The 144179-nt window shown below is 39.8% G+C and overlaps 1 long non-coding RNA gene across 1 annotated transcript; it reads left to right on the top strand.

Moving 5' to 3' along the window:
• The first annotated feature begins 6322 nt into the window (after positions 1–6322).
• LOC107310580 lies at positions 6323–74590 on the top strand. Its single transcript, XR_001553644.2, has 3 exons — positions 6323–6561; positions 70460–70563; positions 74494–74590. It is a non-coding gene; the product is annotated as an uncharacterized LOC107310580 (long non-coding RNA).
• Positions 74591–144179: the final 69589 nt, after the last annotated feature.

Raw genomic sequence — 144179 nt, forward strand, 5'->3', positions numbered from 1 at the left:
ATATATACAGTACTATACTATATACACTGTATACTATATATATACTGTATATATATAGGATATAAGATATATAGGTATAGTATATATTGTATATATGGTGTATATATATAGTGTATATATAGTATATATAGTATATATACAGTACTATATATACAGTACTATACTATATACACTGTATACTATATATACACTATATATATAGGATATAGGATATATAGGTATAGTATATATAGTATATACAGTACTATACATACAGTACTATACTATATATGCTATACATAGTATATATAGTATACATACTATATATAGTATATATAGTATATATACTATATATAGTATATATACTATATATACTATATATATACTATATATATACACACGCACACACTATATATATATACACACACACAGACACTATATAGTATATATATTATATATACTATATATAGTGTATATATAGTATACATAGTATATAGGATAGGCCTCTTTGGGGGTGATAGACAGGCAGTTAGTGCCCAGAAACTCTATTCACCTACATGGAAACCAGAAGTGGCCAAACAGCTTTCCATTTCTGACAGCACATCTTATTCCAAGGGTCAGCAGGCTGCCTTCTCCATGTCTCATCTGGCATCATCTCATCTGAGTGTTTCCAGTAGAAAAGATGCAGCTCAGAATCTCTTAATGCATCACATGTGAAATAATTAGTATTAATAGTATTGAAAGCCAGTTTTCCCTAGCTTGCTTGTTGCCGTGACTCTTATGCGACCGCAGTGTATGTGGGTAAGTATATAGAATGGTTCCTTTGCTTGAAACCTGTGAACCTATAGATGTATTTGAACCTGTTGATGTTAGGCTTTGGCAAGCAGGCAGCTGGATAAAAGGGATATCCATCAGCACACATAGCTCTCTCCTTCCCTTCGCATGGGAAAGGCATCGCATAAGCTTAGTCTTGATGAGACATCAGCACATTCACACCTTATAATACAGCCTCGCTGAGAGCAGAAACAGAACTGTTACTTCCTTTGCTATTGACGTTTGGGTTTTGCTCTTTGACTCCCCGCTACCTTTCCTAAGCGAGAAAATCATCTGTTATTCACATTAAGTTTTTCTAGCGTGTCTGTTGGCAATGCAAGGACCACAGCACTAGTGCTGGTGATGCTGGAACTGACTGAGAAGCCCACTTGTGAATGCTTTCTTTTAAAAAACACACACACAAAAAAACCCTGAAACAAACAAAATCCAGCACAAAGAAAAACAACTTTGCAGCTGCTTTACTCGGGTATTTTTGGTGAAATCCTTTCTTGCTGAAACAGCATGACCCTTTTTCCTTCCATGGGGGTTTCCCAGGCATGATGGGGGGAACTTCATTTGGCTCCGAGGGAATGTGTTTGTTTTACTGTTTGTGAATATGATCTGCCCGCCTTCCTTTCAGATGCAGCAAATGCCAGTAATCTGTTTTTATTTAGTCGAGAACCTGAGAGCGCTGTTTGGCAGGCTGTTCTTTACTTACCATTTGAAATGTCACATGGCAGATTGAAGCACTCGAGTGCAATCTCAGCTTGAGAGCACTGGCAGGAGAAAAAAGGGGCAGCAGCATGAGCCCTCCCGCACGTCTCAGAAGTGCCCTCAAATGTCAAAGTTGGATCCTTCTTTCACGGAAGAGGCTGAAGTCTTGCTGGGCCGAGGGTACAAATTCATACCAGTTTTCATAGTGGCATCGAATCACAGAATGGCCTGGGTTAAAAAGGACCACAATGACCATCCAGTTTCAACCCCCCTGCTATGTGCAGGGTCACAAGCCACCAGACCAGGCTGCCCAGAGCCACATCCAGCCTGGCCTTGAATGCCTCCAGGCATCCACAACCTCCTTGGGCAAAGGATTGGGTTTCGCTTCTGCTCTTTGGTGGGTGAGCTTTTGTCCTCTCTAAGCTGAAGGGGAAATGGAGGCATTAAAAACTGATATGAGGAACACCTTCAGGTCTCTTGGCAAGCCTGTATTCATCTTCAGCCAACTCACTTCTCTATATTTTAGAAAAACAGACTGAGAAATGTTTCTGCAATCAGGTCACTGCCTTAAGAGGATCAAATAGGCTTCACGTTAGCTGTAATTTCCTGAATTTGAATGGATTTGCAGCAGAAATATCGACAATCTCCTGTGAATGTTAGCATCCTTGAGCACAGTTTCCAGCATAATGCACTGAAAAGCAATGTGGGAGGACTGTAACCTCTGTGTGGATGCTAATCCCAGGGGACTGTATCTGCCTTAGAGTTAGTGGAAAGCCTGGCTGTGTTTTAATGTGTGCTTGTGGCAGTGCTTGTATTACAGCTTGAACACCTGCTTGTATCAAGTCCGTGCAACCACCATGTTTACTGAAAGGATGGTAACAGCACCCGTGCACCTGCTTTGTCTGAGTTTCTGTAATCATTTTTTTCTGTGGTCCTTCTGTCATTTTCATTTCAGCTGAATGCAAAAGCTTTCTTTGTGTCAGGGCAGTGCAACACATCAATGATGGAAAAAAAAATAGCTCTCTTTTGCCACTTGCAGAGAATGATTCTCATAGCTGCTGTGTCAGAGGAAGGCAGCAGAAACATGATAATTCCAGTTTGGAAAGGTTACAGGAGAAACAACTCCTCCAGGGTAGGATGTGAAACATGGATTCCTGATATGTCAGTTTTAATGTTTCAACACCGATTTCTCCTTCTCATCTACTAATTGTTTGATGTGAACAAGTTCTCTACCAAGTACACAAGGTCCTTTTCTACTCCTTTGGTGGAGCAGTTTAGACATGCCATTCCACTGGGATTTGCACATCTGAATGAGGTTTCCAGTTAGTAGACAGGCATCATGTTCACCTGCGTTACAAACAACCTGGGTTTCTCCAGCTTGCTGTGCAGTGTCTACTGAGTACTTCTTTCTGGGAGAACTAAGAAAGCTGGAGTATATATACACATATGCAAAAGTTCTGGTTAAAATTTAGGTGTTATCGTGTTGGTTTGTTTTTATTTAAATTAAGTGGGCTTTTCCTCCAGGAGATGCTGAAAGTTGAGCATTTACCTGTTCATGAAGAGTCATTTAATAGCTGGACCAACACCTGAAGCTGGACCTTCACTTGAAGGAACTGACTAATTGAGCTGCATTCAGCACATGAGTGAAACTGAAGCTCACTCATACGTGTTAACGCCTTTCTCTTTCCCACACTCATCAAAACCTTCTTTGCATACATCATAGATTCTGTGGGTATTAATAGCTGATGAAGGCTACAGAACAGAAGGAGCTGGGTCTTGGTGTTAAGTTGCATTTGCATGTAGCAGAGATGTGAGAAGCTATGCAGGGATCATTGCTGATGGCTAGATAGCCTCCTCTCTGCCATCCAGTGCAGCTCAGGCTCAGTCCTGCTTGCTGATGCACATGGCATAGTCCAGGGTTTTTCATTTGGTCTGAGAACTTGGCTAAATGTTTGCAGACACTGCAGTGTGGAATGGTATTTTAATCACATGAGGGAAGGCAGGATGGGCCTCCCAGGGCAGGGCTTCTTCCCATGTGGTCCCTGCTCTATTGGTGGTCTCCAACATGTCAGAAGGTGGTCTGCAAATTGATTGCAATTAAAAAAACTAAGCCATACACATGCATTCCCACGCCAGTAAGCCAGCAATCAGAAAGGAGGTAGGGAAAGAGTATTAGAAGTTGATACAAATCTGAGTTCTGTAGCTTGGTGGCAATCTTTCTAGTGATGCTACATGCAATAGTGCTCAAATTTTGTCCTTTTTGTTTTTAATCCAGATGATGCAGCAGTCCTTTGATTTAAGGATGTTGCTGAGGGGCAGCTGGTTGCTCCATCTGTACCCCATTTCATCTTTCAGTTGGAAAACTTGGCCCTTCTCACTGCTCAAAGTTACCAACCTATCAACATAACTTTTCCCTTATTAAAGGACAAGCTTGTGTACTTTTCTTTGTATGATAAACAGCAGTGCCTACTTTCTGTCTCATACCCAGGCATCCAGACTTAGCCACCCCTACGGAAAGGACTATTCTGTGTAACAAGCTCTACCTGGGAAAGCAGACACATCCTAAGGGCACGATACTATCGGTGTGGAAGGGACAGGGTGTGCCCCAGGCTGATGGAGACAGCGACTGGAAGAGGGTGAGAAAAATGGAGCTCGGAAATGTCTCTCTGCCTTGGAGGAGTTTCTTTCTTGGTATCTGCGCAAAAAAAACCAACAGCAAACGAACAACAACAACAATCTTTTGGTTAGGGCAACTTGGAAAGGTTTGCAAAATGTACTGCTGAATGCTGACTGGGGTAAAGGAATTTGTCCATCTTCATTTTATGATCTTGATTTTTGGGTGGTCTTGTGTAGAGCCATGAGTTGGACTTTGTGATCCTTATGGATCCCTTCCAGCTTGGGATATTGAATGCCAAATAACTTGACCTTGTACCATTCAAAGCCAACAGAGTCCTGGTGCTGTATATGGCATAGAAACCTGGCCCTGGCTTTTAATTCTCCTACAGGATCTGTAGGATCTCACTTGGCAGGGCATGTGCTCATCCCATTGTGGATGCTCTTGATACAGACAAAAGCATTTTACTGTAGTTTAGCTTAGACCACATTGGCGGTAGGTGTGGTGAAGTCCAGAACTTTGGTAAAAAATAGAGCACCTGGAGCAGAATCTGGCCTTCTGAAGAAGCCTTGGTTGTGCTCAGTGATGGATACAAAGGAAACTCATGGTTCCTGGAGTGTGGAGGCAGGGGATGGATGCATCAGTTTGCAGCTGGGAGCATGGGAGCTGTATTTTTCTTGCAGAAGCGCCTCTGTGACCAGGACCACTGTTCTACCACTGTTCCAGGAAATATATAGTGACTTTTTAAAGCTTAAACTGGAGAAATTCCTTCTTTTAGTCCTGGTGGGTCCTGCTTTGATGCTGGTGCTGGCATCAGGGAGGCCAAGCCTCCCACTGGTTTCCTTTCCACATTTTACAGAACAGAGGTTAAATGACTTTCCCAAGGTCATGTAGGAAATCAATAGGGCAGCAAGCTGGTCATGAGGACATCCTTTCTCCAGAATTCAAGAAGACCTGGTTAAGAGGTACAGAGAAAGAAGGGGACTTGGCCAAGTTTGCAGGACCATCCCACATCCTCAGGCAGAAAGATTATCACATATTTCCCGCACCTCCACTGCAAAAAGTGAATGGGAAGGGGTGTGTGGGGGAAATGAGCCGGTTGCTATTAATTCAGTCGAGCTTGACTGGACATGCACAAGCAATCTGGAGAAGGAAATAACTCTAGTTCTGTCTGGTTCAGCAGAAACTCCACCCACTGAAGCTTTCCGGCAGGAAATCAAGTTACAAACATTACATGATCTGAGCAAATTCTCATACACTGATCCTACCCTGGGGACAGGACACTTTTGCTAGCTGCTTATTGAGGCTGAAGTTTTAGATATCTTAACCCTTTCTGGAGTGTCACTGAGAGCATCTCTCTTTCTAGTGCTATCCGGAAATCACGAGCAAGAAAAAGAATGGATTAATGATTTTTGTGGTCATGCTTGATCAATAAAGAGACCTTAAAAGCTATCTTTATGTGGAGGGAACAAGGGAAGGGCTGGAGAGTCTTACTTCTGCTTGCTTTTCCTACTGAAAAATTGAACTCTGTCGACAGTATGTTTCCTGGAACACCCTAAGGATGACCAAAAAACGTGTGGTTTCTGGCACCAGCCTGATGCAAGCGATACCTCTCAATGGAGATTGTTTCAGACATATTGCTTTGTATTAAAAGAAATGCCTGAGAAACAATAGGGGAAAAGCTGCCATGGTAAAAATTCAGACACCTACTGCTTTAGCTAAGGGTTAAGATAAATTGCAATCTGCACGTTGAAATAATATAATGAGCCTTAAAGACGTAAACCCTGACACTTGCTAATGGCCCTGAGATTTAAGATGAAAAAGCAGAGAGAAGAAGGCAGCCTGTCTTTCTCACAGGAAACAAAAAGGAGCACGGCTCTTCTTTTTATCCAATTACCAGCAGAGCAGACACACGTCTGACATTGAGGATGGATGAAAGGTGGAAGCTGCCTGCAGTGACAGCATGACTGCTTTTCACATGATGCTTTACTGGGGATTCATGGCCCTTTGTGAAAGGTGGGGATGGCCCTTTCCAGCCACTCTTCACTGTGTGCCATGGCTCAGGTTTTCTTTTTGTTCATCTGGGACGCAGAACATCTCTTGATGAAGGTCACAGCTTAGATCCCTGTGGCTCGTTCTGGTGTTTATAGCCATTATTAGTAACATCAGCTCGTGCATGCACTTCTCCCTGCCTGCCCTTGTCTGGCTGCAAGGGAGCAGGGGCAGGATAACAAAAGAAAGTATAAATAGTCTTTTTAAAAGCCTGTTAAATAGAAGTAGACTTTTTAGGGAGGAGGGAGAAAGAATGAGGTGTGTTACCATAGTAACTGCCAATGGTTTATTTAAGAAGGACAAAGAAGCAAACACCACAAAAAGGCGAAGTCGACAGGAGCTGGAGATTGCTGGAGGAATCTGTCGGGGCACAGACAACATGGGGCCAGGTAAGAGCAAGGAGGATCTGCTAAAGCTGTGCTGAAAAAGTTTGTCCCACTTTACCTTTTGCAATGTGGTCTGGAAAATGTTACTTTGAAATGTGTGTTTCTAGTTAGGGTTGGGGTTTTTTTGGTGGGTGGAGGGGGGAGGGAGATGGAACGGAGTGTGGAGAAGTGCATGAGAACAAATATCAGACTGGTGAGATCATCAGATTCAAAAGGTCATGCAACCTCTGAACCCACTGGGGTGCAAAGTCCAACTCATGCTTTTGGTCATCTCAATATTGTATAATAATATATAATAATAGCAGCACTTTGAGGTTGGAATAATATTGTATTATTATTATTATTATTATCCCTGGAGGCATTCAAGACCAGGTTGGATGGGATCCTGGGCAGCCTGATCTAGTGGCTGGCAACCCTGCCCATGGCAGAGGAGTAGAACCAGATGGTCTTTCAGTTCCCCTCCCATGTAAGCCATTCTATGATTATTTCTGTGGATCCAGAACCAAAGTCAGCCTTGATGTAGGCTGATCGGCCAAGAAGGCACAACTTTGATTTTGACCCTCCATCTGGATCAAAGATTTTGAAGATTTTGCTTTTCTCACTTGCGTTTCCACTTTTGCATTTCTGTCTCTGAGGTCAGGCCATTGCAGGTTCCTCAGTCATTCCTCTAAGTTCTCACTTCTTGAAAAAAAGATCAAAGTAAGCTTTTATCATAGGATCGTGAGCATTTTGGACTGGAAGAGACCATCTGCACCAGAAACAAATAACAAAAACATGCACTTTGTGAGACACTTTAACAGCATTCCTGGAAACAAGTGGCAATCAATTGGTCAAACAGCGCAGAGCTCGTGTCCTCTTTGTGTGGATTATAGGCACAGGGCTGCAAACTTGAGCTTGGAGCAACATGACCTTGCAAGGGACCAAGAGAAGAGATATTTTGGGGCTGGACAGAGCAGGTCTGACTGGCTTTGGTGGTTGGCTGTGGTGCTGCGCAAGCATTGCTCTGACCCTTGGGAATAAGAGGTGCTCTGGGTGCGGGCAGAGCATGCCCATGTTTGAGTCAGCTGTGCAACTCTGATGCTCCAGCTCTGTTGTTCTGACCATCCCACAGACCAGTGGTGGTGGATCTCAGCTTACTCCATCCTTATGGATCTGCTTTTTCCACTTGTAGAGGCAAGGGCCACGTTTTTCCTTTTGTGTTCTGCCTCGTAGATGTAAACTTTCTGGGAGTGGCATATCTTCCTGCTTGCTCTATCAGTACTAATCACTCTGGGAACCTGATCAGAGAGGTCTTTCAGGGCCCTCCACAATGTCTGCTGTTAGAAACAGGACCTGACTGTCTTCTTCTGTATGCATGCTGTGCTTTGACATCAGTGACGCTGAAATCATCTTCACTGGTCTTTCCTTTTTCCAGCAGGAAAGCTCTCACTGGGTCAGAAGCAAATACCAAGGGCTGAAAATGTAGAATAGAAACTGCATCTGGAATTGCAGGTGTGATGGTGACCAGAAACACCACAATGAGACTGTTCCACTCTCAACATTAAAGGCTCAAAGATCAGAAACAACTTGAAAGTTCCCATCTTTGGTTTTTCTTTTGATGTTTTGTTTTTAATCTTCTTGTTTCTAAATCAGTGTAAGGATTTCCCCATGCTTGACTCATAATTTTGGAAACCTCAGGGCTGCTACTACTGAAAGGGTTCAAATGACAGACTAGAGACCAAGCTGCCCTGTGAGGAGAGCTAAGAATTGCAGAAAATGCTGATTTCATCTCAAAACCACACCAGCAACTCTATCAGGGAAAGGGAAACAATTGCAAAAAGCTTCTGGCCTCTCTGCTGTAGAAGGCAGGCACCATGGGCTTTCCCATCCTATTTGGCTTCATGATACAGTTTAAAACAACACTGTCTGTGTTCATATAACAGGGAAGGAGACTGTCGCTTCAGTTTCTATCAGGGAGCTCATTCCTCGGAGCTAAAGGTTTACAGTTCTTTTTAAATCACTGATCATGAGCTGAAAGGCCTATTTCTCCTTAGAGCAATCAAAGAAATTGTCCTTGGTTTCCTTCTCCAGCATCTCTCTTCTTGATATGTGCATTGCAATGGTACAATAGCTCCTGAGTGTTACTGATCTCCAGGATGAAATCTGATGTGTGGTTCAGAAGGCTGATGTCTTGTGAGCCTAACAGCACAGATGTGTTAGTCAGGGCATGGAAATGACTTCATCCAAAAAGGGCCCTCGGTTAGCTAACCTGAGCTGGCTTCTGTGCAAAATCAAACCTACGGGTGGCATATTTAATTATAGCTACTGAACTAAATTCTCTTCGTTTTCTCCCATAGAGCAAGAGGTGAATCAGAACCCAACAGCTCTTACTTTCTCCATTTCCCTGACCCTATGGAGAGTTATCCCACATGCCCAACCAGCCATGAGAAATTCAGGGTGAGCATTTTCAGAAGGTTTCACACAGCCTTTGATGTCTCCTAGCCTGGGAAATTGGTCCCCCTCCTGCTTCCCAGCTTGGAAGGTCTCACTCTGGTATCTGCAAGAGATAACGTTCCCTTTTGCTGTCTGCACTCCAGGACAGGCTGACTGCCTCTCCTCTCCAGGGCAGCAAAAGGGATATTTCCCTCCAGATACTGCAAGAGGGACCTGTCAGAGAGGCTTGCAGAGCTGGGCAGTCTGAACCACTCCTCTATTCTCACAGAGACTGAGTTATGCCAGGCTTTGACCTAAGTGTGACTGCTGACGGTCACAGAGATTTGACTAATCTCCTTAGTTTGCTGTGAAATTTGTGATTCCTTTTAGGGAATAGATTTTTTTTTTATGATTTTTTTTTTTTTTTTCTTTTTTTTCCCCTTTGGGCCAACTTGCAATGTAAAAATAAACTGGAGCTCATGGTGGGAGATTAATTTCCTTCCAAACTCAGGAAGGGCAGTCAGTCAACACAAGATCCTCCTGGCCCATCCCAGGAGGATGCTGCTCCTGGATTCATTTCTGCAGACAGCTGCTATACAACCTTGCCAGGAGACTTCCTTCTGCAGTGCTCTGCTGTAGCCCCATGGGGTCTGAGTGCAGCCTGTGGGCACAGCCCAAGTCTTTTCCTTTCCTCCTTGCTCTGCTAGCAACACTTCTCAGTGCAGGAAGAGGAAAGATAATGCCCTAATTTATAGTCATATGTGATCTATAGAATCTTTAAAGTTGGGAAGGACCTCTAAGAGCATCAAGTCCAATCATCAAACATGACTACCATACTACTAAAGCATGTCCCTAAGTGCCACATTTCCATGCTTCCTGAACACCTCCAGGGATGGTGACTGCACCACTTCCCTTGGCAGCCTGTCTCAGTGCCTCACCACTCTTTCTGAGAAGAATGTTTTCCTAATATCCAACCTGAACCTCCTCTGATCCATCTCCTAAGGAAATGAGAAACCTCATATCCCCAGGGATCAAACCTCTGTGGACTGATGAATAATTTTACCTACTCATGTTGTTTTCCTATCACTCCCACTTCCAGCAAACTCCTGTCCTCTACAGAATTTGCACCTTACTCATAGAATCATAGAATCATAAGTCATAGAATATTCTGAGTTGGAAGGTACCCACAAGAATCATTGAGTCCAACTGATTCCACACAGGACCAGCCCAAATTCAGACTCTGTGTCTGAGATCAATACCCAAGCACTTCTTGAACTTTGGCAGCCGATTTCTTACACATTCTAAGCTCTACAAACAAGCCCCATGCTCTTTGCTGGCTACTGTGCCCTTGCACCTGGAATGCTGCAGATAAACTTCTGTATGGAGGTATGCTTGTGGGTCTTTCTTTGCAGTCCGTCTGGTGCATGTATTTGCTGCACAATGCTTGGATTGCTCAAATAACAAAGAACTAGTTGCTCACACAAATGCCAGAGCTGGGCTCGTTTTTTGCTGTGCTCCAGGGGTTCCTGTTTCTAGACATTCCCATGAATTAAGCTGAGCAAGCTGGCAGGCGAGTAACGATGTCTGAATGTTGGCATGAAAAACCCAACCGCAAATCCAACTGTCATTGTCCTCCTGCTTTGAAAGTTTTAAGCCCTTCAATTAGGGAGAAATGACAATGCCCAGAGTGGGATTCCTTTGCTCTTATTTCAGCATCTGACAGAGAGCTGTCTGACTTCAGATGAACCAGTCGTTGTTGGCTCTCTTTATTTCCGATGCAGAGAAATAAGAGGAACGAGAGTGTGATTCAGTCTGTAGCAGCATCTGAGAGAGGTCAGATGAATCACAGGCTATAAAATAAGATGAAGTTGCATGGCCAGGCATACAAGTCTGCATTTTAGGTGTATAAATTTAAGTGAGATGAATTCCACTGGTGTGACTCAAGTGGTCAGTCACACAGTGCAATGACACACTGACCACGTTGAGTGATGCAGTTCTGATGTCATGACTTACCCTCATCCCTGACTCTTTTTCCTTGCAGTGTAAAGGTGAAGCACTGTTCTGTTGATTCATTTCTGATCCATTACTGGCAGGACTATGCCACGTATGATCAAGGTGGCCACTGAGCATGTGCTTGTCTTCTGGAGGAGCAGCTGTGTCCTTACCTTGTTCTTCCATCTTGCTCTTTCCTGTTCTCCAAGACAAGGCATCTCTGAATTAATAGAAGTACTGAGGGGTAAAGTATCAGTAATGTAAGGAAATCCTAGAACTGTGGAGAAATGGGGCTGAAAGGTAGACATGGAGACATTGTATATTTCACCCCAGCACAGGAGGCTGTGACCAGGTTTCTAATGCCCATCCATGAAAGAGAGACCATTTTGATAAAAGGGCATAGAGACTTTCCTGTGTGTTTCCTCAGGTTTTGAATCTGTGTCCAGTGGAACATGTGGTTTATTGTGTTATGAGCAGCGTTGCCTCCTGGTGAGCTGCAAGGCTGGGGCATTTTATTCTCACAGTGCATTGCTGAACCTTTTTTTCTGAAGTTTTCCCTAGAATTCCCTGGTTAGGTTATCCCTAGAAATCACCAGCTGAGAAGTAGCTTTAATAAGCAGCTGGGTCCTTCTCCTCTGAACTTCAAGGACATGCCATTGACGCCACACTGCTCTGGGACCTGCCTTACCCAGTGGGAATCTGTTTCTCATTCCCTGAGATATGTGACAATCCCCTGAATTTCAGATATGAAATAGATGTGCCAGACTGTGATGGGGAAAAATACCTTAGGAAGGGCAGATAGGAGGGAGCTGGAAAAGATCAGAGTCACAGGATGGCTCATGGCCATGTCTCTACCTCTCTTGCTTCTTCTAACAGGCAGAGAGGGAGGACCATTGGACCTTGTGTGAGCTAAGAACACAGAGAAACCATGCTATAGTAGCTATTAGTAAAGCAGTAAGTAAATATTGGTAAATGCTCCAGAGCGTTGTGCTCAGGAGCTCCATGACCTTAATGCTAGAAGTTCATCACAGAACCACTAAGGCTGGAAAAGAACACTAAGTTCATCTAGTCCAACTCATCACTACCATGTCCACTAAACCATGTCCCTCAGTGCCACATCTACCCTTCTAACACCTGCAGGAACAGTATCACCACACTTACCTGGACAGCCTGTTCCAATGCAATACTACTCTTTCTGGGAAGAAATGTTTCCTAATATTCAAACTGAACCTCCCCTGGCACAACTTAAGGCCATTACTTCTTGTCCTACTGACAAGTTGTCCCTGTCTTTCTACTTGTAACTCTGGTGTTGCTCCAATTAACCTTTGAGCTACTGAACAGATCCTCCTAATCCTAAAGAGATTTTCATGCCAATCTGGTGGCAGCTTGTGGGAAAGAGCAATGCCTTAAATTGCAAGTCAGTTGGGGTGGGAACAGCTCCTTCCCATTTCCTCATTCTTTGTAGCTTTGAGATACTGCGTGTTTGGTCTAAACCTACATTATGGGTTAGCCTGTGGTGATGGCTGAACTTTATCCTGACATACGTAAGGGATGAGAAGATCATTATTCATCCCTACATACCATACGTGCTTCTGTGAGCACACCTTGTTTGGTTTGTGGGTGCTGAAGACAAATGACAGTGAAATAATTTGGATTCTGGAAGAGAAGGTCAACCCCTTCCTGAACTGCCAATAGTTTGTGGTTCTCTACATTGGAAGCTTAACTTTACTCACCTGAAATGCTCCCTGGTTTTGGAGTTCTGAGATACTAAGTCAAGAAATTAAGCTCTTTACTGTGTCTCATGTTAGGCAGTGAAGGAGGTTCTCTGGAGGTTTGGTCTTCATGTCCATGTGCTCTGCAGTCCGTGGGCTGATATGTCTTCAAAATGCATCAAAATTCTGGATGTGAGTATGAACAAAGCATTTGGCACTGGTACAATTTTAGAAGCTATTTTTGGGGCTGCTTTGTTGTCTGAATGCAATCTGGCCTACAGGGAAGTCTGACAAAGCCATCTCCATCTGAAGGTACCATCCAGATGGAGAAGTTACTTTGGCAGAACTGCCACCATGGAAGCAATGAATTGCATACAGAGATTTGGAGCAGCTCAGCCCATGCTCTCATATGTTTGTGTCTCCCTTCAGTTCCCACGCCTCTGCACTTCCTTGTTTAGCCCAGGCCCGGAAGCAAAACTGCTGAAATGTGAGGAGGAAAGTAATTCTCATGGTGTTTCCAGCTTGAACAGAACCAGGAGGGAGAGGGGAAATCTCATGAGAAAGCTTCTCAGATTTCCAGCCCAGGCCCACTCAGGGCTGTAGAGCTCTTCTAGTATCTCATCTGAGCCTCTGGGTCCACATTTCTGGGTGCATGGCAGTCCCATAGCACCAGAATGACAGCGATTCTGGTGTCCAGAAGCTTCCAGAAATCCCATGGAGCTTTACTGTGCTCCAGCCTAGAGATGGTGAGAAACGTATTTACTGCTTGTTCCCATCATGGATGAGGATGATGAGGGTAAATTCTGCAAACCAGAAGGTTTTCTGTTGATGACCACAGAATCATGGAATCATTTGAATTAGAAGGGACTTTTAAAGAACATCTAGTTCAGCTCCCATGCAATGGACAGAAACACCTATGGCTAGATCAGGGTGCTTCAGAGCCCCATCCAGCCCTTTAACTTCTCCAGGGATGGGGCATCCACCACATCTCTGGGCAACAAGTTTCAGTGCCTCACTATCCTTACTGTAAAACACTTTTTACTTATATCTACTCTAAATCTCCCATTCTAATTTGAAACTATTTCCCTTTGTCCTATCAGGGAGAATGATGAGTCTATGATAATTCCATTGAGCTCCTTTCTGACATTACTGCCTTCACACTTCATGTGGAACACGCATTACACCAGAGAAGGAGGTTGAATGTGGGGATTGTCCTCTTTCAAGTGCAGAATCACATAAACTGGCACCTCTGTAGCCTCTCTCATCTTGGTGATGCCCCATTAGTTTATACAGACCATCTGACTGCATGGGGCAGGAAGATATCAGGGTTAAGATGGATGCTGCAGCCAGGCACTGTCAGACATCATGCTGGGATGTGGTAAAAGCAAGAAGTATCTGGATGATGCCTTGGGCATTGCTGTCCTACCCAGTGCAACTCTAATAGCCCTTCTTTCTGTGGGTCTTTTGAGTGGCTGGTCCTATTTGTCTTGATGCCCTTCCCAGCAGTGCTCCATGCTGGTTAATTGCAGATTTGTGGACTGTTAAAAGAAAAAAACGTTTCTTCACATATTTGGCTTTAAATTTATCACCTCTTGCTACCAGTGAATTATGGTGGTAATTAGGATTTTGCTATGTCCCAAGCTTTTATTCTTCAGTGCAGCCAATGCAGCAGCAATTAATCCCCCCAGCAAACACAGAGGAGGTAAATACAGCAGCACAGGGGACAGAGATAGTCTTGGGATAATTTATAATTGTAAAGACATGCTAAGAGCAGGAGAGACCTCTGGGAGTTGCTTACATTTCATTTTGGAGGGAATGTGGATGGACAGAGAGGGCTGGTGCTGGCTGGCTGATCTGTCCTGCTGTTTGCATTGGATCCTTTCCATTTTCTGGCACTGAGGGACTGACTTTGGGATGAATTTTATCTCTCTGCAGAAGAGCTGAGCAGTGGGTGGAATGCAAGCTTTGATTCCTTCTTGTCGTGACTGAGAGCAATTTGCCCCAAAGCAGTGGAGAAAAAAAAAAAAAGAAACAATACCAGGGAAGCTGGCATTCGTGCTTGCTATCTTAGAGATCCCTAAAGAAGCTCCAGGAGTGATGTTCTGCCTCTCCTTGGGTTATATAAGGGCCCTAGGGAGCCAGCTTTTAAATGTCAGTGCTTCAGTCGAGTGTGTTTGAAATCCCCTTGATGCCAGCTTAGCACAGGTCTTCCAAGAGAACAAGAGTATGACCCTGGTTAGGGAACATGAAGCCAAGGTTTCATAGAATCATAGAATTGTTTGAGTTGGAAAGGACCTTCAGAGGACATCTAGTCCAACTCCCCTGCAATTGAACAGGAACACCTACAGATAGATCAGTTTGCTCAGAGCCCCATCCAGCCTGCCCTTGAATGTCTCCAGTGTTAGAGCATCCACCACCTCCTGGGCAATGTGTTCCAATGCTTCACTACCCTTATTGTAAAACACATTTTTTCTTATATCCAATCTGAATCTCCCCTATTTTAGTATGAAGCCATTTCCCCTTGTTTGGCTCATGTATTTTTCTTTTGAGACTTGGAAGATATTTGTCATATGTGAATCCACTTCACAGGTCTGAATCAAATTATCAGTTCTATTTCCCTGGAATAGATAAGCATCACTAAGTATTTTTTTAACCCATGAGTGAAAACATTTAGATTTGACAATGTTATGGGCCAGAACAAAAAACTATGTGGCCAGTAGTGAAGTTGTGTACCTTGTACTTGTGTACCTAACGTTTTCTTAGGGTCTGATGGACTGAGACCCCAGTGCTTAATGGAGACAGTGGTAAAATTTAGCATAGTTTCACACAGGATTTTGTATGGTGGTTTTTTTTTTTTTTTTTTTTTCCTAGTATCAGGACTGTTTCATGCTGAGCATCAGAGATCAAGATACAGAATGCCATTAAGACAAAGTATACAACCACAGTAAAATGGGATTAACAGAGCCAATAGGTGAAATAAAGGAGACAGGATTATAGAATCATCAGATCATTAAGGTTGGAAAAGACCTTTAAGATCATCCAGTCCAGTTGTTGATCCATCCTCACCATGCCCACTAAACCACGTCCCTCAGTGCCACATCTCCCCTTTTCTTGAACACCTCCAGGAATGGTGACTCCAACACATCCTTGGGCATCCTATGCCAATATTCCATAACATATGCAGTCCTACAAAGAAGAAGCAAGGGCTGGGACAAGCAGTAAAATGTCCTCTTTACAAATATATATTAAGTACCACAAATATGTGTCTTGTCAGAAGAAACTTTCAGAGACATTGAATTATTTCTGTGAGAGTCTTTCTGGAAAGGAGAGAGCAAATGCCACTTGTCTTGGCTCCAGCAAGGCTTTCATCACTGATATTCTCCTCAGATATCTAAAGCACATGACTCATGCTTGTTAAAGTGGCCTCCAAGAGAGGAAGGTGAAGATTTAGCATGCTTCTACAGGGTGGATGAATGACTACAGAGGAGGCTTTTTGAACTGCAGAACAGTCAGGAAGGACTGAAGATGTCACTGGAGGATTATAAAATCAGAAACTTTAGGAATGAAAAAGACCTCTAATATCATTAGGAGTTGGACTTGATGATCCTTATGAGTCCATTCCAACTCTGGATGTTCTATGATTCCATGATTTAGTCCAACTGTCAACCCATCATCACCATGTCCGTGAAACTGGAATGTAGGGTGGCTTCAGATCAGTGGAGAACTAGGCTAGGAAAAGCAGAGTGAGCTATAGGCAGGAGACATGCAGGGTGGAATGAGGCAGAAGCATCTAACTGCACAGATACAGAATGGAGAACACAGTGGTCATCGTGAAGTCTGTTGTAAACAAAAAAACAAAAAACAAACCCAAAACAAACAAACAAACAAAAAAAGAAATGAGGTTAAATATTGCTCAGCTAATAGGAAAGGCCATTCTTCTGGGAACCAGCATCATATACAGGTAATTAATGATTAAGAATGCTGCAGGATATGAGAGCCTGAGCAAAGTTTTTGGCTGTGGGGTGTTGCAGTAACTTTTAACTCACTATGAACATTTGGGATTGGCTAAACTCACTGCCAAAAAGGAGTGCAGAGAACTACTAATTGCATAGACTTCAGCGCAGTGGCAACATCAGTGTAACTCTTGGCTATTTTCAGTGGGATGTTCATTGTCAGCTGAAATCTCTTGGGGATTTTCGCTCTTTTATTGAGTCTGTCTGTTTAATGGCTATTAAAACAGAGCTGTATTATTCATTCTGAAATAGCATGTCCAGCAAAATGAAGTTATATATATTTTTTTCTTTATCTCTTAAATTCAGTCCGTTACAGATTAATTTGCAGTTCCTAATGGCTTTGAGAAGTATGAGGCAATATTTCAGTAGGTGCGTTGTTTTTCTGCCTGTCTGTGCCCCTGCAGATGTGAACAGATAAATCAGGGTGTGGAGTATCTGTCCTCACTGAGCAAGTCAAATATGAGAACAGGGAGAAACCATTCAGAGTACTACTCTGCTGAACATAGAGAAGTGCTTCTCTTTGGATACTATGAGCACATAGTCTTTGCCAACAATTCAACAAGGCCACCCAGGGCTGCACTCTGAGAAGGAATACGAAGAACTCACTGTGCCATGAGTCTACTGCCCAAATGCTGCTCGAGGGCTAACAGTAAAGTAGAGCCCCACGGTGCCTGGTCCCAAGAGCTCTTTAATGCTCCATAATACTTGATAGGGGTGCTCAGCGCCCTCTGATCAGCTTTCTGGACTGTGAGATGTTGTGTCTTACTGGTAAAGGTCTGCCCTTGGCTGCCAGATCCAGAAGCTCTGGTGTCCAAGCAAAGCCACCCTCTTATGGATGGAAGAGCAATGTATTTCTCAGATGCTTTCCTCTCCCTTTTCTGGCAGACTTAATCCTCTGATCTACTGTGAGATAAAACATCCAGGAGAGAAGGATACAGCCCCAGCTGTATCTCTCATGTCTCTGCATAACAGCAGAGCTGTGCTCTGGCTTTTGTTTGCCAGCAGTGGTGGAGAGGAGTTGACAGAGCCTTGGCCTCTTCCTCTTCCTCCTCTTCCTGCTCTTCATCCCCAGGAGCTGGGACTTCCTGTGGTTTGGCATGAGCTCTGTAAACACATTCCCCAAAGTGCCTCTCTCCTCCCTGCCACAAATGCATGCTCTTGTGAGAGAGGAAACACCACTGCTGGGAATGTGGAAGGGGATTTCCATGGGCTTTCATGTGGTTGCCCTCCTTTGCTCCTCTGCAGTGCCAGGAGGATGCCTATCCTTTTCCACCCAATAGCCCAACAGCACTGAGGTTTTCAGCCCAAGGCTGCTCAGTCCTGGTTTTGCAGAGCAGCCTGCTTGTTTTACAAGTAAGGGTGATCCCTCTGTAATTGCTGGCCAAGGTCCCATTTAATGACCTATTCCCTAGAAGAGTACAGCTGATACCATAAATATGCATTAGGTACATGATTCATGCTGAATTAGGTGTATTTCCAACTTGGGACTAGTCTGAAAACCCTTCAGTTCCCTCCAGAGGATCATAGAATCATAGAACCGTTTGAGTTGGAAGGGACTTTAAAAGGTTAACTAGTCCAGCCCCCTGCTATGAACAGGAACACCTACAGATAGATCAGGTTGCTCAGAGTCCTGTCCAGCCTGCCCTTGGATATCCCCAGGGATGGGGAGTCCACCATGTCTCCCGGCAACCTGTTCCAAGGCCCTACTACCTTCATTGTAAAAAGCATTTTCCTTATATCCAATATAAGTCACCCCTGTTTTAGTTTGAAGTCATTTCCCCTTCCTTAAGCATGAGCAGTGCTAGCTGATGTGGATCATGGGCTACACTGAGAGTTAAATATCTGTGCTGTGGATCATCCTGTGGCCCCAGCTCCTTGCTCTGCAGGGTTACCTCCCACTGCACCCCAAGACATGGGGGCATGAGATACCCCTCTCCCATCCCACTGCTTCCAGGTTGAGGTTTCAGATCTTGGGCTGTCAGCACATCTCTGTTAGGGCCATCTCCAGGTGCATGGATTCGGTGACCTTTTGAGGTCCCCCCCAACCTGAATCACTTGAAGTCAGTCTTCCAATGTGAGGGGGGAATGGTCTGTCTGCAGCTCTCCAATGTGGGGACCAAGACAGTGGGACATACAGGAAATGCAGTGCATGGGTGACATCTAATGTCACATTGGGGTAACACAAGCTGGTTTCTTTCAGCTTAGTCCTATTAATTGTAGGGGCTTTGGAGTAAACAGAAGGATCAAGTCCACCTAGCTCTTAAAGACACATTCTTCACAGGAGAAAGGAGAACATTTTGCTTACAAGCAGCAGGAGATGGATCACAACAATTCACATTCAGATTTACTATGGAGCTGAGGCATTGCTCTGCACAGCTGCCATCCTGCTGGGACCCTCCCCTGCTACCCTGATAGGGCACAGAGCATAAGAGGTAACCATTACCCACCCTCAGTGGGTGCCTCACAGGATCAACTTGACTCTTCTCCCCTTTTTCCCACTGGACCACCACCACACATCCGTAATTATAGAATGATAGAACCATTTAAGTTTGAAGGGACCCTTAAAAGCCATACAGTCCAACTCCCCTGCAGTGAACAGGGATGCCTACAGCTACATCAGGGTGCTCAGAGCCTCATCTAGATTGACCTTGATGTCTCCAAGGATGGAGCATCCACCACCTCTCTGGGCAACCTCTTCCAGTGTCTCACTACCCTTATCATATAAAATGTTTTCCTTATTTCCTTATCACACACAGAATCATAGGGGTTGGAAGAGACCTCCAGAGGTCATTGAGTTTAGAGAGATCATCAGCTGATTCCCTACAGCAGGCAAAGTTATCTGTATAGTTATCTGTACTGGGTATTAGTAACTGGCAAAATCATAAGAGATGAAAACGTTGTTTTTCTATTAAGTAAACAAACAAAAGAATTACTTTACATTACTTTATGCCTCCTATTTCATGATATTGGCCCACAACTTTGGAGGCAGATGTTGGTGGTATGACAGTAGAAGTTAGATCTTCCCACCAGTATTCCATTACATTTTGTTGCCGTGCAACAGATGGCAGAAGAGGAGCTGCCTGATAAACTAGCATCTGACATGGAAGTGCATCTGAAGCAAAGATGTGGAATAGAATTCCTCCATGTGGCAAAAATGGAGCTCGTTGACGTTCATTGGCACTTGGTCAGTGTTTATGGAGTCCAAACAGTGGATCTGAGTACTGTGAAGTGGTGGGTGGTGTATTTCATCAATTGCACTGTCATAACAGCTGTGAAATAGTGGGTCACCTCCACTGGTGCAGATTTTATGAGCCCAACATTCAGGCTCATGTTTATTGCTGGTGAAAATGTACAGACAGTGGTGGCAGCCATGTTGAAAGATAATGTTGTGGGGCTTCTCCCCCCCCATCAAATAGTGTTATTGTGTTCTTTATAACTGTTATATTTCCATGGAAACAAATGGGAGGCATTACTTTTGGAGCAAGCTACATAGGTTTGAAAGAAAGGATCAAACAAATAAAATGGTGAATGGAGATGGGCAGTGTGGCCTGGGCTCTTTATCAGCCTCAAGTAATGGGAATAACAGTATTTTGCTCATCCTCAGCACTGAGGCCTGAACCGTTGCTGTCCCGGAGGCTGCTGGTGTGCTACATTAACTTGTTGGTGTTTATATTGTCAGGATGTGTTGCAGAGCCCAGGGGAGCCACTTACAGCCCCATCAGTGGCTCATTGACGCAGTGGATCATTGAGCCCCTGAAAACAAGCACCATTAGGACCAAAGCAAACCCCAACTGTTCCTCTCCGGCATAATGATAGTAATTAGTGCTTGTCGACACTCTGCAAACATTAGTTTAATTATTCCACAGTCCTCCCTCTGGGAGGAAAGATGTTATTTTTAGTGTCTTGTACACACAGAGAAACTGAGGCGGAGGATTTTAGGAAGGGATAGAGATGGGGATGGAAGCCAGAACTTCATCTGCAATTTGCTTCTCCATTTGTCCTGAGTGCATTGCAACACGTTCAGCTTGCCTTTTCAGGGGAAAAAAAAAAAAGAAGAAAAAGAATAAACTGAGAAAAACATAAAACTAAATGTGCCTAAAAGTCACTTAGTTGCTGGGAAAGACAGATATTCAGTAAATTTTCTTAGGTAAATGGAAGAAATACATATAAGCTTGCTTCATAAAGATGTCAGGCACAACACTGCTGTCAAGTCATGCCATTTTTTTGGGGTTAGTTTTGCAATATTTGAGGTTTTCCCTGAAACATCCAGATCCTGGGATCCTCTAACATACAGTATTCTCAGATTTCATCATAAAAAAGTGAATGTTGGCTGAGAAATGCAAACTGGGAATACAGCGGAAAGCCAAGGGTAAGATGCCAAGGTTTTTGCTGCTTCTGCTGCTGTTATTATTTATAAATGTCACATTCTCCTGTGGGTTTTGAAGCTGGGCACTTCAGTTTTAAGGGCCAAGTCAGGATTTATCAGTGTCTGGATCTGACTGGAAGTGCCTCTGAGTGCCAGCACTGCCTGCTCTGACATATAGCTTAAGTACGTGCTTCTGTTTGTTCGTTTCTTGCTGGAGCCATAGGCTGATAAATATGCCATTGCTTATCATTAATAAAATATCTAAGCCTGACCCATTGAAGGTCCTCCATGCAATTAACAGGGACACCTACATCTAGATCAGAATGCTAAGAACCTGGTGGACAGGAGTGTCCTGTTAGCACTGATAAGACCCCAAGGAAAGGCTCTGAAAGTGCAGAACTTCCCATACATAAGATATTTTAGCTCTCCTTTTTCTCGTTATCTATCCACCCAACTGAAGCTTTTATTCTATTTCCCCTTGTTTCATATCATGATTGTTGCCATGTTCACCTTCCACCTTCCCTGCATTCACATCCCTGATGTCCACACCACCGTTTAGGGCCTACTGCTGCAATGCTTTGCAATGGATGAGCAGCTGGAAAGAGCTGTTGTCTGAATGCCTTCCTTCTCCCAGGGCTGAACTTCAGGGGTGACATGGAGTCAGTATTACTTTTCTACCTTCCTTGTTTCTGTGTTTTGGTGAATAGGGATTATAAATATCCAGGCTTTCACTATTTATGTGAGCAGCTATGTCTGCAAGAAATTTAACCAGTTGAGGACTTGCGTTGGAATTAACTTGTGTCACCTTCTGCACTGTGATGGTCTTTCCATCTGGTCACTGATACTTGGGAAGCCACCAGGCTGGACCAGTCTTCCCAAGGACAAAGCTGTGGTCCGAGAAACTGAATTTCTCATAGGAAATCATAGAATGGCTTAGGTTGGAAGGGACCTTGAAGCACACCAAGTTCCAACTCCCTGCCTGGCTGGTTGCCACCCACCAGTTAGTGTTGCCCAGGGCCCCATCCAACCTAGCCTTGAAGACCTTCAGGGATGCAGCATCCACACCTTCTTTGGGCAACATGTTCCTGAGTAGATAGGGAAGCAACACAGCTTGGCAGCTGCTCCAGCCCTTTTCTTGGCCTGCTGTCCTTAGAACAGATCTGGGATTAAACATCTCACTGAGAAGAGGATTTGAATTGTTATCTGAGGGATGATAGCCACTTCTCCAACCCTCTCCAATGCTCAAGGATCCCATTAAGGAGCTGTGTTGGAGGGAGGAATGAATTGGTATAATACAGTTATCCGCTTATCAGGGCTCTTTAAGCTCATTTCCTTCCAGCCTCTAACTAGAGAGAGGCCAAACTGCTATTTTAAATGCTATTTTGTGAAGTTATTGTGCAATTCAGTGTTTTTTTTTTTCTTTCTTCACTGTCCTAATTGCATTTCTATTTTGACTGCTTCATGTTTGTATATTACTTTAATCATGTTGACTTGCTAGTCTATGAGTCTGAGCTCTTCTTTCTCATCTTTTTGCAGAATAAAAATGACAATAACGGCTTTTCATACTGCAGAATACTGTCTGTATCTCTGTTTAGATGCAGTGGCCTTTATTGCCTTTATTTATTTGAAACACCTATTTGGTTTAGAGATAATCCTCATACAGAGTCTGTCCAGTTCTTCCTACATTATTTCCTATTTTTATCAATAGCTTTCTCACCAGTGGCTGAGCATAGATCAGAATTTCCTGGAGCATTTTTTATTAACTCTAAGAAATAAGTGGTATCCCCTTAATATGGAAACCTGAGAAGAAATTTTTCTTAATATTCAACCTGCAGTGGGGGCAGTTTTGGGGTTGTTATTGGGTTGTTACTGGGAAGCTATGCAGAAGGAGGCTGTTTGCATGAAGGTGAACCGCAGCCCAGGGCTGTTCTTACTGCAGGAGCATCAGGTTCAGGAACTCAGAGGTTCCAGCTGGGGTGGTTTGGAAGGGGGACAAACTTTCACAAGCAGGCTCTGGATTTGTGCCCAGATTGGGGCCGGGTGGACGTCAGCAGATTTGGTTCAGGGAGGAAGGTCGTGTGAAACTTCAGTTCAGATCTGCCCACCCTTGCACTTGCTGTTGTTTGCAGCTGAACTCAAGGACCTGAAGTGAAGGGCAAAGCCTCACCCGCACAGTGCCTGGGATCTGTGTTTCCTGCTCCCTGCTCCTGCAGCAAGAGCTTCTGTTTGATGAGGGATGCAATCGCTTACCCCACTGATAACAGTGTGACATTTCTTAGGGTATATCCCTTCATGTACACCTGTGAGCACCCTGATGTAGCTGTAGGGGTCCCTATTCATTGCAGGGGAGTTGGACTAGATGGCTATTAAAGGTCGCTTCCAGCTCAAAGAATTCTATGATTCCACAGGCTCCTTTCTTTGCTTTATTAACACATACTTTTGTTTATGCCTCTGAGTTTTTAAGCGATGGAGAAAGACACAGCAGCTGGGTGATGGGTTTAATGAACAGCAAATGGAATAAAGCTCTGTGGTTGCCAGGTTAACTGGATGTGCTCAAGAGGTGAGACATGGAAATGTGTGGAAACCCATGGGCAACTTCCTGATACCCAGCAGTTCCTGTGCTTTGCTTAGTTGAAAGTGGGAATCATAGAATTATAGAATCATAGAAAGGCTTGGGTTGAAAAGGACTTTAATTATCATCCAGTTCCAGCCCCCCAGTGGGAATCTGTAAAGAAACATCTCTTCCCACCCTGATATCTGTTTTATTTTTTCTACGAACTTGCTACTCCCAGCTTATTGCAGAGTAAAAGGGAATATATTCTCCTTAGGAAATATTACTTCTTAGAAAGGGTGGTCAGGCACTGGAATGGACTGCCCAGGGAGGTGGTGGAGTCCCCTACCCTGGGGGTGTTCAAGGAACAATTGGATGTTGTGTTGAGGGACATGGTTTAGTGGGAGCTATTGGTAATAGGTGAACAGTTGGACTGGATGATCTTTTATGTCTTTTCCAACCTTGGTGATTCTGTGATTCTATGATTCTGTTCTTTCCTTTAAAAACTAGTTTCAATTACCAAATAAAACTTTTCACTGAAAACATGAACTATCTTTGATACAGAGTCACTCCCAATAGTTGATCTATGATGCAATAAAAAAAACAAACAAACAAAAAATACAGAATGACAGTGCTACCTTTGGAGAGGCTGAGGCTGCATGTAGGCATGCAAGGGAGGTAAGCCCAGCTGTGCTGGAAGAGTGTGGAGAGAACAATATTCGTGCAGGTTAGCACTGCTCAGAGACCTTGTGCTGACCATGTGTTCAGCCCACCATGTCTGGGAAGGAGTAAGGAATAAGAAAGGAAATCATAATAGGTACATACTGCTCAGGCTTAGTAGAGACGCTTCTCCTTCCGAACTTTCTGAAAGGGATTAAAATAGCAGCTAGCAAAAATAAGGCATTTCCCAGCAGTGATGGAGATGAGGGCACTGGAAATAGCAATCTAAACTTCTGTTGCATATTCAAGTACTTCTCTCTTACCAGAGAAGGTCAGAACCAGAGACCTATAGATCTAGGGACAGAAATCCAGGATTTGTCTCTGATTTACCCCAGTCCACTCCTACATCTATGGAAATAACATTTTTCGTGACAGCCATTGCAGCATCGAAGAAACGGGGACATGGTAAATAAGAACATACACTCACTTCTGGGCCCCAAAGGTTGCATAGGCACTCAGGGGAAGCACCAGCTATGAACGCCTGGAGCTCCAGCTCATGCCCCTGTCTGCGTTCTCAGTAGCCCCTTTCCTTTCTGCAATTTCTCTCTGTATGTGATGGAGATAATGAGTTTGTTCTAATCATTATTTACCTTTTATTAAAGTGGATTTTGCCATGACCTCAGCCATGGAATTAGTCATTTTATTCTCGTTATATGACAAAGTGATTTCCAGAGGAAGGGGCTGGTTTAGAAGAAAGGTTTCTTGCTTCTAGAACTATCTTGCTCTGAAACAGAGAATATCAGAAGTACTAAGCCTTCTGATTCCAATATGTTTATTTCATGCCTATCAGCCAACATTCCCTCAGTGTCACATTAACCTCCATCATAACACATGATTGGGAATGGAAGAGGTCTAGTTTTTGGGTCACTGATGGTCATTTGATGCAGACTATGCAAACCACATGTTCAGTCCCAGGCAGGGGCATCATAAAGGTCCCAGATCTTCATCACTCTTCTGCTTTGCAGGATTTTCTTCCATATCAGTGTTCAGACCTCTAAACACTCACACAAGATCAGAGAAGTGTTTTATGCCGTTTTGTTTGGCTAGTGAAAATATAGTAGAGCCTTTGTTTTAATTTGTCAGTGAAGGTACACTGTTATTTCTGGTGATAATTTTTCCTAAATTCTAGAGATTGTAATAAAAGAGAAAATAGTGCGTGGAGATTTTCAACAAATTGACAGCTTATTTCTACTTCTTTCTCTCATGTAAATATATATGTATATAATGCACTAATATCCATTTTTTTTTTCTCAGCAAGAATCAGACCAGCCCCATCCTTGTAATGATCAGTTACTCAAAATCTTCTCTTAAGTCAGTTTCCATAGTTCTTGTACACTAAGTGGTTACTATATGCTTTTAAATATTTTTTCAAGCCACTTGATTTATATGGGATTGCAGTACACAGAAGTTAAAACCTTTCCTTAGTTCTGCTTAATTCTTCATGCACCCAAAGACTTATTTGGCTGAAGGAGATTGCTCTGATGTCAAAATCCTTTGTAGGATCCTGTATTCCTTTCCAGAACACAGTTTCTTGGCTATAGTGCCTGGTCCCCATGTCTTTGTACTTTCCTGCAAAAGTTATTTTGGAAAAGAAATCAAATGTACCAAAAATATGCATTCATTCATCAACGTATCATTCAGGAGTTTTACAAATGTGTTTTCAGGCAGCTGTAGCAGAGACAAGGAGCCTGAGGCCAGGAGTGTGCTAAATCAGGTACGAACGCAGCACTAATGGCAGGAAACAGGAAGGAAATGCCCTTGAGGAGGAGGTAAGCAAGTCTGGGCAACGCTAATTTGAACTGGCCTAGAAGCTTTCATGCCATACGTCTGCTGTTCTCACCAAGGGACAGGGGCTAGGTGGCACGTGGAGGAAACTTCAGAAACTCTGACACTCAAATTGCTTTAGGCAATATAAGCAGTAGAGAATCCAACTTTAGGTGATGGATAGAAATTTCACTTCACCTGGGGGAGAAGGAATGATAAAAACACCTGAGATATTGCTACAACAAGGTAAGTTTTTTTGTTCACCTATACAATAACACAATCTGACATGACAGTCTACCTTCAAATAAATATATTTATTTTTTCCTGCTTTAACCTTAGAACTATAGAAACATAGAATCATAGAATCACTGAAGTTGAGAAAGACCTCCAAGATCATCCAATCCAACTTCCACCAGTATTTCCCCACTAAATCCACGTCCCTTAGTACAACACCTAAATGTTTCTTGAGCGCCCGATGGAATAGTGACTCCACCACCATCCTTTGAAGCCCATTGCAGTGCCTGACTGCTCTTTTGGAGGAGAACTTTTTCCAAACGTCCAACTTGAATTTCCCCTGACACAACTTGAGGCCATTCCCTCTCATCATATTGCTAGTTATGTGGGAGAAGGGGCCGGCTCCCACCTCACCATTACCTCCTTTCAGGGAGTTGTAAAGAGCTATAAAGTACAATGTTCTGTGTTGTCTAAGGGGTACTAAGATCCATATGAGCTCTGTAGCAGGATTTGATATGCAATGTCAAGGACTTGCAGAGAATGAAATATCTTTTGATCACCTGCAGCAATTAGGCAAACTGTTATTCTTTGAAGTACTGAGACTAATCATTAGTGCAACTGGAGTGTCAGTGTTTCTCGTTTTGTGGGTTTCTCATTCTTTTCCAAATATTCAGACATTCAGGACAAGATATGATCTATGCTACACGTCCTACCAAATGTCAATATCACCATCATCCATTTGATCCTTCACAAGTCAGAATCTTACCACTATGATGACTTCCTAAGGGAGCACTCTCTGTCTTTTCATCCCCAGAAGCACAGACCCACTCCATGTTAGCATGTTATCTATGTGAAGTGTATGAAATGTGGTTAACAGGGGTTTCATTTCTCTACCTGAAGTGCAGAGGTGCTTGTCTCCATCATTCAGTTATGTATCCACAGCGCTATTTAGAACATGCAACTCACTTCAAAATGCAATGTTGGAACTCTGCTTAAAGATTTCAGGAAGATTTGGTTCTAGAGAGTGATACAAATTGTGTTGTATTAGAAGTCACATCCACTTTTCATGCCAAAGCATTCATAATAAGAACAATGAGAGCTCCCAGGCACAAATAAGGCTGTGTCTTTCTCATCGTGAAATTGCCACTGAGGTTATTATTGACTTGCTTTTGTTTTCTCCTGATCTTTAATGTTATTCTGCTTCTCTGAATGGCTTATTGGCAAGGAATGCAGTTAACATCGTGTGCATCAAATGTATGTGAGAGGTGATATATATAAATATAAACTGAGTTAAGTGACATGCTACTATTTAATGCAGATTTGCTAGCTTAAAAAGTCAAGTAGGAATACTGCTCAGAGAAAAGAAACAATAACTGACTCAAAATGATGGATTTATTTGCCCACTAAATCATACCTCATGAGGTCACTTACATTGACTTTGGCTATGATTACCTCTTGGATTTTTACTCTGTTAATTTTTCACTAGTGCAGATGACAGCACAAAGGTAGAGTTCATTTGCCAAATACGAATGACCCATGTCATTTGGGATGCCTGACAGCATCCAAAAATATCTATGGGGCAGGTAGAAGTAGCAGAGGTCTTCTGGAGTGACCTCCCTCTTTTTGGATGAATAGCTGATAGATTTCTCCTTTTAGAAAGCATTACTCTCTGGTCTGAGTTGATACTATTTGCCAGTGGTAATACTTGGTTGTCACAGGCTCCTACTGCCATTTAACACCCCAACAATTTTCATGGGAACAGAAGAGAGAGTAGAGCCCATACAGGAGTGCTGTGCCCATGTGGACCCATAATTGTAGCCAAGTAGGATTGTGTAAGGTGTCTGAAATTGCACTAGAGACTTGTGTAAAAGCAACTGCGTGCTACCCATGATGTCCACTAAATATTACGGTAGCTTACACATTAACATACAGATGTATGCCAACATCTACGTGCAGATGATGTAATCTTAACTGCTGATTATGGTGCCAGGTGACTGGAAATACTCTTCTTAAAAAAATAATTATATATATATATGCATATACATGCACAAATTTCCAACCCAACCCCAAACCAGTTGATATTATCAAGGGTCACTTCACAATGCTCACTCAACCTAGATGTGGGTCCAATTGGTATGAAACTGAACAACAGCTTCCATCACTTCTGTGAAGGCTGAGATGCAAATAGTTGGATGAATCTGGAGGAACATGAAATCCAAGTGCCTGCTAATGCAGTGTGAACAGATGGACTACACTTTGCCTGCTGTCAGAATCACAGAATCATTTGAGCTGGAAGGTATCCTTAAAAGTGATCTCGTTCAACTACCCTTCAATAAACAGGGACACCTACATCTAGATCAGGTTGCTCAGAACCCCATCCAACCTGACCCTTAATGTCTCCAGGGATGGAGCATCCACCACCTCTCTGGGCAACCTGTGTAGGTGTCTCACCACTCTTATCATAGAAAACTTTTTCCTTATATCCAATCTAAATCTCCCTTCTGTTAGTTTGAAACCATTTTCCTTTGTTCTATCACAACAAACCCTGATAAAGAATCTGTCCACTTCTTTCTTAAAGCCCCCGTTTAGATACTGAGAGGCTGCTCACAGGTCTCCCTGGAGCCTTCTTTTTCCAGGCTTAACAGCCCCAGCTTTCTCAGCCTATCCTCATAGGGAAGGTGTGCCACTCATCGGATCATCTTTTTTGGCTTTTCTCTGGATGTGCTCCAACAGGTCTGTGTCTCTCCTGTAGTGAGGACTCTGTATTTGGACGCACATCTCAACTCTTCATCTTACAGTTCATATGGACTCCTCTGGACCTTTGTATCAAGGCTGTAGAGATGCTCAAGACTCCATTATTGGGTAAATCTGCAGCAGAACTGAAGATGATAAGAACAATTGCAAGGGAGGTTAGAGTGAAAGAATTCTTTTTTTCATAAAACAAACAGGCGAAACCTCTGGGCTTTAACTACCCATTAGTTTAAAGCTTTAGGTGATAACTGTGACTAAAAAGGCATCGCCGTTAAGGGAGATCTCATTAATCAATTGTCCTGTCAGTGCTGAGCACATACACCATCTATCCATACTTAGGAAAGATTAGTGTTGCACAACTTGTCCACCATTCATAGAAATTTGATAAGAAAGAGAAAAGCATATTTATCTCAGTCAGCCACAATGAGATGCAAATTAGTGGAATTCTCCTCTTTCCCCACTCACAGACACTTGAGCGTTTTCCTCCAATTACTTGCAAATAGAGTTTTATGCAATTAAGAAGCAGAGCTGAAAGTAATCCCTTTCTCCTCAAACTCTCCCTTGTTTTTTTTTTCTGTGTGGTACTGGAGATAATCGAAGACCTTTCTCCTCACAACAGGCTTCTGGGTCAGCAGCATAATCCTCACTTAGAGAGGCAGATCTGAAGGACATAGAGAGATTAAACAACTTTTCAGAGCCATGGAGGAAATGAGAGGTGACTTGAAGACCTGAACCTGCTTCTCAGGGGGCTGGCATTCTATGTCAAATCTGCAGAGGGATTTTTTCTTCCTTAATAATTTGCAAAGTGTTGATAACAAGCTTCTCTGCATGTAGAATTAGAAATTCTTGGACTTAACAATGACTGAAACAGAGACTTCCCCCGTTTCTTCTTGACTGAAAGGAAAATCGATGTCAGTGTTATAGGAAATAGCGATGTTGTGCTAAGTGGTTCTAGTGCTCTCCTACACACTTAGTACATACATCAAGGGCAGACTTTCTCTGCTCATTGAGCATGTGATAGCCAGAAATACAGTGCAAATGAGAACAGCGTGCTTGCCTAGTCCTGTCTAACCCTTTCTGACTACACCTAAAAATATCTGTGTAAGTGCTTCTTTGATCTACCAGTTCTTTGTAAAAACCCCAACCTTCTGACTGAGCTGTGTTTGAAACACGTTCAAATCCTGGAACAGAGAATTCTGCCCTCTGCTGTTGCGTAGAGTCATTGAATCATTAAGGTTGGAAAAGACCTCCAAGATCAGCCAGTCCAACCATCTACCCATCCCCACCATGCCTCCTAAACCATGTCCCTCAGTGCCACGTCTCCATGTTTCATGAACACCTCCATGGACAGCTGATTTCATCACTTCCCTGGGTAGCCTGTGCCAATACCTCGTCACTCTTTCTGAGAATAGTTTTTTCCTAATATCCAAAATAGTGATATTTTGTGATGAATAGTGATAAATAGTTCCAACATCCAGGAATAGTGTGGTCAGCAGAAGCAGAGAGGTGATCATCCCTCTGTACTCAGCTCTGGAGAGGCTGCATCTCAAGTATTGTGTTCAGTCTTGGGCCCCTCACTGCAAGAAAGACATTAAGGCCCTGGAACATGTCCAGAGAAGGGCAACCAAACTGGTGAGGGGTCTGGAGCACGAGTCTTATGAGGAACGGCTGAGGGAGCTGGGATTGTTTAGTCTGGAGAAGAGGAGGCTCAGGGGAGACATCATTGCACTACACAACTTCCTGTAGGGAGGTAGTGATGAAGAGGGGCTTGGCCTCTTCTGCCAAGCAACAAATGGGACCCAAGAAAATGGCCACAAGTTGTACAAAAAGAGGTTTAGACTAAACGTAAGAAGGAACTTTTTCTCTAAGAGAGTGGTCAGGCACTGGAATGGCTGTGCAGGGAGGTGGTGGAGTCGCTATCCCTGGCAATGTTGAAGAGGCATCTAGATGAGGAACTACAAGATGTGGTTTAGTGGTTTGCTGTAGCTACGGTAATGGGAGGATGGTTGGACTATATGATCTTGTAGGTCCTTTCCAACCTTGTGATTCTATGATTCTATGAACACAGAATGGCATGACTGGTACATGACAGGTCCCAGCTGCCACTTAGAGGTGTTGGTCTTGCTTATCCTTTCTGCTTGTCTCCTCCTGCAATGTAGGGGCCAGGTAACCTAGGAAATCCTGGTACTGCTGCAGTGCCAGGGACATAACACATGAGCCATCTGTGTAGTCAGCAAATGAGGCCTGGTAGCTGTGGATTGACTTTGCCTATTCTAACAATGCCTGCACACAGCTATTGTCTGCAAGGGCATACACCATCAGATCCCTTTGTCTATTTTTGGCTTCCTGGGTTCAGATGATGTGTTTCAAAGTCACTTTCCCAGAAGAGGTTAACAAATATGAGAAGCCAAATGCTCTTCTGCTTGCAAAACAGAAGGAAAAGCATGTTAGCCTCTGCTTCCCTCTTCCTCAGTACTCAGTGCAAGAGCAGATGTGGGTATAGTGCATGGGAATGCATCTGTAAGTTAGCATGAATTAACACCCACTTGTTATACCAGCTATTAGAGAGGAGAGAGGCTCCTTCTGGCTGGCTTTAGAAGACACCTGGCCTTTCTGTTTTTGTTTGCTTTCCTGATAGTAAGATCTATTACTGCTTCTGTGTGTGCAATTAAGGGCAGAGAGAGAGTTCAGCATTCTCTGGCATGAGCTTGGTGGATGGGTGCAGAAGAGCTATGGCAAGGCAGGATGTTCTTGGAGCTGGAGTTTTTCTTGGATATCAGCCCAGGATTTTTTGGAACTGGAGCCAGTTTTGCTGAAAGGTTCATGAACTCTTGAGGACTGGGCCCAGATTTCCTCTGTCAAAGCTTCACACAGGTCTACTGGGGCAGACTTGTGCATAGCATAGCTGAAACTAGGAGAAAATGTGGCCCTGTGGAATTCACTTTTGCTGTATTTGTCAACATTGCTGCAGGAGAGATGAGATGGCAGAGCACAGAAAGGGGCTGCAGCTGGGAACGGTGCTATTCAGCAGTATGCTATTGAATGGGAAAAATACATTCAACATAGAAGACTTGTTAAGTCTGGGGATTTCACCCAACTCTCCTACGATTTCTTAAACATCTACTGCCATCCTTTCCTGCTTTCTCCATTCCTCTCATTCATTATGGCCACTGCTTCTCCACAGTGATCAGGACTTGTCTCTTTTAGAGCAGAATGAAGGGTTTACACTGTAAAGGGTGTAAAGCCAGCTGGGACCCCACCTGAACACACTATCAGGCTAAGAGAGCTGAATCTAATGCAGTAAAATCTATGTTGCTCACTCAGCAAGGTTTTTTGAGTAAAAACACCCAACTGAAACTCAGCAATTGTTGTGGAAGAAAGTGGTTGTTTATATGAAAATAGCCTAGGAGTGCACTGATGTTTACGTATCTATGGATCGTCAGGAGCTGGGACCCTGGAGGTGACTGGAAAGCTGAGTTGTATGATGGTAGAGAGATCTGTCCAGAGGTCGAAAGGCATAATGCCTTTAATATTCATAAGGCTGCTCTGGGGCTGACTCGATAAGATAAAGGGTAATACTGTATAGAAATCAAATCTTTCTTCACTTCTCTACTTCTAGATGAAAATGCATATTTATTGAGAATCATACCTGCTATGATGTCCTCCTCACCAATTTGCAGTTCTGGTATACAGTTACTTTGCCTATGATCCTTCAGCTTCAATTCAGAGACATTATGGACATGTTGCATCTGGCTGGGGAAGATGCGAAGACTAAAACTAACCAATATCCCTTGAGATCCTCATAGAAATGTCCTTTGTGACCAGGAACAGAGGAATTATTAACCTGGATCAATGAGTTGTTTTTTATGGTAGTCAAGCACACATGCCTTGAAATGCTACCGGTAGTCCTACCCTCAAGAGATGTACCAGCAAGGACATATTCCTCCTGACCTTTGCTAGTTGATGGTTGCAACACGCCTTGAAGCATGAACATTTCTCAGCCTTGACAAAACCCCAGAGACTCTGCTTTAAATCATAAATAAAAGAAGTCTGGATTTTCTTGTTTCTTGTGTAGAATGGGTTTTCAAAAAGGCCTGAGGCACTTGGGTATATTGGCAGATCTGTAGCATGCTTGTTTGCAAGTGAATCATTAATGTATGCAGTTGTACAAGTTTTGTGAAGTTTGGACATCATAGCCAACTGTCTTATACATCAGACCTTTATTAGCACTTCCCAAGGTATATTTAGTTTTGAATTTCCAAGGTATTTTTCCCATGCTAGGTTAATTGTTAAACTGGGGAAATTAAGTTACACCATTCCGGGTAATAATAACCCGACTGCTTCGCTTCCGTTGTGTATAATGTACTTTATAGTTCAGGCACATACTGAAGTTCTTTGCCAAATTATGGCTTTTCTGAGAAGAAAGAGTGCAGTTTTCTGCACTTTTTTTTTGCTATGATATGCCTCTTTGCTGGTAATACTGCTTTGACAAATGTGCCTTTCTGCTTTCACTGATTTGATTGATATCATTCTCCAGTTCTAACTGAGTTGGTAGATATTATTCATTCTAGTAATGATTTTGATAAACATATTAAGGAATTTTCTTCCAATGGAATTTTTTTAGGCAACTCTAAATAATCTATTATCCTGAGTTCCCTGGACCTCCATGTTACTGGAGGGCTGTAGAATTTAAATGGTAATTTATACTGAGTGCAGAGGTAGCTGCAGCAGAACCAGCAGTAAATATTAATACTGCTATCACAGCCTTCTTTTTCTTCTTGGGAATATAGAGATTTTTCTTAAGTACATTATACCTTTCTGTGTTAACTCTGTGTTAATCATGTGAGCCATTATATTTTGAACACATGACTCAATGCCTTGCTAGGCTTGTGCCTTAATGAAAGAGCCATTAATCAAACAAATGTGCTTTTCAGAGAGATAGCTTTTTCATTTAAATTAGGATTATCCTATTGTTTGACAGATCCCATTAAGACCATCTACTAAACCCAATCAAAGACCTTCATAAAAATGTGAAATGATATTAATAAGGCAAGGTTTTGTTTTTCTGACTGAACCATGGGAATATAATTAAGTGAACATCAAAACTTATTTTAAGAGTGCTTTCTTACAGTGTGGCCTATTTTGCTTTTACAGGCTGAGTTGATTCCATTCTGCTGTTGCTCAACATTTCAATGTGTTAGTATCTGAATTTAAAACAAAGCAGTCAGTATTTTTCCCAGCCATTTGTCTATTTTCTGTCTGCTGTCTGATGCCAGCTTATGTGTTTCTTCCAGGGAGATGCTTAGCACAAGAAACTCTAGATATTAACACTGTCATAAAGGGCTTTGTTCTTGGAAAAGATTATCAATCATTTGGGCATTCAGTGAAGTGAAGTCAGACTTTTCCTGATTGCAAACTGGCCAGAGGCTCTATAATGTCCTCTCCATGGCACTGACAGCTCCAGCCCATGGGCATCACATCCCTAAGCACTGAGCATGTGGGTAACTTGTCCATCATCTGTGTCTTGGATGTACCTCTTGTTCTGTTAGGTGTTCTTCCACTTGTGCTTTAGACAGAGCTTTCTGCCAACATGTTTGGTGTGCGTGGAAGTGTATTCCACGTAGGACAGCAACCTCTGCTTGTCAGATTTTCTTAATGGAGGTTGGATGAACACCTTGGGGTTAGCAGCTATTAGCTTAGTTGGCGATCTTTCAGAGTGTGAAGATGTACAGATTTTCATTGACTCTCAAGTCAAGCCAGCCTTTCAAAAATTTAAACTAATATGATATACTGCTGAAGGAGGATGCTATTTAATATAAGAATTTAATTTGATGTTTCGCTGTCAAGTGTTATCTTGCTGAGTTTTTATACTCTGGCTCCATGGAGAAAATAGTAATGAGTGATACATGGAAATGATGAACATAAATCACATATTGAAACAGATACGTTTTTGCTGGTTTGTCTTCAGGTGGGGGAAGCCATTTGGTGTCTAAAACAAGCCATGGTCTCAGTAATGTGTACAACAGCAGTGCCAATCAAGAGCTAACAAGAAGGGGACGTGATGACTCAGTTTCCTGCATTACTGTGCAATGTCCTTGTGCTGGATTGTAGGGAGTGAGTTAACGGAAACCATTTGCCTTCCTTTCAAGGACAAAATCAACTAAAACCAGCCACAGTCTCCTTTTTCCTATGATGGCTTTTAATGGGAGGAAATTGCTCCATTCCTGATGCTTTGGCAGAGTTGCAGGTGTACAGGCCATTGGCTCTCAGTTTCTATCAACCCAAACTAAGTTTCAGTTCTACACTGCAGAAAAGCCATTCAACACATCAGTAATAGAATATAGAATCTCTTCCATCACATCTGAAGTGGAAGCTAAGCCCTATTATGTGCCCCATAAATATGGGACAGGTATGTAGGTGGAAAGGTACTTGGCTTTTATTGCAGCTCTGTGGCTGCCATGCCTGCAACATAGAATCATAGAATCATGAAACTGTAAGTGGGAAGGGATCTTTAAAGATCATCTAGTCCAATTCCCCTGCAATGTCCCTGTCTTCGCTGCTGCCCCACTTTGAGCTATGGAATATCTCAAGGAAAACAGTGAGACAGGATGAAAAGGGAGGCAAACATCTTTAGTACCCCAAGGGCACACATGGAACATTGAAAAACACCCCTTTCACTGCTGCACAGGCTGGTCATTACTGCGTGCTGTTGGACTTGATGATCTCCTGTGGTCTCTTTCAACTCCTTTGATTCTGTGATTCTTGCAGAGCATTAGCTAGACATTTTTCTATTTCTTCCCCCACAGTATTGTCAGAAGTGTTAATACAGGTCTCCACTAACACCTTGTACCTGGCTGCTGCCTCTGCTGCTTTGTGCCAATTGGGGAAGACCCATAATATGCATCCAGGTGACTGCAATATCCAGCGGGATTCTTTTAGAGGGGCTTTCTGATTTGAAAGCAGTGAGAGATTTCCTAGCTGTGCAGAAGAGGGCAGCAAAACATAGAGAGAGAGAAAGGAGATCCCCTTGCAAAGCTTGCAAGAAAATTTTTAAAGGTTTTAAAGGTGGGTTCACAGGATCTGGGGGTTGCCCAGAGCTGCATATGGAGATTCTCCTGCAGTCTGTTCAAAGCTGATAGGGTGAGAATTTTGCTAAAAATCCAAATGAGAGTAATTCCAGGAAAAGGGGTGAGGCAATGATGGCTGAAGAGAGTCTCCTTGTTTCAAAAGGGGTGTTAATACTTAAAAGATGGAGAAACTGAGTGTTCCACAGGCACTGATGCATAAGGATCAGCTGCCTCAGAAAATAACATTGCTGATGAGAAATGTGAATGCGGGGCCTTAGAGAAGTAGGTGGCCCTTTCTCACCCTATGACATGTAACCAAGAGCTTTCCAGCTGCTGATAAATGGGGGGAGGTAGGGCTGGAAGTTTCGAGTAAAAAGACCAAGATCTTGGCAACAGTGGGAACAAACAGTGCCCATATAACAATTGGTATGGAACAAATAAGGAGTGTTGAGGAATGTGGTTACTGTGGCAACCTGGTAATAATAGATAACAGCAGTACAGAGGTGGAAATAGAAGTGAGAACAAGGAAAGTGTTTAGAAACACAAATATGTTAGTCAAAAACAGGAATAACAAAAAACTTGTCAGAGCATTCAAGCTGAAGCCATGTCACTACGGCGTTACACTAGCAGTGCTCTGGCAGAAGGATGGCCAGAGACCACCACTCCTGAATAAAGCTGCAGAGTTTTTGTGCATGCTGTGTATGAGGGATATTAAGAGTTAAATGAAGATACATAAAAGTAAAAATATGTTATTATAAATATATATGTGTGAAAAAGATATATTTTGTATTTACATGTAAGAATAAAAGAGAAAGACTCTTGAACAGGGTCTGTTTTGACAGGAAAAAGAGAAATAGTTTCAAATTAAAAGAGAGAAGATTTAGACTGAATATAAGAAAAAATAATTTTACAATAAGGATAGTGAGGAATTGGAACAGATTGCTCAGAGAGATTATGGATGCCCTGTCCCTGGAGCCATTCAAGGTCAGGCTGTATGGGGCTGGGAGCAATCTGATCTAGCTGTAGGTGTCCCTGTTCACTGCAGGGGAGTTGGACTAGATGGCCTTTAAAGGCCTCTTACAACTGAAACGATTCTATGATTCTGCTATTCTCTGATTACTTGGACTGGTATGACTCTAAAGATAACATGAGATGAACATCAAGGGAATAAGGCTGATATAGATACACTGCCATCATCCTCTAACCTCCTGAAGACGCTGTGCAGAACCAAGTTGTTCACCTCTTTGAAGATATATCTGGATACACCGATACATGCTCACATGGATGTTATCCAGATTGCTGCTAGTGCTTGCCATCGCATTAAACAAGGAGTCAAAAACTGCCTTCTTTGTACATTGTAGAGAAGCAGTACCTAATTTTCCCAGCAAGGACGCCAGAGGACTTATTCCAGTGCAAGGGGAAGGATCGTAGAATCATAGAATCATATTCAGAATAGGTGAAATTATCATTCCTGGAGGTGTTTGAGCAAGGTGGAGATGTGGCACTGAGGCACACGGTTAGTGGTTTGGTAGTGATCAGCTGGTGGTTGAACTTGATGATCTTAGAGATGTTTTCCAATCTGAATGATTCTATGATTTTACAATCAGCAGAAAAAAAGGCAACTGTTGTCACTTGGTGGGCAAATTTATTGCCCTGGAGGCTGGATGGGATTGAAGACTTTGGGAAAAAAACTGCCATTTTGATAATTGCTTTTGTAGTAAAAACCCCACAAAAACAGCGCAAACCCAAACAAAATAAAATAAAACTTACATGACTTCTTAAAATAAAGCTCCACATAAAAAAACCATCAACAATTGAAGAAGCAGTATGATGTGAAGTAATCAATATTATTAACAGAAATATGAATTATACTTGATTTCTTTCAAATTTGCAGATGGTCCAAGGAACTACTGCTATAATAGCCAAGTACTTAATTATAGAATTTAAAGGGTTATAACATAAAATTAAGGTGAAGTGAGAAAGTAAAATATATCCCTTCTACTGAAGCAAAATATTTTCGCACCAAAGTGAAATGAGGAAGTCAAAATAATCCCTATTTCTCCACTTTTACCATGTGAAATGCCACTGAAACCAACAGGATTCAATACGGCATCTCTGTTTTAATTAAAGATCATTTTCTGGTGAAAAATTATTGTGAAACAAAAGTTCTCAACATGCTGTAAAGGTAAAACACCTGAAGAATGTCATTTTTATGACCAACGGAGTTGGATCTTAAAAGTTCCTTCCAACCCAAGCCCTCCTATAACTCTATGATTCTGTGATTCTATGATACAACCAAAACCATGGTAGCGTTCCCAGCTGAGTAGACCATAACGTGCATCCCAGCTTCTGGGACTGAGGATCTTTTAACCAGATTTTCAATTACTTAGCAGGGAATATGATGAGACACCAGAAGTGCCATCATATTCAATTCTCTGATTTATCAGACTTGATGGAACAGTGCCTCGCTTGACTCATACCAACCCAGTGAGCTTCATCCCTGGTATGAAGATTCCAACACGTGATATCATTATTTATTTATTTACTTATTATTTAATGCAGCAATCTGAAGCACCACTGTTCAAAGAAGAGATGCTTATTAAAGCTGGGTATAGCTGGAGTGTTTAACATTGTTTTTCTGACATACTCATTTGATATTCAGGCAACGTATTCTCTTGCAGCATTTGCAAGCAAGGTGGAAAGGGCTGCCATTTCAGCAACAGTAATATACAAGTGCTATCATTATTAATAACAGTCTATATTTCAATACTGCTTGGAGGCCGGAAACAAGATTAGTGGCTCATTATGCTAAGCCCAAGGTAAATACACAGGCATAGAGAATTTTGCAAAGTAGCCCTTATCTGTACCAACAAGATGAACCAAGGGAGAATATGAGAAAATTTTATTACTTTCAATGCATAGGAGGAGAAAAATTTAGGTTAGGCATGGTTATTTGTAAACTGGCCCTAAAAGACAATGCAATCTGGTCTCTTCTGGGGGATCAGTGATCTGGTGAAAGTTCAGTGTTTTATAGAGTATTTCAATATAGAGCATTTAAAGACTGTTAACTTTAGGATAATGCCAACCCTCTCACACCAACCCTCACCACTACAAGCACCTAGAATGCATGCTGCACACAGGGATATGTCATTCATGATGAGCTGGTTACATGTTGTCTTGAGACACCATTAGAATCTCAAGGAATCACCGTAGAATCACTTTAAAATCTCTGTGGAATCAGTATGAAATTAAATTAAAATCACACTAGAATCGAATTACAATCATCTTAGAATTACCTTTGAATCATCATGAAATCAGATAACCATTACCTTATTATTTACATGGAATCAACTTCAAATATCCATGGAGTCACCTTAGAATCACCATGGAATCACCCCAAAGTCTCTTTGGAATGGTTCTTAGAAAGATTAAGCAATGGGCTGCCACAGTTCCTGTCACTCCTCTTTCCATTGATTTTGAGACCTCAAAGGTGTCTTTGCTGTACACCCAGAGAATGAAACCCCGTCATTCCCATCTTCCAAAAAAAAACATAATTTAAGAAAATAGAAACTTTCAAATTGTCAAAGGGTAATGGATACTTACAAATAGGAGGAATCAAGGTGTGGTTTGTTATGTTGCTCATCCTGGACCAATGATGAGAACAGATGCTCTCAAACCATTCATTAAACTAAAGTTTCTGCAAAGCAGCCCCAGAGATAGGGAGAATGAAAACAAATTGCCTTCATTTTATTTTTGCTAGAAATCTCTTGCTAAAAAATCCACCAAAATCTAGTTTCCAGTTCTGATATTTTTTTCCTTAACAAATGAATGGTGATATTTTGTTTTCTGTTGGGCCTGGGGAATCAGTGCAAAAAAGCACAACTAATTTAACTAGCTGGGACAAAGTAGCAAGTTTATTCCCTAACAAATAAAACAAAATATTCAAGCTTATGGCTGGTAGCAACAGTTCACGAGGACTTCAATTCTGGTATAGTCTCTGGAGACAAAATTTTTCTGAAGAAACGAAAAATAGCAACAGGCAAGAATTTCCTCTCTGCAGAGAAACAGCATTCAATCAGTTTTAGTAGATAAAATGTTTTCTTAACTCCTACGGCATTTCACCATTGATGAACTTTTCCAAAATAGAGATAGCTAAAATATTATTCCTTTCCCACCAGTCTTTTTGGCTTATATTCTGGCTTTGTTACAGATGTGACCCCGGCGGTTTAAATTTATGATCTCACCTCTCCACCATCCAGGCTGAGATGATTAATCAACATAGCTGCCACGTGTGATTGCAGTAAGGAATACCTCATACCCTCACACTTTGTTTTGATGTAGTTAGCTATCATTTCGAAACAGGGATCCAAAAGAAGACAAATATTGTTAAGCTACCCAATGTTTTCGTTTAACTAAAGAACAGACGTGAATGATCTAAGGATATCTCAGCTGTGTCTCTTAATTAAGACCATGGGAATGTTGCAGAATGCTTTTCTATCAGGTTGCCTCTTCAAAGTTATTTGTGATTATTAAAGACCAGATGATGGATGTATGAATGGCCTATGATTATGAAAATCAGCACATACTGTCCAGTAAAGAGATTTTCACAATCTTCCCCCAGTTTTTCTTTGTTTTCTAAATGGAATGGAAAAATGTATACAAAGCCAATATTTTATTCCAATATTGTTTGCTGAAGAAATAACTCTGTAAGTTATCACAGAGAGCTTCAAAATGCATTTTCATGATAACCCGTGCACTGATGCCCAGAGAATCCCATTTCCTCACGTTGTCTGTTTCCAGCTGTATAAAACACAGAGCTTTTCCCAAATCCACAGCAACTACAGTCACCCAAACCAGGACTTATTGGCAGGAATAGAGTGTGGGCAAGTCTTCTGGTGCAATGTCTTCAGGTTACAGTCCCAGCCACAGACATTATGTCCTACCTACTTTATTCTTAGGATGCTTCAAATTATTTAGAATTCTTTTGGAAATGTTCAACCTGTGAAAAAATAAAGAACCACAGAAGTGCTGAAAAAAAGAATGAATCTCCCACATCTAAATGACAGACTTTTAATCTCAAGTAGGAAAGAAGACAACTTGGCAAAGATTCCAGACTTCAGTCTAAGGGTTGAGCTACTAATGAGGAAAAAATGCTTAGACCAATGATGTGCACCTAACTGAAGATAATCTGGCAGTCTGTAGAAAATATGGATATTTATTACAAAAAAGAAATAAAGTGAAAAAAAAAGAAAAAAAAAAAGAAAAAAGGAAACATTCAGCCAACTGAATGCTATGAAAGCATCTAATCTGACAATCCTGGAGATGGAATATATATTTCAATAGCATAAGCTTCTGCTACACTGCAAATTTGTCCCCAAGCTTTCCTGAGGAGATGCCAGATCTTTATTGACTGTGGACTGCTTTTCTTTTCTCAGTGCTGGGGGAAAGATATCCAGGTGAAGAGGTAAAAGCACGTCTGGTTTCATAACAAAAGCAGACATCCAGGGGAAACAAGCTTTGGTGCAATGAAGCTATTATGCAATAGTAAGCTCATGCCTGCTGTCCTTACTCATGGAGAAAGTCCTTCATGCATAAGTCATGTTATTTTACACAGTTCGTAATTTATCTTATTGTCACATTCACCACCAGCAGTACTTCATGAGAGCTTTCAGATCTGGTCTTCTCTTGAACCCAATTGGCTTTGTCCCTCTTTACTTGGAGACACTCAGCAAAATGACGGCCTTATTTCTTCAGTCTTATCTTTCTCATGTTGCCTACAGCCTCCACAAGTCATCTAAGGTGCCTTCTCTTTTCTAGTATGCATATTTTGGAAGGCCATGTGTTGTATTTGCAATTTCCCAACAGTGAAGCTGTAAAGGAGAAAGACCTGAAGGCTGAAGCTGCGTTCTGTTTCTTTTCTATCCAGTCTGTCTTTCTGAAAGGCTCTTAGGCTTGTCTTCAAGTAATTGGGATCAGGATCCTGTGGGTGCAGAACATAACTATCTAATCACAATCACAGTGCAGTGAGTGAGGCAAATAGCATGTAAAGAAGATGAAGTCAGTGTTTTGTCATTGGTCAAAAACTTACCGAAGCTCGCTCAGGAAGGCTATGGAGTCTCCATCCTTGGAGATCTTCAAAACTTGTCTGGGCAACCTTCTCTAGCCAACCTTTCTTTGGTCAGGAGGTTGGCCTCTGCTAACCTCAGTAACTCTGTGATCATCCCATAAAAACATCCCAAACTATTTTAAAGCAGAGACTCCTTATGCCTGAAGCTTGAAGTGGATAAATGAAAAAAAGGAAACTGTTAAAATGAAGGTTCCATCTAGTATCCTCAAATTTCCAAAAGCTTTCTTGTTTCAATTTTGCTTGCTTAAACAGACATTAAATAGGTTAGGACCATAATAATACATTAATATTCCTGTCATTCCCTAGTGTACAGTGAATGCAAGGTAGCTTATCTTAAGAGGTAAATGATCTGAGGGCTTTTCACTCAGTAAATCCTCAGAAGATTGAACTTTTCGGCCCCTGCAGCACTTTTCTCCTATAGCTGCAACTAAATCAGTACCCTGGTGTGCAAGCACAGACACTGCTTAACAAACCAGGCTTTGTTTTAGAGGAGAACTGCAAGTTATTTTGAGGTTCTCTTGTCACTGCTGGCATGTCAACATAGTCAAATTCCAGTTAAGACTTTGTCTAAAAAGAAAGAAGTAAACAGACAAAAAAAAGCCACAAGACCACAGCTGGATAGTATCCTTCCTTCCTTGTCAAGTATTCCTTGTATTCTTATATATGCTGCCAAAAAGCTATCACTTATTTTTATTTGGAGGAAAAAGATTACGAAGTAGAAACAGGTATTCTTCTTCTGTATCTGTTGTTAATAACCTCCTTCTTCATCATCACACTGTTGTGGCAACACACACAAAGGAAGAAGGACTTGTTCTCTGTTTGCTTCTCCTCCTTTGCTTTCTTTTGAAATCCTGAATTCTTTTATCCTTGACGACCTCATTTTATTTCAGGATAAATTTGGAGTGTAAGTCCCTTTCCATCACTGATGGTAAATGTACTGCCATTGCTGGACATGAATTGCATCATAGAACTACTTTCAGGGAATTCTACAGTCAATAATCATCCATCATCCTGGCAAAGCCTCAGCCCTTACATCTCTGTTAACTGCAGCTGTTGTAGAAAAATGCAGTAGAAAAATGAGCTTGCTGAGAAGGTCCAATTCATTTTTTGACAGACTTTTAAGATGAGAGTATAAAAAGAGAAGCACAATTTGTGGTACCAGGAAAGAGCAGAAAGTGCTCCTCAGAATTTTTCAGTGGAAATTGAGATTCTATTAGTTTGAATAGGCCAGAGATTCTACTAGGACTTTATAAGTAGCATTGTATTCTGCTATGGGAAGCTTCTTGTTTTAGTGGTAAATATGTCTCTGTGATAATATGCCACTGTCCTCCATCAATAACGAGGAGCTACAGTGGGGGGGTTGTGGACTGCCCTGTTTCTACTTGCCAGAGATGAGAGTCCACAATGATATTAAGTTGCTCAGGCAAGAAACCAGTGATCTCACTTGGTCTTTGTCCTGTCAATTCATAAAGTAGATCATGGAAAATGATGAACTGATGAAATGAGGAACTAATGATGTCTCTGCACAACGTAGAGAATGTTTAGGAGAAAAATACCTTCCTTGTTTCTTGTCCTTCCACAGATATCCACTGTTACCCTTGCACCGCTGTGATTGAGGCACTCATTCCGTTTCTTGGACTTTATATTAAACATGGAGTGTGTCAGCAGTGACTTAGGCCCCCTGCTCCCAAGAGGGATATATTTCTTCTGATGTAGCATCACCTATGGTAGGAATTCCTACAAAATAGCCCCAAAACACAATGCATTTTGAAAGTTCTCAGTCTCTGGAGCAATAGGAGTGAATATTCAGTAAATTGGAATATCTCTTCTACGATGCTCATCAAGTTTGTGGTGTCTGAAGTGTTTGATATATAGCATGGTGTATTCAAAATTTTATTAAACATTAACCATTCCTAACACGAATGTCTGTCGTTGGTAGTTATCTTTTCTTAAGAAATTATTCCCCACTTTAAATTCCAACAGAAATTGAAAGATTTGGAGCTAGGAGAGAAATTTCCTTTTATGAAAATGTTGTTACTGGCAATCCTTAAAGGTGGAATCAAGGGATTTAATACATGTAATTTAGTTTTTATTGCTGCTCAGAACTGGAGCTTCTTTGGAGTGAAATGGGTACGTGCTGTTGGAAAGTGCTACTGTAAATCTGTCCCCATCTGATGAATCTGCCCCAGTGAGGTAATTTAGAACAGTGTTTTGAATCAGAAAGGGTAAATCTAGGCTAGTTTGTAGGAGTCCTTTGTGTCTGGGCAATTTTCTTCTTTAACCCAATCAGTCACAGCCTTCCTCTTAGCCTTAATGCCTAGGTGAATTTTTTTGGGAGCCATTCTCTGTGACACCTTTCTAAAGAAAATTGATTAATTAACACATTTATTAAGTGTTCCTGCTACACTGCACATTCTCAGTAATGGGTCTTTGTTGTGCAGAGGAAAGATAGGCCCTGTTCCAAGGCATTCCTTCAAAGCACGTTTGTAAATTTAAACTGCATTAGTTGAAGGCTGCAGTTCTCACGCAGGCAAGAATAACATTCTCCTTGTCCATTTCCTACTAAAAGACAACTTTTGCTATTGATAAAATATCAGATCGTCTGCAAAATCAAATCAAAAAGTCAAATCAAAATAGTTATCAAATGGTCCACCTTATCTACAGCATTTTGAGGAAAGAATATTTTTGTCAAGGGATCCAACACTTGGTCTTGCCATGTAATAGACAGTAGCAGCCAGAGCAGATGTGGGGTAGGAATACGGAGTCATAGAGTCATAGAATGGTTTGAGTTGGAAAGGGCCTTATAGACCCTTTATATATAGACCATCTAGTTTCAACTTTGGGTCCTTCCACTTCAAAATATAGGAATGAACTGGAGGGGATTATGTGACACTGGTGCGTTTTGTCCCTTTCTGCACTTGATTTTGATCATGTCCCGCTGCTTTCTGCATTTTCCGCCAGAAGAATAAAATACCTGCTTGCTCACAGATGGTTAAAAGATGCCTGATTTTTGACACTGATATGATTTTTTGGTTTTTTTTTTTTTTTGAGCAAAAACATATCAAGACCATTGCTTATTTATAAAGTTCATGCTCTATGCCAAGAACTAAGTCTCTAAATGTTATTCACTGAAAGAACACTTACAGAGGCTCCAGGTGTAGAGACGTTATGGAGGCTCCACATAGTTTTATGATCATTCAGGTTTCTCTTTAATGAATTGCAGCCACTCTTTTTGGAAAGACATTCAACTTTGACTAAGAGGCTCAAGTAATGGACAGTTTTCCTTTGTCCCATCACGCTAATCTCCAATAGTTAATTGTCCTCATAGAATCATAGAATCACTAAGGTTGGAAAGGCCACTAAGATCATCTAGTTCAACTGTCAATCCATCACCACTATGCCATTAAACCATGTCCCTCAGTACCATATCTTGGTTTGGAAAATGAACGGGTTTCCTAGTTTGAGAAATTTTATTTCTACAAGCACAGAATCTCACACAGATTTATGTCACTTTGGTATTGCATAAAAATGGGATGTACATAAAAAGATGTTTAGCACTGTGCCTTAGAAAACAGGAATCCATCTATTTTTCCAAGGAGAACTAGAGAAAAACTTTGTACCACACAAAGCAACTATTAAGCAGTGGAATCCTTCCTGCCCTTAATGCTGCTGCATTTCTACAGCTGAGCTCATAGGCTGTCAGAAATAGTAATCAGCAGTTTTACCATCTTTTCGCCTCATCCTTAATACATTCATTGCTTCATTGCCTCTCAGATAATGACGTGCTCTGACTGTCGTTGTAGGCAGTACCTTGCACAAGGAGGGGATGGCTGGCACCACCTCAGAGCTGAGCTGCTGGCTGTGTAACAGCAATAAGATTATGAATGTTGAACCCAATGAATGGTTTTCTTTAGCCAGCTCAGAAGCAGGCAGGAATGTAATTGAACAAGAGTAATAATGTATTTATTGATACCATCAAGGTCTCCGATTTCCTTGAAGGCAAGGAAAGTAATGAGCCTGGAGGAGCATTTAGGTAGCTATATTGTTGAATTAATGGAACGCTCAGCTCTGAAATGCTTGATTCTTGCTACCTGTGGATATCTGCTCCTCCCTTTGGTATGGACTGCATGGTTGGAGGCTGTATGCCTATATAAAAGCTTCTCACCTACAGCCCCTTTATGCTAGGATGTGAGAATCTCGAGGGTGTGATGGGGAACAGGAGATGGACAGTACAAATGACAGGTAGGAAGATCACCAGGTCACAGACAGTTGTGATCACATTACAGTCATATGAAAAAGAAGTGACTACACCATCTAGACTGGAAAAGCCATGGCCAAAGTGCTGCAGCTGATTTGAAGCAATTGCGCTTTGAAATGAAAACTCATTCCAGACGTGCCATTTATTTCCTGGCTGCTCGTAGTTATAGTTTGTTAATTTAGCTGTCATCATGCATCTTAGCACTTGGCTCTCATTTAGCACTTTTGGTCTAAAAATTCTAGAATATTTGATGAGCAGCAGTGAAACACATCTGTTCTCTTTTCCTTGCAGATACAGTTACAGAAGGAGCACCTTTGCTTCCCAGTCATGTGTTTGTGACTTGCTAAATCGTTTTGTCTAGACTTAATTTCATGTCACAGATGGTAACAATAAGTGGAAGATTCACTGAAGACTTAGGAAGGTACAGGAAATTTCACTGGCTTGCTGCATCTTGGCTTTTAAAAAACCTCCTGTAAAACACAACATTATACCATGCTCTGTCTGTAATCCATATCACATTAGTTGGAAAGTTCACTGTGTTAGAGATCATCTCTGTGTTTCTCCAGTACCTACCCTCTCTACCTGGCACAATGAGTTTCCCTTGATACAAGTAATTTCCTACATTCTGCTTCTGTCCAACATACCATCTGAACATAGTTCATTTAAAGACAAAGGAATAGACAATCCTTTGAGACTGCATTAATTTCTTCTGCATGAGCCTCAAAATACTTCAAATAAGAGAGATATCCTTCATTCTTCACAGAATCTCGGGGGTTGGAAGGGACCTCAAGAGATCATGGAGTCCAACCCCACTGCTAAAGCAGGTACCCTACAATAGGTTTTGTAGAAAAATAGGTATCCAGATAGGTATTGAATATCTCTAATAGCAGGAGACTCCACAACCTCTCTGGGCAACCTGTTCCAGTGCTCCATCATTTTAACCATGAAGAAGTTATTCCACTTGTTAGTGTGGAATTTCCTATGTACACATTCCAGGCCATTACTTAAAGCCTTGTCCTATTGCTACACACCACCAAGAAGAGCCTGGCCTCATCCATTTGCCTCCCACTTCCCTTTAGATATTTATAAACATTTATCAGATCCCCTCTCAGTCTTATTTTCCTCAGGCTGAACAGATAGATGTTACTCAACTTTTCCTCATACAGGAGATGCTCCTGGTCCTTTGTAATCTTTTTGGCCCTCTTCTGGACTACTTCTAGGTGATCTCTGGTCCATGTCTCTCCTGTACAGAGGACTCCACATCTGGATGCAGTACTCCAGGCAAGGCCTCACCAGTACAAAGTAGAGGAGTGGGATCATTTTTCTATTCTTGCTGGTCATGCATATTTTGATGCAGCCTAGGATACAGTTGGCTTTCTGTGCTGAAGGCACATTGTTCACTTATGTCCAGCTTCCCATCCACCAGTAACCCCACATCATTTTCCAACAGGGCTACACTCTGTCTTTCCATCCCCCAGCCTGTATTGGTAGTGAGGGTTGCATAGTGATCTCTTAGCTACTGATGTGAAATTGTTGGGTTGACCATTGGCCACTGCCCACTCACTGAGGTTCCGTGCCGTGCTATTCCATCTCTTCTACTGTTATAAATGGTGAAATTATCCACTCCTGCACTTTAGGAATGGGAAACTAACTAAGAATGACAGACCAGCATATATTCTAAGCCATGATCTGCACTTCCTTTTCCTTTATAACTTCTTGAGGTTGTAGCATTTTGAAGTGGTAGTGCTTCCTTAGTTAAAAATAAAATCTCTTCAAGTAACTGAAAAAAGACACGTAGTTTTCCCAAGAGTGATTAGTTTTTGAGGTTTTTTTTTTTTTTCTTTCTTTCCTCCTCTTGCCTGATATTGACATTTCAATTTATGCTAATTTATATCACTTGAAAAGCCCAAGTAAACTGCTCGGGCGGAACTGAAGAGAGGATGGGTGTAAGGAAATTAAAATTATAAAGTTGATGTCTGTGCTATGATGGAATTTGAGACACAAAGCATTTGCAATCACTGTAGCATGCATCTAGTCTGTATGATACTTAATTAGTTTTTCAATAAGTGGTATGAATTCCTTTGAAAATTTGTGGACCTTTGTTTACTGCCAACCAGCCTCCTCATGTCCACACAATAAATAATCATAGAGATGGGGCCATCTGGAAACCTGAAAGCAGGATATTTTTCAGATCTCGATAAAGGGGGATTTAAAAACAAGAAAGAAAAAAGGGAGAAAGGGAAAAAAAAAAGGTATAAAACTTTCTTTCCCAGTAATTCTGGATAGAACTGTAGAAAGTGCCTTCCTATCGCTGGTTTTCTCCATTTCTCCATTAACTTTTGTTTTCTGTGGTACAACTAAAAAGTTTGCATGAAGAAGCGGAAAAGCTGAAAGAGGTGATTGGAAGATTGTTGCCCATGAGACAGTGGCAAATGTTCTGAAATTAGATCTGAATAAGAAGTGACCATAGACAATCAATTTGAAAGCAATCACAGCCCCTGGAATTAAAATCCCTGAGAAGAATTACTTTGAGTTACTGATAATGAGATACAAAGAACAGAGATACAGCATAAGTCAAGTCCAGGCTGGCTCATCCCAAATTTGTTCCAGAATATATTAATGTATTGATAAAATTTCATTCCTATCAATGCTAGTTTAAACACTGAAACAGGATGCCCAGATAGGCTGCAGAGTTTCCTTGGAGATACCAAAAAAGAACAAAAAGATAGAACTAGACCCTGGGCAATTTGTTAAAATGTCAAAGCCCTTTTTTTGAGCAGGATGTTGGATAAGAGGATTTATTGAGGTTATTCTTACTTAAATTTTGTTATAATTCTCGCATCTGTGTACACACTTCTTGAAACAGAATGCACTGCAGACGGCTTGTTTTAATTAAGATGAATAGCAAGATTGTCACTTCAACAGGAAACAGATAAACAAGAGTTGGAAAAGAAAGATAAATCTGTTCAAATAGGTGGGATCACCCAGGTCTGAGGACAAGGATGTGAGTGGAACAGAAATACCCTTTGCCAATTTGAATGACATAAAAGCCCGTGGTAAATCAGGTGAATAATGGGACTGAGGAAAGGTCTCAGTGTTTGCACTTCAAAAATAATTTTCTTTTATTTCTTTCTATAGTCTTTTTATTAACATTCTGTATTTCTTGCCAGGGGACAGTGAGGATGCCAGGAGTCCAGGTGGATCCAGACAGCAGAAAATGAATTAAAAAGGGGGAAAAATCCACCAAAAACCATTGCAAGTAAAGACTGTAGCTCTGTCAGAGGAAGCCCTAAGCTGGAAAATCATTACTGCATGTTGGCCTAGACCTCAATAACTGTTCTCAAATTATACTGGGTCTTGTTCAACTAATATATGGTTTGAACAGTATGTGGGTCTACAGCTGATCTGTTGTGAAAGGCATTTTGAGCTTCAATTTCTTGCAGTCATACTCCAGCCAGAACTTAAAAAAATCCACTGAAAGGCCCTGAGATGGTGATTACAATTCTCTTGTTGCAGCACAAGCAATGGATTTAAGGCAGGAATATCTGGCCAAGGAACAATATCCAGGATGAGCCAGGGAAGTCTGATTACATGAATGTAGTTGCTCCCCTTAAACATTTCTGTGTGAGGAATGGGGTGCCCTAAAGCCTCTGAGGAATCATAACGTCATCAAAGTTGGAAAAGGTCACTAACGTAATCTAGTCCAACTGTCATCACCACCATGCCCGCTAAACCAGGAGGAGGATGTAGGACTGTTGCAGAAGGAACCTGGACTGAAGCTGGAGCTATATTGAAATCCTCCCACTGTCCAAACAAGCTACTGAGTAAGAGAAATCACTGTGCTGCCTTTCAACAATATTTCTGCACAAAACCTAACCCCTTTACATGGCTATTAATCTTACATGCCAGATCTGAATGTACTTGAAAGCCTTTAGCAGACACAACACAGACACAGTGGTTGCCCTGAGGTCAAAGCCTGCTGCTGTGAAATGAAATATTTGCATAACCTTTTCCTCCAAGAATTTATGTGATGCTCAAACAGATTCATTCAGGCTGCTTCCTCAGTGCTCTGCTGAAGCTGCCAGACAAGAGTGAAACTATGCAATATGTTTCTGGTAAAGAATATGATCATCAGTCCTAAATATGTACATGGTAGGGCTATAATAGGGAATATCTGGCATGGTTGCTCCAGGGAGAAAGGGGTGAGATGTAGTCATCCCTCTTCAGGCCTGTACTCATGTGATAGAGCATGGAAGCATCTCATGTTTGTCACTTAGTTCAGTTGCTTGGTCCAGGTAATGTGGTCCAAGATGAGTCTCAGCACACTATGACTACACCACAGTGGGGCAGTATTTTTATATTTCCTGTAGCAAATGTGCTTATATATCACTAAAAAAGAACCATGGGTTAGTGCCACTACAGATTAAGGACATTACCCTGGTATAGAAATAGTTTGAGAAAGGTGATGGGACCACTGTTTGAGAATGAAAGAGATCTAATGGCCTCAAGTTGCACAAGAAAAGGTGCAATTCTCATGATAAAAGAACAGACGAAACCCAACTCTTTTCATTATATTTAATATTCTCTTACACCCTCAGAAAGAAAATATTGTTCCTTCCTGATTACATCTGACAAAACACATGCTGGTTGGTTTGTATTTAGTTATTTTTTCTTACTTCCAGGATTTTTTCCTAGCAATGAAATCATCTCTGTTGTTCTGCTGTTTATGCTTGAGAATTGATATTTATCCTGTCTTAAATGTATCAAAAGCATTCTTAAGTGTGAGGTAATCTTATCCCCTACCTGATATTGCATGTAATGAGTACATCTCCAAAATATGTTTTCTAATGAGAATTTGCTCTTAAATGAGCCCTTTATAGAAATGAATTCATTAGAATAAGAAGTTTGAGAAGAGTGCAAACAGTGCCACCACAGCCAAGAACATACACTGTCAACCCTCTGCATTTACAAAAGCTCTATGCTTAATGTTGTTTGGAAAACCACCAGAAACAGTAATCAGTTGATACTGGATGGTCTGAGAAGATGAGTCTGAGGCTTCAGGAAAAGATTCTGTGTAGATAATGTGGCTGGAAAGTCAAATTCATAGTTCTTCAAGCAGGTGCTGAGAAAGGCAAGCTACCAAGAGAGAAGGCAGCTAAATTGCAAGACAGTGCTGTTCCATGTTGGATCAACATGGAAAGTAGTCTTTTGTGAGCAGGCCATGTGTCAGCCATGAATTCCTGTTCCATCAGCTTTCAAGTCGAATAAGCCTGGGATGGAAATATGGTCACTCTGGAAAACTTCCATTTGCTTAGTTTTGAGTGCTTGAGCTGTTTGGGAAGCATTTTCTCCTTAGAAATTTTCATACCACAACCTATAAGACCTAGAATCATAGAATCATAGAATTGTTTCTGTTGGAAAGAACCATTAGAAGTCAGCTATCCCAACTCCCCTGAAATGAACAGGGAAATCTACAGCTCGATCAGGTTGCTCAGAGCCCCATCCAGCCTGATCTTGCAAGGATAGGGCTCCCACCAGCTCCCTACACAACTTGCTCCTGTGCTTCTCTACTGTTAGTGTAAAAAACCTTTTCCTTATGTCCAGACCTCTTGAAGACTGAAAGTTCACCTTTACAGTATGATCAAAGGTCTGTGCATATGCATGCTTTCTGAAAACAGGAACTGGATTTTAGGATGAGAGGAAAAAAGGATCGATGCAGACGGGCACATTGCCACAGCACAAACTTTTTCATTGGTACAGCATTCATTGAGGAGGACGTTACCAGTGGTGTTTTCTTGATTGATGAGTGCCTACTGCTTGTTACATGAAGAACAAAATTCAGTCATAGAGCATGACAAGTTTCAGGGGAGTCCAGAGCATCAAGGTGAATGCTGCTTAGGAAACTGCTGTATTTCAGATCACATATTGTTATTCAGCTTTGACATGGAAAGGAGCTGGGGAGAAGCCATACTGGGATTCTTCCTGCAAGAAAATCAGGAAAAAACAGTGGATAAAATAGCAAAAGAAAAAAGACAAAGTTCCATCAAACAAAGCAGGATTTCACACAGCTTGTAGGGCTGTCACTGTTTGATAAACCAATGAGATTCATCCAAGTGGATCTTAGAGCTTTTTTCTTTGGAGCATGACTTGATAATTTTCCCTTCTGAAGCTTCTGCATCACTTTCCATCTGTTTGCTCACTCATGGAGGGAAAATGCGATCATTATTTACTTCTTTTTCTAAAATTATGTTTGTGGACCTTGAAGCATCTCTTTATGTCCTGTATAGTGCCAGCCCTCTTTTCTTTTCAGGTAACTCAATCACAGGCTAAACACTGGTCAGAAATGTATATCATGTCTCATGTCTATTTTATTAAATGAACATGGACATCTACTAAACTAGAATTGCTACTAATGCTCATTTCAGTTACCCAAAAACTTGTGTGTCATCCCACTGAACTGTAGCTACAGCGCAACTCCTGTCTGCGTGCATGCATGGAGTCCAGCAAAACACAAAGCTGGCTGAGGAAGGAAGTGCCTATGAGATTGTTTTTCTGTTAACTGTTCCTGCTCCCTTGGAAGTCACTTAGCTGTACATACTCCTTTTGCACAGATATATTCTGTGAGATGGAGATCAACTACCTCATTTACTTTCTGCACATAATGTAACACAGATGCTTTGTAGACTGTCCTTAAGGCTAGCGTTTGTTGTTTTCATCTCCTTGGTCCTTGCCTTCTCTTTTTACTATATATGCTTTTCCTGATTATGAGGCATATATACTACTCAGCTTCTGTGATCATCCTGAAATGCTGCCTTATCACTCAGTATGGATTTCTGCTGGTGGGAATCCCACTATTGTATGTAAGAATCTATTATAAAAATTACAGCAGTTAGTACTCAGATCATCCTCATGAATAAGAGAAGGCCAGAGTAGGGCAGTATTGGTGGATTCTGACGAAAGTTCTGCCTTGATAGAGAAAACAAGAGTTAAAATTCTTGTAAGAAAAGTCAAAATTCCCATTTCCTTGTTATGCTTCACATATTACAGTCCTCCAGTAAAGGCTGGAGTCCAAGGCTGTCCTCAAAAGATCTTTCCTGTGCAACATTTTTGTTGTTTGCATGGTGGAATTCCATATCCTAAAGCTCTAATTAATTCATTTAAGCAGCTATTCTTAATGAAGAAGTCACAGGTTGGAAGTCTCGGAGCTTTATGCATGAAAAACTGCAATAATTTAATTCCAGGCATAGGAGTACAGAAGAGGCAGTACTAAAATCTATGTCCTCTCCTGAGCTCAAAGCCACATATAAGCTACAAAATGAGCCTGGCTGGAGCTAGTTTTGGAAACTAAAATTTCAGTGAAAACATATGCAGAAAGCCAAAGAAATCAGATTTTGCTTTTCAGTGGAAAGTAGTGATACCTTGCCTCAACAACTACTCAAATTTAAAGCTTGTAATTTGCAAACAGCTGGAATTGCTTTTACTCTGCTTGCTTATACAGCATTAAGTGCATGAATTGCAAAGGGGATGTCTCTGGATGAAGCTGCTAATCAGAGCATAGTCAGTTGCTTTTGGACTTACAATTAAAGAAACGCTGAGATATTGAAGCTGAGATGAAGACATCACATGGGATGCAATGGACTGAAGGGCAAGGTAGGAACCCTATGTGTCTGGAAAGGGTCAGCAAAATGAGTGGAATTTGCTAAGAACAAGAGCTGGGAGTAGGACTGAGTAGGTAAGAAAGAGAAATAACCCTGGGGCCACCAAAGGGCAAGCAAGCAGGGAACAAGGATGAAAAAGCAGGAGATGGGTGTGAGGGCAGTGATTGGATCTATTGGGGTTGCCATACAGAAATGTAGTCCTGTGATATTTCTTTAAGTCTGAACTTTTTCTCAAGTGATTGGGTGATGGGCAACCATAGAAATACCCAATTAGGGTCAAGTAATCATAGAATATCTTGAGTTGGAAGGGACCCACAAAAATCATCAAAGCCAATTTCTGATACAGTTTTGGTGCATGTCATCAGTTACTGTTAGTGGAAGGAATCAAAACTGTAGTGCTTCGGGCAGTCTGAGCTCATGATTTTTGATCTGCATGTAGTATACTGTCTCTCTTCACTCTTGACCTGTTTAATACCTTCACCTTGACCTGTTTAATAGGTATTAAACAGGTAATGATAAACATCTATATATAGGTATTAAACAGGTAATGATAAACATCTGTATTTATCATTAAGCATAGATGTGTACGTACGATCTCACTACAGCCAGCAGACAACTAGCAGGATCTTGCCTTCCTCTCCCAGATGCAGGGAAAGCAGCATAGAGCTCTGAAGTGCCTGAATTGTTTCTGCACATAAAAGAGTTTTGTGACCTGCCAGTGCTCTGCTGGGTGGCTGTTCTCCTGAGGCATCTCTTGGATTTAAACTGGAAAAGGCATAAATAATGGCTGGACTCATGCATAGTTTTTATCATTGTCCCTTTAACCAATGTAGCTGCTTCACTCCACCCCCTCCCAATATACAGACTTGACTGGTTTCAGGATCTTGTTTGAAAGAGCCACTTTCAGAAAAAAAAGACCACAGAATCAAGTCCAACAATACTGTACGAAAGGAAATATTTGTTGCTTTGGTGCTTTTTGGCATCAAAGTGAACAATTTTGTGTGAGCCTGAAAGAACGTGCTGCGATGCTAGGATAGTAATGCTTAAATTACCATATGCTAATGGATAGCTGGGTGGTATGCACCTTCCTTCCATAACAAGAAGTGTAGTAATGCTATTTGGTCAACCCTAGAACATGTATTATCTGGAGGTATGTCTGTTTGAGGAAGAAGGAGAAGAAAGCCTGGGGAAATGATGTCTAAATAGTGTGTGAACTGTCAAACTAGATGCCTTGTGCCAAGCTGTACATGTTGTCTTTGTTCCCTGTTACTCAGTATACCTGAAGCCAACAACTTCTGAGTCAAGGTAGTCGAGCTTATTTGAAGTTGTTTTTGTAGCACAGACCCGTTTTAGACTGGGCACATGCTGTTTCCTAAGAAAAGACATCTTTAGATAGATTTCTTTATTTGATAGTGGTTTAAGAGGTTTCCTAGGCACTCATTAGATCTCATAACAAAAAAAGCACTTAGGAAGCAAGGAAGTTATGAAAGCATTTTGTTGAGAATATGTCAGCAATGGCAATGAGAAAAAAATGTGTGTGTTAGGAGAAAAAAAAAGACAAACATCCCACAGACTTTGAAGTGCAGAAGATAAGACATCTTGTTGATTTTGTAGCTTTATTTAGATCACTTTTCCCTTTCCAAATCATGTCTCCTTACTTTGGTGCCTTTCTGCCATCTCCCAGATCTGGCTTTGGGAATCCAAGTTTATTGTTGGGGAGTCTGAGGGATTTAGGCATTACTGAGAATAATTTGGATCTGGTGTGATAGCTCCTGAACTCTTTGAGTGATTGAAAGGATGCTGGAAGGTGGACATGAAGTCAGTGTAGGAAAGAGGGATCTGTGGGACAGATGTGATGGATGGTGGAACATAATGAAAGCTCAAAGGCAGTGTGTTGGTGTGAGGAGCCGTGTGCTCGAACGTGCATTGAAAGAAGAGTAGGTGTTGCATACACGATGGATATAACAGGACATGAGATAACAGAAGGACATGAGCATACATTCTACTGTGTGGAGGGACAGGTGGATAGATGGATGGCTCCAGCCCAGTGACAACTCAGTTGCCACCTGCATTCACCTGCACAATCAAGACATAAATAAGATGAACAGATAACAGACCTCTCCATGAGCTATGATTTTATAAAGATTTAAATTCCCAGTGAGAAAATGTGGCAGCACTGCTGATGGTCCTTATGAAATGGTCTGGTTGCTTCATTTTAGTTCCTGCTGGGCAATGATCTGATGAAGACCAGCCAACACTATTATCAGTATGCACAGGATTCTTTGGTTAAATAATAAACGCACATGCAGTCTATGAGCCCCTCTCTCCTCATTTTTTCTTGTTTCCATTATTGTTTTATTTCAACCACTTTCCTCTCCAGCTGCACATTAGCATTCTTCCTCTTGATGAATTCTCCTCCCTCATTTCCTGCCCACGTCGCTCTCTTTCCTAGCTCTTCCATGGAGCTGCTTGGAATCTCACAGTCAAGCAAGAATGATGTATATACACTTATGTGGAATTGTTACTCACTTTTACAGCATAGGAGATAGCAGCTCATTGGCAGTAAGAAAGGAAAATTTCTTCTTGCTGCCTCTCCTTCCCATATAGCAGAGCTACCACAGCCATATCCAAGGTGATATTGTCTCATTTTGAAGGCCAAAGTGAAGTTGAGGCCAAAGTGTGTTGACTTGTGAAATCAATAGCTCTGTATATGAAACACCAAGGATAACCCTGCTGTACTAGCCTGCACGATATAATAGCAAATCCCACCCATGTATCATGGTACCATTAGCCCAGGGAAGTGGTGGAATCACCATTCTTGGAGGTTTTCAAGAAGAAGGTAGATGTGGCATTGAGGGACATTGTTTAGTGGACATGGCAGTGATGGGTTAATGGCTGGACTAAATGATTCTGTGATTCTATGATTAATTCACTTTCCTTATGGTTCTGGACCTCTTACTGACACCCACACTCCTATCTGGTACAACATTGCCTCCAAAGAGCTCACTAGGAAAGGAATGACATAAAGCCAACACAGTCTCTGCATGCGACGAGCAGATTCCATGTTGCTGAGTCAGTTGTATTGGAGCAGAACTGAGCATACCCTCTTCTTCACAGCCTTCCCCAGCAGGTGTGGCTGTAAGACTGTGTTGAGAGCTTCAACAAATCCTGAATGTGGTTTGAATTGAGGAATCTGAAGACATGTGAAGCAAACAAAAAATCATTTGTTTTGTTCCTTTTGTTCGTAGCACATTTTCCTTCTAAACTATCTGGATAGTTCATTTTCTGAGAAAGGAGAAGAAAAAGAGGCCTGGCAATCCATTTCAGTGTGTCTTGTATAGAGCTCAGTTTCAGCTAATAATGCTTTCATGTGAGGCAGAAAGGAATTTTCTCTATGAATCAACACCTGCTCTGGCACTTGCATGAAGTGAACTAAAGGAATGTGTAAGGAATGGGTCTCTGGGAGAATGAAGTGGGTGCGTCTTTCACACATCAATTCCAGCCTCTTATGGGAGGCAGATAAATCTCCATGCAGTGAGAGAAAAGTTGTTGTTTGCCAGGGACCATCATATTCATTCAATGCTTTCACAGTGTCGAATCCTATAGGAGACATGGACTAGAAAAACCTCCCAGTAGGAAAATGGGCTGGACTGAGTTTTTCTACAGTCATTGAAGTCTCCTATTGAGTATAACTCCAAGCAGAAACAAATGTCTTTTTGTGCTAGTTCAGGTTACTGCAAATTCTGTTGTCTTGCCATGCATATAGTAGCATTCATGTGACACTCCATGGACTTCTAGAATTTCGACATATGTGCAAAAGCTGATCCCTCTGATTCATTAACCACCATTGCAACCCTGTCCATGGCAGAAGAGTTAGAACTAGATGATCTTTGAGGTTCCTTCCAACCATTCTATGATTCTTCAATGCTGAAAGTGCCTCGTTGCTCCATGGAAGGGTTAACACATCTGTCACCATTCCTTACAAAAGTGAAGATTTGAAGGTTCTTCTTAGGGAGGTTTTTACACCTTTTCCTGAGTTAACTCTTCCAGTTTCTGCTTTCTTGGATAAACAGATTGTCTATGCTGTTTTTTTTCTGTGAGCTTACTTCAGACAAGAAGCACCAAGGTTTGATTTACCTGAAGCAATCACTGATGTAAAGCATAAGGTTGACAGTTATTGCTGAAGAAGCAGCAGATGGGAGGACACTTCTGCCACCTGACCTTCCTTCCTACTCCGAGGACAGGCATCCCCTGTGACAGTCACGACTCTCTAGCAGTTCTAAGTTTCTTACCTCTTCTAAATGGATTCTGTTTACTCCTCTGTTCATACCAGTGGTTAGCTGGAAAATGTCCAGTTCTGTGAGTAACAGCTGTTACTTTAAAAGTGACAGGCTCTATTCATCTAAAATAGTCTCTGACCTGAGCAGTACAGCCAACAAAATGCACCTAGCCCAAAGAAAATCTGTTGCTACAAATACACGATGCATTAAGACCCCGAGGAAGGCAGAAAGGATTTGCAGTTTGTTAGGAAATAAAACCCAAATGTTCAAGGGTTTGAATAGGGTTTGGAGTAACAGTGGAACTTAGGCAGATTTTTAGAGTTATTCTTGTTTTTTTTCTGTTTGATACTACTCTGAGAGAAGCAAATATCCTCAGTGGGTTTGGGGTATGTTCCCAACATTGCTGCTTTTTCATTCATGTTTTCTAGGAAGTCACAGTGGGATGAGATCTCATTGCTTCAATATTTATAAAAAAGAATCTAAAATGCTCATTACAGGGACTCTACCAGGAAGCGGAGGTACAACTGCCAAGTGAGGTCACCCCATGTTGGTGGTACAGTTAATATTCATTGCACTTTCTTTTGGCATAATACACGTTGGTGGTACAGTTGATATTCATTGCACTTTCTTTTGGCATAATACAAGTAAGAGATAAATTTTGCCAATATAAACTTGCTTCATTTTTTAATCTGTTAGTGACCTATAGCTGCCATCACCTGAATTTGTCTCACTCCTTTCTTCTCCTGATACCATTACATTCAATGTTTTATGTTTTGGTAGTCCCTCTCCCAAGGACTTCATTAAGCTTAATAAACAGAATGAACTTGGCTTCACCTCACTATTAATTGGACATTTTCTCCCCTTTTCAGGTTTTGGAAGACTAAAAAGTCTGTTTTTGCTTTTCTTTGCAGTATGCTATGGACAAAAATCACAAGTACTGTTTATTTCTTTCTGTGACAAAAGTTTTAGGGCAGTCTGGAAGCTTCTAGCTGAGCCCACAGAGAGCTAATAGGCACAAGAGAGCGTGCAAAAAAACAGCTCCTGCATAGATTTAGTGGCTTCAAAGACCAGACAATGCCTGTGATGCATAAAGCACTGAGCATAGAGTGGGGAGAGCCCTCATTATCAGTCTGAGCCTAGCCACATGCAGACAAGGAGACAAGCAGAAAAGGGTCTGGCTGTGGTAATATATAGAAGAAATCTCCATGGCTTCCTTTTGATATGTGATGAAGTTTGGATGGGGAAATGCCTGGCATACTCTGGCCACCAACTAATTTCTTTATGAGGCACAACCTTGTGCTTACCCCTGCTATTGTACTTTCCTGCCTGTAAAACAGCAGTGCTTCCTGGACTATTAAGTCCCAGTTGTTTTGTTGGTAGAAGGAAGCAGAGGAGTATAAATGGCCTGTCAGATATACAGGACTGTTCTCCAGAGGTAAGTCTCAAAGCTGGGCTCAGAGGGTTGACCTGTACTTATTTTTGTTGAAATTTCACATCTCCCCAGGCTCCCCTGGCCATTCCTGCCCCCACAAATTCATCAGTTATTACTTTACTAGAGGTATATAAGCTGACACTGACAGGTTATTTCAATTGACTTCCAGTCTCCTGGAAACCTAGGAGGCAGAGATTTTGCTCAGCCTTGCCCTTGGCTTTCCTACTCACTTCCACAAACTAGAATTACCAGTGTTATTGCTCTCTGCAGATAAAAGTTACGGGATTTTCCTGTGCATGCTGATGCCTCATGACTTGGTTACCTCCTTCTGATGCCCCAGTACAGGAGATAACCTCATGAAATTCTTTAAGGGGAAGCATAAAGTCCTGCACCTGGGAAGCAACAACCCCAGCCATTAGGACATGTTGGAATCCACCAGCTGGAAGCAGTTCTGCAGAGAAGGACCTGGGGATCCTGATGGGCACCAGGCTGAACAAGATCCAGCAATGTTCCCTCACCAGTAAGAAAGCCAAGAAAGGTATTCTTGGCTGCTGTAGGTAAAGTATTGCCAGCTCATCTAGAGAGCTTTCTACTCTGCACTGGTAAGGCCACACTTGTATTATTATTGTGTCCAGTATTATTTTATATGTAATGGAGAGTGTCCAATGGAGGGTCATCAAGATGGTGTAGAGACTGGAGCACCTCTCCTAAGAGGGCTGAAGCTGAGGGAGCTGGGACTGATCATCCTAGAGAAAAGGGGCTCAGGAGGCTCTCACACATGTCCATAAATACCTGAAGGGAAGGTGCAGAGAAGATGTAGTCAAGCTCCTGTCAGTGGTACCTGATGTGAGGCATCATCCTTCACCACTCCTTCTAATTCCTATCTCCAGTGTCCCATCAGCACTGCCATCAAATGTCCTTCATTCCTATATATATTTGTTCATTTTACAGCCTTCACATACTTTTATAGAGTTTTCTATTTCTGGTTATGCTACAGCTCTATTCCCCATACTCTGCTTCTCTAGAGATCCATTTGTGTTTCATCTCTCCTTCCAGACCTCTAGCCACTAGTCATATAGAAGATGCCTTCTCTATTCTAATTAATAGCACTCAAAGAAGCTGCAGGTAATGATGGTGGTGAGAAGCCAGGACTTCTGACAGCTCTTGAAAAAATAATAAGAAAAAATAAAAGCAGCACTTAATCAATTGGCAACATTTACAACAAGAGTCAGAAAATGGACAGCAAACAGAAGACAGGCACTTTCAATTTCTGATATTTTTTTTCTTCTTTTCTGAAAGTCTGAAAAAAAAGAAAAAAAAATGTCTGAGAATGTAAAAGTGTTTTTGAATTGTGGATAGCCTCTCAAGTCATCGCAATTTCCTGATGCTATAATAATAAAACCCTAAAAGACTTATCAGCCCAGCTTTTTAGATCAAACTGATTGACGTGAAGACTAATTCCATGGAAACCACAAAATCGGCCCCACTTTTTTTTTTTTTGTCTTCTAAGACCCTCATGCATGACTGAGTCTCATTTACCTCTGCACAATTTAGCATAATTACATCTGTCTAATTTAAGCAGAAGTTTCTTTTTTTTCTGGAAAAGACAGTTGAGAAGATGAGACTGAATTCCATCTGGAAACTACATGGGACTGTAAACTCTGCACTGCAGAAAAATAAGAACTTTGTTCTCCTGTCTTCAGTACCCAGTTCTGATTTGGATTTTAAACTCTTATTTTGCCCTCTAAAGAGAATTGATGATCCTTTTGATGTATTTCAGTCTCCAGCATTAAGTCAGGGAAAGGGGAAAGCAGCAGGTGCCTGCTTGGAGATACGGTCTGATTATTTTTCTCCCTATTCAGCTCCTCCTCAAACACAGGCACTTAATTCAAATCAATAGCAGAACTCAAGAAGAAAATCAACAATATTTCTGCCAACTGCACTGATAAAGGAAAGGAGAAGGAAATCAGGGGTCAGTCTAGGTGAGCTGTTCATTCTTAGTAAACACATGATAAGATGTTTTTGCTGACAGGAGTAATTGTAATGCACAATGCAACAGTCTCAGCACACAGAATGAGATGTCTGTTATTTTTCCTGTCATCTCAGAAAACGGTGAAGTTCCCATGGCTGTTTTAGTGTACAAAATAAGTACTAACAAATATTTTCACTGGTCTTTATGCTTTCAGTGATACATAGATAATTATGAGAAGAGTCAATAACAACTTCCCATCTTAATCACAAACTCTTTTTGTTAGCCATAGGATAGCCTGCAACAACTAACAACAGGCAAAAGTAGATTTCTTGCACTTTCTTCTATTCTTGATACTCTTGAGACTTTGTGAGAGTTTTGGGAGAACTAGAGGCTTCTCTTGAAGTCCTGGTTGCTGCTGGGGTTGAAGACCCCATGTGCACAAATCATACAGATGCTTGATTTGTGAAGAAAGTGGGCAATTTAGAATTATAAAATCATTAAGATTGGAAAAGATGACAAGGACCATCTAGTCCAATCATCAACCCATCACCACCATGCCCACTATGCCATGTCCATCATTGCCACTTCTCACTTGTGTTTTTTGATCCACTTATTTCTTTCTCCCCAAGAAAAGCAGCCACTGCTACAGAATTCCAGCCTGTCCTCATCCCATCCGAGATTTGTAGATCAGGCTCCGAAGGCTAACCCAGAGTTTGATGGCAAGGGAGCATTACTCCCAGCTGAGATGCCCACTGAAGACACTTAAGATGTGCAGCAAGTTGTCCCCTCCACATAACAGAGCTGGTTCTGTGCTTGTTTTCCATTGCGAAGACTGGTACTGTTATACTAAATTAGTTCTCAGCCCTAGAAAGAAGCAACATACTACAGCATCTAAAACCAGTAAGAATGGAGAAGGTGACAGAGTGAAGGAGGAAAACTGTCTACTAGGGAGACATGAAGCCATTTGTTCTTCTCAGCCTCAGCCAAATTAGTTTTTGTGCAAGCCTAATGAGGCTTCATGAGGTAAATCATACACAAACATACCCTCATAAAAGAGTAAAGAATTTAACGACACTAACAAACTGCTCTTCAAAGTGGTTTGGTTTTTAAACAGACCATGTTAATGGTAAGCTATATATGTATATATTGGCCAGGGGGGTTGGAACTACATGATCCTTGAGGTCCCTTCCAACCCGGGTAATTCTGTGATTCTGTGATTCTGTGATATGTGACATTTATAGGCCACCACTGATGAGAAAGATGAGTTTGAGCATAATAAGGGCTTAACTACTTGATGAGTAATCACCTGATATTCAATACAACTCCAGTTTGAGTGGGAGCCTCTCAGATAAAGATCTAATCCAACAAACCTGGCTAAAGATACCACCAGGTGACCTATGAAAGTTCCTCTTAGTCACTGCATGGCTGTAAGAGACAACAGAAGGGATACTATGCTGCTTGGTGAATATCATGGGAAGCATAAATAAGAGCAATTTATAATATTTAGTATTTTTATAGTTTGGCACCCTCTGAATGGCTGTTAACTAAGCCATCTCCTGGCATGTGCAGAAAGTAGACAGAGCATAAATTGTTCTCTTAAGAAGAAAGCAACACAAAACAAATCTGATCCTTATGCCTGGACTGCCATGGGGGCAACAAACCAAAATTTCATCTTAGAATCTGCATGCAACATCTTTCCCTAAATGAATGTAGCATCTTAGCCACGAGATCATGGTTGTGAAAGACAAAGTTTAGTTGACCCAAGGGCTGAATTATGACCACATGTTCATGTCACAGTGTTGTCAGTTGCCCTGTTCAGAATGGCTTGTTGGAGCTTGGCAGAAAATATCCTCTGTTGTCTCCTTTAGTTCCTGCATGGAGGAACTCCTACCTCTTCTGGAAACCAGATGTGTCACATTCCTGTTGTGCAGCTTCAGCTTTTTTAACTAGCATATAGAACTGAAGAGAGTGTGAGAATGCTGCAGGAATACTGGACTAGAAAAGATTTTTGAGGGCTTATCCAGTCAAGCTGTTTCCTTCAAGAGGATATTGACTTGGATTAATGCCATGCCAGTTTATCCTTTTCTTACACACTTCTACTGAAGGAAATTATCTATGTTCCCTATTCATGTTTTATATATATATATATATATTTGGTAGATATTTGCTTTATTTACAAACAGTGTTATGAAATTAAATTCTTTGACAGTTTTCCTTTCCTTTCTCAAATACTCTATTTTATTTCCGCTCTCCCTGATATCTTCGTTCTTTGTTTTTCCTGTACTCTCGTTTCTTTGGAAAGACAGGATTCTGGCTGTAGTCACAAGAAGGCAATATAGATGTGCAAGGTTATGTTATGTATTTACATTACATACATTAAATATAGAAGTCTTCTAATCGGACGCTGTTATATGAATTTTCCTATGCCTTAAAGGTGTAAAACAGCACATGTGGGACTTTTAAGCATTAGAAAACTAGCATCCTGCAAGGCTTCTGTTTTAATATTTGAAGTGCCTTTCAGCTAATGAGCAGTAGACTTCTTGAACTTCTTTGCTAGTGAAACCCCAGAAATCTGGCTGGGAATACAACAGTCTTACAGAGCACTTGCAAGGTACTTTGGTCATCAGCAGGAATGTAAAGCACTCAGCAAGAAACATGGGTATTTCTTTGTAGTTTCAAATAATCTTTCCTTCATGCTCGATTTCTCTCCTGAGCATAACAAAAGGATAGCTGGTAGCTCAGGAGCTCAGTTACAAAATTCTTTAGGGGTGTCAGCATGAAATTCTGACTCTGGTGAATATTCCACAGCAGATAACTGAAAGGTAAGCATTCCTTGGATATTTATGGCTTTATATTTTGAATCAGCCTTATCTTGCCCTCTCCTAGTGTCCACAGTGACTGATGGTACCATTAGGCCACTTAGATTGCAATTCTTGAATAGATGCACGAAACATTGTATATCAGATCTCCAATTATTTTCTCTGCAAATTAGCAGTATTTTTCAACTGTCCCTTCCTCAATATATAATGGTTTTCAGTGTCAGGATGTGTTCAGCCAAATTGTCAACACAGCATTCAGTATGAACCTCAAGCCCAGACAATTCCTCTGTTTTTCCTGTTGGAAAGATCATGCTATTGGTGCCATGGGAGTTTACAGCTTCCCATCTCGCACCTAAATACAGGATATATCATGTGAAGGGTCTAAAGGAGTAAATGAATGAGGAGCAGGTGAGAACCCTTGGTTTGTTCAGAGCAGAGGAGCTGAGAGGAGGCCTTATGGCAGCTAGAGAGAATGGAGGGGCAATGCTGAGCTCTACTCTCTGGTGACTCCTCTGGGTCAGGTGGGGGTTAGGAAACGGTTCTTCACTAGTGGGCAGTGGGCATGGAACGAGCTCCTCAGGGCAGTGGGGCATGGCTCCAAGCAAATGGTTTCTTCCAGACTTAATGAATGACAAATGCACCCCTGCCTGAGTACCAAGGTTAACTGAACTGAATACTAATTTGGTTTAATTAATTTTTGCAAAAGTTTATGAGTAAACAACTATCTATCCTCCATCCTGAAAGTACTAACTCAGTGATGAGCCTGCCACGGGTATGGTCACTTTTTTGCTGTTTCTTTCTAGAGGTCCCCAGGAATTATCCCAGATCTCTCTTGTATCAGATTATAGTGAGTGGTTCCATTTCCCACTGCATCTTTGTTTCACATGTCTGCAGCACAGACGGTGGCAACTTACTTAGAAATATCTGGAAATCCTCTACAATGTCCCACGTTTTCTATTTTGAAAATGATTCAATTCCCACAAACCATTACTATCTTGCTCTTTTCCTTTGGTAGATCATATCACAGAATCATAGAGTCAATGGTTTGGGATGGATTGGCTTGGATTGGAATGGACCTTAAATACCATTTAGTTCCAGCTTCCCTCTTGTGGGTAGCATTGCCACCCATCAGGTAAGCTGCCCACGACTCCATCCAACCTGGCATTGAATGCCTCCAAGTATGGGGAATCTACAGTTTCTCTGGACAACCTCTTCCAGTGCCTCACCAAACAGATAGTTGGGTTTCTTTACAGCTAGCAGCTTATTTCCAGAAAAAAAAACCCACCACTGATTCGAATTTTCTTGCCTTCTTGATGACTTACAATGCATTTTCCACAAGACCCTTCTGCATATTTCTCCTTGGCACCTGTGTAGAACTGGCTTGTCAGACATCTACATACTCTTGTACTACAGGCTTGCCTATAGACCTGTGGGTGTCTAGGGCAGTTTTTAAAAGTAAAGATACAGTATTCATTTGAGTGAAAATAACAGTGCTCAAGCAATACAACCATTTGGTTCTTCCATGGAAAAAGAGAGATACAGATAAAATCCACTTGAAGGACAGGCTAAGTTAATTCAATTGCTGATTTCTGAAAATTTTATAAAAGATAGATCCTTCTGCTGCCTCTTTGTCTCTTGTCATTTCCCCTCTCTATCACTGCATTCTCAGATCACAGAATAGCCAAGGTTGAAAAAGATCATCCAGTCCAACCGTCCACCCATCACTGATAGTTCTCACTAAACCATGACCCTCAACACAGAGTCCAAACATTCATTGAACACCACCACCACCACCCTGGGCAGCCCATTCCACTGCCTGACCACTCTTTCAGATTAGTATTTCCTAACTTCCAGCCTGAACCTGCCCTGGTGCAGCTTGAAGCCATTCCCTTTAGTCCTATCACCAGTTACATGAGAGAAGAAGCTGACACCCAGCTCACAACAATCTCCCTTCAGGTAATTATAGAAAGCAATAATGTCTCCCTTGAGCCTCCTCCACACTCAACAATCCCAGCTCACTCCCAGCATTAAATCCCTTTTTCTTAAAACACTTTCCTAACTCATTCCTCACCTGCTATTTGAAATGCAAAAAAAAAAAAAAAAATAAAAAAAATTCAGGAAAACTTAAAATTAGAATTGTCGTCACATACTAATATTTCATGAAATGATGAAGAAAGAATTTTAAAGATTTTAAGAGAAAAGTTGAGTTTACATTTCCAACAAAAGTTCATCTTTCTTCTGAAATTTAATTCCAATGAACTTTAATTATAGCATTTCATATTTTAATCAATACTCAGACTGACTGCCAATGTTGGCACAATGAGGTTGGCACAATGACATATTCTAAAAAAGATTTATCCAAAAAATTTCAATGACATGGACTAAAGAACAGGTTGTTCAATTCTTGGAAGATATTTTTACTTAAATGTGGCTCCTTTCTTTTTCTTTCCCTATAGAAGGGATATATAGTTAAAAAAAGAGAATAAGAATAACATGAAAAGAACGTGTTGTGAACTGGAAAATAAGTAGTACTCAGTGTTTAGCATTGGTAAAAAAAAATATGATTATCTCAGTGGCAGTATCTCTGATCTGATTATGATGGTTTGTTTTGCAAACATTTATATGTAAGATATGAGCAATTTAGCAAAACTGAAAATAAAACCCAAGCTCTGGCTCTGGTAGCGTGAGGTGCTAATACAGAGATGGTGGTGTGCAGGTGAGTGGTCTACTCAGTCCTGCTGGGACTTCACTAGGTGCAGAGATTGCAACATTGACATCTCTGCATCAGGATGATGCAGTTTAAGGAGTCATATGAAATTTCTTCACTAAAATAAAAAATACATTTTAAATTTATTTTAAATAGCAAACATTGAATCTTAAATTGCATCCTTTTAATACACAAGTGGCTAAACTCCCAAGAGCATCTGCATGTAAACCTAAAACATGATTGATCACAATGAGCTACATCAAAATTTCCATTCAGTAAACACACAGATTACAAAGGGCTTCACAATTCTGTCTATTAAAGGAAAACTTAACTGTTGGTTACTGTGGTGAGGGGAATTAAGCTAACATCTAAATGGTGAGTTTGCACATTTTGGGGTGAATACTTGAAATGGGGATGTGTGGTAAGATTGTGTAATCACCCAGTTTATCTTTAACTTCTCATCCAATTTCCATTTTGAAAGTCTTTAATGGAGAAGCAAGGCATGTTTAATTGATTGCTGTTAAAATCTTCAAAGGAATTGGCAAGATGAAAGTTGTTTCCAATTACTGCATTATGATGTAAGCTTAATGATACGCCACTTCTCCAAATTGATTTTATTAGAATTTAAGATGAGGAATTAATTGAGTCGCTGTATTGATCCATTTTATTTTTCCTCCACTTAACGTGTCCAGTGGGGAAAAAAAAATCTATTGAGCTGTGGAATAGTAATGAGGACTTGAGGAAGAAAGTCGAAGTGAAGATGGATTGGCCAATAAAAATAACCTCTAAAAACCATAATGTGTTGGCAGAATATAGTTGCAGAGACCAATTTATCCCCAGGTTAATTAGGGCAAATTAAAGTTAATCTTTTTGTTATTTAACTTTTATTTCTTGGTCTCACTTCATTCTACCTGTTTGCAGTAGAATAACTGCATCTTCTGAAAAAGGAATATTCCACAGGTCTGCTTCCAGTTCCCATATATTTTCCATTGAAGGCCAACTCAGAATTATTCCCCCCAATTAGAAAATCCCACCCAAATGTTTCTTCTTCCCTTAAATCTTCCCAAGAGAATTTAAGATACTTTGTAGATTTTATTCTCTTAGAACAGATACTTGTTTTTCTCCTTATATATGAGTGCTAGGTATACACTTTTAGAGAATGAGCTCCAGCACAATTCAGCTTGGTGTCATCAGAAAGCTTGCTGAGAGTACACTCTATCCCAATGTCTATGTAATTGATAAAGGTGTTGAAGAGCACTGGTCCCAGGACAGACCCCTGGGGGACATCATTCGTGACCATCCTCCACCTGAACATAGAGACACTGACAAGAACCACCTGGCTATGACCATCCAATCAATTACTTATCCACACAGTAGTCCAGCCTTTGAACCTATCTACAGTTTAGCAATAAGGATGTAGTGATGCAGGAAGGGACCTCAAAATTCATCAAATTACAACCTCCCTGCCACAAGTGGGGCTGCCAACATACTAAATTAGGCACAAGATCAGGTTGCCTGATCACGTAGTTAAACTCATCGCTCAAGAAGGGTCATCTACAATAGATTGTGCAGGATAGTGTCTGGTCAGGATCTGAATATTTACATGGACGGAAAATCCACAGCCTCTATGGGCAACATGTATGATCACCAGGGCAAAGACCATATTTTTATCCCGTGCTTGCAAAATCCAGTGACAGCAGGGTTCCATTCTATACTAAAGGCATAGTTTCACCCCATTCTTCTTCACATAAATCCTGCAAATGGAGCATTTTATCTTATTTCTCTCTTAAATAAAACTTGTTAAATGTGAGTGAAATGTGCTGAGGATAAATTGGTTCTTAAGCAATCCATTGCTGCAGCTGGCACTTAAGGAGTGCTGTTTTGACTGTGCTTCTTGTGTTGGCTGAATTAACTGTTATATTTGAGATTTCATTGTTTACACTAAAGCTATCTCTATCTTTCATATTGATTATGCAAGCTGGAATATTCCATGTATGCAAAGAGATTGTAATGTAATTTAACATATGATTTATAATTGCTCTTTAAGCTCCAATACAATTTAGAGGAAGCTCTGTCTACTTAAGCCTTGAAGCTGTAAATTCAAGGCTGAGTTTTTCTAATACTTAAAGCTGTATCACTGATCAGCAAAGAAGCAAGGACGAACAGACTGGTTAATTGTAAGCACATTTGGTTTATCCTTGGCATTTACATGTCTTCATCAACTCTGCTATCTTTCCTCTGAAGTCAGAAATCCCCTAATCAGTGGTGTTCCCACCCCAAATGCAGGGAAAATGAAAATAGTAATGAAAGTGTATTTTAATAGTCACCTCAACAGAAAACTTAGTGGTCCTGAATTAATGTTCCTTCCTTCATTTGGAAAAAGTCTTTGACAAAGAGAGAGTGATACCAACTTTCTATCCAAGTAGGGCTCCAAGACATAATTTGTCCCTTCTGTCCCTCAATAATTAACACATTATACAGATCAGTCTGTTCAAAGTAATAGAACAGATACTTATCAAAGCTCTGTTTCATTAGCTTCTTTGTTAAAACATGTGATAGCCTTTTATCCTAAATAACAGGCTTTGTGGTCATGGAATCTCACACATCTACTAACAAGTGTCATCAGAATGGAGTAATCGAGAAAGTGACTGCAGTGACTGAGTAGAGGAGGAGCATTACTGAACTCTTGGAGGATCAGAGACATTTTTTTCAAGATTAAACACTTGACCAAAGTTTGATCAACATTTTGAACACTGTTGCACAGGAGGAAGGATTGTGTTCAATAACAGTTCAACTAAAGAAATAATAGTAAGGGTAAATATCTCAAAATTTGCCTTTTTTCTTTAAATTCACTTTCCTGATAAGGTACCAAGTGTAAAGCAAAACAATCATGTTGAATTTTAAATGAAATGTTAATTACATAAATCCCCAGTGAAGAAACAGACCTAAGATACAGCCAGAAGACAGTCATTAAACAAAGCAAGATATCTTGTTCGGGTAACTAAATAAGCCTTAAGAACTCTTCTTAATAGTAAATATAAAAAATCTTTTTGGTTTATGTTACAGAAACTTGGTCTGTACTCCCAGATGGACAAATACCTTCCTCACCAAAGACACACTGAACAGCTGTTGGATGAACACAAATATGACTTGATTGCTCGAAATTAAAGGTAAAATTTAGAGCTTTGAAACATTATAAACATAAAATGTATCTCTGTCTTATTTACTCACCCTCTGGCTGAGCAAGAAAATGTGATGAAACACACAGAAGGTTTGATTATCCCCATCTAAACTGCGCTGCAAATAAAAAATGCCACAGGAGAACTGAGGGCCTGGATTTTATTTGTTCCTAAGGATTTTGTAGTAGAATAGAAACAACATGCAGGTCTGCTCCCCATCCTCAATTTCTTTTCCATTGTGATGCATCACTCACAAGCCTGCAGGATCCTTGAATATTAACTAGCTCTTTTGGACCTCACTTCCTTCTAGGGCCTGGTTGCATGGGATTCTTCCAAGAAAATCCCTGCAGAAGTCAAAGTTGACTCTCCTGAAGTCCAGGGTTACATTCTTACGTATTGCCCGACTTTCTCCTCATAGGACACAGAACTCCCTGATCTCATGGGAACTGTAGTCAAGGCTGTCCCCACTTGCCACATCTCCAACCATTACTTGTTTGTTAGTACAACACCCAGCAGCATACCTCCTCTATCACTTGAGTCAGAATGTTATCATCAGTGCTTTCCAGGAACCTCCTGGATTGTTTGTGCCTTGATGTGTTTTTCCTCCAGAAAATATCAGGGTGTCTGAAGGTGCCAGAGGAACTGGGGCCTGTGATCATGAGTCTACTTCCAACTCTCCGTCAAAGGCCTCATCTACTTCCTCCTCCTGATCAGGTGGCCTGTAGCAAACACCCACAACAACATCACCCTTGTTAGTCTGTCCTTTAATCCATACTCAATCTGCTCATCAGCCATCCCAAAACAGAGCTCCATATGCACCAAGTGTACCCTTACATAAAGGGTAACTCCACTCCTGGCCTGTCTTTCCTAAAAAGCATGTAACCATTCACAACAACATTCCAATCATGTGAGATATCCCCATGTATTTTTGTATTTGCAGTGAGATCAAAGATCTGCAACTGCACACAAGTATCTAATTCTTAGTATTTTTTCCCCATAGTTAACCAGGATGTGCTTGTCAAAGCAGAAGTGTCAAAGTCAGAGTACTCAATTGAGGACTGTGTATGTTGCCAAATAGATTCATAGACTCATAGAATCACCTCAGTGATTCTTCAAGATCACCAGGTCCAACCAGCAACCTGAACTATTTGAGATAAGATTCTTCTCTCCGAACTCCAACTTTTAGGCCTAAACTCAAATTTAATGATCTAAGTTCCCTCAACAAAGAGTGGAAAGAAAACATGAGGGATTATTTAGAGCATGCAAGAACTGACTTTTTCTGTAGCATCTTTGTCACCAGTGACTCCTTGGGGAGACTGATCAAATAGTGGTTGGAAGATACACCTATGGAATGCATGATGGAATTGTAGATACATTGAAATGAATTGCTCTTTAAGTGATGGTGTCTTGGATGAGGTATGCATTAAAATTAATTATCTAGAATTTGATGCATCTCACATGTATTTAAGAAATATTGAAGAGGCTAATGTTCAAAAAGGTCTAAATGGCTTCTTACAGTACTGAGGTATTGGATTGGGCTGCCCAGATCAGTGGTGTAGTCACCATCCCTGATGGTTTTCAAGAAGAGTTGATATGGCACAGGCATGGGTTGATTGTTGGACTAGATGACAGTATTAGTCTTTCCAACCTTATTGATTCCATTATTCTATGATTCTATTACATTATTCCCCTTCCTCACTCCTGTCTTGCTCTTTGCAATTTATGCCTGGTCCTTGATATTGATGGCACCCCTGCTGCGGAAAAAAATACCAAAGTAATTTTCAAATACTTTTGATTACCTCTTTCTGTCAGCACCTCCCTAGAGAAAGCAGAAAGCTCTGGGAATTCAGCACAAGAACAGCACGACAGCACTTATGACTTTTCCTCAAGATGCTTAATATTCCTATTATCTCATGCGCATACACATTTAAATGCTATATGCTTCCTTTTAGGAATAGCCTGCTAGTGGCTTGAAGTATCCATAAAACTGCTGGAAAGTGACAGTGCCAATTAATCTGTTGACAGATTTGTTGTTTAAATATTAACAGAGCATTAAGCAAATGTTGGTTGCTGCACTGGGATCTGTTCAGAGTGCCTTCCTCTAAAATGCTAAGCATTTCAAGACATTTGAAAATGTCCCAGACTCTGCAGGGTAGGAAGGATTTCATAAATTTTCAGTCCCTTTTTTTCCCACAGCTGCGAAATACGCTATAAATATCATCCACCCCTGCATAAAAAGAAAAGGTTTGTAGAAGTCTCATGCAAATTGTAAACCCTTTACAGCAAAAACGGATTGAGCTGTGAGTTTGGGTATAGTACAGAGAGGAGGGCTTTGCATCTGACTTCCTCACCTTGGCAGCAAAATAGGAAGCATAGGCAGGGTGCTCAATTTATCACTCTGCTCTATTGGTTATATGGGAGGTCTTGGTAAATCCTGCACAGAGGAAGGTAATTTTGATGCAAGAACAAGATAGGCTTGGGTCAGGACATAGGCACTCTAGCACAGTGATTTACAGGCTGTGTGAACTTAAGCATCCAATCAAGGGAGCCTCAACGTGACAGTGAAGATGCTTCCTGCTCTGCAGTTCCAGTGCACTACCTTTCCCATTTTATTTTTCCATCCATCATATTTGTGGCCCTAAACAGTTTCTTCTTGTAATTTCACCCTTTTACCTCTTTTATTCCAATAATTTCAAACCACGTGTATTTATTTTTAATGAAGATTGATACAAAGACTTTTTCAAAGATTTTAATGTATCCTTACTGTCATTGTACTGCCCTTCAGTTATTAAAACAGCAGATTATTGACTTGCTTGGCTACAGGTACACTCTTAATGCTGGTCATTCACTTTTGTTGCAGACTGTCTATCTACTCTTTCTAGTTGCAAATCTTGCAGTCTAAATTTAACTGAATATGGGAGAAAGAGGAAAAATTCTTTCTTTTATGTTGATGGAAGATAATAATGCAAAAAAGTCACATTGATAGCAAGGATCTACTTTAGATTTGAATTTTTCTGACTTTATAAGTGTTTAAGGACAAAGGCAGTGAACTCTGGAGTGTTGATTATGAGAACTGAGATATGATTGGCTTTCTGGACTGTGAGGGCAAATTGCTGGCTCATGTTCAGCTTGTCACCCACTAAGTCCTTTTTGTAAGGGCTATGCTGCATCCTTTTGTCCTCTAGCTTGAATTGACAGTAAGAGCTGCTGCAGCGTAGGTACAAACCTTTGCTGTGTTGAACCTCATGAGGTTTTCCTGGGCCCACTGCTTCAGCCTTTCTAAGACTTTCTGAATGGCACCCTGTCCCTTGAGTGTGTCAACTGCACGCAGCAGTTTGTTGTCATCCACAAATGTGCTGAGGGTGCACTTGATCCCACTGTTAATGTCATTAAGATCTTAAAAAGCATCAGTTACAGTACTGACACCCTGATGAGGGACACCACTTGTCACTGATCTCCATCCAGACACCAAGCCATTGACCACCAGTTCACTGTCCATCAAATAGTTTGCCCATCAGATCCATATATTTCCAATTTGGAGGAAGGATATTATGGGGGATTGCATCAAAGACCTTACTGAAATTCAGATAAATGACATAAATGACTCTTTCCTTGATGGTACGTTCGAAGCACAGTGGATGCCACTCCACTTAAAACACGTAACAGGGCTATGCTTACGCCGGGACTCTACCGCTTTGGTGAAGCACAATACTGACTCTACTCCAGCTATCAAGCTTCCTCCTTATCCAATATCTCATTAGCGGTCAGCTACCAGGAGAGATCGCCCCTGCATGATCTTTTCCCCAAATACAAAGTAATAAGAACCCTTGAAAAATAAGAATAAGAAGAAACAAATCCTTTCCCTCCTTACATTCTACTTACAACAAATTACGCCTTTTCTATTCTATCTCATTCTTTCAGTAAGCATCACAGAGTTGATATCATCACAGAAAGAAAGGTGACTACAGCTTGAACTCACAGATTACTGAAGAAACTGGGGCTTTTGCCTGGTGAAGGACTGAGGAGACCTTAGAGTGGCCTTCCAGTATCTGAAGAGGGCCTACAGGGAAGGCTGGGGAGGGACTTTTTATAAGGGCAGGTAGCAACAGAATGAGGGGAAATGGCTTTAAATGGGAAGAAGGTAGATTTGGATTGGATATTAGGAAGAAATTCTTTACTGTGGGTGTGGTGAGACACCGGAGCAGGTTGCCCAGCAAGGTTGTGAATGCCTCCTCCCTGGAAGCATTCAAAGCCAGGCTGGGTAGGGCACTGGGCATCCTGGTCTAGATGGAGGTGTCCCTGCCTATAGCAGGGGGCTGGAAATAGATGATCTTAAAGATTCTTTCCAACCCAAACCATTCTGAGATTCTATGACAACTCATGTCACAGTCCCATGGGAACACTCAGGTCTCCTGGGTCCCTGTTCTTACAGTACCAGTGTTCATCTTTATGTGAAAATTCCATTTGGTTGATTTTCTTTAAAAGTAAAACAATCCATCTGTTTTTCTGATTTGGAATTAAATGAAAAGGGAGTAGATAGCCAGAGAGAAAAGGCTCACTAAAACAGGGAAATGTATAGGTTTCTGCAGAATAAAAGCCAATATGTGTTCAAAAAAATTCCTTAATAAGATATCGATTACAACTTTTCTTAGGAGATTAAACTATTGAGTCAAGGACAGCTACAATAAATAGTTGTAAAGATCAAAATTTCTTTAGTTTTAATGTAAGGAGTGATAATTTTAAAGTTTAAGCAGACTGATATGTTCTCTTAGAGAAACAGAAACCACTGAGACGAGTTATGCACATTCCTAGGCAGACAAGATTTGGGTTTTAAATAAAGAGGTAACATGAAAACTCATGTAATTTCTTTTTTGCCTTTTATTTATTTATTTATTTATTTATTTTTTAATTTTATTTTATTTTTCTTTTTTCTTTTACTCTTTTCCCTGTATGTTTTTTGGCCATTTTTGTAGTGTCAAGAGCAGTTAATAATTGAGGAAAGAGCAATGAACAGTATCTTCTGCAAACATGGTGTTGTGATGTGGGCCTTGCTATTTACCAGTGTAATAGACTTCAACATGCTGTAACATGTAACACCATGTAAAATATGGTGTAGACTTAATTGAATGAGAAACTGGCTGGATGATACAGTCCAGAGTGGTGGTGAATGAGGTTAAATCCAGCTTGCAACAGGGTGTGAGCTGTGTTCCCCAAGGGTGAGTATTGGGGTTGATCCTCTTTAATATCTTTATTGATGATCTGAATGAGGAAATTGAGCGCACTCTCAGTAAGTTTGCAGATGACGCCAAGTTGGGAGGAAATGTCAATTGCCTGAGGATAAGAAGGCTCTTCAGAGGGATCTGGACAGGCCAATTTTATAAGCTTTAACAAGACCAAGTGATGGTCTCAACAACCCCATGCAACACAGCACACTTGGGTTAGAATGGTTAGGCATTGAAATAGGCTGCCCAGGGATGTGAGGTGATAGAGTCACTGTCCCTGGAGGTTTACAGGAAATGTGTAGATATGAGGGACATGATTTAGTGGTTATGGTGATGATGACCTAATGACGGCATCTGGTTAGGGAGCTAGGAGATATGGTTTAGTGGTTTTCTGTAGATATGGTAAAGGGAGGACAGTTGGACTAGATGATCCTGTATGTCCTTTCCAAACTTGTGATTCTATGATTCCATGATTGGACTAAGATTTCCAACTTTAATGATTCTATCATTCAACCATTCTAATAGTGGCTGTTCTGGATAGAGTGTTATGACTGGAAACCAGTTTCCATGGGAGAAAATATGTCATTTAGAATGAAAAGTTTTGGATTATAAATTGACAAAACAACAACAACAAAAAAAAATAATAAAACAAACAAACAAAAACCAAAACAGGTGAAGCATTAATCAGAGCAAACACCTAAAAAAGCTATGTGTGGTACTTCTTGTAGCTAATCATCAAATAATTACAGATGGTGATTTCCTTTCAGGAAAAACAGAACAGATAGTACAAATAGACTTTTTAAGCCAAAGCTACAAACAAATATCAAGCAGGAAACAGTCGATCTAAGAACACAACTCAGCTAATATTAGGTCCTGTGAGCATGAAGAAATCATGATTTTCATTCTCAGTTCATCATGCAAGAATATCTTAAACGTTTCATTGTTTTTTTTTCATGCTGACTGGACATGGTCCTGAGCACCTTCCTCTAGCTGACCCTGTGTTGAGCAGACAGTCTTTGGAAGACCCTCACTGTCATTTATATTCCAAAATCTTCCTAACACAGTGCTAATCATCGGTCTCATGGAGGGATGTGATAATGGGCAAGTGGCAGAAGGCAGGTTGTATGTAGGGATGGTGAGTGCACGTGACTTTCCTGCACATCATCCCTTACTGGTTTTGTTTTTGCTTTCACTCCCACCATCTAGACTGTCAAAACCAGCTGATCCCCACCAATGTGAGAAAACTGCACAGTGATGTTTAATTAAATACTTTCTATTTTCAGTTTGTTGTAGTTCTGTGATTGTCAGCTTCATCACCACAATTGTTGGATTCCACCTTAACAACAAACTCATTTAATGCATGATATGATTTTCCTCCTACAAGCATGGAATTGCTTGTCTACAAATTTTCTTTGATAGTAAATGTCATGTTTACTGAGCGCTGAGCAGCAGCTAATATAACATAAAGACGGTGATCATCACCTGGATTAATGTTATTATGACGAACACTGAACAAATTAATGGGTATTAGAGTGTCGTGAATTGAAATTATTATCTTCATTTTTGGTCAGAGTGAAATCTCTGCACATCATAAAAGGTATTTGGTAATAAATCTGCCTGTTCTAAATACCTCAACTGCTACACTATTGAGAATTATCTTGCTCAAGTAGGAGATGAAAGAGATGATTCTCCTGCTTTGGGGACAACGGAGCTCTTTGCTTTCTTGCATTTGTTTTCTCAGCTCTTACAGTTCTAGACATAATCCTATAACAAGCCATCTGTTTTTGTTAGTTTGTTTTTATTTGCCTCTCTCTGGAGGAAGTACAAACTGTCTTTGTTCACCAGTGCCCAAACATCTCATACACTTTTCCTCCCTCTTTCCTTACAAATTTGGTGAAAGACATAGCAGTCTAATTGATCCTGATCAGATTAGGAGTTATATCAGTGATGAATCAACACAGCATACAGCCAGAAGCAACAAGTGAAATTATTTCACTTGACCTCCCACACAAGAGAAATGAGGAGCTTTCCTGGAATTCATTAAACTTTAAAATTAAAGAAAACCTTTTTCTTCCCACCCAGCATTGAAGAATCCACTGCACCATTAGTGAATTTTAATGCTTTACTGCCTTTGCTAGTAAAAATCTTAACTTCATTTCCCTCAGAACTTTCCAAATTTAATCTCCTAGACATTTGTTAAATACTCTTCCCTATACATCCACTGCAGGCTTATATTAGAAAGAGACATAGGAACCACATAATCCTTTGTCTGCCTGGTACAACCATTTTTTATAGTCTTACTCAGTGTTCTGCCAAGCTGAAAGCCTCTGTTATGCAATTAGTTTTCCCTTTATAGGAATTTATGTAGTCTGATTACAGACTCATTAAATTTCTTTTTGTTAAACTGAAAAGATCAAGCTCTTTCTGTTTTTCATGCAGAGTTTCTGAACTTCATATCATTTGCACAGCTACTTCTTGCACTAGGAACTGTGGAACTAAACAGTGGGAAAATAACATGTCACTGTGATATATTCTGATTTGTGCAGTCAAAGGTTTTGTGAGCCTTTATAGCTTGGAGTCATATATTGCACTGAATTGCAAGTTAGGCTAAGCATCACTTTATAGGAAATTAATATCTTCAGTGGTACAGAAGAAACATAAGAAACCATGCTGTAGAGTGATGGTAGTGTCTTCTGGCTCAATGTTTATGAATTATGGGAAAGGTTTTCAAATAGTGTTAAGGGAAATCAGTGAAGTGGGACAAAATTGTGATGGTTGGAGAACTTTTATCTTTGTCATAACTTTGTCAAGGGAAAAAATAGCACAAACAGGATTTTGATGGCTTTTTATTTGTTCCCTTGCGGTTGTTCTGATGAAGAAGAGGCACTTGGTTTAACATGAAATTTCACCACAGGGTTTATTTCTCAACAATTCTCTTTGTAATAGATGTCCACTACTTGGCCAAAGGTCAGGCAAGCTCTAGAAGGACCTTCAGTGTGTTTCTTCCTCATTTAGAATGTGAAATAGGCCTGGAAAATATTAAAGCTTCCCAGTCCATATAAATTTAAATGAATTAATGGTTATTGTTACTTTCATGATGTAGACGTCTCTGTTTCCTGAGATGGCCAGACAACTAACATGGATAGCACTAATGTTTATCTCTGATTCCTTGATCAACAAAATACAGCTTATACTATTTGTAATTCATTGATGTTTATAAATATCTGAAGTTCAGGAGTCAAGTGGTTGAGACAAGATTCTTTTCAGTGGGAAAAAAGTCACTAGGAATTCTCCTTCCTTCTTCTTTCCTTGGTAAAAAAAGTCAGTTTCTGTTTTCCTGCTTTGCACATTGCGTTTCCCAAAGCACAGATCATTACTGGAAGAGCAGAAATACTGTCTTTTCTCTCTCTCTTTATTTCTTTTTATGAGTAGTCTGATGCTGTTGAATCATCTTGAGCTTATGGCCACAGTGATTGAAAGAATTTTTGCCAGACATTCTTTGAAAATGGGCCTGGAGCGGAAGCTTCAAAACTTATCTCTGTGTGAGATTGGACTCTGACTGAAGACTAAACCTCTACTTGTTAAATTAGTGCATTTAGAATGGTATCACAGAATCATAGACCACTAAGATCATCTAATCCCACTGTCATCCCACCCCTACCATATCTCTCAGTGCTCTATCTCCACATTTATTCACCAGGGATGGTGACTCCACCACCTCAATGTGCCCTGATGAAGAAAGGAATCTAATTTTCTCTCTGTTGATTAATTGTATTACTAGGTAAAAGGGGAACAGGAGAGCTGTTGTGTTCTGTAGCACATTGTATATCCCCTACATCACAGGTTGTGGTGATGTGACAGTGGTTTGCACTGTCCAGCCCAGTTGTTGCAGCAGATGGCCTCGTACAAACCCAGTGAACATTCCCAATGAAAAGGAAAATATCTTGACCGCAAAATGCAGAGATGAATTGCGCCCTCAGAATAAAAATATATCTATAAACTTACATATACAATGTTCTTCCAGATGCATCCTGTGCTGTAAAATGTATTAGTATTACAGAAATTATGCAACAGTTCATCTTCTCCATTCAACAAATCCTGTGGATTACCGATTGTTTTTAGTTGTCTTGACCCATTCTGTATGACTCTTCAACAGAGTTATATTGCATACAGCCATTTCCTGAGCAGTCAGAGTTCTGCCTGGGACTTGAGTTCCTGGCCTGAGATACCCCCATGGGTATTGCTCAGTTTTGCAATTACCTGCTAGGAGCCAGGGATGAATGGTCACTGAGAGTTTAGATTGTCAGAGATAACGAGCCTAACTTCAAATTACCATCACACTTAGAATACCAATTGCCCATTTGGAATACCAATGTATGTTCGTTTGATTTTACATTTTAATTTAAGAAGCATAATCAAATCCTAATTTGAAAAAGAGTGTTTTATGTATATATGAAATTCAGTAATGAAATGAGCTAGAAATATTCCAATACATCAAAGCAAAACAGAATGCCTTGATGGAGCTGAAACAATTAAGAAATGTTTCAGGCAATTAAATTTTGTGAGAAATGTCAGAAACTCACTTTGTTTCATTTCAGTATAACAAATTCATTCTGAAGATGTCATAATTTCAGTTCTATGGAAATTATGAAAATGGCTTCATATATTTATTCCAATACAGTAACCATGCAAAAAACATACATCTTTTAACTTGTGATTAGTTTGAATTGTGTTTGAACTTCTTTGATGGCCATTGCCTTTTCCTTCCTTTCTTTTTTCAGTATATTTTCTATTGTTTTTAAAATTAGTCTTGAGCTCAGAACATCTTCTCTTCTTAGGTACATATAGATAGCATGTAGGCCCACACTGATGCTAAATGAAGACTCAAGCCTGCATAGCCTCAGGCATGGAGAGGTGATATGATTCAGGTAGTGAGGTATGGATAAGAAAACCTGGAAATGTGGGCAAATGTGGGTACTCACTCTGACTTCCATCTGTCTCAGGTGGCACAAGGCATTGTCCCTTTTAGTCACTCTAGGCTGTTCTTTCACAATCTTAACCTACTATTTGACTATAAATCCATAATGAAAAGACTTTTCTCACAATAAAAAAAATCACACATATGCACACACAAAAAATCCCAACAAAATCCAGCCCATCAGATGCTAACACTGCCAGTTTTTCAGTATGAATCTGTTGCAGAGAATTATTTTCCTTTTGTCTTTATATTGAGTCTGATGAATTTCAACAATATGATATATTATGAAAACCTCCTAATTATATTACTGAGTTGGCATTTAATAAACAAAAGCACAGAGTGATTTTCTTGATTATTGTTAATGCTTGTCTGCGAATGACAAGTTCTCTGTTCAAGCTTGAAGAAATTCTTATGACTGCTGGTTAATCACTGAAGGATGCTAGAAGTCAGATACTGCTGGATTTTCAATAACCTGATTAGGAAAGTTTCATGCTGGAATAGTCATTCCCCATGTCACACAGTGCCATAGAAGATAGAAAAACCATCTTCTGCAGAAAACGTGAAGTTGTTGCTTGGATAAACAGTGGTGAGCTTTTCTGATTTAGGGCCAAGTTCTCAAGGAATTCCCTTAAAAGTTATACACGACTACTTCGAAGGACCAAAGAGTTGAATGTTTTCTGGGAAGTTACTTCCAAAGACAGGTACTTAAGGTAAATTAAATGAAAAGAAATACCCTTGAACTGAAACTGATTTTAACACATTTTTCTCTCCAGAAACATATTAAGCACACACTTTGCTCTGGATACTCATATATTGCCACTGAAGTCATATAAAAGGACCCTAAAGCAAACCATGCTAAAATGAGTTCCTTCTCTGTTTTACAGATGTGGTTATTAAGCAGTTAACAGGGATATTGCTGTAGCTTCTCTTTTGCAAGGATACACTAATAAACATGACATTTTTAATGTATAATTTGCATAATGCTTCTGTTAATTTGTTATTTTCATTACGGCAACAGAATGAAAACGACATATTACACCCATAAAAAATATACAGCAGTTCTAATCCCTGTAGTCATTATATTGTTAACTGAATTGCATCTTTGCTTGGTCATTATTATTATTTATAAAGCCCCTTGATAAAAGCTAAGCGTAATGCAATGGGAAAGTTTCCTGATTTATCAAGGAAGGAATAAAATACTAAAATGAAAAAGAAAGTCATGGGAAGGGAACTAGGGGCCAAAACACAAGCTAAGGTATGTGCTCCAATGCAGATTGTTTTCTGGGATTGGAATATTTTGTTACAACTTACTCTGTGAGTGAGACATCTACTGAATTTAACTCTATTATGATTGATGTCTCACATACATTTAGTAAGGGATAAATGACTACTCCATGTCCTCACAATCCAAATATTATTCAGAGTGAGCATTACAGGGAGAAAAAAGCATTTTTTTAAATATATATTTTTTTAATGAACAAGGACCCTTGTTCCATTCCTTACTCTATGCATTTCTTGCATGGCCCTGGAAAAGTCATGTTGCATCCTTACTTAGAATCACCTATTATAGAGTCACAGAATCATTAAGGTTGGAAAAGACCACTAAGATCATCTAGTCCAGCTGTCAACTCATTTCCCACCTTGCACACTAAACTGTTTTTCTTGAATACCTCTAGGGACTGTGACTCCAACACTTATCTGGTCAGCCTGTTCCAATACATTACCACTCTTTGAGAATAATTTTTTCCCAGTATCCAACCTGAGATGGGATTAACTGAAAACCCTGTGATAGGATTGCAGCCTGGAGCTGGGCAGCATACTCCAGGGCACCTGAAGGCCTACATGTAGGCAATTAACATCCCAATGTCAAGACTGCTGAATCCATATACAAGGTCTGCTGACAGTATTGAGTTTATCTTCAGGATCTATAATGAGTATTTGGACACCTAGTACCCACTCCAGCAGCAATATTTTGATGCCTATATCACCTTAGGTGTTATAATCTCAAATTTTGGATGCAATTCAGATTGATTTAGGTTAAAAGACTGAGAGAAGAGGTATTGGAAAGACATTATAACAGTAGTGCAGTGCAAAATTTGAAAGCAGGGAAGCAATAATTTGTTCTCTATGTTTCTCATGAACTGGCTGTGAAATAAGTACTTGCATTGCCACAAGGGAGTTTCAGATTAGACACCGGGAAAAAAAATCTAGACAGCAAGTACTGGGAAATACTGTTCCAGGGGGCTGTATGAATTCAATGGGTAAACATCTGAAAAGAATGACCCAGGGACAGGAAACTTGGCTACATCTAGTTTCTTGATATCCTGCCAACCCTAATTATTGATAACTAAATGCTAGTATATTATCAATGTACAGACAGACAGATAGAGAAAGCTGCAAGTAACCCTCCTCATTTCTGCCTTTCCATCTCCATTTCTACCCTCTCATCATTTTTTAGTGCCTGGCTTCCATCACTTTTGAATTCTACTTGCTGTTCTATCACTCTTCATCCCTTTCTTCCTTCACAGTTTATCTATCACCACTGTATCTAAATATCTCCCATCTATAAATATCATGCATGATTACATATCCTTTATAACCTCCTCTGTTTGTTCCCAGCCCTGTACAGAATGATGCAGTACCAACTGAATAGTGCCATTACTTACTGAATATTCACAGCAGTGTTGCTGTTCAAGGTAATATTTTTATTTTCTCCTCTGCAGCATCACTTGTTGACTTTCAGGCCTTTCTCAGAAGGAAAGCAAAGTTGGGCCATTCTCTCATCTCATTCTCAAATGTAAAATAGCTAAGTACCACAGGAGGCTATTTCTTTATTACCTTAGTACATCTCTTCCTTTAGCCACCTACAACACAGACAGATAAGAGGAGATAAAGCTTGCTGCTGTGATGTGTGTGAGATGCAATCACCTGCTGCCAGGGCCTATTGGACTTTCAGAATGCAACAAAGCATATCTAGACTTCAATCACTGAGCTCACAGACTGACTTATTTGACTAAAGCACCCATAAAAGTGCAGTGCACCATAAATCTGTCTTGGATGGATGAGTTTGTGGCCTGATGCTGCTGCTCAACTGAGGAGTAGTAACATCCAGCAGCAATAAAGGGAGTGAAGTTGAGTGCTATCTTTACTTCTAACCTAAGAAGGTCACAGCACTATCCAGGCCATGTGCTGGATTCACCAAGAGATAATGAGCTTTTGCATTTATCATACAGAGCTGACCTTGAAGATGGTAAATGACCAGCACAAATATATGAGTTCTCAGAGGCAGTGAGATAGGAGATAATTCTTTTTTGAGAGACAAATAGCAGGAAAGACTTTTTCTGTGCATTATGGTGGAAAGATGATGTCAGGTCATTTGAAAAAGGGAGACTGCTTCTTCCTATCAACTGCTAATGAACCTGCTTGGTCAGAAGTGCTTGGATACACAGTGCCACAGGTTAGGAAATCTCAGAAAACAGAGCCAATCTTCGTCCTTCTCAGTGCTGGTTTCATGGCATTATATGATGGAAAAATAGTTTTCAAGAATGTTGTTACAGAACATTGAGACAGATTTAGTCAAGAGAGATGCAGCACATTGCTGGGAACGTGTAGAGGACATTTGAGATTGATTAGAAATCAGTTCCAAAGTAATTCTGGAAAGGAAAAACAGCAGCTAAACTATGCCACGTATCCCACAAACACCTTCCCTCTGAGTGACTGTCTATATTCTTCTCCTTAATTGGTTTGAATGGCCTTTGCTCCTTAATTTTTTAAGCTGAAGTTCATGTCTTGCAAAAGCTGGATGTGTTTCTTTAGCTCATTACATTAACTACTGAGTTGGAAGAATTAATTAGTTGATTATGATAAAGTCTAATTACTGTTTGCAGTTGGATTAATTAACCAATTTCCCAGAGATTCCAGTCTACTCCCTGGACTGTTCCAGTGTAAGCAAGAAGATGCATCCTAAGGGGTAATGACTTGGTAAACTACTTAATAAGCAGTATCTGTAACTGATACCTTTCCAACACTACAACATTATAATTCAGCCCTTGGACATGCCTTTGAAAGATTGTCATTGAGTACAACAAATGGGAGAATGGAAATAAATATTCACATAATGAAGCTGTATAAATGATGTGAAATACTCTGTGTTTGGGACCCAGTTTACATGTGTGAAAGAAGAGCTTCTCTGAAAAGATCTCTGGGCAATACTGTGAGAAAACCAACCAAACAATAAAACAGCACAGAAAATGAGACAGAAATCAGTGTTTCCTCAGTATAACACACTGGGATGGCACAAAGAAACTGTGTAAGGTTGACGTGTTCAGAAATACAGAGTCTGTAGTTGCCTAGGGCAAGTTTTGTTTAAGATCTGTCCACACTTTCCACAGTCTCTCTTTGCTTTCTTACCTCCTCAGTCTCAAATGTATTGCAGATTTTTTTGGCCGTTCAGAGGAGGAAAACCAAAATATCAGTTCTGTGTTGCATTTATTTCATAGCTTTCATTTGCTTCAGGTGAAACTCAGTAATTCTTATGGGTCCCTTCCAACCTGGAATATTCCATGATTCTGTTCTGTTATCCTACGATTGTTAAATGTTTCTAACCATAGTTTGACAACAGAAATATATGTGATATTTGCCTGATAGAAAAGTAGCATGTGAAAAAGTTGTATTCAGTTTGAAATAAAGGAAATTTAATCTACAAGCCTGTATGTCTGCCTACGAACAGGGTAGCTAGTCAGTGGATAACTGGTGGAAATCTAGGGAGCTGCTTACTAGGCAGGTGGGATTCACTGAGTGGTACACAGGCAGTCAGCAGTGAGATCTGAGGTATCCTAAGGTATTAAAAGCATCCAAGATGAGTTGAAGATACGGTTCATGAACCATGCTCCACACCCTCCAGGAGAATGAACTGGAGGCCAAAGTATATGTCTTCTATGAGGCTGCAAACATTGCTACTCAGTTACACACGGGCAACCAAACCAAGTGGTTGGATGCCTACCTAAGGGCAAGCAAAATCGTGCCACTGATAGCAGCGTAATGATCATGAAATTATTTGCCTTTATGTGTCCTACTCTCAACTAGAATCCCACACATAATGTTGATGATTGGAGTATGCCTTCATTCGGAAAAAGTAATTGCTATTAATTTGAGATTGCATTGAACTGAGGGGATTAGGAAGCGGTACTCTTGACTGATTGCATTTCCAGTTTGCAATAGCATACCATATGAAGGAGTGTTGTTCTTCTGAACTTTTTACTGTCTCAAACTGCCTCACTTTTGTGCTTAAATGATGCTTTTCATGATGGCTCTTAATGTGGTTGATCAGTAGATACAATGTGAAAGTCTAACCATGATAACAGTAAGCACACTTTTTGCCAGCACAGAAGAGAGAAAGGCATCCAAAAATGTAATTAAATGCATTGAAGGCATCCTGGTGTCCAGTGAAGTCAGATGACAGAAGAATTTTCTGATATTGCCAAACCTGTTCAATTCACAGCACTACTTGTACATAACACACAAAAAAATATCTGTTGCGGCTGGGATGGCTGAATGCTTTTTTTCACTGTGAAGTTATTTTTCTGCCATCAATCTCAATAATTTCATCTCAGCAGTACAAAAATTCAAGGCTCACTCCCAGCTGCTGCTGACATGCTACTGTCTGGAAAGCCAGCTTCCTTTCTGATTGATTTTCTTTAACGTCCAATTGAAATCTTCAAGTAAAATTTCCAGCAGCACACTGTGGAGATAAATGTTGTGAACTGAATAATACCATAGATTATAGGATATGCATGGACAGTGGAGACAATGAGTGGAAGTAAATAGGAAGAATTTAGTTGTGTTAGGTGAGGGCTGTGAGTCACACGCAGCTGCATATAAAATATAGCTAAGAGGCGACAGCTTTGTGGGAAGCTGGCTGTGAATAAACCCCACAAAAAAGAAGAATATAAGAGCAGCACATGTAGAATGGTTCTTTGTCAAGTTAATCTAAACCACATATAAATCCAATAAAAAAGCCAACACGTAACTTGAAGTAATAAAGGTAATGATCTTTTACATTTAGGAGATATGAGGCTAAGAGAGACCAAAAATTGGTTCAAAGCCACACAGTGAGTTACAAACTGAACTGACAGTATCTGTAAATGAAAGAATGGTCCTAGTGGAAGAACTGACAGTTTTCTTGACATCAGTGAAACTAAGATTTTCCCTGATCTCTCTTCTGTCTTCTGTTCTTATATCCTGTTTGTCAGACCTTTCTCCAGGTGCATTTACTGTCTCACATGTGGTACTGGCCTAACCAAATAATATTGCTTAAATGGAGGAGACAAATTGATAATATTTGAATTAACCACTGACAGAGAAAAAAAGTTTCACGTAAATAATCTATCAAATGAAGTAAAAAATATACCAAGAACAACTTGTAGGTGTGTGTACCACCTTGTTCAAAGCTGAACCCCATGAAACTCATATTGCTCCTTTGTTTCAGACATAATTTGCACAATTTCATTTATTTGCATTTATATGATGATTTGTGCACTAAGTATGAAGTATTCCAAAGGAATTTCAAAGCCTGGTTAACTTCTATTATTAACAAATACTAGTTCCTCAAACAGCAGCATGTTTCATTTGTATAGAAAATATGACATTTGAAGATGGCTAAGATGAAAAATGTCTGGTTGTACAAAAAATTATGTCTAATCTGTCCCACCTACCAGGGCAAGACAGTCACATCAGCCATTTCTGGCCTGAAAACACCCCCTGAATACTGAAGGTATAAATGTACAGAGGCTCAAATCTGTTTTTACTCTATGAGTGATTTCAAAGCCAGTTCACATCAGGTCTATCCAAACCAATTTGAATGACATTTATGCAGAATGGACTATGCCCTCTATCTAAGTAATTTGCTTTGTTAATCTCTCCCCACAATAAAAGATTGCATTAGCATTCTGGAAGAAAACATATTGCATTCAGGCTGCTCATAATAGCAGTTGAAAAACCTCTGCTGTCATTGTTTGGTCTGATTGGTTATTTATGTATATTTACAACCAGGGATGCATGATGCTTCACAGATGATTATATTTCTGAATAAAGATCCTGACATTGTTGTTTCTTTCTTTACTGTTTGAGAGTCTACAGAATAATATACATATATAGATATAGATATAAATTGAAAACCAGAAGTTTTGCAATCATACATGTTAAAAGTTGGAAGAAAATGTGTACACAAGGTGCAAAGTTCTGCTTGAATTAAATAGAAGCAGATGCAGCATCTTCTGATGAAGAATCTGATTCTGTAGAGTTGCTGACAAGAGAAAAAGAATCTTTTATACAGAAAAAAAGAGAAAGCTCTTTTATTACAAAAAAATAGGATTAGAAGGGATGGATGAAGATCTGGCATTTTATATATATATATTTTTGAAGGTTGTTGAAAAAAGAACTTTGGAGTCTATTTTCTGTCTCTCCAGTTTGCTGTGTGGAGTTCTGCTTTAATGATAATCCTTGGCAGGTTCTTTCCTTCCATATACAAACATTTCAATAAAGTATAGATTAGCACACGTATCTTTTAATATTCAGTACATTCATAAAAAAATAAGGGCATTTAATATATATATATATATTTTTTACAACATCTTAAGGAAACTGTAATTTAAACTGCTTAGTTTGAGATATGTTCTCACTGCTGCTCTCAGCATAGGTTCCAGCTTATACTCCTTAATGCCAGTTAAAGCAGCAAAATTCACTACTACTTCCTTGTTCTGATTTTCCAGCTTACCTCTTCACTTTCTCTTTACAGAAGACTGAACCAGGGCTGGGCTGTGTTATTCAAACTATCTCCTGCAAGATAGGAAAATTCAGGATTGACTATGCTGTTGGGATTCAATATATATCTTCCTTAGAGTGGCCTCTGCTGCTGAGTAGTGGTCAACAGTCATCAGTGGTAATAGCCTAGCTCTGTTCAAAGCCTATTTTTTAGGACGATATTTCTGTGCATGATGTTTCTGGCGGTGAAGTGAATCAGAATTCTTCTGTAGCTTACCAGAGGTAGGAGCAACATAGCCTTTCATCTTGGGACTGTAGTGACCCAGCTCACTTCTGCCTTATAACTTTAATCTTAACAGATTTGATAACCAACAAATTAGCTTCCCCCTGACTCACTCTCTTAGAGAAAATAATGTGATAAGTACCACCTAGTCCCACTGGTGTCTGCCCCTTTAAGTCCATAGAAACACTGAGACTCATACAGATGTTTCATCAGGGCCAGGTGCAAGCCCTCCTGCTGGCCCCTCATTGAAATCATAGAATCATAAAGACTGGAAAGACCACTAAGATCATCTAGTCCAACCATCAGCCCATCCCCACCATGCACGCTAAACCACATCTCCACATTTCTTGAATGCCCTTAGGGGGAGTGACTCCACCATCTATCCCCATAGGCAGCCTGTTCCAATACCTTTCTCAGAAGAAATTTTTCCCAGTATCCACCCTGAACCTCCTTTGGCACAGCTTAAGACCATTACCGTGAGCAGTCCCATGGGACTGGTATCATGCTGTCACTGTCATGAGGTGCTAATCCAGCCAACTGCTGGCAATGATAAAAATTACCATGGTGGACGTGAGAGTTAATCACATAGCAAAGTGCAGCTTGTTGTTTAAACATCCAGAACTCTCCACTACATGCAGTATTTAGCAGAGAATTACTGTAACTGACAGATGTACCAAAAGAATGGAGCAATCATTTCCTGTGGAAAGATGGCTTAAATGAGGCATATCTTTCTGCTTTGTTTGAAAAGTAGGAAAACACTCATTAGCATATCCAATGTCCAACATTAAGAGAGACAAATAATAGATGGAGGCCAAAAGGTGTCCTTGGGCCCATGTTCCTCATTTATTTTTTCTTTTTTAATAGTAACGTTTTCTGTCTGGGAATTTTTATCTTCATTTGTGTCTGGAAATCATCATATTCTGAAAAGAGCTAGTGTCACAGGGGGCAGAATCTGGGCGATTCTCATTTTGCTTGATTGTGAATGCTTTTAGGGCAGGGGAATTATTTTATCGTAACTGTGGGAAAAAAAAATAGAGAAACAAAATATGTGTGTATCTACGTCTGGCATTTTCCTTGGTAAAAATATGAAGGAATCATATTCAATAGCGTCAAAGCTTCAAGCCAGTTCTGGTTAGGGCAGCTTTTGTGAAGCACCTGTGGGGAGTAGCAGGGTATTAATGTTATTTTCTATATGTAGCACTTTTGTAAATAAAGTATTTGATGTAGGGAAAACTTATCTGCATAGCAGGGCTCTTTCTTTTGCCCTCTATCTGTTCTGGCTGATTGCCACTGGTTGCCAGACACTTTAACTAAGAGAATCACAGAGTGGCTGAGATTGGAAGGAATCTCTGGGTCCATCTGGTTCAATCCCTGCTCAAACAGAACACCTAGAGTAGTGTGCCTAGGATGGCTTTTGGAGATCTCCAGGACTGGAGAATGATTACTGAAGTTCAGAGGGAATCTTCTGTGTTCCAGTTTGTGTCCATTGCTTCCTATTCTGGAAGAGGGCGCTACTGAAAAAAGCCTGGATCTTTCCTCTATCTCTGCACTCTTCCTTCATTTCTTTATGGGCATGAATGAGATCCCCTGAATCTCCTCTTCCACAGGGAGAGCCCAGCTCTTTCAGCTTCTTGTATAGGTGCTCCTGTCCCTTGACCATCTTGGAGGGCAGATGTTGGACTCGCTCCAGTACACCCAGGTCTCCCTTGAACAGGGGGGCCCAGAACTGGACTCAGCACTCCAAATGTGGCCTCACCCAGTGCTGAGTAGAAGGGAAGGATCACTTCTTTTGACCTGCTGGCAATGCTTTGCCTAATGTAGTCCAGGATACTATAAGGGCACGTTTCTGGCTCATGTTCAGCCCACCAGAACATCTATGCCCTTTCCTGTAGAGCTATTTCTAGCTGGCTGCAACCATCATGTCCTTGTGGAGCCATTCCTCCCCAGGTGCAAGATTTTGTGCTTGTCCTTGTTGAACTTCATAAGGTTCCTATCAGCCCCATCCTCCAATCTGTCAAAGTCTCCTGAGCCAGTTTCTCGTCATCTCTTTACTGAGGTTGTCAGTAAAACCTTTAGTGTCTGTAAAGGGAAACAAAGCTGAGTGCCTTTCATGCTACCCACAACCTGATACCAGTCCTCAGCTATGACAGAGTTTCTGTGTAACATTAATTTTCCCCTGAGCATTTGTTGGCATTTTATCCCTCCCTGCACTGAGTGTTGTTTTTGGAGAAAGGGGCCTTTCTCACAGTGTTTACTTGGGTGTACACATGTGCAAACACAGAGTATCCAGCATCCTTAGTTCTGGCTGGGGCCTCAAGCTATTGCTATAGCATGAAAAAAGAGGGAAAAAGAGAAATGTTTGTCTAAAAAAGGAACAATGAGTAGGAGGAAATAAAACTGGTACTGAAGAGAATGGGTTTGGAATACTGCAGCTGATTCAATTATGGAAGAGGACAGTTCTCTGTGCTAAATCTGACTTGGACAAAAAGATTTCATTCAGTCTTTAGGAAAGAATTTCTATTGGAAAGGAAAGCAGAAGAAAAGTGGTTACCTGTATAAGAGACACTTAGACCATCCATCACTGCTCATTTTTTAGCCACAGGTTATCAAGCACCCTGAGAAATGGTGCAGGAAGTATCAAGGGAGGGAAATATGTCAGAAGTTATGGAGGATCTCCTTTATCCTTAATTTCATTACTTCTTTCCTGTCAGCACAAGTTGCTTCAGTGAGCTTTGCACACAGACGTTTGTGAAGCCCTGCTTGGTATGGTATGACTGTAATAAGCAATTAAGCGAAACTGGGAATGGGATTAAAAACAGCACTATAGGATAATAACAGGACTAGACCACTTCCCATTCAAGGGCACTTCTAACCATCTCATGCCTCAGGGAAATCTTGTAAGGTAGATGAATGTTAATTTTCACTACTCATTTTTAAACATATTTGAGTAATTTTATGAAGAATACATTTTTACTTAACCATTTAAAGATGCTGAGAGTTTAGATGACCTAAACTCTCATGTTTCTCCTCTTTGCTTCTATATAGACCAAACCTCATACTATATGAACTGCCAGCACACTATAGAAATATTTGAAATTTATTTAACCTCTGTTTCACTAATCTTACATAAAAGTTAATTATACATGGAACCATTCTTGTCACTTTCCCACTAACCCAACACATAGNTTTAGATGACTCTGTAAGGGAGAAGCTGAGAGAGCTGGGGTTGTTTAGCTTAGGGATAGATCTGAGGAGACCATATAGAGGCCTTCAAGGGGCCTATAATAAAGATGGGGAGGGAGTCTTTAGCAGAGAGTAGTGATAGTTGCCTGCTGGTCAGCTGTTAGGGATGAGCCACCATCCACTGCTCCCAGTATATAACAGTTTCCACAGCAGCAGTCTCAGAGGGAAATTCTGGGAAAAGACCATGTCCTGATGGAAATCTTTGACTAAAATATACTTTACTAGATCAGTGGTCATAGATAAATTTGATGTTCAGTCATCATAGGATGTCAGTCAATTTTTCTCTTGTTTGTGTTGGTTGTTGCATGATGGCAAATGAAGGCTTCAGGAAAGGACTTCATTTCCCCATACCGTTTGTTCTGGATGGGATTTCAGATGAAGCATAGCCCTTTTTCTGCTGTTTTGCACTTGGCTGATCCTTAGGCCCCAGGATGAACACTAAGTACAATTCAACTGGAAATACACTCTAGACTACTGATTGTATGAACTGAGTTTCATCTGGTTGCATAGAAATGAAAAATTCTTCTACTCTTTATAGTGACCTTTGAAGTCAAATTCTTCCACCATCGAGGCAATTACTGTCGTTTGGGTCAAGTTCTGTAGGATGTGATCATGTAGAAAAACCCTATTGTGTTAAAAGACATATTATGCTCTGCCTGTGGTGTATTTCTTCTGCGTTCACACTGATATTATGGAAAGCAGAGCCCTAAACTTTCCATCTATTTACCCATAATAAATCATGCAAACTATCCAACCTATGTTTCTCCTCTTTGCTTCTATATAGACCAAACCTCATACTATATAAACTGCCAGCACACTATAGAAATACTTGAAATTTATTTAACCTCTGTTTCCCTAATCTTACATAAAACTTAATTATACATGGAACCATTCTTGTCACTTTCCCACTAACCCAACACATAGAAGGCAGATTTATTGTCACTTCCAATTCATGACATTGCAAATAATTTTATCTACCTCAACCTCTGTGGAGACCTTCCCTACCAATTAATATTTAACATAAATATTTGATGATAAGAGCTCTAGAGGAAGAACACCAAATCATCTTTTAAGAACTACAAACTACTCAGAACTTTTTGTCCAAAGGCAACAGGTGGGTGAGAAGAAAATGTGTAGCTCCCTATTACTGTGAAATGAGACAGATTGCTTCAGAATGACCCTTTGAAAGTCAGCATGTTTAGTCCAAATTGAAAATCCTTAAATGCACTTGGGTTGCTAATTGTTCACGGCAAGGCTGCTAAATATGTAAATTTCTAATTAAAATATAAATTAATCCTTGCAAATGAATACCTGCTATCTGCTGAATGGTGAACGAAAGTTTTATGCCTCTAATTAATGTTATCACCTATTAGCTTTATTTACATAAGTATATAATTCATGCTGCTTTGCTTTTCCTGATATGTAGCAGTTTAAAAAGTTGGTTTTTTCCTTCTTTTTTTCTTTTTCTGTATCACTCTAAAATAATTACTCTTCTTTTGAATCTTCCTGGTGAGATGCAGGATTGTTACATTGTGTTTTATTAAGTTAATTGAGGGCATTTTCTTGTGATTAACTCTATATTTGATATCATGGGATAGGAGGAGAAAAAGATAGGAATTGCTTAGAAACATCACAAAAATTAGAAAAACAGTCAATACTCGTTATATGCACAGTCCTGATGGATGAGATAATTATTTACAAATGCCAGCTTTGATTTCTTTATTTTTCTTATTTTTTATTATACTGTTGAACATAACATAACTGTTGTGTTAAAACATTATAGAGTTCCTTCTGGATTAATAAAACATGATAAATGCACCAGCATTCATCTTGCAGATATGAATATGTATAATGACATTGTCTGCATTCAGGCTGTTTTTCGAAGGGAAAATGTGTCCTTTTGTCCCATTGTGTATATAATGTTGCCACGTAATAAATAGAATGTGATGAATTATCAAAAACAGTAGCAACAAAAAGCAAAGATAAATGTTATTTATTAATGAGTCTGCAGTAATTCCAACTGAAATTCAATAAGGGATGCTGTTTGGTAGGAATTTCCCTGCCATCATATGTAATTACTTGGACACTTATCTAGTTTATGTGAAAGAGCCTTTTCCAGTCTGTCCTCTGAATGCAGTTGATGGACTGTTTTCCGTTCTTCAAGCATGTCTGCTTGAAGAAAAGACATCAGCCATCATAAGTCATAACAATGTCATTTTCTTGACTTGTTTACCTTTTTTCTTGGATTCCTCCCAAGGGCCAGCCCAATGCCTGGAACCATTCCCTACCTGAATAACAACAGATGGGTTAAACAAAAAGATCTGTCTTGAGCAAATCAAGAGATAACCCACTTCAGCCTTTCCCACTGAGATCGGTTCCTGTTTTAGGAATGCCACATGCAAGGATGGCCCTGCCAACTGATTGCAAGCTGCTGTTCTGGGCTGGATTTTGTACCTCCGCCATCATGATTCATGGAACCTGGCTTGTTCCAGCTTCCTATTTATTGATACCGTTAACTTTTATGGTATTATAGTGGTAAATGCTTATGGCCAGTATTCGCAGGGTTAACATTTAATGAGATTTTCACTAAACATAATGACATACTTTTTGACCAGAATCTTGCAGTAACCCATGAGAGATTAAAATGCAAATTCATGCCTCTCCTGCCTTGAATTAGTTTTTTTGAGAACAACAAACAGTGGCCAGAATGAAGAGCAGTTAATTTGATACCAACTTGGCTCCTTCCCAAGAAAGAATTTACCCATGATGGGACAAATTCATAATGACCTGTTATATGATGGAAATTTTCTCCTTCTTTCAAAATGTGATAATCTATTTAATGAGTAAAGAAATGAAAATGGGACTATTTGGGTTTATTAACAAGTATCCCGCATGGTGTTATACTGCAGTGCCTACTGAGATCTGCAATTAAAGTTAAAAAATAATAATAAAAAAAGGGCTTTTTTTTTCACAACAGGCATTTGGAGTTTCGTGATACCATTCAGCTTGGTGTTTAAGTTTGTTTACTGCCTTCACTGTGTATGTGAGCTTCAAGAGATGCTGTTATTTTAAAGTTTGCTCTTTTATTTAAGCTAGTCTTTGGGATGTGAAGGAGGCTTACCTAGGAGAATTACTGAGAAACTGACAGGGGCAGGATCAACTATTGGGGAAGTGCTCTGGGTACAAGTTGTACAAAAACACACTAATCAAGGCACACATTTGTTGTATCTTCCTTCAGCCTTGCTTCACTACCCATTCTTCTAGGAGGTTTGCACATGATAGAATATGAATCTAATAGTGTCAATTGCCTTTCCTTCTATATGTTGTGAGATGCCATCCATGTTGGCTGTAAACCTAATTGCAGTGATGCTAGGTAGAACATTGACTGCTAGATCCAGCTCAAAGTTCAGTCTCTTGTTCTAGTGATTGCAGCCTGCTGTAGCCCTGCTAACTCATCTTAAAAAGCCATCTGACTCTATTGCTACTGTACTGTCAGTGCACAGGTAGTCTTCTTTAGATGTTATTCAGACCTTCAACTGCTAAAAATTGTCATAGTTCCATTGACTATAGCAGATCTGTGCCACTTAAAAGTGTTTGAAGAACTGGCAAGCCAAACTCCTTTTAGACTGTTTTAATGGACTATACTCTCCCATTCTTTTTCTATTTTTTGGCATTTTTTTTATTTTTTAAAATTCCATTTCATGATTATTTTCTCATAAGAATATGGACAACCAAGGAATATGGTCAGTACAGCCATATGAACGTTTAAAAACCACCAGACAAGCTGACCGATAGGCACCATTTGCAACGAATATCCAAATGATTTCCTTTGTGTCGTACTTGGTTTTTGAGATGAGTACCAGACTGTGTGGGTCACTGGTCTGCCTAGAATAACAGTTTCTGCTTGTATAGGGAAGTTCCATAGATGATTTCAAATATGTGATTGTCATCCTTCTCTAGTGTACAGAAATCTCTTGATTTGAATGAAACACCTGTTTAAAGTGCTCAGAGTCAGTATACAGCAGTTCTGAAAGCACAATTTCTAGAGACTTATGCTATCCAGAAGTATTTATACTTGATCAGAATCTCCCCTTCTGTTGATTAGAAAGTTCCCAAGGTAATTTTCTCAAAAAGTGAAGAGTCTTTATCACATTATTCAACAGTAGTTTTTCTGCTTATATAGCTTTTTGGTCTGGAGTTCTCTGAATATAAGGTACCCCAAATCTTACTGTGTGTTTTAAAGGCATGCTTTTATTTTTATGAAGGAAGATTGTAATGAGATGGAGTTGGCCTCTTCTCCCAGGTAGCAATGATAGGATGGCCTTCATTTGCATCAGGGAAGGTTCTGATTGGGTACTGGGAAAAATTTCTTCTCAGGAAGGGTGATGAGATATTGGAATAGACTGCTCAGGGAGGTGGAGAAAAGGGTAAATGTAGTACCTTGGGACATGGTTAGTGGGCATGGCAGTGATGGTCAGACTAGATAATATTGATGGTCTTTCCAACCTTAATAGTTCCATAATTCTATGATTCTATGAATGTACTGAATAACTTAAGCTAGACTTGTGGTGCTCAGGGATATGATTTAGTGGAAGGTTTTTAGAGTTAGGGTACTGGTTAGGCTGTTGTTGGACTTGATGATCTTCAAGTTCTTTTCCAACCTGGGTAATTCTATGATTCTTTGATTCTAGACTATATTACACTTACATACAAGCAAAGTTTCCAACTGCATAGTGCCCAAACCACAAGTCTGGTTGCTATCTGTGGAGAGATAATGGTTTCCTACTGAATCCCTCGGCTGTGCTCCTTCTGGTGTCTGTTGATTTGACATTATAGAGCTATTACTGCTTCATGAGTATTAACCCTCTTCATTCTTGCTTTACGCATCTCCACATTATAACTTTTTAATCATTTTTAATTATTTAATATCAGTATTGTTAATACATTTTTAATTTTAAGTTTTTTTTAAATATTAAACTTTCTGAATTTTAAAGATTTTTTTAAAGGTTGTGTTTTTTAAAGGATAGATCTTACTTTTCCACTGTGCACACTTCTTACCTTAATTTAATTGCTTACACTGCCTTCACTTGCAGCACTGGGAAACGAGTACTTCCAGACACAGTTTATCATATATATTTTAGAAAATAGCCTGAGGTTCTCTATTTCCAACACAACAAAATAAGCTGAAATTGCCCTGCTGTTCACCTAGACACATGAACTTTCTCCTCCAGTTCTATGCATATGCAGAGTCCCTTCAGTAGCCTTGCACTGCTCACACCAATGCAGAACATTTTAGCATGGATATAAACACAGTGTGATGCGTAATGATGTAGGAAAACTGGCAATGGGGAGGAAAGATGCAATAGACCCTGCTTGTTCAATCACAACTGTCTAAGGTGACATTTGAAAGGTAGCAACAGGCAGCACTTAACATTTACGAGGAATTGCCTTTTTGCACTCTTGGGGCATTAAGCCTTCATTGCTGTCTGTGTAGGAGGGGTACTGTGAGGGAAGTATAATTTGCAGCAAGTATTTACTGTTTCTAAAGGTTCCTTGAGTGCCAAATTATTCTTTTTGCTTTATTCCTGGAGTGGGATTTTTGCCTGCATAGAGAAAGACTCACAAAATACAAATTGAATGAAGTGTGGGTATGGAGAATCCTTTATCCAAAATTGTGATGTCATTCTAATCTGGTTTGCCAGAAAACACTTGAAATCCGTTCAAGTTGGATACTATTCCATCACTCATTTTGACCTGAAAACTCACTTATTTAGAAGTTTTCTATAAAAAGATTTCATTGCTTTGTATTATATGTGTCTTCAAGACTGAAGTTTTTTGCAGGAGTTTGCTGACTTGTTTGAATAAAAATGGGAAAACTTCAGCTCACATCATCTATTTCTTTTAGTGATAAACCTTTTCTGCAAGTGTCCTCTCCATGATTCCAACCCAAACAGGAGAAAAAAGGAGAGTAAACTACTCTTTTGGGCTCTTAATGTATCACAATAGTATTTGGTTAAGAGATAGATTGACCTGGAAGATGATTTCACCCATAGGGTAGTGAGGCCCTGGCACATATTGCCCAAGGAGGCTATAGATGCCCAAACCCTGGAGGTGTTCAAGGTGCCCTGGGCAGCCTGATCCAGTGGGTGGCAACCTTGCCCATGGCAGGGGGGTAGAAACTGGGGAGGCTCTAATGTCCCTTCCAATCCAAACCACTCTGTGATTTTGTGTATCTATGTGTACCCTGTTTAACACAACATGATGACTTACAGTGTAAATACTGTTCTGCCATAAATTTCCATGCCCCAAACTTTTCTGTCTTTTAATAATAATAATCAGCTTTGTGAGCTGAGATTCAGAATAAAATCCTTATACTACAGGAGAAGAGAGTTATTGTTTTTCTCACTCTGGCTTATCCATCTAGAGATTTAACATTTTTTATTTTGTCAAAACAAATTACTTTTTGTAGTGGGATTGGTGTTTTTGTTTGTTTGTTTGTTTTTGTTTTTGTTTTTTCATCTTTACAGCCTGAGCATGTAAAAAAATGTAAAAGTAATCAATACCAGCTGAAAGACGGATACATCCTCAATTGACTAAACAAAGTTACTGTGCATTGGCAAAAAAGTTCTTGGATTCTTCATTGGACTCAAGCTGCCAGTTTCAATAAATCAGTGTGATGGACTTCAACTTAGTCACTGTTTCCAGACATCAACTAGAGAGTTTTGTACCTTAAAGTGTAATGAATCATATCAATAAGACTACTCCTAAACTATGTAGGAATCTATCAATATAAAGAAAAAAGGCTGCTATCTGATAGGCAAGACACTAAGCTCATAGATGAGTAAACCATATTTGAAAAAGGCTTACATTTGAAAAAGGTCAATTTTTGAAAATATTCAGAGCTGGATAAAGAAGAAAGCATTTAATTTTTTATTATTATTATTTTTGGGGTGAGGAGAGTGGGAGCATGTACTGCAAGGGCAGAATGTTTTTTAGGAAGGGGAGTGGATAACTCCAGAGGTATTTTATCTGTAATCACAAAATAATTTTACTATCTAAACAGGACTAATTTTTGAAGGTTACAAACCCCCTTCCCAGACTGAAATAGTGAGCTCTGTCTTTATCAATAGGTATTTCTAATTGTGGATCAGAAGAATGACTGAACAGTCCAGATAGATTTAACATTTAGCCCAGTCCGCTTTACTGGGGGTGGGATTTTTAGCTTCAGACATCTAGAATAAGGTTGGATAACTTACATCTGATGGGATCCAATGACTAGGCAAGGATAACTGTTAAAATGTCCTGTTCCTTCTAGACTAACTAAGAAGGATATCTATGTTTAGGCAACATAAGCTCTTCACGTCCTGAAGGCCATCCTTATTTATGGAGACAAAATAATCAAGGAATTGAAGTAGGAAGATTAGAATGGAGGAAACCAGAAGCCATTTTCACTGATCAATAGCATAAACTGAAGTGAAATACGGAACTGCTCTCTAATAACCTGGTTCTTTACTTGTTAGGCCAAGCTGCCTTTCCATCAACATTAAAGAACTAGATGGAGAAAGTGAACCAGCTTTTGATTTCTTCCCCTAAATATCTTTGATGTTTTAAATGAAGTAGATGAAGCTACTGAATGTCACTGAAGATCCAAGTGCTAATGGGATTATATAAACTCATATAGATAATTTTTAGCAACGATGCCTAAGCAGCTGGACATTGGACATAGACTACTATTTCTCTTTGGTTTCACATTTAGAGTGGACAGCAGCTTAGGGTAACTGGAAAAAAGTCAGTCTGTTATCCTAGTGCGTATTCCCTTGAAACTCATCAATTGCAGCTAAGCTCTGCAATTGTTTTGATCGATTATCTCCTCCTTAATCAAACTGTGTTCTTTTTCCTCAGGCTCTGTGCAGAGAGCAGAAGGTACTTCAGTGTTATGCCACAAACATGTTTGGCCTCATCCTGAGGATACACTTGACAAGAGACATAGTAAAATATTGCTGCAGATGGCCCAGTTGTGTACTACTAGAGGAGATGCTCAAATGCACATTGCCAGAGTTGTTTTCTAAGGACTTTTCTGGCATAACCAGAAGGTATCATGTTGGCAGTAGATAAAGGAGTAGAGAAAGACATAGCTTGATTCTCATGGGAGAAGCTAAGACAATTCCTGGTGATTTCATAAAATCATCCAATGGCTGAGGTTGCAAGAGTCCTCTGGGTTCATCTGGTCACACTTCTCCTCAAGCAGGGACACCTAAAGCAGGTTGTCCAGGACCATGTCCAAGTGGATTTTGAACATCTACAAGGAGAGGAATCCACAGTGATTCTGGGTTTTATCATATCACCTACACAGTAAAGAAATGCTTCTTCAGAAGGTCTGTTTGTCTGTTCTAGAAGAGAAACTGATTCTATTGACTAAGGAAGCTTTCTGCTCAGATTTCATGCTATCTTTGGTGTGCAATTTACCACAGACAATCACAGCTGCTGCTGTGAATTTTGCACAGAATTCAGTTTCTCCTGTCTTTGAGATGCATTGTCAATCAAAATCAGAACCCAGGCCCTGTATTTTCACCAGGAGCGCTGAACAGCCAATTTGAACATGGAAGCACAGAGCAAGACATACAGCAGCAGCTACTAGATGGAGCCTGTGCTTAATATTCACATTCAAATTCAGATACGGAGCATGAAGTTTGTCAAGATATGGTCTATTCTGGCCAAACTATTGTTTGGTTCGATGCAAAGAACTGTATTTGAAAGATAAAAAGACATTTGGAATGATGTTGCTGAGGATCAATGCCTGATTCGGTTGGCCAAATAAGACCCTTCAGCTTCTCTGCAGCAAATTCTTGTCAGTTCTTAAACCCTTTTGCCTCTTCTGTCAAATCATCACTATGCCTGAAACCAGCTCAAGTCTAATGACTCAGCCAATAAACAATTCCCTAGTGACATTCAGATATATAGCTGAGGTAGCCACTAGAGGACTGCATCAGCTGTTGGCTCAGTTGAGTTCTCCTGCATCAGTTCTGCTTATCCAGTCCCGATACCTTGCTCTCTCTTCAAGAAAACTTTTTTTCCTAGCTTGCCTCAGGGAAAACCTCTTTATACTTACCCTACTGTACTTGCCTGTTACTCTGCCAAGTTACTGTTGTGAAAAGCTCAGTTCTGTAGGAGAAATGAGATTTAACATATGCAGGCTTAACTAACAGTGGGATGACTTTTTCACAAGATGACTCTGTTGCTCTGTACTGCTGTGCCAGAAGGTGATTGTGCCAAATTCCTGTTTCTGCCACTTGAAAAAGAATAACCAGCTTGTTTTTTTCTGTGTATTTAATTATTTTTCTCTTTTAGTTCTGATTGTAAAGGCACTTTGATTGATTGATTGATTGATTGATTGATTTTTAATGCAATTGCAGGAAAAATCGTATGAGCGTTTCATGCTAACAGATTTCAAATGCATCTCATTCTGAATGGTCACTACTAGACTACGACTGGTCAACTTAGGCAAATGGAATATTTTAGATTTCCTGATTGGACACCTAAAAATGAATTATATGTTTGGAAGGATTTGTAAATGAAAGATCTGAAATTTTCACTTTCAGTTACACTGGTAGGATGAGGGGATGTATTTTCTTTCTATGGCTTCATCACAAAACTGGGGGCAGGTTTTGTAATAGGTGTTTGGAAATACATGGTGTTAAAAAGGCCTTCACTACTTCACTACTTCTGTTCTGCAGGAAATCCTCTCCTAATGCTAAGCAGAAATATCATTTGAAATATCAATAAAAATTACTTTCTAGGCGATAGAGTTAGAAGACAAAGCTATACTTCAGTTGAAGACTGTTATGTAAATGTAGCTGTCTCAGATTATCATAGAATCATAGAATCACAAGGTTGGAAAGGACCTACAAGATCATCTAGTTCAACCATTCTTCCATTACCATTGCAACCACAAGCCACAAAACCACATCTTGTAGCTCCCCATCCAGATGCCTCTTCAACACTGCCAGGCATGGCTACTCCACCACCACCCTGGGCAGCCATTCCAATGCCTGACCACTCTCTGAGAGAAAAAGTTCCTTCTAACGTCTAGTCTAAACCTCTTTTGGTACAACTTGTGGCCATTTCCTCAGGTCCTGTTTGTTGCCCGGCAGAAGAGGCCAAGCCCCTCCTCATCACGACCTCCCTCCAGAAGAAGTTGTGGAGTGCAACTATCCCCTGACCCTCCTCTTCTCCAGACTAAACAATCCAAGCTCCCTCAGCTGCTCCTAAGACTTGTGCTCCAGACCCCTCACCTATTAGAATAATAGAATCATAGAACCACAGAATCACTTGGGTTGTAAGTAACCTTAAAGATCAGCCAGTTCCAACCCCTCAGTTATAAGCAGATTTGCCACCCACCAGATCAGGCAGCCCAGGGCCCCATCCAAATAGCTCAAGGCCAAGATGCAGGATTCAACTTTAGATATGTTTTGTAAAGTTGCTTATGTATGATCTAGTTGTCTAGGCTTCTTTTGAGCCAGGTGGCAAGAGGGAATGTTTCAAGGGCCAGGCTTATCTCGTGGATGTTTAATATCTCAGTAAATGTGTAAAACAGGTCAGATGAATCAGTTCCCTAAAGCGTGTGTGTTTTACTAATTAATGAATCTTTTTTGCCAGCTGTAAAATTCCACAAGACCTATCATGTAACTTTGAAACATTTACACCTCTACCAAATATGGTTTAAACTGGCCTCAGGGTTTGACAGGTACTGAAAAGTTGATGAGGCAAAGGAAGAGGTGAGGTAATGCCGGCACTGAGTGATGGAGGGACCCTTAAAATTAATTGCCTAAGAAACTTTATTAAAAATGATGTAAGTGAAGGAACCATAAACACATTAAGGAGATAAAGCCAATACACATCAGGGATGCATATAGCACTGTACATTCCTGCACTCTGTTTTGGATCTAATATTTGGCATATCATATGATGCAAACAAGACATGTCGATACTTAACTGCCTTATGAAAAATCTCATAAAGGGAAGTGAAGAAGAAAGAACATCCTGTAGAAAATCCAAAGGAAGACACATGGCCTTCTGAAACTAAAGATGGCTTCAAAACTGAGTCCGCCTTCTATCAGATTATATGAAACAGTAGGTCTTCCTAGCCAGAAGTGGAAAATGAAGATGATAATGGAATATAGCACAAGTCTGAATTTTTCTGGTTCCATAGTTACCAGAATCTATATTTCTAAATTGTTCCATAATTTCCAATATGAAAGAGTAGATTATTTAATAAGGTGTCTCTTTTGCCAGCAATTGTATACATTGATTCCTTTGATGGAAGCTAGATAAAAGCAAAACTTTCTCATTTTGTTCACTTTTCTCTAGAATCTAAGTGATATTTTATCTTTGTTTAGGAAACATGCTTCTTCTGACAACCCTGTGCTCTGTATTCAGACTGTTCCTCTACTTAAGCAAATCAACTGGCATAGAAATATGCCAGTGCAACTGATGCAGCAGTGTGACCTTGAAATCTGACATGAAAGGGACAGAAGAGAGAATGAAGATACTGAGCCTTTGCACCTTGCACTCATGGACTGAATTTCTGATATCAAAAAGTTTCTCCTGAGAGACTCTTTAAAACCTGGAGCAAATGGTTTCTCCAGAAGCAGTGTATCAAGTTAGTACGGTTCATGCAGGGAACCGTTAGATGCTTGCGAATGCTCTGAAGGCATTCTAGGCCAGACTGAATGGGGTCCAGGGTATCCTGGTCCAGTGGTTGGTAACCCTACCCAAGGCAGAGGAGTCTGAAGCATAATGATCTTTAAGGTCTCTTCCAATCCAAACCATTCAATGACTATGATTCCTTAAATTTCTTTTATCTTTGGCCACTGCAGAAACAGGAACAACTATTAATGTAGATGAAAGTATTAGCCCTCCCACCAAAATTATTGAATGGAATGCAGAGTTAGAGAAAATCCAATTAAAAATATGTCATATAGCTGTATTTCCTTCTATATGGAGCAATGGATAAGGGGCATCTACTATTCTCTCTGTCCATTACTTAGATTTGAAAGCGGCTAGTGAAAGCTGCTGTCATCTTGAGCATCAGTTCTGTTACACTTCTCACATTCCTTTCATTATTTTTAACAGGTATACTGTGTGCACTTCAGATGACTTCACCGTTAGCAGTGCTACACAACCTGTCAAATTAAGACACGAGAGAGGAACTGAGGAGAATAGACCAGGACTTGTAGATTAAAACACATTTTCCCTAGACCACATGGTTGTGATCCTTTCACTTTCTGAAAACTCAACCTCTTGCCCCGTTCTGTGGGCAATTTTGCAAAAATTCCTCTGGAGTTTGGATGCCCATTTGCAATTGGCTACAACAATAATTATTCAGTCTGCAAAAGGCTGTAAACAGGAGGTTTTCTTGTAGGAGGGGAACATCGCTACAGTAATAAGAATATTTTTGCAATTCTTTTTTAACTGAAAGAAGAAATGTGTTTTAAATATGAAGGCATAGTTGTGATAAATTGATGTGGATGGGTCAATATCTGAACACCATGGCATTAATGAAAGGTTCAGTCCTATATCTTTCAGGTCACACAGAATTTGGCTATTGACTTCTTTTTGAGTACGACCAGGCCCATGGGCATTTTTCATCCTCATCCATGGCGCTGAATAGTTTTATTGATATCAACACAAGTGCTTCAAAATGTGTTTGATCAATGACATTTGCTATTTTAACGGCTTAAGGCAATGCATTTATAAGGGTAAGAGAGCAATTTCTCTATCAGCCACAAACTGTCTCAGGTGAAGATTACAGAGTGGTCCAGCTAAGACTTTTGAGATCTAATTTTGAATTCACTCATTAGTTGACACTGGTGAATCTCCAATTTAGAGGTCATTTAGAGCTCTGATGGATGAGTTTGGATGCACCTTCCTGAATTGCTTTAAAAAATTGACATGACATCCTCAGATGTTCCTTTTTTCATCTTCAGATCTTCCTGTCTTAAGGTTTCTCATCAAACAAATGATCATCCATGCTTTGGTAGACCCAGTACTACCTCCAGCATGTGGCAAATAAAGTGTTGCATTGTGAACTGGATAGAATTCAACCACAGGATTCTTTTTGACTTAAATTTGCATGTTCAGTAGGTGGGCTAAAATGAGCCAAAAAGTTGTTCGTACAGCTGTATTTGTTTCATTTAGGGAGTGATTAGTAAGCACAGCAATTAATTACTTTCCACATTACTAATATGAATTACCAGTCATATTATTTCCCACTTGAATACTCACCTGGATTCTCTTGATCTAATTAAGTGTAACATCCCTTTTTCTGGCTTACTTCATATTAATTTCTAAAGAGTTTAAAGAAAACCAAGAAAAAAAATAAAAATCCTGTCAGATAGTTACATAAGTAAACTGGTATCGCTATAGTAGTAGAAAAGGAAATATTTTCCTATTTCTTACAGGATGGCATTTTTTGATGTGTGCATATTCTACACTGGGACTACCACATGGACATCTGGGTGCCAAGACTATAAAAATGGTGATATGATATACAGTGCTTCATTTGGGAAACATTTCTTTATTCGTTCCATTCTTCCCAACCCTAATTGTCATGCCTCACAAGCGATCATCTCCAGCATCTCTTCAAATGCATATTAATTATCTGAGAATGCAGAGGAAACCAACTCTGCTGTGACAATAGCTTCATTTGTCTCTGAGGAAAACGAATTGAATCTCAGTGTCTGTCTAATGACATTATTTGTTATTTTCTGGACAGACAGTTGGAACTTAATGTAATTCAGATATAGCACAAGAGATAAAAAGAAACAAACAGTTGCCAATATGCTCCTTATAATTACCTACGTGATGACATAGAAGGTACTTAGTAGCTTGTTGAGCAGCTAATGAATTTGTAACCCTTCACTCAAGATAAGAAAGACCAGTAAAAAATGGTAAGTCTCATCATATATTGTAATAGCTCATGTAAGATTGGCCAGATTGCTATGCAGTAGCAATGAAAAACTAATTAAATAACATTTTAAAGGGACTAAGAATCAATCTTACAGAATCACAGAAACAAAGGATCCTTAAAGGTCCCTTCTGACCTTCCAGCCCTTTCTTTAAAATGTTATTTAATTAGTTTTTCATTGCTGTTGCACAGCAATCTGGCTAATAAATGCTGAAAGTGTGTCACACTGCAACCACTGCTACAGTGCAGGCATGTTTAGGCTGGCTTAGGCTTAGGCACCATTCAAAGGTATTGAGATATTCACCTGCTGCTTTATATAGCATGGGTGTAGAGACACGGACAACACTGTAAATCACTCTGCCATTCTACAGTATGAGGAACTTAGCTGCACAGCTTCTGAAAAATGTCTGCAACTTCAAATCCATCTTGAGCAAGCTGTCCAAGATGATGTCTAAAAAGTCCTTGTGGGCTGCATCAGAGAAAGGATGAGAGTTCCTTGGCCGACTGGAAAAATCTGGCTTGTATTTCCATTGAGCTAAATAGATAGCTAAACAGTCATACTTTACATGATCTATGCTTGCAGTGATTGTCTGAAGTAATTTTTGTGCATTTGAAGATCTTTTAAATATTAAAAACACGGGTCTGGAGGGAATTCCAAAATAACCCACCTTAGTCCTTGCTTCAGTATTTCCTTACAGTCTTCTAATAATGGTTTACCGAGCTCTGAAAATAATAGTGAAATGAGGATATGCCAATCCCTAAAGCAAAAGGGAAAGCAGATATATTTCAGTGTGGAGACAAAGGCTGGAAAGAAAATAATTGAAATTACGAATGCATGCAAACTTAAATGTGGGATAAATGGCCATTTCTCCTAACAATGAACAAAATGTAAAACAGGTCTGTCATTGCAGTAAACCAGGGATTTGTTGCCTTAATTACCTACCAAGAAAGATTTATAGAAAGGAATAAAAATCAGTGAAGCTCTGTTGATGGCACCAACTCATATTTAATTTCTATCTAGGGAGAACTCGGCTTCTCTAGCCTTTCCGGATACTCTGTAGACAGATTTGACTTTCTATTTGAAATGAACTCTTAAACTTTGTAGTTTTCTTTAAAGAATACTTAAGTTCTAAAAATTGTGGTGAATATTTTCAACACAGTGACATATGCTGTAGTGATGATTTATTGTGAAGGAAAAATAAGAGATAAAGAAGATGGCAAAGTAATGAAAATGAATGATTTCCATTTGGAGTGTAGCTACAGCTGTCTTGCTGCACTGGGTTCTCATGTTCTTATGTTGCTTTGTGGGTAAAATATCCTGGGTAAAATGTCCCACTTCACTTTTCACAGCAGAGCTGATCTCCTACCATCTAGTTAACAAAATGGTCTTCTGCTTCCATCTAGAGCCTTGAGATACATGTTGGTGTAGAAATAATAAGAAATGATAACACAGTGTTATCTATCTCCTTCCTCCCTCCCTCCCTCCCTTCTTCCTTTCTTTCCTTCCTCTCTCGCTCCCTTCCTCCCTTACTCCCTCCCTTACTCCCTTTCCTCCCTTCCTCCATCCCTTCCTCCCTGGTGTGATTCATCCTGGGATACAGAAAAGTGTTGTCTGATATCATTGTAATGCACCTCTCAGTTATATTTCAGTGGTCCTGGGAATCTTAGGATGATCCATGTGGATCCATTCTGACTCAAAATATTCTGTGATTCTGTGATATTTAATTGGAAGTGATGGTTTAGCAAAATGTGGACTTTGAGGGAGAAAGGAATCAAATACAAACCAAATGAAATTTATCAATCAGTCAAACAAACAAAGAAAGACAGAACAAAACAAACCAACCCACTCCACCTTTGGAGAAATTTTCTTGAGTGCCAGGATGGAGTCACTTAACTAAGACTGAGGGAGATACAAATATTCCAACTATCCCTCAAAACCAAAGACAGTAATAGTGGTAGTAAATGCTTAGGATATGAAAACCCAGACCTGAGTCTCCTGCTAAACCCATGCCAATACATGGAATTGAATATCCATCTTTCACCTCGCAAGTGGTGATGTGGTGGTCATATAGCCACACACTCAGTAAATTGATCAATAAGATAGATTCATTTTTAAGGGTGAAGTTTTGTGTGTATATATTTTCTGCATACTCGAGGATTGTAGTGCAACTCAGTTAATTATCCATAGATCATCTTTAACCAGAAATATTTGTGGCATTTCCTAACAGAAACCATAACAAGTTGTATGTGGGCAAAATGCCTCACTGGGTTTATTATACAATTCTTGATTATAAATTACTTTTAAAATATCATTAATGGTTAAAACTGGACATTTCCTCCTAGCCCACTGCAACTGTGTATTTCTTCACTGCCAGGGGAGTTTGCCAGACTGGGAAAACAAGGTTGCAACACAGGGTTGGGTGAATAAGGGATAAACCGTTTCATGTTCAATAACATGAAAGAGAAGTCCAAAAGATGATGTAGGCAGAGAACATCTCATCTGAGATTATATGTAATTCCCTGGAAATTATGGCATTGCTGTATGTAATAGGATGTGCTGAGCATTAGTATGGGGACACAGAGGAAAGGATTGGTAAGACCACTGAGAAAGTAAAGGTGTGACTGTAACCTGCATTACAAGGTAAATCAGGCTGAGTGATTGCAGTGGTCCCTTCTGGCCTTGAAACACTGTTCCTGTGTGTGGGGGGGACACTCAATAATTCATGTGGGACATTTAAATAATTCATAGCAAAGAGAAAATTCTGGAAAACTGAAAATAATTCAGTGTGAGTCTACCAGGGACTATTGGATTTGGTCTACCTCTGTGTCCGTACTCTTGAACTTTCCTCATGGAAATACTAATATGTTTTTAATTCCAGTCTTCAAGCCTCATTGCAGATAATCATCAATGATACGTTCAATTGTAAAATTAATTGAGGGTTTCATAGTTATATAAATCATCTGATTAGGAAATAAAAGAAATGCTCCACATGGCTGAATCAACTGAATGGAGGCTGAGAGTGGATTGTGTTTTGTAGTTTCCTTTGGATGTATAGTGTGAAGAGCCTCATATCTCATTATGAGTTATCCTCATATGAGATTAAGGAAAAATTTAGAAAATTTAGAAAATTTTAGAAAATTTAGAAAAATCCTGTTCAAGAACTAAAAAAGGCAAATAATAATGATCATGCATCTTTTCAGTGAGAACTATTTCCCTCTTTGCTATAAGTGTTCTGATCCTCCACCAGTACAGATTGTGGTGTTTTGCTTTGTGTTACCAAGCATTTACATTTATGAGTTTCCAACCTTTTCTAAGTGAAGAATTAGTGGTACATTTTTTCATTTGAATGATGTTTGAATAAAAAAGCATCTGCATTGCTCAGTCTATAAACAATGATGATGCATTCTCTACCTCTGAAAAGTGTGGATAAACTCATACCCATTCTACCCTTCTGCCACAAAGTTCCAGCCCTCCTCATTGTTCAGCTTTTCACATAATCAGTCATTTGAGTTGGAAGGGACCCTTAAAGGCCATCTAGTCCAACTCCCATGCAATGAATATGGACACATACAGCTACATCAGGTGCTCAGAGTCCCATCTAGCCTAATCCTGAATGTGTCCAGGGATGGGGCAACCACCACCACTCTGGGCAACCTGTGCCAGTGCTTCACAACCCTTATCATAAAAAACTTTTTCCTTATTTTCAAAATAAATCTCCCCCTTTGAAGTCATTTTCCCTTGTTCTGTCATAACAAATCCTGCTAAAAAGTCTGTTCTCTTCTTTCTTATAATCCTCTTTTAGATACTGAAAAGCCATTCTCAGGTCTCCACAGAGCCTTCTGTTCTCCAGGCCAAACAGCCCCAGCTCTCTCAGCCTGTCCTCACAGGGAAAGTGTTTGATCCCTTGGATCATTTCTGTGGCCCTTCTCTGGATGTGCTCCAACAGGTTCATGACACTCTTGTACTGAGGACTCCACGTTTGGACAGTGTTGTGCAGGTGAGTCCTCACCAGTGCAGAATAGAGGAGCAGGATCACCTCCGTTAACCTGTTCTAATGGTTAAGCATGCTGGCCATGCTTCTTTTGATGAAGCTCAGTAGACAGTAGGCTTTCTGCACTGTAAGGTCACATTACTGGCTCATATCCAGCTTTCCCTTCACCAGTACCCTCATTTTGTCAGAACTGTGCTCTATCCTTTGTCCCACAGGTTGTATTGATAGTGAGTGTTGCCATGAGCCAGGTTCAAGATCTTGTCCTTGGATTTATTCAACCTCATGAGGCCCTCCTGGGCCCACAGCTCGAGTTTCAGTAGGTCTCTTTGGATGGCATCCCATCCCTCACGTGTATTGGCCACACCACACAGCTTGGTGTCATCTGCAAACTTGCAAGATCCCACTACTGATGTCATTGAAGAAGATATTAAAGAGTGTTGGTCCTTGTACTGACCCCTGAGGAACACCACTTGTCACTGGTCTCCATCCAGTCACTGAGCCATTGGCCATCACTCTTTGGACTCAGTCCTGCAGCCAGCTCTTTGTCCATTGAAAAGTCCACCCATCAAATCTGTATCTTTCCAATTTGGAGAGAAGGATGTTGTGGGAGACATGGCAGGCATGTTTAGCTTGAGCAAACATACACATACTGTGTATTCCTTTGCTCTCTGGCTGGTGTTTGTCTTTCATGCTTCATCATGCAGTGTGCATTCTCTGACATCTCAAATTGCAGTGCTTAAAAGGTTAAACACTGTTTGTGAGAAGCAAATATGTAAGTATATATATATGATTATGTAGAGCTTGTGAGGAAGATGGATCACCCAGTGTGCTGTAGGACCAACAGAAAGATGGAAAGAAATATGGTCTTCATTGTAATGATTGTGCTTCTATAGCCTGAGGCATCAAAAACATCACAGTGTTTATGCACACTAAAAATCTTAGCAGTAATTCTCTCTACTCTCTCCTTGCACAAAACCTTTCCTACAGTCTGTCCTCTGCATCACCTTTAAAGAAAAAAATCAGTTGCCTTTCATTCCTCCTTAGGGGGGGATAAAGTTTGCATTGCTGTGAGACTTAATGTTGGTGGAAAGCATGTAACGCCTGGGTCTCTGTGCACAGGCGTTTCTGAAGCGCTTAGCAGCTGTCTATACAGGGCTAAATGGGAGGGAAAATGGATTGGATCCAAGGTTTGAAATCTAATGAGTACCTGCTTAAAGATGCATCCCTTCAGTTGGTGTTATTGGAAACCAAAAGAAAATGCCTTTCTATAAAATTAACCAGGATATGTGGAGACCCAGCTTTAATTTAGCTGATTGTAATGGCCAGACTGCAGATCCTTTCTTCTCTGATGATGAAAACTAAATGTTTAGACCTCCCCTGACCTAAATAAATAAATAAATAGGAAACTGGAGAAAGTGAATAAACGGAGAAAAATCTTGGTTCTCATCTTACTCCATATTTAAAAAAAGAAAAAGAAACCTTGAGATCTGCCATTTGTAATGTACCCTCTCCAAGCTCTCTGTGACAGGTTCTCAGAGGTAAGTGGGATGGTTTGTCTTTCTCATGAGTAACCTTTTGAGTTCAGACAGCAAAATTCAGAGCGCCAGTATTCTATCTCTTTTGGCTTAATAACATTAACATGCCATCTTAAAATAGGGCAGTACCACAGACTGTACCGGTCAGCTTGATAAAAATGTGGGTTTTAGGACATTAAGTGAATTTCTGAGCAGTCAGTAGCCAGCTATTGCCATTGCCAATATTTGAGCATCCACCTTCATTTGAAGGCTGTCTCTGAGAAATGTTTAGCATTCCCATCTCATCTCATGGGTGCCTCTGTGAAACAATTCAAGAAAAATAAATGCAAATAAATTACAGAAGTCACTGTAACATGGAGGAGAGGGGAATGGCTTTAAAATTAAAGAGGGAAGATTTAAGTTAGATGTTAGAATGTTTTTTTTTACTCAGAAGGTGGTGATTAACCTAAGCAGTTCTGTGATTCTATGAAAGCAGTTGTGTAGCTTTGACTAAAGTATTTTTTTTGACTAAATGCCTTTCTTTTGCCTAACATCTGCACACCTTTCTACATCAGCTTAACCTGTATGAACACAAATTTCAACATAATGTGCCAAAATGTGGTGTTCTATTAGCACTCACATAATAACGCAGATCAGACCCATCTCTTATACCTCTATTCCAGGCTCAGGCTGAAAAAAACAATATGTTCATATCCTATGTGAGAGGGAAGAGAAAGCATCTGGGATATATTCTGCACATGTTCTTTTAGGGGTGTAACTGGTAGCACTGTTTGCACCAGTGTGGAGCTGTAAATCATAGCACAGTTATAAAGGTGAATGCTAATGCTGAGTGACGCTCATGCCCCGGAGGCTGGTAAGCAATAAATAAAGAGCTTTTCTTTCCCCTTTGATGCTGTTGATGTATAGGCTATTCCCAGATCTGTAATTCTTCTCCCTTTCCTGCTTGTGCTTCTCTCTCTGGCTCCAGATGCTGGCATTTTGTTTATGAGGGTTTTGGTGGGGTTTGTTCTGCTCCTGGGAGGTCCCATCTGCAATTTAGTGTAGCCAGACTCGTGAAACTGCTTAAGCAAAGTTATTCACACTCAGAACTTCTATTAAGGCAAGGAAAAAAAGATTTAATTAGGTATAATGGGGTTCTGAATGGAATCATTTGGGATTGGTAGCTTATTCCTTTGTAAGAACAACTAATCATGACTGAAAATCAGATTTTCTTTTATAAATCACAGGCATTTTTAAGGCAATCAGAGTGCCTTCTTTTAATGATTTCTTCCCATAGAACATTTCATTTTCTTTTCTTTTCTGGGAGAAAAAGGAACAAAATCTCAAAACAAAACAACCTGTCAACATAAAATAATTTTTCCTATATATTTTTTAAAGAAGAGCATTTTTAGTGAACTCCAAAACATGAACATAAGAAAAACTCACAGTTGCTGCAACACAGTCAGGGAATGTAACTTACAACCCATTTAATGTGTCTTCAGGCCTTGATGATCTTTATTTAAGATTTCAAATTTAGGCTGTGAATTTTGGGGATACTTTTCTGATGAGTACCCTCTTCAGTATTTTTGTCCTAAGGACCTCATAAGGCAAAGCAAGGTACATGTAATGAGTCATTTTTCAGGCATCAAAAAATACAAAAAATAAACGTTCTGGGAGGCAGTATTTCTATTTGATTATCACTATTTCACAACACTGAAATGCCTGTTTCCTTTAAGTGATGTGTCCCTTGGTATTTGGGTATGATATGATTTATGTCAAGGAAAGGTTCTGAAGTTGGTCTAAGGAGAAACCAGGCTGGAGACCTGTTAAATGTGCAGGGTACTAATCTTATTTAATTAGGTGAGGCACTAGCATCATGGTAAGGAGAAAATACAGCAATACACACTTGTCCTGTGCCAATAATGCAGCTGATGTAAAACAGCTCGGACTGTTGCTTTAGGCTCTAAACAATCTGAGAGATATGAAGCATTATAAACGACTACAGTAACTACAAATCACTGCTCAGATTCTTACGAGATGTGGGAAGCTGAGAGCCTCAGTGGATTGACTCATAACAGGCACTTAGCTCCTAAAGACTGATTGATATATGGTTTTGCCTGAATGCATCAATACCAGTTAGAAGGGCAAATCTGACATTTGTGTCATTATTCACTGGGGAAGTACTACAGGGTGACATGTCGACCATCTTGATTCAATCTGCCATCCAGTAAGCTGTGCATCAGGGTTTTTTAATTTATTAAAATGGCTATTTTATTCTTTCCTTTTAGAAGGATTTTATAAACAGCACATTTGAAGGCTGTTATTGACTGCCTTTTGCCTCATTAGTTTCTTTCACCATATACTATGTCTTAGGGCAAGGGAGGGAATTATAACACCAGTATAAGGATCATCACTATTACTGTCAATAAAAAATACAAGGCCAGATTCAGAAAAGAATTCCTTCTGGGTACAATTGTCAAATAAAGTTGATTTTTTGAACAACTTTTTTGCCTTTTTCTACAAGTAGGAACTTGGTTGGCACTATTGTGGTTTCCAAGAAGGTAGCACCAGTAATTTTGTCCTGGCAGGAAAAGGAGAAGTCAATCATTCTGACCACTGTTAGACAATCAAAGCACTCACAGTCTTTTCTACTGTGGCATACTGCAGAACAAGGATTGTTCGGTTCTATCTACTAGGGCTCTTGGGATGACCCTGAATAGAGAAGTATTCTTCTATGGGGAGTCAAAATGAAGCCAATACTATGTACCCCCCATACCAAAATTTTGCATTTCTGGGGCTGAATGTACACATAGCTCTCCCTCTCATTTATTTTCCCAGAGTTTGAGAGAAGCAATCAGTAATTATGACCTTTTCAGAAGGGAAATGCTTTGATTTTATTTTTTTTTTAATCTTCAGAACAATCTTGAATTTATTAGTTTAGTATTTCTAGTCTATTAAGTAGTGCAATACAGCAGACAATGGCATTCTTTTTGGTATTCTCAAAAAAAAATGAAAAATAAAAAAAAATAATCTATGTATTGATTTTAAACTCTCCTCCCCTGAGATGTTTTTTTTAATTACTATTATTATTACTATTCTCAGGAGGTTTGTTTCCAGTACCATGACTTTGCTAGCAGTCCTTCTTTCAATCCTTTATGGTGTGCAAAATTCAGACCCAGCTATAACACTTGTGTATTTTATCACTGGGGAAGGGTGGAATCTTTCTTCGTCTTACATAAGGTAACTTACTTTATATTTTCAGAAAGACAGCTGGCTCTTGATTCCTTCTATGGCTATGCAGTTCTCAGTCTCACTGGTTGACACCAGTGTCATGTATTGCCTCTGGTGTGACATTTCTTTGCTCGAATGGAGTGCCAAGCCTGCAGTGTTGAAACTGAATATCCAGACAACACACTATTGGAAAGAAGACACAGAAAAAACTGTAAAAAATTGGAAAGCTTCAAAAAATATTGATTTTATGTAGGACCTTTGTACCTCAGCTTCAGGAGATGAAGATAGCCAGCATTAGCATAGTCATTGCATAGGTGGCACTTCATTCTGTCTATACACAGTCAAACAGACAGTGAAAATAGATGGCAGCCAGGAATCCTAAACATTTGGATTCAGCTGTTTTCTTTTGCCTTTTTGAATGCCACTCTTACAAAATCAGATTTTCATCATGAGCTGTAAAATCGATAATGAGGAAAAAAAGAAACGGTATATAATCGATCTTCTTTCAAAAGAAAATATATTTTTTAAAATTATTCACAGGTGAGTGAAAAAAACCCCGCAAAAACAACAATTCCACCCTTATTATTTTAGTAAAGACAACATTTGAAACAGCGAGGACATATTTCTGGAGTTATTCTATTTGCATTACTGAGTCATACAAAATCCAAAAGTTTCTTGTGCTTTGTTACAGTAGAGTCCACATTCTTACTCACCACCTGAGTCCTCCCAGCCTGTCTTTGTATGAGAGATGTTCCAGCCCTCTGATCATTTTCACAGCCATACCTCTGAACTCACTCTAACAGTTCCCTGTCTTTGTTATGTTTGGGGTCCCAGAGCTGAATGCAGAATTCCATAGAGGATCTCGTGACAGTTGAGTAGAGAGGAAGAATCACCTCCTTCAGCCTGTAAGCTACACATCTTTTGTTTAAGCCAAGGATAAGACTGGCATTCTGAGCACACACTGCCAGTCCATATTCATTTCTCTGTCCATCAGTACTTTCTCCACAGGTCTGCTCTGGGCTAGTCATGGCCCAGCCTTTACTCTTGCTTGGGACTGTCCTGACCTTTGTGCAGGATCTTGCACTTGGCCTTGTTGAACTTCATGAGACTGCACAGGTCTACCTCTCAAACCTGTCAAAGTCCTTCTGCATGGCATTCCTTCCCACCATCATGATGACTGCACTACTCAGCTTAGGCAAGATGAAAAGTGCACTCAGTTCCACTATCCATACAAAGAGTTTAAATAGTACTGGTCCCAGTAGAGACCCCGAAGTACACCACTCATCACTGGTCTCCACCCCGATATTAAGTAATTGACTGTAACTCCTTGAGTTAGACCATCCATCCAGTTCCTTACCCACTGAGTGGTCCCTGTCTCATCATTTTAGAGCCAAGAATTTCACGTGAAACTGTCAAATGCTTCATATGAGTCCATTTGGATAGCAATAGAGAGAGAACAGAGAAGTCACTGATGAATACTGATCTCAGTGGTGTTTCCTCCTCCAAAAAAATCCCCCCCCAGACAATTGCCAGTTCCCCAAATAGGAAAATTACCCTTCAGAAATGTAACAGTGTTGTTCTGTTTGTGATTTGGGGGACTGTTTCTTGATTTTAAGTGTAGTTGGCAGAGGAAGTACTGATAAATTATTTTTTTAACTGTGCAAGGCTTTCACAGAGGCTGCTGAACAATGCCAAAGGCAAAATTCAATGGGAGACATTAAACAGTAAAGTTTAATACATTGAAAATGAGTTTTAAATTGATTAAGGTTTATAAACAACACAATCTTGGTTTTTTTTTTTTTTCCAATTTTGTTTTTACTTGTACCTTATGAAATTTAATCTATTTTCTCACATGTCACTTTTTGGTACCTTTTATAGATTGGCTTGATTGCTGTCAATTCGTTTCTTTAATGTAAGCAATTAAAGGTTTGATTGTTTTGCTGGCTTTCAATTATCATCCTGCCTGACAGTTCCTCCAGCTGTAAGTAATTTTAAACTTTTAGGTTCACAATCTGAACAACATCGGCTGTGTCTTGCAGAGAAAAGGAATATCACGTGTTAGCTGAGGTCAGGGTGTAGGTGCTGGGGGATGGTGTGCTGGTTTGGGAGTTGGGTTTTTGAGTTGTGTTCTTCACTGTTTTTACTGCCATGAACTGAGACATAATCCCTAGGATAAAGGGAAGCTAAGAATGTGTGTTGGCTTCCTGTTTATTAGGTAAGGAGCAGATGGCCATATCTTTCTATATGCTTACAGGGAATTTGCTTAGTATATTCAATATGTAATAGACAATGGATAATACAATCTCAGGGCCCACTGTAGTGTTCCTGGAGAACCTGATCATACCTAGTAGCTTTGAAGAGCAGGAAAAAAGTGGGTATCTGAGGCCTTAAAGCAGAGATGTGGTTTGAACTGACAGTTCTCCACACTGACATCAACAACATCAACACAAATTCCCTCTGCTACATGTCCACCCAATGTTGCTGGAAGCAACAGTGCAGTAGACAACTCTGTCTCAAGGGCTGCAGGAAGGCATGGATGAACTTGTGCTTGAGAGTGACACGCTGTCAGGAAATCCAACTGCGAATTGCCCTGTGCAGAAACCTGTTTCCATGAATCTCAAATGAACAGCTGAATTCCAAAAATGCTTGTGATGGCTTGCTAACGGATTTTTGTAGCTGAACTAAACATTCTGTCTCCCTATCCAAGTAATAGAAGACATATTGAACAGTAAGAATAAAAAGCAAGCAACTGGACCACATGGGATACTAGAGACAATCTGCAATGGTATTTCACAGCCAGAAGCAGTGTTATGATCTCTCACTATAGCATGAGACATAGAAAAAAATGCTACCATTTGCTGTGAGGAGCTGTAGGCTGCCATGAGGTGACCCCTCAGCCTCCTCTGCTCTGAGCTAAACAAACCAAAGTACCTCAGCTTCTTTTTCTATGTTTTGCCCCCTAGACCATCCACCACCTTTGCAAATGTTCTTTGGATGCACTCTAATGGTTTTATGTCCTTCTTCTATTGTGGTTTTATGTCCTTCTTCTATTGTGGTACCCAAACTGTGGGGCTGCACTCCAGCCTCTTGTCCCCTCAGTCTTGATGTATATCCAGCGTTACCCCATCCCAGTTACAGTATCTGGCATGTGCTCTTGTTGAACTTCATGCTGTTGGTGATTGCCCAGCCCTCTATTTTTCAAGATCTTCCCGCAAGGCCTCTCTGCTCTCAAGGCAGTCAAAAGCTCCTCTTGGTTTAGCATCAAATACAAGCTTAGTATGCATTCAAGTCCTGTATCCAAGTCATTAATGAAAATACTAAAGAAAACTGTCTCTAAAATAGAGCCCTGTAGAGCCCCACTAGTGACTGTCTACCAGTTTGACGTAACCCCATTTACTGGAACACTTGGAGCTAGATCTGCAGATGCATTTTAATAAGCTTAAATTAGAAGAAATTTAAGCCAGTTGCTGGGTTGTCATTTGAAGGTTTATTTCTTTATCCCCGTCTATTGCATGGTAACTTATTTTATGCTACTCAGAATTATCCTTGTGGACAAAGATTTTTCCTAATTTATTCCATGTTGCAGTGCATCTGGTACTTTAAACTCCAGAAGTTCTTAAAAAGTGTTTTTCAGAGCTCATTCAGCAAATTTTGCTGGAAGTATTTATTGGTTTTCATTGAACACTTTGAAAAATCTGAACAGTATGGACTGATTTTTTTTATTTATTTATTTTTTTTTTTGTAATGATGAATACATATATATTTCAGTCCTACTGGTAGGTATATATGCAATGCATCTATTGCTCATTCATATCAGTTATATATATACACACACATTACGATTCCAATAATACAACATATAAATCATTCTAGGTTATTATAAGCGGACCTTGCAATCCAATACATCATTTTGGTCCTTTGAGATTTCCAACTGTAAATCTTTGAGTTGTTTGACATGAACTTCTGCCACTTACTTCCCCTAGGAGAAATTCACTGGGAATATTTTGTCACAAGTAAAACTAAAATGCATCTTGTCCATAATAATAAAATCCAGAAAAACTTTGTTGTAGAAGCTCAGATGTCCTTGCTGGAAAAGAGATGTGTATTCTTATCAGTTTTATTGGAGTTCTCTTGACATTATCTGTGTTCTAATAAGAACAAAAACATATACCAAGAAATCAGAGTACATTCTACCTCTAAATTCCCCGATGGAAATCAGAGTAAAGTCCTTTTCTCATCACTAATTTTTCTTCAGCAGCTGAATGCGGAAAATATTGGCACTGAGCAGTTAATTTTTTATATATACAGTCAAACACCATATAATAGGAGGTATGTGTCAGCAGGGTCCCAGTACATATCACTAGCCTCGTTGTAATCCAGAAATCTTTAAATTGTCACTCAGTAATGGAACAAGAAATGAGTATTCTAAATTCATAAAGATTTACAAACATTCATCGCTGCCAGATGACAGATATATGCATCACCTGCACTTTTTCCATTCTTCACTTCTCTGCTATGAGCCATGGGAAAATGATGTTCTTGCACTCTTCCTGCAGGGGGTGGATATCTTAAGGAGGTCAAGCTAGATAGTCTAAGTAAACTGGATGACTAAAAATGAACCATTAGGGAAGAGCAAGCCACTTAATTTGACAAAGCATGAGTCAAAACAATTGCAGACGAACTTGCATTAGAGATTACTTAGCTTCTGTTTCATGGGCCAGTCACTGGATGCTTTCATTCTAGGGCAGAAGGCCTATTGTGTGGCATTGGAGTAGTGTAAAATATTCTCATTTTTAATAGTCAGTGCAGGGCAAAAATGTTGTCAGAAAGCAGTATTTTTCACTCAAGTAAGAAGCTCACATTTCATAACAGAAAGTAATACCCTCCACCCACACAAAAGCACTGTGTACTCTTGAAACTGTATTTTTAGGATATTGCCTGCAAAGAAGAAAGTTAACATTCAGTCCTGAAACTGGGAAGTATTCCCACTGAATTTCATTATTATCATGAATCAATCTCAGTATAATCCACAAATGAAAAAGTCTATTTTACCATTACAATTCACCCTGATAGCCATATATTGACTTTGCTTATCTCTGTTTTACTAAAATGGCATCAAAGTTTGATTTGATAAATGGAGAATCCATCATTTCCCCTGGGGAATTTTCTACAGTCTAATCATCTTCAGCCTTATGACAGCTGGTGTCTAATTTATAATAAGAAATGGTGTGGATTTAGCTCCCAGCCACTGGTGTTTGATCTGAATTCCTTCTCAAGATTGAAGAGCCCAACTGCATTTACTCTTTTTCCCGCATGAAGTTTCTCATTTCCTGTAATCAAAATACTTTTGACTTTTATTTTTTTATAAGATAAAAGTATTTGATGCCTTTTAAATATCTCATGGTACTTTTCCCATCCTTCAGACATAGCTGTTGCTCTGTATATAGTACTAAATATACATAACCCACATGTAAAAGTGAAATGACCTCCCAGTGTGTATATATCCACATATATGGATAATTTACCATCCTGAGAGCCCTTAGAGGGTAGTTTATATCATGGGTAGAGGTCTCACATGCACTAGACAATCTGTCCATTTTTAGGGCATACAGCTGAGTTTGGCTGTCCTGGAGGATCTTTTGCTTGCATAAATATGTATTAGCCAGTGACCCTAACAGTTCGTAATCTGGAGCTAAAAACATCTATTACATGGATAAGGGAGAGTGAACAGTCATGTGGCTACTTTCCAATAATATCCAGGAAATTTTTACTTGTCAGCATTACTTAATGGGTCTTAGAAGAAACAGTTATCTCCAGCATTTCCATTAATTCTGTTCCTGTCTTCTCATAAATCATCAAACTTGTTATAGCCTACAAACAATAACAAAAATGTTGAGTTTTGGAGTTTGTGTCATATTCATTGACTTGGGTATGAAGGTATGAGAGCTGGGACAGACTTGCTGCTGATGCTGAGATCTCACAGTGTATCCTTTGTGTGGATATACAGGCACAGTCCCACCCAGTTATCATGCTCTGTAGTACTGAATGCCTCAAGCAGATCTTATTTTGCCATATTAATGCACTTGCTTTTCTCAGTTGCATTAGGACATACCTGGATGGTGTGTACCTATTATCATAATAATAAGTATATACATTTTTCCAGTAACACTGCCGTGCAGCAAGTGTTCTTCATTCCCTAGTACAGCTGAGGAAACTATATTCAGAAAAGGAAATAACAACTGCAGGGTGAATTAAGGTTTCCTAATTTCTGCATAGACCTTCCCCATAAAACCTTGCTCTGAAAAGCAGATTCAGAAAATGAGTTTTCATTACTTCACTACTCTGTTAAGGAGCAGATCGTGTGTGTAACAACAAGAATCTTAGGACAAGATCTTGGTTTCATAACAGATTTCCAGGATTTGACAGAGATGAGATCCCAAGTGTATTTGTAGAAGAAAAGCAGAAGTGGATTTGTAATGTATTTATGGAAGAATTCATAAATGATTGTCATTTATTTAATCCTTTACCAAACAAAGGAAAATAAATATGAGGCAGTTTTGATGGCGTGTATGTGTTCGTGTGTGTACACATCACTTGAAGGTATTTGTTTTGTTTAAATCAGAGGAAAACAGAGTGGCAATGTGAGATGGTCAATAGGAATTAATGTTAAGCCAACAGCAGACAACTGTGAAATGCATTTTTGACCGACGATTCTGCATATAGCAGTAGATAGCTCCTGCAATCCATGCTCAGTCTTTGGCTCTTGTGATTAACTTGAGTAAGTTACCAGCTAGAGTAATTTGTAATTTTAAATTAGTACAAGATTCATGACATTTCTGTTCTGGGATTGTTCCAGTGACTAGTTCACTGCCATCATCAACATGTGTGAATAGGTAAAGCTACTTCAATCAAATTCTGTCCATCAGTTACCTGTTCCTACTGTTTCTTGGAAGCCAAAAGTTATACAAAAAAGGAGTGCAAAGGAAAATCTTTGTTGAAAGATCTTCAAGTTTTCTGAGATTTCTCTATTTCTGTTTCATTCTGTTTTTAACTGCAGAGATGTAAGAACTGATAAGTATTAATGTTTTAATCACCAGCTCCTCTGACCTACAGAAAATGATTATTAGATGTCTGAATAGAATAAGCAGGGTGGAAATTACAAAATGCCTTTATGTGCTCCTGTCAAATAAAAGCTCTGTTAGTGGTCACTTTTCAAAGTGTAGAAAGGAAACAAAAATGAAAGCAAACTGAAAGGAAGAAGAAATTTTCTGAACGCATTTTCCAACTTCATCCAGTGGGAGCCTGTTACCAGTATCACCAGTACTGTAAGCAGAGGCAACCTCTTTTTCCTCTTTTTCCCAGCTTCTCTGCACCACTTAACTGTTACTAATTAATGCTAATCTATCACTGACTGTTTAGTACTACTTGGTCACAATGAAATTTCCAGGTTGGCTTGTCAACTATGTTTCCTAATTTCATTATTATTACTATTTTTTAAAATTCCCTTAGTGAATGCAGGGCCTTATACCAAAAGTATAGCATGCATTTCTAGTCACTATTCATCATCTTTTCCAGCCTTTGCACATTCTCCAGTTTAACCAGCACAGACATTATAGAATCACAGAATATTACCATTTGAAAGGGCCAAATCATTTTATTTTATCATAGAATCATTAAGACTGGAAAAGACCTCTAAGAGATCCAGTTCTTGTAGTTCAGCTGTCTACCTACTACAACTATTGCCCACTAAACCATGTCCCTAAGTATCACATCTACATTTTTCATGAACAGTTCCAGGGATAATGACTCCATCACCTCCCTGGGCAGCCTGTTGCAGCTTTTTAATATTCCATGTTTTTTCAGTCTTTTACAATCCAATACCTGCAAGCGCGCACACAAAAAGATGCATACAGCTTAGCATGCTGAGCTTGCTGGCATTGATATAGAACACATGAATATCAGGTTTTGAGAATATCACACTTCAAGCACGTTTGGCACATTTCTTGATTACTTCTTAGGTACATGCTGATGGTTTTAGATGTGTCTCACAGTACCCTTCAGGAGCTGACAGCAATTAATCTTTCTACAACCTCTCCTTTCTGTCCCTACCTTTGTGAGTCATCAGAATTTAGACACTGCCTCTCTTTAAGAGTTGATTGTCCTGACAAAGTGCAGGAAGACGTGTGATACCACCTCAGTTACCTACTAGGTGTCAGCAACGCATTCCATTTCATAGCTCTTCTGCTGGTGTTTTGGGCTCATGCATTCACATTCAGTTTGCATTCATAGTAATATAAACATTTTTACTACAATTTATCAGAATTCTAGATTTCTGGTCTTCTGTTTTCTAATATATTCTGGGCACACTACTACCTGCAAGCAAAAATATCATAGCTACTTCTTCTGATTCATAATATTTCATCTCACAAGTCTCCCAGGCTGTTACTGTTGCATCTAGTATGTCATAGGTATGTTTAAGTAAACTTACTTCCTTTCTGACCTAGGATTACAAAAAGTTTACTGTTTACATCCTCCCGTATAAGGATTTTGTCTACAAATCCAGATATGATCCAATCTTCATATTCTCTCTCTCCAGTCCTATTCTATCAGATTTTAGCAAGCTCTGTGGTCTGTCTTTTTACTTTCTCTCCTTATATGCCTCGTACTGTCACATTTTATCCAAGACAAACTGGAAAAAACATTCAGAGGAAAGGTGAGAGACATTTACAGTTGTTAGGACAGATAAAAGGAATTTTGTTGTTATATTTCTTTCACCTTTGAGTAGTGTTCTGAGTCCTCTTTCTACTATTTGCCATAATGCTCTTTCACACTGTTCTGCTGCATTCTTATCAAGAGCTACTGTGTCAGCTAATCAGAACCCTATTGGTTAATTTAGATATTTCATCTGACATCACATAGAAAACTTGATCCAAATTCTCCTTGCAGCAATCAGTTGAGACAGGAATCTGATCCTGTCCTGAGATAAGAAGCATAGCAGGCAAAGTCGAATAGTTAGTATAAAGTTTGGTTCTACAAATCCCAGGTATGAGATGGTCAGGGTATTCAAAGGAGAACTAAGATGTGTAAGAATAGGGCGGAGTTTTTTAATGAATTAATATTAATAACAAGAAGCCTGTTATTTTTTTTTTTCTTGAATCCATTGCATAGAGCTTTTCATACAGTGTTAAATGCTGAAATTGTTTCACCCAAGGCTTGTATTTTAGACTTAGTTCTGATAGTAATAGGTGGAGAATAAATGTTTCTTATCGTATATTAAATAATATGTTTATATATTTAATATTTTCATATATTTAATATAATATTTCATAAAGCACAGGATTATTGCAGAGTTCATAGATTGAAACCACAAACATTGAAGGGCACTAAGAAAATGCAGACTTGACAGCAAGGCAGTTTTTGGACCTATATTAATTTGTGTACAAATGTGCAGTAACACATTGTAGCTGCCCATGATCAGCAGCACAGGCAGGAGCATCTGATGATTGCACACAAGAGCGTAACAACATTTATTTGTTGAACAGACACCTCACTACAGAATTAAACGCACAGAGTTGGTCTTTCTGGTATTCTTTGTTGTTACAAATGTTGGCAAATCTTTGTTACAATGAAAGCAAAATACATATAAGTAAAGCAGTGGATGAAAAACATTGAGTTCCTACGTGATACAGGTCCAGACTGGGGACCAGATTTGGCCACAGCATAGTTAATGTCCTTTCCTTGTATGCATATCAATCTTTTGCAGATGGAAAACAGTATGTGTGTATGGATGGGAAAACAGAGCATCCTACAAACCCCAAAGAGTCACTGCATTAGTTACATCCTGGAGGACAGTTTTAGCCCATATCACAGACTTTCATATTTTTACTCAAGAACTGTAAACTTTGTGCTAACACACAACCTGGTCTAGTGCTGCGGGCAACCTAGTCTAATGACAGATTTGAAGGTTGGTGTCCCTGCCTGTGGCAGAGAGGCTGAAACTTGATCCTTGAGGTCCCTTCCAACCCAAGTCATTCTATGATTCCATGATCACAGGTAACAGAACCGTGGCACTATTTCTAATCTAATTCATTGAGCCTGTCAAGGAAGGCAGACCAAGGCATGCATTAGCCTATGTTTTAACGTGACATTTCTGCATCCATCAACTTGCTACAAGTAGTCTCAGTCATTTCACATTATAACCATTTTCCATTAAGTTAGACTGAGTCAAGTGTAGAGAATTAAAATTAATTATTCCATGAAAAGAAAGTGATTAAGTTTGTTTGTTTTTCTTTGTTTGTTTGTTTATTCTTCTCCTCTCCAGGCATTTGAATTCCCCAGGCTTCGTCCTTCTCTCTTGTATGGCATTTTGAAAGACAATGACAGGCTGTAAATTCAACCCAAGGTTGCTGAACCATTCAGTAGAGCTGAAGGAAGCTTGATGAATTCCTTTTACACATACTGCATAAACATGTATTATACAGTTGTTAACAATGTGAGTGATAGTCTGAAGTTTGTTGTGGCTGTGGTATGACAAATCATAGTACCTCTGCTTATAAGGAAAATTTCTGCATCTCCTGTGAGTTGCTCAGATACTATTGCGTATAATATAGCGTCCCTGAGGAAAGACACATCCTGGCCTTATGTTTGTGATGCTGACAATAAACTTCATCTTCAACAGTTATGTTCAGAACTGTTTGAGATGTTGTAGGCTATGAGACAGCCATGTGTGGTAGATAGATGTGCCACAAGTTTTTAATAGATCAATATCATTGATGTGGCAAGAAGAGTTTCAGCGATGCTGTTATGGAGTGACTGATCTTTATCATCCATAGTAGCCTGATGTTTCCTTAAATCAGCTAGTTTTAAGTATACGAAATTGGAATAGAAAGCTTCAGACAACCTGTACAGAGATGCTGAAGAGTGAAAGATTTTTGCACAAGTTATTTTTTCCTAAAGGGATTATATAAAGTGATTTTGTACAGAATCATCAAATCATAGAATGGCCTGGGTTGAAAAGGACCACAATGATCATCCAGTTTCAACCCCCTTGTAATGTGCAGGGTCACCAAACACCAGACCAAGCTGCCAAGAGCCACATCCAGCCTGGCCTTGAATGCCTCCAGGGATGGAGCATCCACAACCTCCTTGGGCAACCTGTTCCAGTGTGTCATCACCCACTGTATGAAAAGGTCCCAAGTTTAACACCTGCTTCCATTCAGAAGAAGCTTTGTCATTTTCACTATATTTGCACTGAAAATGAAATTAAAAAGAAAATGGATACAGTTGAATCTGTTCTTTGTATTTTTGATAAGAAGAGTTTTAGGGAGAAAATGGATTAGTTAGAATCATAGGCTCATTAAAACTGGAAAGAATGCTAAGAACTAAGAACATCTAATTCAACCATCAGTCCATCACCACTATGCCCACTGATACAAGTCCCTCAGTGCCACATCTAGCCTTTCCTTGAAAACCTCCATGTACTAAAACTCCATCACCTCCCCACGGTGATGAGACCAGAAGTTGTGTTCAGTCCCTTTCTCAGAGACCGTAATAGATGAACTGATTGTTCAGTAGCTCAGAACAGCACACAGACATGTCCCTCAATGTCACACAGATATATGGTTGAGTTGGACCCTTGACCAATGTTGTTGATCCCTGGGAGGCAATTGGCATCGTGTTGCTTGCTCAAAGAGGAAAATTCCTTTGTTAGTTGAAATGGGGTGACCTTATTCACACTGCAATTCATAGTAAGTCATGCTGTCTTCTGAACAATGCCTGATCACTGGATGAGAGAGTGCAAAGCTACATGAGGTGCCACTACTGTGAACCAGGACGGACAGTCATAAGTAGTGCTAAAGCTTGGTCCTTTAGCTTAGAGATATAAGCAGGACCGGACTGGATGACCTTAGTGATCTTTTCTGGCATTAATGATTCTATAATTCTATAATTCTACGAAGCTTAACCTTTCAGCTCTTGTTCTCAGAAACTTTTTTTTTCTTTTTTTTTCCTCCTGGTATTTACAAGGACAGAAAAAAATGAGAACGTTAATTTGATATCCTGTAATGTTACGTAGTTTAAATGCCAGCTAAGGAAGAATGCAATTTCAGTGCAAATTCCTGTAAAGTGTGAACAGATAAATCAGGGGAAAAGCAATTCAAAGGATCCTCATGAATAAACAAATATTAGTAACATAATATGGTAAAGCAGAGGACAATATCAACTTCATGTCATGAGGTTTTTGTGGGAGATACTGGGCTCCTTATAATGGTAAGACTTAAAGATTGGACAGATAGTAGACTGTAAAACAGTTTTGGATCATGGCAAATTGATTTATAGATATGTGCAGTTTAAGAAAACCATTAGGATTATCTGGACTAATTTCCTTCAGTGTTTACCAGGAATGGTTAATGAACAGGTATAGAGGCTGCATGGAATCTTTATTTCTTTCCTAAAGCTTTTCCTTATTGCAGTAACCTTTGATTTTATCATTGTATTCCTTCAGTCATCACCTAGTTCATATAGAAGGTGCTGATTTTTAGGTGGACCTAGATGGAGACAGAAGTTGGACTCCATGATCTTTAAGGTTCCCTCCCATACTGGGTGATTCTACTGCTGTTTAAGATAAGACTCATAGATCTTACAGCTCCACACTTTGAAGGCTGAATGTCTGGCAGACCACATGCAAGAGATCAGAAAAGTAAGAGAACTGCTACTAACTCAAGGAAGATGAAGTCTTAATAGATTTTGGCTTTTTTCGGTGGACTTCAGAGCAGCTGTTGTTGCTGTCTTTTAACTTGTGCACACCAACAGGCCACTCAGCTGTGTCAAAGTAGCTTCAGCATCCTGGGATATTTCCAAAGTAACCTGCTTTCCCCATTGATTGCTTCAGATAACAGAAAAGACTTAGAGAAGTATTAGGAGGCCTTTTCCACTGGCTTGACTTCTTCCTACTTCTGTGAACAGAATCAGGGAGATCCTAACAGGAAGACTCCAGCTCTGGAGTGCAGAACATGGTGATCCTACTAGGAACTGAAACAGAAGAGCACAGGGAGAAACAATTCATTATTAATCAGGTATCATGTGGTAGCGGGGGAGGTTATTCTTCCAGGTAGATTTTTCTTTCTTTCTTTCTTTTTTTTTTTTAATGTACTTCTTTTATATGTTCATTATTTGCTAAAAGGCAGAATAGCTTTCAAATCATTTGGGCTATCTGAAAGCATCACACAGAGACTAAGCATCTCTTGCCTGGAGTTTTCTGTGAGCACACCAGGAGAATGTCAGTCTTCTTTCAGGTGGAATCATAGTGGAGTATTTTTGCTAGATTTCTGTATCAGGTCTCTGCTGACAGCCTGTCAAAGCATTCCTGGGGAACGACTCATTTGTGAATGGCTCTCCTACTTTTCACTTCTACTTCAGTCTCTACTTTGCTCTTTCTCTCTCTGTCTCCTTAAATTGCATGCTATAAATAGCTCCTGAAGAAGAAGAGTATGAAAAGAACTGAATTTCATATAAATCAAGGGTAGGATGTTGCTAGGGCTGGAATTTCCAGAATGTTTTCCTACAGGAAACGGTGCACCCAAGTTGCTTTTTGGATAGTTTTGAGTATAACCGTTTCAGACTGTCAAAGCAATGACCATTCTGAATGCTGCCACGTGGGTGATTGTGACTGGATATCTCATTAATCATATTCCATGTTTACCCAGGAGAAAAGTTTCTTTCCAATCCCGAATATGTCTTGTTAATCCATTTAGCTGTTGTACATGGAGAATGAAAAAATTTTGTACTCAGAGGGTGGTGATGCACTGGCATCATCAGTGCATTACCATCAGAGAAACTGTGGATTCCCAATCTCTAGAGGTGTTCAGTGCTAGGCTGGATGGGGCCCTGAGCAGCCTGATCTGATGGCTGGCAACCAGCCCATGGCAGGAGGTTTTTAAGGTCCCCTCTAATCTAAGCCATTCTATGATTCTACAGTCTTATGAATTTTTATCTCACATACACATAGCTGAGGGACCAAACTGTTAATCATTACTATGAAAGGCATTCATTGCTGACTGTTAATGATGCCATGATATATTTCGTGAAATAATAAAAGGTTAAAAATTAAATTCCAGTGCCAGACCACAGTCTCCTAAACTTTATTTGCATTGCAGTGCTTCTGGCTGGAAGGTTCATGCTCATGAAGAATTGATGAGATCTGTTGAAATTTCCACTTTCTTCATATTGGATGTCAAGAGCAAATCAATGTGTATTACAAACATTTCCCAAGGATGCATGGTTTGTATCCCTGGAGAAGGATTACTGCCTCTGAAAGGGGCAGTATCTGTCCTACCCTCTTGCTTGTCTCCTGGCACCTCCTCAGAGGGGGCTTTAGATATAGTTATTTCAAAACTGAGACAAATTATCTGCCAACAGTCTGCTCTCTCAGATCTTTTCTGATATTAAGTGGTGTAAGATTGAACTAATCTTTTCTCTCTCACACATCCACACTCTCTAAATTGAGTTCAAATGATTTGGAGGAGGATAAGCCCGTTCGGCACCACTCTCATGAATATCTAATCACCCTGGAAGCAGTTTGAACCCAAAGTCTTTGTGGATGTAGTTACTTAATTTCATTGTTTCTGAATTTGTTTTATAGAAGTTAATCAGAAAGAAAAATGCAAGGAGTCAAGTAATAACTGGTATCTGTTATCTCCATACAGTGACAAGCTCTGCCAGTGATGCAACTATGAGTGATTTCATACTTCTTATGCGTATAGACAGCACTGTGCTATACTTAGTGTAATTAATTGAATTGGCCAGAGATGAATTAAAACATATAGGCTTATCTCTCTAGTGACTTCCTTGCTTTATAACCAGTTTTAATTGACAAAGGTTAGCTTTAGCCTTAGGTTAGTTTTCCTCTATAATCACTTGGGGAAAAAAGGGCAATTAAGAACAAAAAAGCTGACAAAGCTATTTAAAAAGCAAGGGGATGAGAGCTGATAAGCATAGAATCAAATCATGACTTGGCTTTTTGAGTGGCTTCCTGGTAAACACATCTTTGTGCAAGCAACTTTTGAGAGTTTAAGCTTTCATGGGGCAGGAGGGTTTCTGTTTGTTCTTGGCTTGTGCTCAGCACCTACTAACAGGATTCCAGAGAATAATGGGGTAACTTTTTCTATAGGGCCACAATAAAGGGGATTTTTTAGTCTGGAGAAGAGGATGCTCAGGAAGGACCTCATCACTCTATACTGTTCCCTTAAAGGATGTTGTGCTGGGGTGGATGTTGGCCTCTTCTCTCAGATAACAGTAATAGGATGAGAGGTAATATTATTAAGTTGCACCAGGGGGCATTCAGATTAGATATCAGTAAAAAATTGTACTCAGAAAGAGTGGTAATGCACTGGCACAGGCTGCCCAGGGAAGTGGGACATCACTGTCCCTGGAATTCTCCAAGAAAAGAGTAGATGTGGCACTAGTGGTACATAGTGGTAATGGGCATAGTGGTAATGGCACAATGGTTGGACTAGATGATCTTGGTGGTCTTTTCCACCTTTAATCATTTTATGATTCTAAGAAGCTTTGCTCCTCATGATGCCCAAGCCTAGTACATTGAAGCCATGTCTAGTTGAGTTCTGTGATCAAATCATTTACCACACTAAGTGGATATATTTGCATGCGTTAGTTAGCGGGATGACTTTAGGTCATTGTTTTCTGAGGTGTGAGGTTTCTGTGGTTTATGAAGTTAAACATAGATGTCATTGCCTGTGCTTTAGAAATCTGGCACACTATGGACTCGGGGCTGTTTAAAATCACTGACAGTCAGTGAATAGAATCATAGAATCATAGAATTGCTCAGGTTGGAACACCTCAAAGATCATTAAGCCCAAACACAACCTAACTAACTAACAACCCTCCACTAAATCGTGTCCTCACATCCAGATGATTTTTAAACACATCCAGGTACGATGACTCAACCACATTCCTGGGAAGCCTATTCCAGTGCTTAACAACCCTTTCTCTAAAGAAGTGTTTCCTGATATCCAGCCTAAACTTACTCTGGCGTATCTACTCTGTTCAGTTAATGACGTTTACAGAATGTATGACCTGACCAAATGAAAGCATTCAGTAATTGGCAACCTTGTCTGTGGCAGGGGGCTTGTAACTGTATTATCTTTGAGGTTCAGGTTTAGCAAAGAGGGTGTTCCTGATGGTAGATACAGACCAGCTGAGAGTCAGGTGAAGAGAGAAGACACTGAAAAAGATACTATTAATAAAATTATTAAGTGAAGATGAGGAAAGTGAGAGCAATATGCTTTGCTTAGTAAAAAAGAGAAATAATAATAATAATTCTATAAATAGAATTATTACCAAGGCCAAATCTGGAAGCACAAATAGTGCTAGAAAATTCCTTAGTTTTCTTTGCTCCTCTTTAGCAAACCTAGTCACAAATGGAAGAGGTGAGGCAGTGGTGAAAGTATTAAAAAGAGGCTTTGTTTCACTATGTGCTCATTCAGTCATGAGTCAAATTCTGTGAGAATGTGATATTGGCAATAGAATCTGTGATTATTTAGGAAGTGGTGTGTGAAAGGGATTTTTATATTTTTTTACTTGAATTTTTAACTGAAGCCTCAAGAATGAACATTTCTATCAGAAGAGGCATTAGAATGTTGCTATCTGCAAGTATTTACAATGGAAGTTGAGACTGTAAATAGCCCAATGAATGCCTTATGGTGTTTTCAGAGACATGCTAGATTCAATAAGCAGCTAATTTTAGAGAGAGATTCGATGACAGGAGTACAACTTAGTTATTTCCACGGGATGTCACTTTTTTTTGTGTGTGATAGGAAAAGGTGTTTATTATGGACAATTTACCAGGCAAAGGAACTGTTCATGGTAGAATCCATCTTGTATGACTGGGCACATCACTTATGGGCCTTTTGAGAGTGTTTGAATCAGGATTTATCTGTCACTGACAAAGAAGGAACAGTGGCACTTACAGGTTGCCACTCATGGCGTTATGGATAGCAGATGTTCTCTGGCTGCAGTCCCTTTTCCTGCGAAGAATTGTCTCTATATTGCTCTTAATCCTGTGATGGATTTAAAGGCACAGATGACATCTCTTCTCAGGAAACCCTTTTTAAAAATTTTATTTCTGACAGCATTTTGACAAGGAAAATTATTTGGAGACAATCATTCCTTGTAGCAGCAAAACAGAAAACAGTCTTTAATCAATATTCAAGACTTTCCTTCATATATATAGGATCAAAATGAGGTTTTGGGCACTAGATGGAAAACCTTTATGTGGGTGAATGGGTGGCACAAGTCTTTTCTTTGCAGTCCTCCTGGAATTTGGAATTGTGACTGAGTTAACAAACAACAGATTTCTCTGCTGCAGACAATAATTTTGCAGTCTGTCTGGATCAGACCTGGGATCTCCCAAGAGCACAGGCATGTCTCTAGCACATGTAAGTAAATCAGACTTCAGAAAAAGTGTACTAACTTGTGTTACATTCTGATGGTCCTGTGTTTATGGTCTGGGTAGTCCTATGTTGGGTAGGATGTTAGACTGAGTCATCCTTGTGGGTGGTGAGATACAAGTTTCCCAGTGAGGCTGAGATTCTGCCTCCATAAGGCCTGGCTGTATGGGACTTTGAGCAAGCTGGTCTGGAGGGAGGTCTCCCTGCCTATAGCAGGAGGGTTGGAACCAGATGATCTTAAAGGTCCCTTCCAACTCAAGCCATTCTATGATTCTATGACCCTTCCAGTTCGAAATATTTTATGATGCTATTTCTGTCTTAGAGATGACCTTAAGATTCCTGTGGATGTTACCAGCTAAAGAACTACTCCACTGTCTGTTGTATTTGTACTGTGCATTTTTTGAACCAGTGTGAAGAACTCTGGGAGAGACATTGCTCACTGCACCTTTCCTGCTCTGAATAAGCTGCTTTTAAGCTATATATTGATGTATTGATAGGTGCCTGCAGCTACCTCTGCCAGTTAACCTCAATGTTAACATAGCAAAATAAAGAGCTGAGTAGTGTCAAACTGTTAACAAATATTTAACTCATATGGGGTATGTCTTTTTAAAATTACATAGCTTATAGCCAAATGTGAAGATGCATTCCCAAATTTTAATCCCAGAGAGGCATAAAGATTATGGAGAACTAACAGCTAGATGTTACTATGCAAAATCACAGAATACCTGAGGTTGGCAGGGACCTCTGGGTCCATCTGGTCCAATCCCTGCCCACGTAGGACAACTACAGCAGGGTGTTAAGGACCATGGGTTAACACACTGTGAATTTCCTGTTCTACATAATTGCTCCCAAGCAGCTCCAAACACTGATGATGTAAATATTTCAGTAGTACCACCACCTCCATACTTGTGTATTTATCATTTATTTTAAATCTTATTAAATTTATCCAAGCTTGTGATTTTGTGGGGAGAAGGGGTAAAACTGATTACTGGATATTATGTTTTGGGAATAGAGGACACTGAACATGGAAATACAGTGCTGCATTACAGCAGTTGATGGCTAACAGAATGTAAAGAAAGGATGGACTGAGGACATCAAGGAATATGTGATACACAGAATTTGTCTCCCATGTGAGGGAGCTTCACTCGATCTCTGAAGACAGAAAAAATAATGAAATACTCCCAGAGCAACTGAGAAGCTCTTCAAATTCAGCTGACAAACACAACTACATAAGGACAAGATACTATTACTATACTGTGAAACATAAAGTCTTTTGCTAGAAATATGCAATTATTCTGTCTTTTCTGGCAATCTGACAGTGAAAAGACTCAAGTATCACTGTTGCCTGCCATGCAACTACTATAATAGTCATTTCATTCTGGATCACATAGGGAGTACAGACACAAGAGAATTCCCTTATTGAGGTCCTCTTAGGAGGAGGAAAGGAAAATTAAAACAACTCTGAGGAAAGGACAGGACAAGGAAGGTAAAGTAAATAAGCAACAAATGCATGTAAGTATGTCCATGACATTGTATGTATGTGTTTGGAAATGGTAATTATCATGACTTCTCCAGCAAAACCCTTACCCAGGATAAATGGGTATAGTGATTGTACCACTTTCATTTCAAACATATCCAGTCCAAAGTATTCATGCCTGGTCCCTGTTTTGCTTTCCTATATGCTTGAAATCAACATGCAGTCAGCAGTGACTGACATAACATCTTCTTTGGGTTCTTTTATAAATTTTCTTCCTCTGCAGTGCAATTAGAGATTCATTACATTCTTTTCACTCTTCTAATGAAGCAGCCAAACAAACAGTTTGATCTTGTTAGAAAAAGGGGAACCACATAAGCGGCCAAGTTACACAAAATCCAATTAAGACTAACATCCTAGCTCATTTTCTTGACTTCAGATCCCTTCCATGAGAAACGTCCATGCCCAGAGTTGACCTCTTGCTATAACAGATGCTATTTCATGCTGTTTTTTGTATCTGTAGGATTTTGGTCTGTAAACCTGTATTTACAAAGGAAATAAAACATTTGGAGAGAATGCTGCGGGGATTAGGTTTTGGCTATTCTTCCAATATCCTTTGGATCCGGGGAAATATTTGGGAGGATAATTGCAGTAAAGATTGGGAAACATTCAGATGGTACAAGGATGGGGATTGCATAAACATACTATATGAGGCACAAATTGCATATAACAGCTGAGCCAATGAATCACTGATGTTAGAATACATTTGATTTTCTGTGTGCACAGCAATTACAGGAGATAGCTTGCAGGTGAATATAGAGATGATAGATTCAGGTCTCCACACAACAACAACAACTCATATAATGATGATCTAATGAGAACAAAATTGAGACTTAGAGTTACAGATGGCACTCCTCTCCTTCACTATCTGAGACATTATTTCCTTCAAGGATCTGCTGTATCATTTTTCTGTGGTGCTTTAGAATAGAATCAGCTGTCAGTAAGACTAGATATGTAAAAGGACTGGAGAGTGTGTTAGGGGATTGTGTCATCTAATTTTAGCAGCCGAAAAGCTAAGATCCTCGTCTAAGTCATCTGTCGAGTGTCCCTGTAGGTTTGATGGAAGAAAGATACCTAAAGAAGGCAACAAATTTCATCTGTTCTTAGCACCCAACTCAAAGAATTAGATCCTGAGTATCCTATGGATTTTTGGCTTAATTTTGATATTTGAAATTCTCAAACCATCTCAGTTTTTGTTCCATAGGGTGTTGCTTCTGTCTCTTTTTTCTTGACAGTGGGCAACGGACAGCTTGCTCTGAGCAGCTATCAGGTTCACTAAGATTACAAAACTAGGGATTCTTCCAGATATTCTGTCTGTGATTGTTTATCTCAGAACAGACCTAAGTAATCCTCAGATGGCAATACAGTTTTAATAATACTTTCATGACTTAAGGCAATGGCTAGAGTACTTTCATGAGATATGGAAGACAAGTTCAAGCTCTTTTTTCCTTGTCTTTAAAATCTTGTTTCCAACCTTCCATGATCTACACACTTGACAGGAATTCATAAGAAAAAATATTTCAGATTGCCCTAGAGGTGTTTTCTGGTGTGATGTGGAAGGTGTGGAAAGGCTTACCTGGCATAAACCACTTTATACCTGAAGGCTAACGAGCACATTATTATCCTGTTATTATTTCCAGGGATTACATACCATATACCACTGTGATCAACAACAGGCAAAGAAAAATATATGTGTTCCACAGCCCCACAGCATGTTCACTGCAAAACTAACTTCCTCCCAGAGCAATCAGATCTTCATTCTTCTTATTTCAGAGAACATCTCCTGTGGCCTAGTGTTGAAAAAGAACCTGTTTTCACATTTATGAGCAGCTGCTTCTGTCTAGTCTAAAAACCTATAGAGATGCTGAACTCAACAGCTGTTTTGTGGTAACTATCTTTGCCTTTTTGGGACTGCAGCTCTCCCTCTGGATTTCCTTGGGTCTGTAGGGCTTGGACAGGCTGCTCAAGAGCTCCAAGGCAAGCTGTGGAAAGCAGAGCTTTAAACTTTCCTGTCTATCTCAGTTACCATTTGGAGCTTCATTTGGCTCCTGCCCACCGGGAGGCTTTGGTTCTCACCCATGTGCTGAGGTCCTGTCCTTCCTAAAAGGTACATATTCATCCATAACAACATTCCAGTCATGCAAGCTGAACCACAATTTCTTCTTGTTTATTCCCAGTGCTGTGTGCACAACAAGAACAGATCAGCCACGAGCCGGCAGCCTGTTCCTGTGGACAAGAAGGCTGATGGTACCCTGGGGTGCATTAAAAAGAGTGACCAACAGGTCGAGGGAGGTGATCCTCCTTCTCTACTCTGCCCTGGTGAGGCCACATATGCAACACTCCATCCAGTTCTGGGCTCCCCAGTTCCAAGAAAGAAAGGAAACTGCTGGAGGGATATCTGTGGAGTATGATAAATTGCCTTCCTCTCCACACCTTTTGATCTCTGAAAACATTTTTGATGATCAAGCCATGACAGCAGATGGCTCTTTAACTTCATCATTACTGTTGCAGTATGGTCCCTCTTGCAAATGCTGGGGCAACAAATTTTTGGCATCTTTTCCCCTGACATTTTCTGGCATCTTATCCCCTAACATTTGTTGGGATGAAAAAATAGTTGCAGGTATGAAAACTATTTGTTTCCTACACATACCAAAGTGTAGAGCTCACTGCTGAGCTCAGTACAAATTCTGGAAGTGGTTTTATGCCGAATTTCCATACGTGCTCCAGAAATAACTCCCAAGTATGTGAAGTTCATCTTTTTGATCATTACCACTTATGAAGTCAATGAATCTCCTCTCCTCTCCTCTCCTCTCCTCTCCTCTCCTCTCCACTATATTTTGAGGTCCCAAGCATTATATAGGTTGAGGTATTATCACCTTTTCTGTTTCTTTCTGGAACAATCATAATTGCAGTTAGTAACGAAATGGTGTATGGAGTAGAGTTCTTTCTTTACAAGACCCTTCAGAGAAAGCAGAAGCTTAAAAGCTTTAGTGAACATGACAGTAAGCCAAACTTATTTCCATCAAGACTATGGTCTTATTTCCATATTTCTAATCTAAAAATCATTTAAAACATAGATTTTATAAAAATGTACTCAAAAATTTCGCAGGTGCTTTTCAAGAGGAGCAAGACTAAAACTGACCAAACCCATTTCTTTTAGAAAGTCCTAAAATGAGATAGAAGAGTGTTGTCATTTGGAGGAACAAAGTTTTTCAATAAGAATCTCTTTTTACTGTTAACCAGACTTTAGACATATAAGCTGCTTAAAATGGACATCTTGTCCTATACCAACCTGTTTCTCACTGCCCCATGTAGAGAGAAAAGACTTTCAAAAGAAGAATAATAAAAATAGAAAGCTAAAAAGTGAACTTTGTGGGTGAAAATGGATGTTGAAGGATGTCACCAATAAGTCTAGGAAAAAGGAAGGAGGAGGAAATGCTGTACACGAGAGCTCCCTGCAGAGAATTTCCAACATTAGGAGACCTCTGAAGGAGGAAAGTGCTGTCATGCAATTATTTACTTTGCTATTTTTAGAATAAACCACACACATTTTCCTGCCATAGCAACAAGTGTATCACTTGGTATTTGCAATGCACACACAATTTCTATGAATCATCATTAAAGTAATCATCTCTGTGACCAGTGGACTCTAGCAAGTGACTCATTTAGAGAGCCACTGAAAAATAATTAGCACACAAACTTGCTTATATGGTTTGTTGTCACAGAGGTCTCGTTCTTGTTGTGGTTTTGTTGAACTCCAAGGAAATTCTGCTTTCAGTGTAAGACACTTGTTTTAATCAAAGCAATTACCTGAGCAGTACAGTTTTGTGTACAGTGTTTCCATTAAACCATCCTATTTATCATGAGAGTAAATGAAAGTGACTAAAGTGTAAAGCACTATCTGTTACCACTTGAGTCAGTTTATTCCCAGGTAGGAGAGATCAGCACAACCCTGCTGAAAAGGCCCTGGGGGAACTTGGTGGATGAGAAGTTCTATGTGAACCAGAAATGTGCCTTTGCAGAAAGTCAACTGTATCCTGGACTGTATCAAAAGAAGTGTGGCCAGTGGGCTAAAGGATGTGATCCTGCCCCTGTGCACTGGTGAGGCTTCACCTGCACCACTTCATCCAAATTTGAAGTCCTCAGTATAGGAGAGACATGAGCCTGTTGGAGGATGCCTGGAGGAGGGCAACAAAAATGATCAGCATGTGGAGGAGCAGCTCTCGTTTGCTGCATGTTTTAGAGAGCCTGACTTCACAGTATTGTTGTGATTTGCATGAAGAATTTCTTCACTTAAGATAAAAGAGCATGCCTGCTTTCTGCAGTGCATTTGTGCATGGTCAGTAAAATCTAGGTATACTCATTCTATCTGACATATGCCAATGAGCTGTTATGAATATCTGGGAAATACTAAGAGTAATTATTATGAGTCTTTTGAAAAGATGATGACACATCTGTGTTTGAAAGGATTTCCAAGCTCTGAAATAACCAACTGTGCAGCTTAAAGATCTGTCCCATGAATGGACCACATATGTAGTAAATGACTTGAGACAAACATACTGAAGAAATAGTTGATCAGTCAAGAGGTACTTAATAGAGACATAATGAACTGTCTCGAAAAAAATTTCTGCCAGATCAATCTGATGTTGGGTCAAGCCACACACATGGGCAAAAAAGGCTCTTATTGGTAAAAGATGTGGGCTTATAAAAATTAGAGGAGGTTTAGGTTGGATATAAAGAATATATATATATATATATGATGAGGGTGGTGAGGCCACAGTAACAGGTTGCCCAGAGGGGTGATGAATGCCCCATCCCTGGAGACATTCAAGGTCAGGCTGAGGAAGCTGATCTTGCTGTGGATGTCCCTGTTCACTGCAGAGTAGATGAGCTTTTAGGGTCCCTTCCAATCCAAACAATTCTATGATACCATGATTCTATGAATGCTCTAGAGAAGAAAAAAACATTAAAAAAATTCCTGTTAAGGTAACATATCTATCCAGGTGTACCAGTAGTGGATTGAGACTTGGCAATCTTCCTAGTCTTATAGAGGAATGGGAAAAAAAGTGGAAGCCAAGTCAAGTGACAGTTGTGTGGACAATTATTTCTCTTTTCTTTTTTTTTTAGGTGAGAACAACAGAAAAACGAGGTTAACTGGAACAGATGCCTATATTGGCTTCTTCTTGCTCTTATTCCTTTTAGTGCTAAGGTCCCCCTAAAAAGCCTAATAAGCTTTGTTTCCAGACAAAAACTGAAAGGTTTTATCTGGTTTTTATAATTTTCTATTTATTACTTCTTTTGTAAACAGCCTACCCACTAAACTTTTCATGTGAATGTAAGATTATGTTTGTTTGTCCTAAAACTGCACTTACTGACAGATAATATTTTCAACAGAAACATTTCGTCATTCCGATTACAGTATTAAAATTCACAGAGAAGAGTCAGATGACTCTTCAGATCAGATGTCATGAATGAACAATAAATATCAGAATCCATCACTCCTGGAAATCAAAGTTTGTGTTCTATGACATACAGACATATTACAGTGATGCAGGTAATAACTTGAGATATAATAATGGGTGTGATATAAGAACTGGAATAGAACAGGCTGGAAGGCTATCTAAAAACATAAACTTTCAAGAGATTATGTCCTTTCCAAATAGCATCCTGAAGGAGAGACTGGATTTTATGTCTCAGAATATGTCCAAACTGAACAATTCTGTGTAGCAGATATAAAACCTTAGTTCCCAGTACAGTAAAATTATCGTACAGGAGTTTACAGAGAACATAACTGTTAGGGACCCTAGGCATCCGGCTGTTTCTAAGCTGCACCGTACTGTCAAGAATGCAAATTCAAACTCATAGAAGGATTTTTCTTTGAAAAATGTAAAAAAAGAAAAAAAGAATTGTATTATTTACTACAGCTGCAAACTGTCATAATGCTAAGCAGCAGTAACATGCTCCAAATGTGGTTATGGCTTTCATATGGTCAGCAGATTATGTAATGATGCTGAATGAATCCCTAGAATACATACATGAGCATTCAGTGTGACAGTATTATCTAATTCTGTTAAGTTAGCAACAGCTGAATCAGAGTAGTAAGTTTAGTATGACAAAATTGGACTTCAGGAGCAGATTACTCATGAATAAAAGATTTTGCAACCTAAATTTTCTCTAAATTCATGCTGGTCTTAGATCCCTTCTGGATCTGCAGGTTTAGTCCATGCCCTACAATTGTTTTGCTTTGATTTGGTGACTATATCCCTAATTGAAAATCTACTGAAGTCAATAAGAATCTTTCCAACAAATATATAGAATTATGGAGTAAAAGGATAATAATTTCATAATCTTTCAACTATTGCACGAGTTGGTGTCTGGGACCTTCAGAGTTCTTCAGACACCTTCATGTTGGGTTGGAATAACTATTTGCATCTTGTAACAGAAAGCATCAGACTCCATTTGACTTTGAAAGCAGCGGAGTTTTCTGTGATTGGGCCGTAGGGATTTTTATAAAATTTCTTACAGTGCCTAGTCTGGCTCACTACCCAACTGCAGCCCCCCTAAATGCACTTGTTTTTTCTTTTTATTACACCCATCTCCTGCAGACACGTAAATGGATGTTATCAAATACACTATTGTATTCTTGCTGGCCAGATGGCTAAAGGGGCATTACTGTTCTCTAACCATAAACTCTATGCTTTGCTGCCAGCATTAACAAGGCAATATATTTTTTTAGGAACCATTAAATACTTGAGATTTAGGTAGCAGCAGGTATGGCAGTTGTGGGCTTAAAGATGCTTTCAAAGTCCTTCGCTTTGTCCTTAAAAACTCTGCTCAAATGAGTTTGCCTCAGGAGGCAAATTAAAATAAAAATAACCCTCTAAACCCATAGTTTGGTGGTGCTCCTGAGATCTGATTCTTCTAGGAGTAAAATCTTGCAAGTTGTGAAATACCTTCTAACTTTCTTTGTGAGACATGCATTTCCATGGGCACGGTAATGATCACTTTATTTTTTCTCATTGTTAGCCTGCTTCCTTCACAGGTACATCTGTTCCGAACACCTCAGCAGAACTGAGTACCTGGAGCCCAGTAAAAACAATTAATAAAGCAAAGCACAGCAACCTGTGACCCTATTCCAGCTATATATCTTACGAGAGGCCAGACTGACAAACCTTTAGTGAACATTTACTCTATCACATCTTGAATGCTGGGTAATAACAGAATAGGAGTCTTTGCTTGTAAAACTGAACTGCTCTGTAGTTACAGAGCCATTTACAGCTGCACTATAACCTTCCAGCCACACACACTCTAAATGCCAGCTCCAGTCTTCTCACCTTCCACTCCTCTATCATTGACATTTTTGCTTCCAAGTGCAGCTCCATCTAAGAACTGTAAGGCCACCACCTAGGAAGCATTCACTTCCCAAAAGCGTGATTGATGTAATATGTGTTGGAGACCAGATCTCTAAGTAAAATGCTGCAAGGCTGACAGGCTGAGACCACACAGTTACCTCCTTAGATCTGTCTGCTGTTTTAGACTCCCCTAAATGAACTCTCAGTCTTGGGGGAAAATGATATTATGGGCCCTATATTTTCCAGCTGGAGAACTGTAGGATGCCTATGAATTTAGCAATTGTTCTGTGCCTTTATAGAGCTGGAGTCAGTTCACTAATGCACTTCATGGGCAGGCATGAGCCCTTTACACCTTGTCTTGCCATTTCTTTGTTTAGGGGCAATAAGGGGGAAAATGATTATTCTTCAGCAGTATAGAAACCAAAAAAAAGTTCTTGTCCATTGCCTGCCCCCTTATTTATGCTGCTGAGATGCCAAGTTGATAATTCTCAAACAACAAATTTTCTACCGTTTTTGCTCAATTTTCAACAGTTGCTCATGCTCATGCAGCAAGCAACCATTGCACTGTTCTTCCTCATATTCTCCTTAAAGCTTTCTTTTTTCACCTAGACCCTGAAATGAGGGACCTTATTGTTATCATGAGTACTTTTTTACTTTTTCTGTGTTCGGAGCAGGCACCAAGGCCTTTTTTGTTGGTTTTTTTTTTTTTTTTTCTGTGCTATGTACAGCCTACCAAGTAAAGGTGTGTATACTTCATGTGTACTCTTTGGCATCAATAAAATCAATTAAAGTAATTAAGATGACACAGAGATATCAGTACCTACTAGGCCTACACAGGTGAATCTCACATTTTTGAATGTCAGTTTAGATAGGAAATATTTTCAAAGCAAAGCTAAAATGTTAATGCCATGATAAACATTGCTGCATAATAAATTTAACCAAACATACAACAAAATGAGTAGATTTACAAGATGCAAGATTATTACTGGTTTCTGGGAAGTCTGACAGAAATTTAGTCCACATGCTTACAAGAAAGAATTTCAAGTCATGAAGAAATGTAAAAAAATCTAAACATATTAAATGCAATTTGTAGTCATGAACAAGAAGATAAGTCCTGCTAATGTATCGTACTCAAGAAACAGTTTGCCCAGTCTTGTACTACAACAATAACACGGAGAGCAGGGAAATTTGCAGGCAAATTTAATTGGTTTCTTCAAGCTACACCCATTATATTTCAAGATTATGCAAATTTATTTTTATTTTCAAAAGCAAATTACTGCTTGGATTTTGATAGCTTCTATTGTCTTTGCTTTTCAGCATGCAATCGATGTCACCTTATTTCATTTATCTAAATGTTTTCTGCCCATTTGTGCAACTCAGTCAAAATTCAGATTTTGGTCCTGTACTTTCTTTGAGCTTGACAACAGCAAGGAGGCCAAGTCAGGGCACCAGGGCAATAGACAAGAGTCACAATCATTGTCCATAATTCTAAGAGTTCTTTATTATACAGAGGATCTGTTTTCACACTGCCTAATGATTTCTCAGATCCATTATCCATTTCATCTAGCTTGTGTTGTTACAGTGGTGGTATTGCTTTTTCCTGATGATGTTTTAATATCACTTTCCTTTCAAGCTGTCATTAAATTCCAGATTTATATGTCCCTTTTGTCCAAATCTTAATGAGTAGAGATATCTGGGCTCATATACATTTCTCTATCTGCCCTTAAAAAGCCTTCTGTCTGAATAGCTGGCAGCCACCGAGGGTGGTGGCTTTTGATTACATACAAAAACTTATCTTTGCAGACTCTGACATCATGAGCTTTCACCCCTGATAGGAAAAATTTGCTCATACACAAGTCTCAAGGTCTTTCTTGGTGTGAGAGGTTTGTTTTATCCTGCTGTGTATGAATGGCCACTCCAAGACTTATATCTACAGAATAAACAGCTTTCATAATGTACAATCTTTTTATTTTGCCATTCCACTTCATTTGAAGTTTTGTTTTGTTTGTTTTTTCCTCCTAGGACCAAATGAAAGAGAGTACAAGATAAAAGGAAGGAAACTGAACTTGGACACAAAACTCAGCATACCCCCAGGTCCTGGACCTCTTGATATAGCTTAGTCATCTCTCTTATCCATCTGCATTACATGAGATTGACAAGATTCTTCCTCCACCTCTGATCTCTCTCATAACTTTACTTTGGACCTTTAAGAATTCACTTCCACTATTTCATCTCCATAAATATTCACAAGCATGGATGAATGTCAGTGGGTGCAATCTTTTCCACATGGAGGAATTCAGTCCCACACCTCTGCTTCACACAGGCTTCCATTTCAGATACTATAGTATTTTATAGTATTCATTCTCTGCTGCCACCTGTTGTATGGCAACAAAATGTAGTGGAATGCTGGTGGTAGTGTCAACCTCTACCACCATACCACCAGTGTCCACCTCTGATTTTGTGGCCCAACATAGCATCATAGAATCACTAAGGTTGGAAAAGACCCCCAAGATCAAACATAATAAAACATAACACAATCATAGGCTTTACTTTTGGTGCAGCCCACATAGTTCAAGGCAAATCAGGAAATTCTTTCATACTTTTTACTAATCCTAACACTCACCACCATGCTTTGTGCTGCTAATCTTCTTGGACCAGATGAACTAGTTAGTTTAAAATCTGCCTCATTAGAAAACCTGCAGTAAAAGAAAAGGAGATGTTTTCTTTCTATTCTTGGAGACATCTTTTAATGGCTGCTACTGCAATTGTTAAAACTTAATATTCCATGAAGATTTTTAGTGGTAGTANCAGATTCAGTTCATATCAAACATGCGAAAGTGTTTAGTTTCAATTAAATCAATAAAAATCTGGTTTCTGATCTCCTTCTCTCACAAATTCAGTTATTTTTATAACGTGAAGGCTCTTTTCTCACTCTTTCCATCACTGTCTATGTTTAATAAATTATTTGCTTACCATTAAAAAACTGTCAGTCTGTAAAAACAAAGCTAATTGAAAATTAGAGAAATTGGTATAATCTTAGTTCTTTATTCTTATTTTTATTTTTATTTT

The sequence above is a fragment of the Coturnix japonica genome, chromosome 2 (genome assembly GCF_001577835.2).
Source record: "Coturnix japonica isolate 7356 chromosome 2, Coturnix japonica 2.1, whole genome shotgun sequence".
In the NCBI taxonomy this organism is placed as follows: Eukaryota; Metazoa; Chordata; class Aves; order Galliformes; family Phasianidae; genus Coturnix; species Coturnix japonica.